General features: G+C 47.5%; 3 protein-coding genes across 4 annotated transcripts in view; all 3 read left to right on the plus strand.

Annotated features, from left to right (window-relative positions):
• LOC142929216 (fructosamine-3-kinase-like) overlaps positions 1 to 7,625 on the plus strand; it is a 22,713-nt gene extending 15,088 nt beyond the window's left edge. Inside the window, exons 5-8 of the mRNA XM_076069972.1 lie at positions 1 to 84; positions 825 to 1,013; positions 3,775 to 3,903; positions 6,222 to 7,625. The exon at positions 1 to 84 is cut by the window's left edge and continues 74 nt beyond it. Of these exons, the coding sequence (XP_075926087.1) occupies positions 1 to 84; positions 825 to 843 (103 nt within the window). The 3' untranslated portion in view covers positions 844 to 1,013; positions 3,775 to 3,903; positions 6,222 to 7,625. The remainder of the gene's footprint in view (positions 85 to 824; positions 1,014 to 3,774; positions 3,904 to 6,221) is intronic.
• Positions 7,626 to 17,619: 9,994 nt separating this feature from the next.
• Positions 17,620 to 88,019, plus strand: LOC142929217 (U3 small nucleolar ribonucleoprotein IMP4-like). The gene is given in 8 exon segments (XM_076069973.1): positions 17,620 to 17,638; positions 78,275 to 78,376; positions 78,640 to 78,720; positions 79,625 to 79,676; positions 79,678 to 79,732; positions 80,989 to 81,112; positions 82,579 to 82,649; positions 86,750 to 88,019. Coding segments are annotated over 7 exon segments (474 nt in total). The 3' UTR covers positions 82,620 to 82,649; positions 86,750 to 88,019.
• Positions 88,020 to 107,327: 19,308 nt separating this feature from the next.
• On the plus strand, positions 107,328 to 122,441 carry LOC142929250 (U3 small nucleolar ribonucleoprotein IMP4-like). Of its 2 annotated transcripts, none has more exons than XM_076070164.1 (7): positions 107,328 to 107,497; positions 116,501 to 116,766; positions 117,491 to 117,552; positions 118,859 to 118,982; positions 119,502 to 119,655; positions 120,491 to 120,536; positions 120,995 to 122,441. In XM_076070164.1, exons 3-5 carry the CDS (start codon positions 117,550 to 117,552, stop codon positions 119,621 to 119,623), a joined length of 249 nt encoding a protein of 82 aa, XP_075926279.1. In that variant the 5' UTR covers positions 107,328 to 107,497; positions 116,501 to 116,766; positions 117,491 to 117,549; the 3' UTR covers positions 119,624 to 119,655; positions 120,491 to 120,536; positions 120,995 to 122,441. The 2 variants fall into 2 exon arrangements, with proteins under 2 accessions (XP_075926279.1, XP_075926280.1); XM_076070165.1 differs by having other exon boundaries at positions 116,501 to 116,581.
• The last annotated feature ends 21,738 nt before the right edge of the window (positions 122,442 to 144,179 follow it).

Consider the following 144,179-nt stretch of genomic DNA (forward strand, 5'->3'; position numbering starts at 1 on the left):
CGCTGCAGAGATTAATGAAGGGCCCGTCATCTTTGACCCAGCCTCCTTCTATAGGCACTCGGAGTACGAGCTTGCCATCGCTGGGTAAGAAAAAACTACAAACAACCAAAACAATTGCAGCAACTGCCGTTCACTGCCCTGTCTATGGCATGCAAGGTTCATTCGTATAACCTCAGTGTGGCAAGGGCTGGCTCATTAAATAAATAACAGAGACCAGGTAGAGTTGTGGTTGAGATGTCTACATGCTTAGGTCTCCACCCTCTCTATTTGCTAACTTACAAAGACTCATCCTTCCTTGCTAAGGCTTTTTGGGCAAATCCTGTTAAAGCTGATACGGTGCACAAAACACTAGTGGAACGATAAAACTCTTACTTATCCACGGCACTTGAGGATGCTTGAATGTTCCAGAAACACAGTTTGTCGAACAAGGAAGACAAGTTGCCACTGATGTGCTTTACCAGAAATCCAAGCTGAAGATAATTCATTACACGTCAAATGGAATTCAAACCCTCAGAGCTGGGATATGCTTCAGTGAACAAAAACACATTTGACATGATGTTTACTGTGCAGCCATTGGTGACTAAGTTGAGACCACAGCATTCCTGCCCTCAATTCGCAGGAACGTTTGTTGATAGATGGCTCACTGAATTTTGAACGGAGGACCTCAATGGCATTGGCTCGGTGCTCTGACATTGAAATTAACCTCGAGCCACTCAATTTCCTGCATTACGTTGAATTTGTGAAAATGTTGTTCATTGTTATGTTGTTCATACTGGAACAGCAGCATTGTAAGATTTTGAATGTTTGGTGTTGTTTGGGTACAGGATGTTCCAGGAGCTTTAGCTCCACGCTTCACTCATCCTACCACGCTCTCATCCCAAAGTCACAAGGCTTCGGCAAGAGCCAGAAGCTCTAGCAACTCTTCCACTACCTGAACCACTGGAATCACTTTGGGACAGGATACCGAGGGTCATCCATCTCCACCATGCGCAGTCTCCTCAAGTGAATGAACGGTGCAGGAAATCGTGGGCTATGGTGTATGACTATAAAAATTATTATCGGCCATGATATACATTGTTGAATAAAGGCCTTCCCTAAGCCACCACTCAATCTCACAAAACTAGTCCATTTAAATGCTGTGCAATGCCCTAGGCATTCCACGTGAGTGTGACCGGGGGTCCCTTTGTTCCACATCCTGGCCGTGATCTCCACGCGAAAACTGGGTCAGTTAATGTCCGAATCAGAATCTTTAATTAGGCTGGACGAATCTGATGAGCTATGAAGCTCTTTTTTTCACAGATGTCCAGTCGGGGCGAGTCAGAAAGTTACAACAACAAACAACAGTACAAACAGATAGGAGGGCAAAGTAAAGGAACGCGAAGCAAATTTTGACTTAAAACTTTCGTGACTGCAGGAATTCATATTCTTGGTTCTTTCGGTAAAGTCACGTAAATAGAAAACAAAAAACAATAAAATAAAGACCGCTTGTGTTGCGATTGAAACGTCCTGGGTTTTTTGCTTTTATTATTTTCAATTTATTTTTTATTTGTTTTATGTATTTAATTATTTAATTTGAATTTGATTTCTTGTTTTCTATTTACGTGACTTTATTTACGTGACTTTACCAAGAATATGAACGCTAAGCAAGTCATGAAATAAAAATATGTAAGAGTTCAAATTGCATTAGTGCATCAATTCCTGCCAATTTTTTTTATCACCAAATGCCATTTTGGGCAATGCAGTATAACAAAAACAATCCCAGATGTTTGGCTAGTACCAGTTACAGTGTATGTTTTTGTTGTTGTTTTGCTATGGGAGTAAACCCATGCAGAGAAAGGGACCAGAATTAGGAAAGCGAAACCAGGCACTCCTTCAGAAGATGCCATGCACGGGCGTGACCACTGCACCACCCTGACGCCCAAACAAATGTAATTCAAATAATCTACAATACTGGCAAATAAACCCTATTAGTGTCAACCGAATATCCGGACAATCTGGCCTGTGTATAGCTGCATCGGTGTTTCTATAAGTCGTATTCAAATTGCCTGCTATGAATAATATTTTAAAGTACAGGTTGCCCACCTCTGGTTTTATTTAACTTACCAGTTGTACTCATTCTGTTTGTCACAGGCAATATGGCAAGGAAAATATTTCGCAGCACGATTAGGACAATTATGGTGACACATGTGACCCCCTCTACACAAGTAACAGTTGAGAGTCAATGCTGTGATGTTGTGCGATTGGTGCAAGCGACCCCATCGTTGTGTTTTAATGTTGAGCAGTTAAACTTGCACTGTTGTGGGGTGAGGTCAAGGCCGATGTCTGCTTGCAGCGGTGTCAAGATGAGCGTTTTGAAGAGGCTCGCGAAGGATGATACTTGGCAGTTGGGTGCAGTCTCCCTCCATTAACAACAGAGGGCAGAGGAGCGACACTCACAACAATTGGCTGAGCACTGGGCGTATACAACGCATGAAGTCGGCAGCAAGTTTATCTCAGGGAGTTGACCCGCACACGACAACTGGGTCTGTCCCGCGTGTTCACGCTATAACGCGGTTGCCTTCATTTAGGGAACGCGCACCGCCATAAGGCGACTTGTGAGCGGTCGACGCCGAACTACTTTCTTGAGCTGCGCGGTTGAGCGAGACGAGACGGTAACGCGGCGGCGTCCCCTCAAGTTGTTTGTAACCCAATTCTGACTGCGCAGTAAGAGGCGGTGGGGGGGTCACCAAGTGACACGCAGCTTGACCGTGGAGTAGACCGCGAGGACGCCAACGTCGCCTAGGCAACGCCGCCCCCCTCTGGCTCTGCCTGCCTCGCTCTGTGCACGTGAGGTGTCAACCACGTGACGCGGGCCACTGCGCGCGTTGCGTCACCGCTCACCGTGGGGGCCCCTCCGCTACGTCCACATCGTACAGTCGCACATTCATTAATAGTCACACTCTTAATCATGTTTATGGTCATCGTCATTAAAGGTGAGTTTAATAATACTACTACACAATGTGTGCATTAATATATACGGCATGAATAAAACGCACCTGTAAATATCCTAAGTAAGTTTGACCTGACATTATTGCACAACAATTGCCCAGCCACCGTGGGATGTTTATCCTCCAATGTGTATCTGGCTCTGACCTGACTTATATAAAAGTGCAGCTCTGCAATTGCTTGGTCACACCACCGCTGGTGAAAAGACCTTCATGAGAGCAAACTCTTTACGAGTATTTGGTCTACTTTTCCATATAACAATAGGTTTTACCCTTTCTGGCAATACAACAGGTGTCAAGATGTTAAAACACCAAACAGAATCCTCATTCAAGGAATCCTGTCTGCATTAACCACACGTACTTGTGGTGAACATTCTTTGAAACTGATTAGTCCACACCAGGAAGGTCCCATATTCTACTTTTCCACGTTGACCAGATGTGTTGGAAGAGCCGGCTGAAAGCCACACTTTGCTGCATCACACACGACTTGCCGATCAGCTGTGGTGTGCCCATTTAGCGACCTCTGGTCTGTGAGTTCAGTTTACTAACCATTAACAGCATGGCAGCTTTCTAATTGGCTTGTGTGACAATTCACCTGTGTCATTATCTCTTGCACTGCCTGAAATAAGTTTTGGCGTAAGGGAGGGAAATTATGACTCACCCACCTGCACCTGCCTTGTGCTCCCAGACACCTAAGGACCTTACTACCGCTGTGAGAAATTGACGGGCGTAGACTGCTGTATGGCGATGATGTATTCACGTCGTTCCTGCTGTTTTCCTCTTTTGCTAGGTGATGCAATTGGTGTGCCAACACCTCCAGATGCAGTTCCTGAAGGACCTGGGCATTCGGGACATGTTCGTTTTGCCTGTGATGAATGAGTTTGTCCGAACACACAGGGAAGTCAGCCTGTTCATCGAGGTGCGTTTCCCATGTTTATTTCACTCGATTGGTCGTCTGTTTGCAAGGTCATGCTCTGCCCAGAGGTCACCCACTGAGATTTTTTTTACCGTAACATTACCGTCACTTGGGTTTGGTGATCGATTCAACGGGGCAAAAATATTTGTAAGAAGCGTAAACATGGCAACGTGATCATTGTCAGACCACGGAGAACCTTCAGAATGCCGAGTATGATCTTTAAATTGATCCTGGACTCGTTCGGGGGATATTTGAACAATTTGAATATTGGGGCGATATTGTCTTGCTACGGGTCTGAGTGAGAAGTCTCCCAGCGGTTTTTTGAGTCCATAATCGAGATTTTTGGGTTAGAGCACGTAAACATGCACTCAATGATACACTAAATATGCACTATTTATTTATATATATGCTAAATTATTTTGTTGATATGTAAACTCTGACTTTAACATAGCCACTTCCATGACCAGTTACATGCTAATTCCTCACGTTAACATTATGTTAATCTCCCATTTACATGCTAATTTCTGACTTTAACATCCTGCTAATATATCACATTAGCATAGCTACTTCAATGCTAAATCGTTCTGTTGATATGTAAACTCCTTTGTCAAGGTGCTCCGCTCCTCCCACCCAGCTTAAAATACGCTGCCAAGCTTAGCAGTGTTCATTGGAGCGCTGTCTTTCCGACAGCTCTGTTTCTTCACCTGAGGACGGCTGCTTGTGTTGTGGCCGAAACGTCGTGATAATTTTATTTAATAGTTTTTATTTTATTATTTTATTATTTCCCTTCTACTTGACTTTACCGAAAAAACCAAGAAGATGAATCCCTGCAGTCACGAAAGCTTTAAATCGAAAATCAACACACGTGGTACGAAACAAGTATCATATGTTATAAGAATAATATAAACATGCAATATTCACGGCAATGGCAGTGTTGTTCAGCGTGCCCTGCTGTGGAAGCCAGCCACATGAGTTTGATAACCAGTCATGGCTAGTATCAGTGGAAAGCAAAATCTGAACTGGTTCAATGCTTTGCTGACCCAGACTGAGCAGTATGGAGTGCTAATAAGTTAACCGGATGATACATTATTATTTGGCAATGCTGCTGCTGCGTTGGCAGTGGTGCCCAAGAACAATTAACTAAAAAACTCAACACATTAGTCAGTAATGTTGTGGCCTCAATAGACACAACATTATATGCAACGTTTCGGGCCATGGTCCTTCTCCCATTTGTACAATGAAAAAGGGCCATTGCCCAAAAGTCTACATTTTTTCATTTTTATTTAATTTTAAGGTCATTGTTATTGACGAACGTGTTGAGTTACCATGATAATTAAGAACAGATTTTGGTAGAAAGGTCCTGTTACTATGATGAATGTATCCTCTAGACAAACATACAAATTCATCACAGGGTTGCCTAAAGCTTGCCAATAGAAAATAATGCCGATTAAGTTGTGGGCACCCGACATTCACTTGCCCTGCGGCCACTCCCTCAACGACACGAGTCGCATTGACTCAGGGTCCCGCGGGTAGTTCCATGACTCGGTGGTCCAGGAGAGTGGCACGAGCGATGCGGGCATCAGCTGGGCGCCACAAGGGCAGCCATGCTTCGAGTCACTCGCACAGCTCCCTGTTCAGCACGACGTGAACGCATTCCCAGCCTTCTGATCTATGTGGCTTTTCCGAATCAAGCAAATTGTCACTGATAATTTAGCACATTTGCTATGCTATTTAAAAAATATCTAGCGATTCATTTTATATAGCGTCGTTCATGATTATTGCATCTCAGAATTTCTGAGGAGCCAAAGACCAAGCTGGAATATTGCAAGGGAGGTGAGCCTGCACCAACAATTGCCCTGCATTTCTATATATGTTCAGATGTTGCCAGCCAATTAGTGAGTGTGTATATATGTGGAAGGAAACTGGAGCACACAGATAAGTCACTGCTGAGTGCATTAATCACCCTTTGTGAGATTTGACGCAGCATGTAATTAAAATATATTTCCAATTTGTCTTCGGGTGATTTTGTAGGTGTTTGTTTTAAGCAAGAGGAGAGTGGAGTTTTAATGCCATGTCCTGAATGGGCCTTCCATTACAAAGTCCTCATTCAGGATCCCAGTCCCACAACATTTCAAGCCTCCCTCTCAGTTCTACTGCTCTTTGCACTGAACATTTAAACCTACTTATTGGGCCTTCTGATATGCCCTCTTTGGTATCATGACATGCCATTTCCTATACTGGATCATTGTAATCATCGCTCCATCATGCCTCCTTGTCAGTCAGTAAACTTCTAACATTGGTGTCGTGTGTGTCTGTTGCAGGGATACTCTGGGGGGCCCTTTCTTTGCCAGGACTCAAACGGCCGCTGGTTGCTTTCTGGAATCACCAGCTGGGGTGTTGGCTGTGCACGGGCATACCAGCCAGGTGTCTAGCGCACAGTCGCCAAGTTCATGGACTGGATTCACCAGAACATGCAGTAGTCTCTTATACATTTCTGCACAAGCAGAATACTATAGATCAGGGATATAAATATTATGGGAACTAAACATCAAAATAATTAATTAAGGCAATAAATATATTTTTCTAAAACTGATTTAAAGTTAATGTTAAAAGGTTAATTTAATGAGCTGAATGCTATATTTTAACTGCACCATAATGCAAAAAAAAATTCCAAGTGAACACAGATTTTGGGTCAAATCAGAAAAGTATTTTTTTTACATGCGTTGTCAATAGCGTTTTTATCTTTTGGGTTTGCCACACATGTCAACGGGCCTGGCAAAGCAAACATGAGCATGATGTTGGCATTGGCAGGAGATGAAGACAGAGCTTGCTATTTTTCAATGTTGCTTAATTCTTTCAAAACTGACACAATGGACAATGAATGCACTGTCTAAATATTTGGCCCAACCTGATTATACATGCTAGCAAAGTGAGTGTTGTCCAAACTACGTATGATACATTTATATTCTTGTTATATTTTGACCTGGGTCATCAACTCGCATCTCCCATACATTAATTGCCATGGATGTTGAGCAGTAGGGGTACTCAGAGGGGGTCTATTGGCCTTCTAGGGGACCACTGCAATGATCGGGGCATCCAGAAGGGATGATGAGTTCCACAGGGAGAACGTTCTTCATTGCCTTTGAGTGTCCATGGCAAGGTTATTGGTGATTACCTTCACCTCCCCCGGTCAACACAGTCCATGAGTTTGTGAGTTTTGCTTTACTAACGACATGAAAACAAGACTGGTTTGCACAAGGAGCCTGCAAAAATTTTATTTAGAAAACCTCATGAAACGTGATGCATGGCACTTATCTGAGACGCCCCTTATCTGAGACGCCCCTGTGTAAATGGCGTGATATCAAGACCATTATTATCATAGTGAACTACATGACGTGTGTAAGAAAACTATATAAACATCTATTGGAAACATTTCATGAAAATATGTACAAAAATGAACACTTTAATAGTGTTTCATGGTATTCCAAAAATTTAGACATTTGATTGGTTAAGATGGTTTACTCGTTGGGATGATAAATGGCAATGATCCTTCATCATGTAAAAGACTGTAAGCTGCTTTCAAAAATATATATTTTTTGAAGATCGTATTCACACTCTGCAACAGTCTATTTTCCACATCAAACCATAACGTGTCTGTCGACTGCAATTGAAAATTGATGCATGCTTAGTAGCGATCGGGTGAATAAACATTGCAATGTGTCACATGTTCGTGTCTGGGTGGCTTTTGCTTGAGATTAGGGATCTTGTGAAAAAAGTTATAAGACTTTATATGAAAACCTCCACAGAGGCCGATTTTGACACTGTTGGTACAAGTCATCAGAAAGTCCAATTAGCTCCATCCACATCCTTCTGAACCGCATAATTCCATCTCTCTTCTAGCCTATGACACATCCATTTAGCCCCATCCAGCCAAACAAGCTGTATCATGGGACCTTTTTCCAGAATCAAAGTGTGAAAAATAATAAAAGGTTTTATCCTTTCTGGCAGTAAAGCAGGAAGTGGTGTTAAAATGTTCAAACAACCAATTAGAAACCTGTTGCAAGGAATCAAGTTACTGCATTAACCACACACGTGACTTGTGGTCAATATGCAAACAAACATGCTCTGATAATATTTGAATTGTCTTTGAAACTGATTGGCCTACACCAGAGACAGCCTTCTTTATGACCTAGTCTCACCACCAGTGTCAGATCAGAGATCGCCAAAAGGGGAACAGTGCAAAGGCAATGCCACACGTATCGGAGCATTTATAGCTAACCACTGCCCACAGCTCCCCAATCACTCGGTGTGCTCACCGCGGTGCCACCACTCCCCCCTCACAATGTGCAAACCACTACGCCACCAATCTCCACATTCTCACAGTGCGCTCACCGCTGCGCCACCGGTCCCCACTCACAGCTAGAATATGAATTAAATGTCCACAGTCATCGTTTTCTGATTTCCGAAATAATACGAGTTGCATTTCATTCAACATTGGGGAGGGGTCTGCCCTTCATTTAAGGCCCTGGCTGCTTACAGAATTGTCACAGACTGTTTTGCCTCAGCAGCTTTCCTCTTTTCTCCTGATGATGATCGAAACGTCGTAGTTTTTTGTTATTTTTAAAAATTATTTTCTCTCAACTTATCTACGTGACTACCGAAAGACCCAAAGAATATGATTTCATGGATGTTTATGAGGTCTGTTGCTGAGGGTTTCAAAGAAGTGGAGGCCTCTCTCAGTACATAAGAGTGAGGGGTTGTAGGTTTCGGCTTGGGTCATGGGTACGGGTTATTTTTTGGCATATTTTATTTTAAAAAAATCGAATTCCAACGTCGTGGATATTGTGATGTTTGGATTATTGACGGTAGAATTAATATTATTGCGAATATTTCTTATATTCTCGTTTTATGCCACTGATTATTGATGTAAAAAATAGGTTCAAATTTAAACGGCATGCAAAGAAGGTTTCAGTTAATTATGAAACAATTCGCAACTGTTGATTTATGTGTTGTAGTGTATGATTGTCTGCTCGACTCAATTTCTGAGGATCTCACGTTTATTTCTATATTATTGTACATTTTACAGTAGTGCTATAAAAATGAAATGAAAAAAATGTTAGCTTTTCACCACAAACAAGGCTACAATGGTTATGATATTGTGATAATTAGATTTTCACCACAAACTAGGCTACAATGGTTATGATGTGATAATTTGATTTTCACCACAAACAAGGCTACAATGGTTATGATATTGTGATAATTAGATTTTCACCACAAACTAGGCTACAATGGTTATGATATTGTGATAATTAAATTTTCACCACAAACTAGGCTACAATGGTTATGATAGTGATAATTAGATTTTCACCACAAACTAGGCTACAATGGTTATGATAGTGATAATTAGATTTTCACCACAAACTAGGCTACAATGGTTATGATATTGTGATAATTTGATTTTCACCACAAACAAGGCTACAATGCTTATGATATTGTGATAATTAGATTTTCATCACAAACAAGGCTACAATGGTTATGATATTGTGATAATTTGATTTTCACCACAAACTAGGCTATAATGGTTATGATATTGTGATAATTTGATTTTCACCACAAACTAGGCTACAATGGTTATGATATTGTGATAATTTGATTTTCTACCACCAATTTACAATTAGATTCGTTGCTTCGCATATTCCCTGATATTTTGTTTAGACCGCAAGCGTGTATCCATTTAAACTTTTGCTAACTAGCTTGTTTATGTCATCTAGAATATGAATACAATTTTCACCATCATCGTTTTCTTATTTCTGGGACAATTGTGCCCTAAATAATAGGAGTTGCATTACATTCAGATCTTGGCTGATGACGTAGATGAATCCAGTCTGTGATGTCACAGTCATGTGGGAGGTACCTTTGACATCATGATGTCTATGACGTCATGCACCACGTGTCATTCATATTGGAAGAACTGCGTTTATTGGTGGCTGTGTTTCTTGTCTCAGCTAAAATAAGCGTGATATTATTTAGCCTCGTGGTTATTAAAGCCTCCACTACTGTTGATGAAACTGAAATTAATCTCAGCAGTTGTCAGCCTGCACATCATTTAACCGGTGAGCCTGAAAGGGGTGGTTTAAGGATTGTTTGCGTGTTAATGGGGTTTATTATTGAGGCTTTCAAGGGTGTGGGGGTCTCACTCACTACATGAGCATGAGGGGTTTGGGGGTTTCGCTCAGCTTATGGTAACGTGTTGTAACAAATACGTTTAAATATATAATTTTAGCAAATGTTATTAGAAAATCAAACTGAAAGGGGTGGTTTAAGGATTGTTTGCGTGTTAATCGGGTTTATTATTGAAGCTTTCAAGGGTGTGGGGGTCTCACTCACTACATGAGCATGAGGGGTTTGGGGGTTTAGCTTAGCTTAAGGTAACGTGTTGTAACAAATACTTTTGAATATACAATTTTAGCATATGTTATCAGAAAATCAAACTGCAATGTCGTGGATATTGTCATTCTTGGATTCTTGACGGTAGAATTAATATTGATGTGGATATTTCTGACATTGTCGTTTTATGTGACTGATTATTGATGTAAAAATTAGTTTCAAATAGAAACGGCATGCAAAAAAGGTGAACATTAATCATTAAACAATTCCCAATTGTTAATTTGTGTTGCAGTGTATGATCATCTGCTTGACACAATTTATGATTTTCTCTTTTATTTCTATAATATTGTAAATGTTACAATAGTTTTTTTTCATAAGATGCCATTTTAAAAATATAATTTTACATTGTCACCTCAAACTAGACTCAAATATTCATAATATTGTGGTAATTGGATTGTCTGCCATCAAATTAAGACAATTAGATTCGTAACTTGGAATATCACTTCATATATTGCTGTTTCTAACATTGTTGAGACCGTAACCGTGTAACCTTTCAAAACGTTGATAACGAGCCTGTTTAAGTCATCTAGATTACGAATAAAATGTACACAATCATCATTTTCTTATTACTGGGACAATTGTGCCCGAAATAATCTGAGTTACATTACATTTAACATTGCGAAGGGGTCTGCTGTTCAGGTCAGATCCTGGCTGATGACGTAGTTGTCTCCAGTCTGTGATGTCACAGTCATGTGGGTGGTACCTTTGACATCATGATATCTATGACGTCATGCACCACGTGTCATTCATATTGGAAGAGCTGTGTTAATTGGTCGCTGTGTTTCTTGTCTCAGCTAAAATAAGCGTGAGATTATTTTGCCTCGTGGTTATTAAAGCCTCCACTATTGTTGATGAAACTGAAATTAATCTCAGCAGTTGTCAGCCTGCACATCATTTAACCGGTGAGCCTGAAAGGGGTGGTTTAAGGATTGTTTGCGTGTTAATGGGGTTTATTATTGAGGCTTTCAAGGGTGTGGGGGTCTCACTCACTACATGAGCATGAGGGGTTTGGGGGTTTAGCTCAGCTTATGGTAACGTGCTGTAACAAATACGTTTAAATATATAATTTTAGCAAATGTTATTATAAAATCAAACTACAATGTCGTGGATATTGTGATTTTTGGATTCTTGACGGTAGAATTAATATTGATGTAGATATTTCTTACATTGTTGTGAGAATTAGTTTCAAATAGAAACGGCATGCAAAAGAGGTGAACATTAATCATTAAACAATTCCCAATTGTTAATTTACGTGTTGCAGTGTATGATCGTCTGCTTGACACAATTTATTATTTTCTCTCTTATTTCTATAATATTGTAAATGTTACAATAGTTTTTTCATAATAATGCAGATACTCCTGCATTTTGTCTTGTTATTCAACAATTATTTAATTGATGGAAAACATTGTTTGTAAAGCAAAATTATGTAAATGCATTTACAATTAAATAATGTGCAACTGGACGCGATTATTTCGCATTCTAGTTTTTAAAAGATGCACAACCGGTGATAAAAGTAAAGTTAATCTCGTCAGTTGTGAGCCTGGTCTTCATCACATCTGAAAAGTGAGCCCGACACGGGCGTTTTAAAAATGATCAGGGATCGTTGTTAATAATTAGGGGTGAAAAGTTGTGGTTATGGGCTACAGGCTGAGTTTTAGTGTTTGGGGATAGAGTGAAGGGTTAGAGTTCACAGTTATAATTAGAGGTTGGAGTTTGCCATACGGGCAAGTGTGATACATATTCTTAGTTTTTTCGGTAAAGTCACGTTGAAGGGAAACAACTAAATAACAAAATATATATAAAACAATAAAAAATTCTCACGACGTTTCGACCATAACTCAAACGGTCATCATCAGTTATGGTCGAAACGTCGTGATAATTTTTTATTGTTTTATATATATTTTGTTATTTAGTTGTTTCCCTTCAACGTGACTTTACCGAAAAAACTAAGAATATGAATTACTGCAGTCACGAAAGCTTTAAATCAAAAGTGTGATACAGTTACGGTTTAGAACTTAGAGTTACGGTTGTGTATTAGGGTTTGTGTATTAAAGGTTAGTGTTCGGTATGACGGGTTCGGGTTGCCTATCAGGTGTTCGGGTTATGCTTGAGTAATAGTATTTTGATGTTTGAGCGAGGGATATTGCTCAGGTAATTCGATTGGTTGACCTCTGATTAGATTACCCGTTATGTTCCTAATTTCATCAGGTCTCAGAAGCTAAGCAGGGTCTAGCTTGGGGAGTGATTGGATGTCCTAGCATTGGGTGGCCACCACGTGCTATAAATGGTGTAATAGCCATTGTGAGCATTGGAGGGCAGTGCAGAAATATATTTTCTTTTGCAGTCTCCCCGACCTTCACCAACCCACACTGACCAGCGTTTTTAAGTATGGTTACATAACCCTCATCATCCATGAGGCATTGAGAGGCGTTTATCAACCAGTGGATTAATACAAATGGGTTCTACATGAACAGGGTTAAGTCTGACGATTATGTTCAATGGAATAGTGGATTGGAATAAACATGTGTGAGTGGGTGAGTGAATGAGTGAGTGAGCGGGTGCACAAGTGAGTGAGTTGGCGGTAAGCAAGTAAATGAAGGGGCTTGTAAATCAACATGCACAAGAGTGAGTGAACTGGTACTGTGAGTGGAAAATGGTAATTATTGAGAGGATGAGTGATTAATTGAGTTGATAAATTTGATCCTTGTTCTAACCCCTCCAGGCCACCAACATCAAACAGACACAACACCTACAACATGGACAGACAACTTAAGTGGGCTGATATCTTGGAGCACTATGAGAGTAAGTTACATATACCTACATAAAATAGTTTGTTAGAATCAGAATATTTATATATTCTGGAGAATTCTGATGAGCTATAAACTTACTTTTCACAAATTACTAGGAAATGCAGAGGAGAACTCCATAATAATGGCATTCAGCAGAACTGGCTTGGTGGGTAAGGGATTAGACACTGATCCAGCATGGCAGAGAACGTTTATTAAGCTCTGGGTTTCAGCAACCTATAATTAAACTAGGGTCTCAAGTTTATGGAATGAATGATCTCAACATGCTCACAAAAATATGACATGTAAAGTGTTAATGCCATGTGATGAATATTTCTCAATAGCAGGGCCTGTAGTGTGATAAGAGGTAACTAGAGGGATCTCAGAATGAGTTCTGTGAAATCTCCATGTGCTTCATTCTCTAACCCATCACTCATCCTTTGAATGAAATGTCTGTGCTCCGTAGTCCGGAAGTCGCAGCTCCAAACGACCACGTGGGGGGACATTATGGACAGAGTTGACCCTTTCCCGAACCAAGGTGACAAGAATTGCGACCAAAAGGTGTGTATGTGGTCGGTGAGGGTCAAGGACACCGTCTGTACACGATAGTACAGCATGCCACCACACGATTAAACTACAACATGACTACACATCACATCACCAAACCATCTCTCCACACCACCTTTCCCATCATACCACCCCATCATCCAGTCAATAACCCATCACAGAACCTCACCATGTGTCTACACCATCACACGACACGATCTCTCCATAACATTCCAACACATCACATCTAAATACCACCACATCATCTCCCGACATCACCCCATCTTGCCACCATGTCACGCCATATCCCACTCGTGCATGCACATAAATTGGCCTTTTTTTCAGGCAGTGACGCGACCTCTGTCTGTGAGCTCATTGGAAGGTGCTATTCCAGTTGCCCACGATGAGCGCTGCTGTTAGATTTTTCCAGATTATGGGCAGCTAGATCCTTACAATGGAACATTCTGTGGCACCTATTGCCCGTGATGAATGTTAATAACAATCGCCATTAAATTATCGCAGTTGATCAAGGCCTCAATGGGGTTCATGAGGTCTGTGGGGTCGATAGGTGTCTGTGGGAATATATGAGGGTGTAACATGTATCATTAGTTTGTAGGGTTTAGGCGAATTAGTGGTTAGGGATACATTAATGCTTTGTTCAAAAGTACTGATTGGTAAAGGTTTGTTTTAACATCGGGTGATTGTGTATATGTATGTGTGTGCTCAGCATATTTGGATGAGCCAATATACATGTTTGCCTCCATGCATAGGTGTGTGAGTATGCATTTGTGTATGGGTGGAAATGCATGTTTGCGTGCGTGTGGGTATTATTTTGTGCATGTGTGTGCATGTTTGAATGTTCCTGTGCTTATCGTTGCGCATATGCACGAATAGAAGCAGCTCAAGTGTAGGCGCCCCAAGAACCAGAGGAGCATTCGGGAGATGAATAACCTCGGCGAGGTGAAGCCTCTCGAGGAGGAGAAGCGCTTCACCAAATTGAAGCACCACTGCCTCCGGACCACGGCCACCAGCACCACCACCAGCACCACCACCAGCACCACCGCCAGCACCACCACCAGCACCACCGCCAGCACCACCACCAGCACCACCACCAGCACCACCACCAGCACCACTGCCACCTCCTCCGCTACCGCTACAACCACCACTACCACTCCTATACAGGGCCCAATCACACTGCACATTGGAGAAGATGTCTTTAGAGAAGGAGCCGCTGAGCCAGGGTAAGCAACTCTGCGTGTGTCCTGTGTGTATTTATTATGATTGTTTACGCAGGATAAGCATCAGTGAGTCTCAAGACCTTTTTTCAGCAGGGTCCTGCCAAGTTTTGTTAGTAATCGGGAACAAAATGACTGTTGTTTGCGATCCTAATTGAGTGATATGCATTGCTTATGTGGGTTCAGTTATGGGGAGAAAGCTGCAGAGCCCACCCAGAACAGGGGGAGAGAACAAACTCCACACAGAGAAAGTGGCCCAGTTGGGAATCGAACCTAGATCCCTCTAGTTATGAGGCAAAGATGTTCCAGCTCTGGCACCCGCACAAACACACAGACAATGCAAACCCCACATGTACATTCGGCGATAGAAATGTTCTCCATAATTGCTTTCTGGGTGAGACCACGTAACAATTCGGTAATATATTCACCATGTAACCCTACATCCACTATATTGTTGCCAGACTAATGCCCGTTTCCTGGCCAACTACCAAGTGTATTTTTACTGCACAAGGATAGCTGCCATTGGGAGGAGGGGGGTGCCCCCTTTCAAATGCATTAAGACGAGAAATGCAAGATGTGAGTGGCTCATCACGTGTAAAGCGCTCTGAGATGCCATCAAAGTCAAAGGGGGCAACTTAGTCGACCACGAATCACCATAGATATTTTTCCACAATCGTGCATGGGTGAAGCGGGCCAGCGATAGCGGGTTCATCACTCACTGCTTACAGTTCAGCTCTGGCGTCCTGCCCTGGGTATTAGTGCTGCTGCGTAAACCACAAAGACACGCACACCCTCTCCTTCATAGCACACGTTAAAAATCTCCCCTGATGTCATTGGAAATGAGTATGCCATTGTGTGCCAGGGATCAATTATAGTACACATATACAAATGTCACTGCAAGTTATTCCATTGGATTTACACAGCAATTCCAGCCACTACTGTGAAACTACAGCAGTCTGTGTTAGATTCAGCAGCACCTTTCTTCGTGCTAGCCTTGCATTGAGAGAATGACAGCTGCAATGCCAAGCGTACTCACTGATTGTGATGTTTTCTGTGGTTATTAAATTCGAATTAATCCGCCACACAGTCCACCTACAGATTGTAAGGAGACGACTGCGATGTCTGCCATAGCAAGAAGGTTGAACGGTGTCATGCGCGTCTCTTCACAGAGCGGAGTCAGCGCAGCAATCCTCGCAGGCCGTTGAAGAGAAGAGAGAGGTTGTGGAGAAGAAGATGAAAGAGGAAGTGAAGGAGGAGGTGAAAGAGGAAATGGAGAAGGTGGAGAGGGAGTTGGAGAAGACAAATGAGGAGATAGCGGTGGAGGACGAAGAGGACGACAAGGAGATGGAGGAGAAGATGGCTGTGGAGGAGGAAAAGGAGAAGATGGTGGTGGTGGTGGTGGAAGAGATGGTGATGCAGGAGGTCGAAAAGACGGAGAAAGAGAAGACGGAGGAGACAGAGGAGGCGACGGGGAAGGAGACAGAGGAGGAGACAGAGGAGGAGACAGAGTGGCAGGAGGCGGTGGTAGTGCAGGAACGAAAGGGCCTGGCTCGTGTGGCGAACGCGATCCATGCGCTCTTCCGCAGCATGATGCTGTTTGGTTGCGGCCGGTCGACCGCACAGTTGGGGTGATGGAGGTGCCACTGGGACCGCAGCCGGGGAAGGAAACTGAGCAGCAGATGCCAGGACTGTACTGGACACTGACTGCTGCCAACAGACTAACTCTGTTAAGAGTTAGCATCAATCCAATGCATTATGTAATAATTATCATTGTTGTTTTTATTATAAACTTTATGACATAAACCTATGAGGAAACAATGTAACTTTGCATTGCTTGTGAGCGCTGCCTGGGTTGGTTCAATGTGCCTTGGCTCGTGTGCAGTGTCCCGGCTGTGTGTGCGGCAGTACAATGACAACTATGTCATGAGAGAAGTTTCAGGCAATGGCCCTTCTTCAGAACGTGTACAAGCAGTGGTGGGAAAAGATCATCAGGCGATTCGTCTGACACATCCACCCCTTCACTGCCCCACTGCCCCTCTGCCAAGCTGCTTCCGCTGTCCTGCTGCCCCTCTGCCCACTGCCCCATTGCCTCACTGCCCCTCTGCTCCGCTGCCCCACTGCTTTGATGCCACTCTGCCCTAATGCCCCGCTGTTCCATTGCTCCACTTTCCCACTGCCATCACATCCATCACGAAGCAGCGAGACGTCCATACCACCTCATTAAATATTACCCTGATGTGCACGCAGAGAGAGAGACCCTCGTTTAGCATTGCATACTGGAGGGGGCTGCTGTGATGCAATGGCTCGTAAACTTCACTGGCAATAGAGAGATTGCTGGTTCCACCTTCTGGCACAGCAGTTGAAACAAATGGTCGAGTATCTGAAGTTCCCCTGCCTCTGTCCGCCAAACAGTACAACTGGGTACACCAAAATCGAGTGGCAAGTTGCGTGTGGTGGGTAAAAGTGTGGGTACTCCTTCCTCTTCAAAATGATCTGACGAGTATGGAAGAATAGACCAAAATATCGTTCAAACGCCTTTCTAGAGGTCTCTCTTGTGGAAATTCTTCCTGCCAGCAGAGGCATGAGAAAGCAATTGCAGGACTGCTCCACAATACCAATTGTGTTGGCAAAGTATTCCAATAATGCTGCGTTCTAAACAGGCTGCATATGTATTTAACATGGGGGGAGGTGTTGATTGTTTAGAGATGGTCCAGTGGCTCAGAGGTCAGAGCACTAAAATGGGGTTGAATCCAGGCATTCACCTACGATTAAAGCAGGTTCTCAAGTCTGGTGAATTAATGGTCTCAGCGCGGTTGCCATTGACTGCACATTATAAACCATCACATTACTGCTTGGGTGAGTGGGAAATTGAGTAAGTGGGTGGGTAGGTGGTGGATGAATGAGTGCATCGGTGTGTGGATATGTGGGTGAGTGGATGGGTAATTGGATCAGTTGGTGCCTGGTTGAGTGGATGGTTGGTGGTTGAATGGGTGGATGGGTAATTGAATGAGTTGGTTAGTGTGTAAATTGGTGGATGTGTGAATGTGTTAATGAGTAAGTGGATGGTTGAGTTGGTGAATTATTAGGTGGGTGGATGAGTGAGTGGGTGGGTCAGTGAGTTAGTTTGAATGAATCAGTGGTTGAGTGGCTAATTAAATGAATGGGGAGCTGAATACATGATTTGGTGCTTGGGTGGGTCAGTGGGTAATTGAGCGAGTGGGTGAATGAGTATAGGGGTGAGTGGATTTTTGAATGAGTGATTGGGTGAATGGGTGAGTTCGTGAGTCTGTGTGTGAGAGGGTAATGGAGTGGTTGGATGTGTGAGTGGGTAAATTAGTGGGTGAATGAGTGGTGGGTGAGTGGGGAGGTGATTGAGTGAGTGGGTGAGTTAGCTGGTGGGCAAGTGGGTGCGTGGGTGGGTGGGAGAGCGAGTGGGTGAGTTAGTAGGTGGGTGAGTGAGTGAGCGGGTCAGTGAGTGAGTGAGTGGGTGGCTGGGTGAGTGGGTGGTTGAATGAGTGGGTGGGTGAGTGGGTGGGTGAGTGAGTGGGTGAGTGGGTGGGTGAGTAGTTGAGTGGGTGGGTGAGTGGGTAATTGAGTGAGTGGGTGAATAAGTACGTGGGTAAGTGGTATTTGAATGATTGAGTGATTGGGTGAGTTGGTGAGTGTGTGTATGAGTGAGTGAGTGGGTGGGTGAGTGAGAGTGGGTGGGTGGGTGAGTCAGAGTGGATGGGTGAGTAGGTGGGTGGATGGGTGGGTGAGGGTGAGTGGGTGGGTGGGAGATTGAGTGAGTGGATGAGTGGGTGGGTGAGTGAGTGTGTCGATATGTGGTGAGTCTGTCCCTGGTGAGTGTCTCTGGTGAGTCTGAGAACCAGACACTGTTCTGACCATTCCGTCCCCTTCGAGCGCCTTGCTGGCCTTCATCGGGGCTCACTACCAACACGAGCTGCCCCAGATATGTATATAAGAATCAAAATCTGAATATGTAATCATACTGGAGGAATCCGATGAGCTATAAAGCTTTTTTCAGAGATGTCCAGTAGGGACGGCTTTGTACGTTACATCAACAAACAATACAAAAAAAACGATCGGAGTGCAAGGTATAGGAAATGTAAACAAATCACTAAAAAAAGAATAAACTAAGCAATTTTTAAAAATATTATCAGGTAAAGTCCAATGAGGTATTAGCTTATTTTTCAGAAGCCACTTGACCACAAATGATAACTCATGTCTGGGGGCAGCTATTGAAGGCTGAATTTCTTTCGCACCGTACATAGCCAACCGTGCTAATCGGAGGTGCCGGGGAAGGACACCAAAAGTATTAGGTTAGGGTCAGGGCTATAGGGTCAGGGCTATAGGGTCAGGGCTATAGGGTCAGGGCTATAGGGTCAGGGCTATAGGGTCAGGGCTATAGGGTCAGGGCTATAGGGTCAGGGCTATAGGGTTAGGGCTACAGGATGTAGGGGCACTGCAGGTTCTCCACAAGGCACGTGATGCCCTCTAGTGGACAAACGCATAACTACAGCTGCTGCTGCAGCTCAAGGAACAAGATATCCGAGCTGTACAGCCTCCACATCGCCACTTCTCCACGCACACAATGCGAGTGGTGCTACTCTGCCGCACAAGCTTCTAAGAGTGCATCTCATCATCAACATTAACTCAACACAAGCAGCACCCTGAAACAGGCTTCGTCTCTCAGTGTCTCATCAGCAGTCAGGCTTGCTTGAACTGGTGAACTGCCAGATGTTACTGAGATGGGGGGGGGGGGGTTCCATGTGGAGGACGTAACCTGTTCATGATTATTGAGGGCGGCTGTTCGATGTGGAGTGACGTCACTTGTTCATGATTATTAGTGAGGGGGGGAGTACTGCATCTTGAGTGACGTCACCCGCTTATGATTATGAATGAGGGGTGGGGGTGTGTCCATTTGGAGGACGTCACCTTCTCATGAATATTAATGAGGGGGGCTGGTCGATGTGGAGTGACGTCACGAACGTTAAGGACATACATTCCTGGGTGATTACAGTAGATATATAACAACAACCGCCATTCGCCACTAAGTGGCGGTGACGTCACCACGACGCTTGTGCCAGGCCATGTGCACCTTGAGGCCACGTGAAGTGTCGAACGCCCGCTGGCAGGAGGTCACGGGGCAGACCCAGGTGCCACGGGTCGATTGACTGAGATGACTGAGATGACTGGCTGATGCACCACCTGTGCCCCCTATTGTGCCAACCTGCTGTGCCCTAGCCACCCGGCGCTCCCCTCATTGTTGTGAGCGTCGCTCCTCTGCCCTCCATTGTTGTTGGAGGGCGACTACCTCCAAATGCCCAGTAGCGTCCTTCATGAGCCTCCTCCACAGAGGCCGATTTTGACACTGCTGGTACCAGTCATCGGCAACTCCACTCAGCTCCACGTCCTCCTGTACCACACCACTCCATCTCCTCTCTAGCCTGTGCCGCGCCCGTTTAGCCCCCTCGATCCGGCCGAACAAAAGCTGTTTCGGCATGCGGTGGCTGGGCATGCGGGCTACATGACCCAGCCATCGCAGCCTTGCCCGCCGGAGGAGCTCACCGATGGGACCTTGCCCAGATCTTTCAAGGATTTGTGAGCTCCTCACACAATCCAGTCTGGTTAAACCCAGGATGGATCGTAGGCAGGCCTGTCTAAATGTTTCTAACCGGCGAAGATGTTCCATTAGGGGGGTCCACGTTTCGCAAGCGTAGAAAAGTGAGGAAATGACCGTGACCGAGAGGCTTTCAAGGGTGTGGGGGTCTCACTCACTACATGAGCATGAGGGGTTTGGGGGTTTCGCTCAGCTTATGGTAACGTGTTGTAACAAATACGTTTAAATATATAATTTTAGCAAATGTTATTATAAAATCAAACTGAAAGGGGTGGTTTAAGGATGGTTTGCGTGTTAATCGGGTTTATTATTGAAGCTTTCAAGGGTGTGGGGGTCTCACTCACTACATGAGCATGAGGGGTTTGGGGGTTTAGCTTAGCTTAAGGTAACGTGTTGTAACAAATACTTTTGAATATACAATTTTAGCATATGTTATCAGAAAATCAAACTGCAATGTCGTGGATATTGTGATTCTTGGATTCTTGACGGTAGAATTAATAATGATGTGGATATTTCTGACATTGTCGTTTTATGTGACTGATTCTTGATGTAAAAATTAGTTTCAAATAGAAACGGCATGCAAAAGGTGAACATTAATCATTAAACAATTCCCAATTGTTAATTTGTATTGCAGTGTATGATCATCTGCTTGACACAATTTATGATTTTCTCTTTTATTTCTATAATATTGTAAATGTTACAATAGTTTTTTTCATAAGATGCCATTTTAAAAATATAATTTTACATTGTCACCTCAAACTAGACTCAAATATTCATAATATTGTGGTAATTGGATTGTCTGCCATCAAATTAAGACAATTAGATTCGTAACTTGGAATATCACTTCATATATTGCTGTTTCTAACATTGTTTAGACCGTAACCGTGTAACCATTCAAAACGTTGATAACGAGCCTGTTTAAGTCATCTAGATTACCAATAAAATGTACACAATCATCATTTTCTTATTACTGGGACAATTGTGCCCGAAATAATCTGAGTTACATTACATTTAACATTAGGAAGGGGTCTGCTGTTCAGGTCAGATCCTGGCTGATGACGTAGTTGTCTCCAGTCTGTGATGTCACAGTCATGTGGGTGGTACCTTTGACATCATGATATCTATGACGTCATGCACCACGTGTCATTCATATTGGAAGAGCTGTGTTTATTGGTCGCCGTGTTTCTTGTCTCAGCTAAAATAAGCGTGAGATTATTTAGCCTCGTGGTTATTAAAGCCTCCACTATTGTTGATTAAACTGAAATTAATCTCAGCAGTTGTCAGCCTGCACATCATTTAACCGGTGAGCCTGAAAGGGGTGGTTTAAGGATTGTTTGCGTGTTAATGGGGTTTTTATTGAGGCTTTCAAGGGTGTGGGGGTCTCACTCACTACATGAGCATGAGGGGTTTGGGGGTTTAGCTCAGCTTATGGTAACGTGTTGTAACAAATACGTTTAAATATATAATTTTAGCAAATGTTATTATAAAATCAAACTACAATGTCGTGGATATTGTAATTTTTGGATTCTTGACGGAAGAATTAATATTGATGTAGATATTTCTTACATTGTTGTGAGAATTAGTTTCAAGTAGAAACGGCATGCAAAAGAGGTGAACATTAATCATTAAACAATTCCCAATTGTTAATTTACGTGTTGCAGTGTATGATCGTCTGCTTGACACAATTTATTATTTTCTCTCTTATTTCTATAATATTGTAAATGTTACAATAGTTTTTTCATAATAATGCAGATACTCCTGCATTTTGTCTTGTTATTCAACAATTATTTAATTGATGGAAAACATTGTTTGTAAAGCAAAATTATGTAAATGCATTTACAATTAAATAATGTGCAACTGGACGCGATTATTTCGCATTCTAGTTTTTAAAAGATGCACAACCGGTGATAAAAGCAAAGTTAATCTCGTCAGTTGTGAGCCCGGTCTTCATCACATCTGAAAAGTGAGCCCGACACGGGCGTTTTAAAAATGATCAGGGATCGTTGTTAATAATTAGGGGTGAAAAGTTGTGGTTATGGGCTACAGGCTGAGTTTTAGTGTTTGGGGATAGAGTGAAGGGTTAGAGTTCACAGTTATAATTAGAGGTTGGAGTTTGCCATACGGGCAAGTGTGATACAGTTACGGTTTAGAACTTAGAGTTACGGTTGTGTATTAGGGTTTGTGTATTAAGGGTTAGTGTTCGGTATGACGGGTTAGGGTTGCCTATCAGGTGTTCGGGTTATGCTTGAGTAATAGTATTTTGATGTTTGGGCGAGGGATATTGCTCAGGTAATTCTATTGGTTGACCTCTGATTAGATTACCCGTTATGTTCCTGATTTCATCAGGTCTCAGAAGCTAAGCAGGGTCTAGCTTGGGGAGTGATTGGATGTCCTAGCATTGGGTGGCCACCACGTGCTATAAATGGTGTAATAGCCATTGTGAGCATTGGAGGGCAGTGCAGAAATATATTTTCTTTTGCAGTCTCCCCGACCTTCACCAACCCACACTGACCAGCGTTTTTAAGTATGGTTACATAACCCTCATCATCCATGAGGCATTGAGAGGCGTTTATCAACCAGTGGATTAATACAAATGGGTTTTACATGAACATGGTTAAGTCTGACGATTATGTTCAATGGAATAGTGGATTGGAATAAACATGTGTGAGTGGCTGAGTGAATGAGTGAGTGAGCGGGTGCACAAGTGAGTGAGTTGGCGGTAAGCAAGTAAATGAAGGGGCTTGTAAATCAACATGCACAAGAGTGAGTGAACTGGTACTGTGAGTGGAAAATGGTAATTATTGAGAGGATGAGTGATTAATTGAGTTGATAAATTTGATCCTTGTTCTAACCCCTCCAGGCCACCACCATCAAACAGACACAACACCTACAACATGGACAGACAACTTAAGTGGGCTGATATCTTGGAGCACTATGAGAGTAAGTTACATATACCTACATAAAATAGTTTGTTAGAATCAGAATATTTATATATTCTGGAGAATTCTGATGAGCTATAAACTTACTTTTCACAAATTACTAGGAAATGCAGAGGAGAACTCCATAATAATGGCATTCAGCAGAACTGGCTTGGTGGGTAAGGGATTAGACACTGATCCAGCATGGCAGAGAACGTTTATTAAGCTCTGGGTTTCAGCAACCTATAATTAAACTAGGGTCTCAAGTTTATGGAATGAATGATCTCAACATGCTCACAAAAATATGACATGTAAAGTGTTAATGCCATGTGATGAATATTTCTCAATAGCAGGGCCTGTAGTGTGATAAGAGGTAACTAGAGGGATCTCAGAATGAGTTCTGTGAAATCTCCATGTGCTTCATTCTCTAACCCATCACTCATCCTTTGAATGAAATGTCTGTGCTCCGTAGTCCGGAAGTCGCAGCTCCAAACGACCACGTGGGGGGACATTATGGACAGAGTTGACCCTTTCCCGAACCAAGGTGACAAGAATTGCGACCAAAAGGTGTGTATGTGGTCGGTGAGGGTCAAGGACACCGTCTGTACACGAAAGCACACCATGCCACCACACGATAAAACTACAACATGACTACACATCACATCACCAAACCATCTCTCCACACCACCTTTCCCATCATACCACCCCATCATCCAGTCAATAACCCATCACAGAACCTCACCATGTGTCTACACCATCACACGACACGATCTCTCCATAACATTCCAACACATCACATCTAAATACCACCACATCATCTCCCGACATCACCCCATCTTGCCACCATGTCACGCCATATCCCACTCGTGCATGCACATAAATTGGCCTTTTTTTCAGGCAGTGACGCGACCTCTGTCTGTGAGCTCATTGGAAGGTGCTATTCCAGTTGCCCACGATGAGCGCTGCTGTTAGATTTTTCCAGATTATGGGCAGCTAGATCCTTACAATGGAACATTCTGTGGCACCTATTGCCCGTGATGAATGTTAATAACAATCGCCATTAAATTATCGCAGTTGATCAAGGCCTCAATGGGGTTCATGAGGTCTGTGGGGTCGATAGGTGTCTGTGGGAATATATGAGGGTGTAACATGTATCATTAGTTTGTAGGGTTTAGGCGAATTAGTGGTTAGGGATACATTAATGTTGTGTCCAAAGTACTGATTGGTAAAGTTTTGCTTTAACATCGGGTGATTGTGTATATGTATGTGTGTGCTCAGCATAATTGGATGAGTCAATATACATGTTTGCCTCCATGCATAGGTGTGTGAGTATGCATTTGTGTATGGGTGGAAATGCATGTTTGCGTGCGTGTGGGTATTATTTTGTGCATGTGTGTGCATGTTTGAATGTTCCTGTGCTTATCGTTGTGCATATGCACGAATAGAAGCAGCTCAAGTGTAGGCGCCCCAAGAACCAGAGGAGCATTCGGGAGGTGAATAACCTCGGCGAGGTGAAGCCTCTCGAGGAGGAGAAGCGCTTCACCAAATTGAAGCACCACTGCCTCCGGACCAAGGCCACCAGCACCACCACCAGCACCACCACCAGCACCACCACCAGAACCACCGCCAGCACCACCACCAGCACCACCGCCAGCACCACCACCAACACCACCACCAGCACCACCACCAGCACCACCGCCACCTCCTCCGCTACCGCTACAACCACCACTACCACTCCTGTACAGGGCCCAATCACACTGCACATTGGAGAAGATGTCTTTAGAGAAGGAGCCGCTGAGCCAGGGTAAGCAACTCTGCGTGTGTCCTGTGTGTATTTATTATGATTGTTTACGCAGGATAAGCATCAGTGAGTCTCAAGACCTTTTTTCAGCAGGGTCCTGCCAAGTTTTGTTAGTAATCGGGAACAAAATGACTGTTGTTTGCGATCCTAATTGAGTGATATGCATTGCTTATGTGGGTTCAGTTATGGGGAGAAAGCTGCAGAGCCCACCCAGAACAGGGGGAGAGAACAAACTCCACACAGAGAAAGTGGCCCAGTTGGGAATCGAACCTAGATCCCTCTAGTTATGAGGCAAAGATGTTCCAGCTCTGGCACCCGCACAAACACACAGACAACGCAAACCCCACATGTACATTCGGCGATAGAAATGTTCTCCATAATTGCTTTCTGGGTGAGACCACGTAACAATTCGGTAATATATTCACCATGTAACCCTACATCCACTATATTGTTGCCAGACTAATGCCCGTTTCCTGGCCAACTACCAAGTGTATTTTTACTGCACAAGGATAGCTGCCATTGGGAGGAGGGGGGTGCCCCCTTTCAAATGCATTAAGACGAGAAATGCAAGATGTGAGTGGCTCATCACGTGTAAAGCGCTCTGAGATGCCATCAAAGTCAAAGGGGGCAACTTAGTCGACCACGAATCACCATAGATATTTTTCCACAATCGTGCATGGGTGAAGCGGGCCAGCGATAGCGGGTTCATCACTCACTGCTTACAGTTCAGCTCTGGCGTCCTGCCCTGGGTATTAGTGCTGCTGCGTAAACCACAAAGACACGCACACCCTCTCCTTCATAGCACACGTTAAAAATCTCCCCTGATGTCATTGGAAATGAGTATGCCATTGTGTGCCAGGGATCAATTATAGTACACATATACAAATGTCACTGCAAGTTATTCCATTGGATTTACACAGCAATTCCAGCCACTACTGTGAAACTACAGCAGTCTGTGTTAGATTCAGCAGCACCTTTCTTCGTGCTAGCCTTGCATTGAGAGAATGACAGCTGCAATGCCAAGCGTACTCACTGATTGTGATGTTTTCTGTGGTTATTAAATTCGAATTAATCCGCCACACAGTCCACCTACAGATTGTAAGGAGACGACTGCGATGTCTGCCATAGCAAGAAGGTTGAACGGTGTCATGCGCGTCTCTTCACAGAGCGGAGTCAGCGCAGCAATCCTCGCAGGCCGTTGAAGAGAAGAGAGAGGTTGTGGAGAAGAAGATGAAAGAGGAAGTGAAGGAGGAGGTGAAAGAGGAAATGGAGAAGGTGGAGAGGGAGTTGGAGAAGACAAATGAGGAGATAGCGGTGGAGGACGAAGAGGACGACAAGGAGATGGAGGAGAAGATGGCTGTGGAGGAGGAAAAGGAGAAGATGGTGGTGGTGGTGGTGGAAGAGATGGTGATGCAGGAGGTCGAAACGACGGAGAAAGAGAAGACGGAGGAGACAGAGGAGGCGACGGGGAAGGAGACAGAGGAGGAGACAGAGGAGGAGACAGAGTGGCAGGAGGCGGTTGTAGTGCAGGAACGAAAGGGCCTGGCTCGTGTGGCGAACGCGATCCGTGCGCTCTTCCGCAGCATGATGCTGTTTGGTTGCGGCCGGTCGACTGCACAGTTGGGGTGATGGAGGTGCCACTGGGACCGCAGCCGGGGAAGGAAACTGAGCAGCAGATGCCAGGACTGTACTGGACACTGACTGCTGCCAACAGACTAACTCTGTTAAGAGTTAGCATCAATCCAATGCATTATGTAATAATTATCATTGTTGTTTTTATTATAAACTTTATGACATAAACCTATGAGGAAACAATGTAACTTTGCATTGCTTGTGAGCGCTGCCTGGGTTGGTTCAATGTGCCTTGGCTCGTGTGCAGTGTCCCGGCTGTGTGTGCGGCGGTACAATGACAACTATGTCATGAGAGAAGTTTCAGGCAATGGCCCTTCTTCAGAACGTGTACAAGCAGTGGTGGGAAAAGATCATCAGGCGATTCGTCTGACACATCCACCCCTTCACTGCCCCACTGCCCGTCTGCCAAGCTGCTTCCGCTGTCCTGCTGCCCCTCTGCCCACTGCCCCATTGCCTCACTGCCCCTCTGCTCCGCTGCCCCACTGCTTTGATGCCACTCTGCCCTAATGCCCCGCTGTTCCATTGCTCCACTTTCCCAATGCCATCACATCCATCACGAAGCAGCGAGACGTCCATACCACCTCATTAAATATTACCCTGATGTGCACGCAGAGAGAGAGACCCTCGTTTAGCATTGCATACTGGAGGGGGCTGCTGTGATGCAATGGCTCGTAAACTTCACTGGCAATAGAGAGATTGCTGGTTCCACCTTCTGGCACAGCAGTTGAAACAAATGGTCGAGTATCTGAAGTTCCCCTGCCTCTGTCCGCCAAACAGTACAACTGGGTACACCAAAATCGAGTGGCAAGTTGCGTGTGGTGGGTAAAAGTGTGGGTACTCCTTCCTCTTCAAAATCATCTGACGAGTATGGAAGAATAGACCAAAATATCGTTCAAACGCCTTTCTAGAGGTCTCTATTGTGTAAATTCTTCTTGCCAGCAGAGGCATGAGAAAGCAATTGCAGGACTGCTCCACAATACCAATTGTCTTGGTAAAGTATTCCAATAATGCTTCTTACTAAACAGGCTGCTTATGTATTTAACATGGGGGGGGGTGTTGATTGTCTAGAGATGGTCCAGTGGCTCAGAGGTCAGAGCACTAAAATGGGGTTGAATCCAGGAATTCACCTACGATTAAAGCAGGTTCTCAAGTCTGGTGAATTAATGGTCTCAGCGCGGTTGCCATTAACTGCACATTATAAACCATCACATTACTGCTTGGGTGAGTGGGAAATTGAGTAAGTGGGTGGGTAGGTGGTGGATGAATGAGTGCATCGGTGTGTGGATATGTGGGTGAGTGGATGGGTAATTGGATCAGTTGGTGCCTGGGTGAGTGGATGGTTGGTGGTTGAATGGGTGGATGGGTAATTGAATGAGTGGGTTAGTGTGTAAATTGGTGGATGTGTGAATGTGTTAATGAGTAAGTGGATGGTTGAGTTGGTGAATTATTAGGTGGGTGGATGAGTGAGTGGGTGGGTCAGTGAGTTAGTTTGAATGAATCAGTGGTTGAGTGGCTAATTAAATGAATGGGGAGCTGGATACATGATTTGGTGCTTGGGTGGGTCAGTGGGTAATTGAGCGAGTGGGTGAATGAGTATAGGGGTGAGTGGATTTTTGAATGAGTGATTGGGTGAATGGGTGAGTTCGTGAGTCTGTGTGTGAGAGGGTAATGGAGTGGTTGGATGTGTGAGTGGGTAAATTAGTGGGTGAATGAGTGGTGGGTGAGTGGGGAGGTGATTGAGTGAGTGGGTGAGTTAGCTGGTGGGCAAGTGGGTGCGTGGGTGGGTGGGAGAGCGGGTGGGTGAGTTAGTAGGTGGGTGAGTGAGTGAGCGGGTGAGTGAGTGAGTGGGTGGCTGGGTGAGTGGGTGGTTGAATGGGTGGGTGGGTGAGTGGGTGGGTGAGTGAGAGTGGGTGGGTGGGTGAGTCAGAGTGGATGGGTGAGTAGGTGGGTGGATCGGTGGGTGAGGGTGAGTGGGTGGGTGGGAGATTGAGTGAGTGGATGAGTGGGTGGGTGAGTGAGTGTGTCGATATGTGGTGAGTCTGTCCCTGGTGAGTGTCTCTGGTGAGTCTGAGGACCAGACACTGTTCTGACCATTCCGTCCCCTTCGAGCGCCTTGCTGGCCTTCATCGGGGCTCACTACCAACAGGAGCTGCCCCAGATATGTATATAAGAATCAAAATCTGAATATGTAATCATACTGGAGGAATCCGATGAGCTATAAAGCTTTTTTCAGAGATGTCCAGTAGGGACGGCTTTGTATGTTACAGCAACAAACAATACAAAAAAAAACGATCGGAGTGCAAGGTATAGGAAAAGTAAACAAATCACTAAAAAAAGAATAAACTAAGCAATTTTTAAAAATATTATCAGGTAAAGTCCAATGAGGTATTAGCTTATTTTTCAGAAGCCACTTGACCACAAATGATAACTCATGTCTGGGGGCAGCTATTGAAGGCTGAATTTCTTTCGCACCGTACATAGCCAACCGTGCTAATCGGAGGTGCCGGGGAAGGACACCAAAAGTATTAGGTTAGGGTCAGGGCTATAGGGTCAGGGCTATAGGGTCAGGGCTATAGGGTCAGGGCTATAGGGTCAGGGCTATAGGGTCAGGGCTATAGGGTCAGGGCTATAGGGTTAGGGCTACAGGATGTAGGGGCACTGCAGGTTCTCCACAAGGCACGTGCTGCCCTCTAGTGGACAAACGCATAACTACAGCTGCTGCTGCAGCTCAAGGAACAAGATATCCGAGCTGTACAGCCTCCACATCGCCACTTCTCCACGCACACAATGCGAGTGGTGCTACTCAGCCGCACAAGCTTCTAAGAGTGCATCTCATCATCAACATTAACTCAACACAAGCAGCACCCTGAAACAGGCTTCGTCTCTCAGTGTCTCATCAGCAGTCAGGCTCGCTTGAACTGGTGAACTGCCAGATGTTACTGAGATGGGGGGGGGGGGGTTCCATGTGGAGGACGTAACCTGTTCATGATTATTGAGGGCGGCTGTTCGATGTGGAGTGACGTCACTTGTTCATGATTATTAGTGAGGGGGGGAGTACTGCATCTTGAGTGACGTCACCCGCTTATGATTATGAATGAGGGGTGGGGGTGTGTCCATTTGGAGGACGTCACCTTCTCATGAATATTAATGAGGGGGGCTGGTCGATGTGGAGTGACGTCACGAACGTTAAGGACATACATTCCTGGGTGATTACAGTAGATATATAACAACAACCGCCATTCGCCACTAAGTGGCGGTGACGTCACCACGACGCTTGTGCCAGGCCATGTGCACCTTGAGGCCACGTGAAGTGTCGAACGCCCGCTGGCAGGAGGTCACGGGGCAGACCCAGGTGCCACGGGTCGACTGACTGAGATGACTGAGATGACTGGCTGATGCACCACCTCAGAATCAGAATCAGAAAGGGTTTTATTCGCCATGTAAGTTCACACCGACACGGAATTTACTTTGGCAGGATGGTGCATACATTCAACATATAGGAATCTAAAATCTTAAATAAGTTTTAAACAAGTCTTACTATAATAAGGGTTAAAAGTCTAACACTAAGGGGCTGAAGTATATAAAATTAAATAAATATCGAATATAAAATAGCTTTAAGATATAATTTAAAAATACAAATAGGGAAACATAGTTAATATCAGCAACGTGTCGTTATGTAGATCAAATGTTAAAAACAGTGTTAGCCCTTGGCCTTGTTTAACAGGCCAGCAGCAGATGGGAAGAAACTGTTTTTATGGCGTGAGGTTTTGGTCCTGATGGACCGAAGCCTTCTGCCGGAGGGGAGTAGCTGAAACAGAGAGTGTCCAGGGTGGGAGAAATCGGCCATAATCTTCCTCGCTCGCCTCATAGACCTTGTCGTGTGCAGGTCCTCGAGGGTCGGTAGATTGCAGGCAATCACCTGTGCCCCCTATTGTGCCAACCTGCTGTGCCCTAGCCACCCGGCGCTCCGCTCGTTGTTGTGAGCGTCGCTCCTCTGCCCTCCATTGTTGTTGGAGGGCGACTACCTCCAAATGCCCAGTAGCGTCCTTCATGAGCCTCCTCCACAGAGGCCGATTTTGACACTGCTGGTACCAGTCATCGGCAACTCCACTCAGCTCCACGTCCTCCTGTACCACATCACTCCATCTCTTCTCTAGCCCGAGCCGCGCCCGTTTAGCCCCCTCGATCCGGCCGAACAAAAGCTGTTTCGGCATGCGGTGGCTGGGCATGCGGGCTACATGACCCAGCCATCGCAGCCTTGCCCGCCGGAGGAGCTCACCGTTGAGACCTTGCCCAGATCTTTCAAGGATTTGTGAGCTCCTCACACAATCCAGTCTGGTTAAACCCAGGATGGATCGTAGGCAGGCCTGTCTAAATGTTTCTAACCGGCGAAGATGTTCCATTACGGGGGTCCACGTTTCGCAAGCGTTGAGAAGTGAGGAAATGACTGTGACCGAGAGGCTTTCAAGGGTGTGGGGGTCTCACTCACTACATGAGCATGAGGGGTTTGGGGGTTTCGCTCAGCTTATGGTAACGTGTTGTAACAAATACGTTTAAATATATAATTTTAGCAAATGTTATTATAAAATCAAACTGAAAGGGGTGGTTTAAGGATTGTTTGCGTGTTAATCGGGTTTATTATTGAAGCTTTCAAGGGTGTGGGGTCTCACTCACTACATGAGCATGAGGGGTTTGGGGGTTTAGCTTAGCTTAAGGTAACGTGTTGTAACAAATACTTTTGAATATACAATTTTAGCATACGTTATCAGAAAATCAAACTGCAATGTCGTGGATATTGTGATTCTTGGATTCTTGACGGTAGAAATATTATTGATGTGGATATTTCTGACATTGTCGTTTTATGTGACTGATTATTGATGTAAAAATTAGTTTCAAATAGAAACGGCATGCAAAAGGTGAACATTAATCATTAAACAATTCCCAATTGTTAATTTGTATTGCAGTGTATGATCATCTGCTTGACACAATTTATGATTTTCTCTTTTATTTCTATAATATTGTAAATGTTACAATAGTTTTTTTCATAAGATGCCATTTTAAAAATATAATTTTACATTGTCACCTCAAACTAGACTCAAATATTCATAATATTGTGGTATCTTCTTTGGTTCTTTCGGTAAAGTCACGGCCTTCATCAGGTGATGAAGGCCGCTTGTGTTGTGGCCGAAACGTCGTGAGAATATTATTGTGTTATTTTATTTTATCAATTTATTATTTTATTATCATTCTACGTGACTTTACCGAAAGAACCAAAGAAGATGAATCATTGCAGTCACTAAAGCTTTAAACCGAAATATTGTGGTAATTGGATTGTCTGCCATCAAATTAAGACAATTAGATTCGTAACTTGGAATATCACTTCATATATTGCTGTTTCTAACATTGTTTAGACCGTAACCGTGTAACCATTCAAAACGTTGAAAACGAGCCTGTTTAAGTCATCTAGATTACGAATAAAATGTACACAATCATCATTTTCTTATTACTGGGACAATTGTGCCCGAAATAATCTGAGTTACATTACATTTAACATTAGGAAGGGGTCTGCTGTTCAGGTCAGATCCTGGCTGATGACGTAGTTGTCTCCAGTTAGGGATGTCACAGTCATGTGGGTGGTACCTTTGACATCATGATATCTATGACGTCATGCACCACGTGTCATTCATATTGGAAGAGCTGTGTTTATTGGTCGCTGTGTTTCTTGTCTCAGCTAAAATAAGCGTGAGATTATTTAGCCTCGTGGTTATTAAAGCCTCCACTATTGTTGATGAAACTGAAATGAATCTCAGCAGTTGTAAGCCTGCACATCATTTAACCGGTGAGCCTGAAAGGGGTGGTTTAAGGATTGTTTGCGTGTTAATGGGGTTTATTATTGAGGCTTTCAAGGGTGTGGGAGTCTCACTCACTACATGAGCATGAGGGGTTTGGGGGTTTAGCTTAGCTTAAGGTAACGTGTTGTAACAAATACTTTTGAATATACAATTTTAGCATATGTTATCAGAAAATCAAACTGCAATGTCGTGGATATTGTGATTCTTGGATTCTTGACGGTAGAAATAATATTGATGTGGATATTTCTGACATTGTCGTTTTTTGTGACTGATTATTGATGTAAAAATTAGTTTCAAATAGAAACGGCATGCAAAAGAGGTGAACATTAATCATTAAACAATTCCCAATTGTTAATTTACGTGTTGCAGTGTATGATCGTCTGCTTGACACAATTTATTATTTTCTCTCTTATTTCTATAATATTGTAAATGTTACAATAGTTTTTTCAAAATAATGCAGATACTCCTGCATTTTGTCTTGTTATTCAACAATTATTTAATTGATGGAAAACATTGTTTGTAAAGCAAAATTATGTAAATGCATTTACAATTAAATAATGTGCAACTGGACGCGATAATTTCGCATTCTAGTTTTTAAAAGATGCACAACCGGTGATAAAAGTAAAGTTAATCTCGTCAGTTGTGAGCCTGGTCTTCATCACATCTGAAAAGTGAGCCCGACACGGGCGTTTTAAAAATGATCAGGGATCGTTGTTAATAATTAGGGGTGAAAAGTTGTGGTTATGGGCTACAGGCTGAGTTTTAGTGTTTGGGGATAGAGTGAAGGGTTAGAGTTCACAGTTATAATTAGAGGTTGGAGTTTGCCAAAGGGGTAGGTGTGATACAGTTACGGTTTAGGAGTTAGAGTTACGGTTGTGTGTTAGGGTTTGTGTATTAAGGGTTAGTGTTTGGTATGAGGGGTTAGGGTTGCCTATCAGGTGTTCGGGTTATGCTTGAGTAATAGTATTTTGATGTTTGGGCGAGGGATATTGCTCAGGTAATTCGATTGGTTGACCTCTGAATAGATTACCTGTTATGTTCCTGATTTCATCAGGTCTCAGAAGCTAAGCAGGGTCTAGCTTGGGGAGTGATTGGATGTCCTAGCATTGGGTGGCCACCACGTGCTATAAATGGTGTAATAGCCATTGTGAGCATTGGAGGGCAGTGCAGAAATATATTTTCTTTTGCAGTCTCCCCGACCTTCACCAACCCACAGTGACCAGCGTTTTTAAGTATGGTTACATAACCCTCATCATCCATGAGGCATTGAGAGGCGTTTATCAACCAGTGGATTAATACAAATGGGTTCTACATGAACATGGTTAAGTCTGACGATTATGTTCAATGGAATAGTGGATTGGAATAAACATGTGTGAGTGGGTGAGTGAATGAGTGAGTGAGCGGGTGCACAAGTGAGTGAGTTGGCAGTAAGCAAGTAAATGAAGGGGCTTGTAAATCAACATGCACAAGAGTGAGTGAACTGGTACTGTGAGTGGAAAATGGTAATAATTGAGAGGATGAGTGATTAATTGAGTTGATAAATTTGATCCTTGTTCTAACCCCTCCAGGCCACCACCATCAAACAGACACGACACCTACAACATGGACAGACAACTTAAGTGGGCTGATATCTTGGAGCACTATGAGAGTAAGTTACATATACCTACATACAATAGTTTGTTAGAATCAGAATATTTATATATTCTGGAGAATTCTGATGAGCTATAAACTTATTTTTCACAAATTACTAGGAAATGCAGAGGAGAACTCCATAATAATGGCATTCAGCAGAACTGGCTTGGTGGGTAAGGGATTAGACACTGATCCAGCATGGCAGAGAACGTTTATTAAGCTCTGGGTTTCAGCAACCTATAATTAAACTAGGGTCTCAAGTTTATGGAATGAATGATCTCAACATGCTCACAAAAATATGACATGTAAAGTGTTAATGCCATGTGATGAATATTTCTGAATAGCAGGGCCTGTAGTGTGATAAGAGGTAACTAGAGGGATCTCAGAATGAGTTCTGTGAAATCTCCATGTGTTTCGTTCTCTAACCCATCACTCATCCTTTGAATGAAATGTCTGTGCTCCGTAGTCCGGACGTCGCAGCTCCAAACGACCACGTGGGGGGACATTATGGACAGAGTTGACCCTTTCCCGAACCAAGGTGACAAGAATGGCGACCAAAAGGTGTGTATGTGGTCGGTGAGGGTCAAGGACACCATCTGTACACTATAGCACACGATGCCACCACACGATAAAACTACAACATGACTACACATCACATCACCAAACCATCTCTCCACACCACCTTTCCCATCATACCACCCCACCATCCAGTCAATAACCCATCACAGAACCTCACCATGTGTCTACACCATCACATGACACGATCTCTCCATAACATTCCAACACATCACATCTAAATACCACCACATCATCTCCCGACATCACCCCATCTTGCCACCATGTCACGCCATATCCCACTCGTGCATGCACATCAATTGGCCTTTTTTTCAGGCAGTGACGCGACCTCTGTCTGTGAGCTCATTGGAAGGTGCTATTCCAGTTGCCCACGATGAGCGCTGCTGTTAGATTTTTCCAGATTATGGGCAGCTAGATCCTTACAATGGAACATTCTGTGGCACCTATTGCCCGTGATGAATGTTAATAACAATCGCCATTAAATTATCGCAGTTGATCAAGGCCTCAATGGGGTTCATGAGGTCTGTGGGGTCGATAGGTGTCTGTGGGAATATATGAGGGTGTAACATGTATCATTAGTTTGCAGGGTTTAGGTGATTTAGTGGTTAGGGCTACATTAATGCTGTGTTCAAAAGTACTGATTGGTAAAGGTTTGTTTTAACATCGGGTGATTGTGTATATGTATGTGTGTGCTCAGCATATTTTCATGAGTCAATATACATGTTTGCGTCCATGCATAGGTGTGTGAGTATGCATTTGTGTATGGGTGGAAATGCATGTTTGCGTGCGTGTGGGTATTATTTTGTGCATGTGTGTGCATGTTTGAATGTTCCTGTGCTTATCGTTGCGCATATGCACGAATAGAAGCAGCTCAAGTGTAGGCGCCCCAAGAACCAGAGGAGCATTCGGGAGGTGAATAACCTCGGCGAGGTGAAGCCTCTCGAGGAGGAGAAGCGCTTCACAAAATTGAAGCACCACTGCCTCCGGACCACGGCCACCAGCACCACCACCAGCACCACCACCAGCACCACCACCAGCACCACCACCAGCACCACCGCCAGCACCATCACCAGCACCACCGCCAGCACCACCACCAGCACCACCACCAGCACCACCACCAGCACCACCACCAGCACCGCCGCCAGCACCGCTGCCACCTCCTCCGCTACCGCTGCAACCACCACTACCACTCCTGTGCAGGGCCCAATCACACTGCACATTGGAGAAGATGTCTTTAGAGAAGGAGCCGCTGAGCCAGGGTAAGCAACTCTGCGTGTGTCCTGTGTGTATTTATTATTATTCTTTACGCAGGATAAGCATCAGTGAGTCTCAAGACCTTTTTTCAGCAGGGTCCTGCCAAGTTTTGTTAGTAATCGGGAACAAAATGACTGTTGTTTGCGATCCTAATTGAGTGATTTGCATTGCTTATGTGGGTTCAGTTATGGGGAGAAAGCTGCAGAGCCCACCCAGAACAGGGGGAGAGAACAAACTCCACACAGAGAAAGTGGCCCAGTTGGGAATCGAACCCAGATCCCTCTAATTATGAGGCAAAGATGTTCCAGCTCTGCCACCCGCACAAACACACAGACAATGCAAACCCCACATGTACATTCGGCGATAGAAATGTTCTCCATAATTGCTTTCTGGGTGAGACCACGTAACAATGCGGTAATATATTCACCATGTAACCCTACATCCACTATATTGTTGCCAGACTAATGCCCGTTTCCTGGCCAACTACCAAGTGTATTTTTACTGCACAAGGATAGCTGCCATTGGGAGGAGGGGGGTGCCCCCTTTCAAATGCATTGAGACGAGAAATGCAAGATGTGAGTGGCTCATCACGTGTAAAGTGCTCTGAGATGCCATCAAAGTCAAAGGGGGCAACTTAGTCGACCACGAATCACCATAGATATTTTTCCACAATCGTGCATGGGTGAAGCGGGCCAGTGATAGCGGGTTCATTACTCACTGCTTACAGTTCAGCTCTGGCGTCCTGCCCTGGGTATTAGTGCTGCTGCGTAAACCACAAAGACTCGCACACCCTCTCCTTCATAGCACACGTTAAAAATCTCCCCTGATGTCATTGGAAATGAGTATGCCATTGTGTGCCAGGGATCAATTATAGTACACATATACAAATGTCACTGCAAGTAATTCGATTGGATTTACACAGCAATGCCAGCCGCTACTGGGAAAGTACAGCAGTCTGTGTTAGATTCAGCAGCACCTTTCTTCGTGCTAGCCTTGCATTGAGAGAATGACAGCTGCAATGCCAAGCGTACTCACTGATTGTGATGTTTTGTGTGGTTATTAAATTCGAATTAATCCGCCACACAGTCCACCTACAGATTGTAAGGAGACGACTGCGATGTCTGCCATAGCAGGAAGGTTGAACGGTGTCATGCGCGTCTCTTCACAGAGCGGAGTCAGCGCAGCAATCCTCGCAGGCCGTTGAAGAGAAGAGAGAGGTTGTGGAGAAGAAGATGAAAGAGGAAGTGAAGGAGGAGGTGAAAGAGGAAATGGAGAAGGTGGAGAGGGAGTTGGAGAAGACAAATGAGGAGATAGCGGTGGAGGACGAAGAGGACGACAAGGAGATGGAGGAGAAGATGGCTGTGGAGGAGGAAAAGGAGAAGATGGTGGTGGTGGTGGTGATGGTGGTGGTGGTGATGGAAGAGATGGTGATGCAGGAGGTCTAAAAGACGGAGAAAGAGAAGACGGAGGAGACAGAGGAGGCGACGGGGAAGGAGACAGAGGAGGAGACAGAGGAGGAGACAGAGTGGCAGGAGGCGGTGGTAGTGCAGGAACGAAAGGGCCTGGCTCGTGTGGCGAACGCGATCCGTGCGCTCTTCCGCAGCATGATGCTGTTTGGTTGCGGCCGGTCGACCGCACAGTTGGGGTGATGGAGGTGCCACTGGGACCGCAGCCGGGGAAGGAAACTGAGCAGCAGATGCCAGGACTGTACTGGACACTGACTGCTGCCAACAGACTAACTCTGTTAAGAGTTAGCATCAATCCAATGCATTATGTAATAATTATCATTGTTGTTTTTATTATAAACTTTATGACATAAACCTATGAGGAAACAATGTAACTTTGCATTGCTTGTGAGCGCTGCCTGGGTTGGTTCAATGTGCCTTGGCTCGTGTGCAGTGTCCCGGCTGTGTGTGCGCCGGTACAATGACAACTATGTCATGAGAGAAGTTTCAGGCAATGGCCCTTCTTCAGAACGTGTACAAGCAGTGGTGGGAAAAGATCATCAGGCGATTCGTCTGACACATCCACCCCTTCACTGCCCCACTGCCCCTCTGCCAAGCTGCTTCCGCTGTCCTGCTGCCCCTCTGCCCACTGCCCCATTGCCTCACTGCCCCTCTGCTCCGCTGCCCCACTGCTTTGATGCCACTCTGCCCTAATGCCCCGCTGTTCCATTGCTCCACTTTCCCACTGCCATCACATCCATCACGAAGCAGCGAGACGTCCATACCACCTCATTCAATATTACCCTGATGTGCACGCAGAGAGAGAGACCCTCGTTTAGCATTGCATACTGGAGGGGGCTGCTGTGATGCAATGGCTCGTAAACTTCACTGGCAATGGAGAGATTGCTGGTTCCACCTTCTGGCACAGCAGTTGAAACAAATGGTCGAGTATCTGAAGTTCCCCTGCCTCTGTCCGCCAAACAGTACAACTGGGTACACCAAAATCGAGTGGCAAGTTGCGTGTGGTGGGTAAAAGTGTGGGTACTCCTTCCTCTTCAAAATCATCTGACGAGTATGGAAGAATAGACCAAAATATCGTTCAAACGCCTTTCTAGAGGTCTCTATTGTGTAAATTATTCTTGGCAGCAGAGGCATGAGAAAGCAATTGCAGGACTGCTCCACAATACCAATTGTCTTGGCAAAGTATTTCAATAATGCTTCTTACTAAACAGGCTGCTTATGTATTTAACATGGGGGGGGGGGGTGTTGAATGTTTAGAAATGGTCCAGTGGCTCAGAGGTCAGAGCACTAAAATGGGGTTGAATCCAGGCATTCACCTACGATTAAAGCAGGTTCTCAAGTCTGGTGAATTAATGGTCTCAGCGCGGTTGCCATTGACTGCACATTATAAACCATCACATTACTGCTTGGGTGAGTGGGAAATTGAGTAAGTGGGTGGGTAGGTGGTGGATGAATGAGTGCATCGGTGTGTGGATATGTGGGTGAGTGGATGGGTAATTGGATCAGTTGGTGCCTGGGTGAGTGGATGGTTGGTGGTTGAATGGGTGGATGGGTAATTGAATGAGTGGGTTAGTGTGTAAATTGGTGGATGTGTGAATGTGTTAATGAGTAAGTGGATGGTTGAGTTGGTGAATTATTAGGTGGGTGGATGAGTGAGTGGGTGGGTCAGTGAGTTAGTTTGAATGAATCAGTGGTTGAGTGGCTAATTAAATGAATGGGGAGCTGGATACATGATTTGGTGCTTGGGTGGGTCAGTGGGTAATTGAGCGAGTGGGTGAATGAGTATAGGGGTGAGTGGATTTTTGAATGAGTGATTGGGTGAATGGGTGAGTTCGTGAGTCTGTGTGTGAGAGGGTAATGGAGTGGTTGGATGTGTGAGTGGGTAAATTAGTGGGTGAATGAGTGGTGGGTGAGTGGGGAGGTGATTGAGTGAGTGGGTGAGTTAGCTGGTGGGCAAGTGGGTGCGTGGGTGGGTGGGAGAGCGGGTGGGTGAGTTAGTAGGTGGGTGAGTGAGTGAGCGGGTGAGTGAGTGAGTGAGTGGGTGGCTGGGTGAGTGGGTGGTTGAATGGGTGGGTGGGTGAGTGGGTGGGCGAGTGAGTGGGTGAGTGGGTGGGTGAGTAGTTGAGTGGGTGGGTGAGTGGGTAATTGAGTGAGTGGGTGAATAAGTACGTGGGTAAGTGGTATTTGAATGATTGAGTGATTGGGTGAGTTGGTGAGTGTGTGTATGAGTGAGTGAGTGGGTGGGTGAGTGAGAGTGGGTGGGTGGGTGAGTCAGAGTGGATGGGTGAGTAGGTGGGTGGATGGGTGGGTGAGGGTGAGTGGGTGGGTGGGAGATTGAGTGAGTGGATTAGTGGGTGGGTGAGTGAGTGTGTCGATATGTGGTGAGTCTGTCCCTGGTGAGTGTCTCTGGTGAGTCTGAGGACCAGTCACTGTTCTGACCATTCCGTCCCCTTCGAGCGCCTTGCTGGCCTTCATCGGGGCTCACTACCAACACGAGCTGCCCCAGATATGTATATAAGAATCAAAATCTGAATATGTAATCATACTGGAGGAATCCGATGAGCTATAAAGCTTTTTTCAGAGATGTCCAGTAGGGACGGCTTTGTACGTTACAGCAACAAACAATACAAAAAAAACGATCGGAGTGCAACGTATAGGAAAAGTAAACAAATCACTAAACAAAGAATAAACTAAGCAATTTTTAAAAATATTATCAGGTAAAGTCCAATGAGGTATTAGCTTATTTTTCAGAAGCCACTTGACCACAAATGATCACTCATGTCTGGGGGCAGCTATTGAAGGCTGAATTTCTTTCGCACCGTATATAGCCAACCGTGCTAATCGGAGGTGCCGGGGAAGGACACCAAAAGCATTAGGTTAGGGTCAGGGCTATAGGGTCAGGGCTATAGGGTCAGGGCTATAGGGTCAGGGCTATAGGGTCAGGGCTATAGGGTCAGGGCTATAGGGTCAGGGCTATAGGGTTAGGGCTACAGGATGTAGGGGCACTGCAGGTTCTCCACAAGGCACGTGATGCCCTCTAGTGGACAAATGCATAACTACAGCTGCTGCTGCTGCAGCTCAAGGAACAAGATATCCGAGCTGTACAGCCTCCACATCGCCACTTCTCCACGCACACAATGCGAGTGGTGCTACTCAGCCGCACACGCTTCTAAGAGTGCATCTCATCATCAACATTAACTCAACACAAGCAGCACCCTGAAACAGGCTTCGTCTCTCAGTGTCTCATCAGCAGTCAGGCTCGCTTGAACTGGTGAACTGCCAGATGTTACTGAGATGGGGGGGGGGGGGTTCCATGTGGAGGACGTAACCTGTTCATGATTATTGAGGGCGGCTGTTCGATGTGGAGTGACGTCACTTGTTCATGATTATTAGTGAGGGGGGGAGTACTGCATCTTGAGTGACGTCACCCGCTTATGATTATGAATGAGGGGTGGGGGTGTGTCCATTTGGAGGACGTCACCTTCTCATGAATATTAATGAGGGGGGCTGGTCGATGTGGAGTGACGTCACGAACGTTAAGGACATACATTCCTGGGTGATTACAGTAGATATATAACAACAACCGCCATTCGCCACTAAGTGGCGGTGACGTCACCACGACGCTTGTGCCAGGCCATGTGCACCTTGAGGCCACGTGAAGTGTCGAACGCCCGCTGGCAGGAGGTCACGGGGCAGACCCAGGCGCCACGGGTTGACTGACTGAGATGACTGAGATGACTGGCTGATGCACCACCTGTGCCCCCTATTGTGCCAACCTGCTGTGCCCTAGCCACCCGGCGCTCCCCTCGTTGTTGTGAGCGTCGCTCCTCTGCCCTCCATTGTTGTTGGAGGGCGACTACCTCCAAATGCCCAGTAGCGTCCTTCATGAGCCTCCTCCACAGAGGCCGATTTTGACACTGCTGGTACCAGTCATCGGCAACTCCACTCAGCTCCACGTCTTCCTGTACCACATCACTCCATCTCTTCTCTAGCCCGTGCCGCGCCCGTTTAGCCCCCTCGATCCGGCCGAACAAAAGCTGTTTCGGCATGCGGTGGCTGGGCATGCGGGTTACATGACCCAGCCATCGCAGCCTTGCCCGCCGGAGGAGCTCACCGATGGGACCTTGCCCAGATCTTTCAAGGATTTGTGAGCTCCTCACACAATCCAGTCTGGTTAAACCCAGGATGGATCGTAGGCAGGCCTGTCTAAATGTTTCTAACCGGCGAAGATGTTCCATTAGGGGGGTCCACGTTTCGCAAGCATAGAGAGGTGAGGAAATGACCGTGACCGAGAAGACCCGAAGCTTCGTGTGGCGCGACAGACCAGGCAGCTTCCACACAACGTTACGCAACCGATGAAAAGATATTGCCACTCGACTTATTCAGAGTGAGACCTCTGCTGTTAAACTGGAGCCGGTCATAAGCACACTACCCAGGTATGGGAAACTCTCTACTCTCTCCACAACTGCCCCATCACCGATTGGGAGTTGTGGGGGTGGAGTGTCCGATGGTACAAAATACCCAGGCAGGTGCTTCGTTTTGGTGTTGCTGATGGTAAGGCCCCATCTATTAGTAGCACGCTCCAGTCTCAGCAGCAGCATCTCCAACTCCTCCTCTGAATGAGCAGCTATTACCAAATCATCGGCATACATAACATGACGATTTAAAGCTTTCGTGACTGCAATGATTCATCTTCTTTGGTTCTTTCGGTAAAGTCACGTAGAATGATAATAAAATAATAAATTGATAAAATAAAATAACACAATAATATTCTCACGACGTTTCGGCCACAACACAAGCGGCCTTCATCAGGTGAAGGGGGCGAGACTGTCTGGTAGGACAGCGCTGGAGTGAAAGAGCCACGTTCAGATACGGCCTTTAAGCTGTGTGAGAGGAACAAAGCGCCCTCAAATTTCAGCACCACGGAGAGCTACGGGCCCCGTTCAGACGGACGAGTTCGTCCATGGTCGGAACAGAGGAGGGGGAGAGAAACAGCTGCGAGGCCCTAGTAAGCTCCATGTTGTAAAACTATACCGTTAACCATGGTGTGAGAGGTATTAAGAGGCAATGCTGGCGAAAGAGCTGCGGTCTGAAGGTCATCGTAAAAATACAATTAATTAAGAACAGAAATGATTTAAAACATCTTTCCAGTGGTTACTAAGCCTGAATCCATCTTCGCGGTTGAAATTGTCTCTGTGCTTGTATATGTGAATGGCCTCATGAACGAATCTCTCATGGTAGCCGGTTGGTTTGCAAAGAACCTCTGTCTTGGAGAAGTCAATGTCATGTGAGCCCACTGAATTATAACAGTGATCTGCCACGGCAGAGGAGTTCGTCCTACCGTGTTTCAAGTCTGCTTTGTGTTCACGCATGCGGTCTGAGATATGTCTTTTGGTTTCTCCAATGTAGCTACTACCACAGAGGCACTTTAGTTTGTAAACGCCCGGGTACTGTATGTCTGGAACAGCATCTTTTACAGATGGAACAAAATCACGGATTTTATGTACTGTGTTGAATCGGACCTGGATCTTGTGTTTGTTCAGGATTTTGGAGATCTTTTTAGTGACCCCTGCAATGTAGGGTAAGGTGATGGTTTTGAGTGGCTCCACAAGAGGATCCTTCTTCATGACTGGAGTGATGGCTTTGCGGATTGTGTAGTCGGAGTAGCCATTAGCCCTGAGAGCCTGGTGTACGTGCTTGAGTTCACTGGTAATGTGTTCCTGGTCGGAAATGCATTGGGCTCTATGGTATAGAGTCTTGATGAGGGAGTTCTTCTGGGATGGATGGTGGTGGGAATCCGGTTTCAAGTAAGCATCTGTATGGGTAGCTTTCCTGTAGACAGAGTGGCTCATTGAACCATCATGTCTTCTTTTAATTAAGACATCCAAAAAGGGTAGGACGCACTCTTCTGCCGTGGCAGATCACTGTTATAATTCAGTGGGCTCACATGACATTGACTTCTCCAAGACGGAGGTTCTTTGCAAACCAACCGACTACCATGAGAGATTCGTTCATGAGGCCATTCACATATACAAGCACAGAGACAATTTCAACCGAGAAGATGGATTCAGGCTTAGTAACCACTGGAAAGATGTTTTAAATCATTTCTGTTCTTAATTAATTGTATTTTTACGATGACCTTCAGACCGCAGCTCTTTCGCCAGCATTGCCTCTTAATACCTCTCACACCACGGTTAATGGTATAGTTTTACAACATGGAGCATACTAGGGCCTCGCAGCTGTCTCTCTCCCCCTCCTCTGTTCCGAGCATGGACGAACTCGTCCGTCTGAACGGGGCCCGTAGCTATCCGTGGTGCTGAAATTTGAGGGTGCTTAGTTCCTCTCACACAGCTTAAAGGCCGTATCTGAACGTGGCTCTTTCACTCCAGCGCTGTCCTACCAGACAGTCTCGCCCCCTTCACCTGATGAAGGCCGCTTGTGTTGTGGCCGAAACGTCGTGAGAATATTATTGTGTTATTTTATTTTATCAAATTATTATTTTATTATCATTCTACGTGACTTTACCGAAAGAACCAAAGAAGATACATAACATGGTTGAGCAATAGGGAGCCATCCCTTGACCGCACCCGGGCATCGATCAGCCTCCCATTATATCTGTACCATATGGAGATTCCCCCGGTACAGCTATTGAAAGCTTCACGAACTACGTGGTCAAAATAGATGTTAAATAATGTGGGAGCTAGAGGACATCCCTGTCGTACCCCAAGGTATACAGGGAATGGCTCGGACTCCCGGCCACGTAGTTTTACCCGGGCCCGCTCACCCTCATGAAGGTCCTTAATGATCGTGAGCAAAGGGTCAGGTACTCCAAAAGCACGAAGAACAAACCAGAGCCCAGGCCTACTGATGGTATCATAGGCCTTGACCAGGTCAATAAAGCAGAGATGTAGGTCTTGCTGGAATTCCCTACACCTCTGCTGTAGCAGACGGACAGAAAATATGGCATCTGTGCAGGACCGCCCTTTCCTGAAACCGCATTGGGGCTCCGCAAGCCTCTCCTCAGCGTGCCTGGAAAGGCGATGTTGAATAATCCTTGCCAGGACCTTTCCCGGCACACTGAGGAGTGAGATGCCCCTGTAGTTGTTACAGTCTGTGCGGTCTCCCTTCTTAAAGAGGGGGACCACCAGGGCATCCTTCCAATCCTGCGTAACCTGTCAAGTGGTCCTGACTGTTGTTATGATGTCATATAGGGCAGTCTGTGCACCAACGCCACCCTCCCTCAGCATTTCGCTTGGGAGATCATCTTTGCCCGCTGCCTTTCCTGGTCTCAGACTCCGGATTGCCTTCAGTACTTCCTCAACAGATGGCACTTCAGCCAGCCACTCACAGGCGGTGACTTCTTCCAATATTTGAGGCACCGCAGCCTCAGCAGAGTCATCCTCACTTTGTGCCACGATTTTTTCCTGGCTGAGGGATTTTCCCTCCCCCAGGACCTCACAGAAATGCTCAGCAGATCTGCAAACCTGTTTCACCGGGGGGTCAGAGATTGGATCACCGTTTTTTCCCCTAATGATGGTAATAGGTGTGGCGCTGCAGGTTACTTTTTTGATGGAGTTAAATAGAGATTTGTGATCGTGGGCCACTGAGGCAGACTCCATCTCCTCAGCAACCCGCGACCACCACCCATCCTTGCAGCGCCTCACGGCTCTCCGAACCTCCGAGCGAAGGCTGCGGTAAGCCTCCTCATTCTCTGACGTGGGATTCTGTAGCCAATGACAGTGGGCCTGTCGCTTTTTCTCAACCATCTTGAACGCCTCCTCTGTCAACCAGGGTCTCTGGGGAGGTCTGGACCGCGTACCCAAAAGCAGCCATTGCAGCTGCATGAGTCACAGTCCTAAACCTCGCCCATTTACCCTCGACATCAGGAGGAGTGGGGGACGATGCCAACCCCAGCCGCAGGCGATGATGAAATTCTCAGTAGATATATGGGCCCTGCTTCACCCACCCACCCATTCACTCCCTCATCCATCCACTCACCTACTCACCCATGCACTCACTTACTCAATGAGCTGCTCACCTTCTCACCCAGTACTTACACATTAACTGACCCTGCCACCCACTCAATTTATAACCCACCCACTCAATTTCTAACCCACTCACTCACTCAACCAGCTGCCCACTCCCTCAGCCACTCACCTACTTACCCACCCACTTACACATCCACTTACCATGCAACCCACTCAATTTCTAACCCACCCACTCACCCAACCACCCGCCCACTCATCTGCTTACCCATTACCACGGAATTATTCACCCACTCACCCATCAGTGAACCACCCAATAATTCAACCACTCACAAGCTAAATCACCTATTAATTAAACCACCCACTAACTCAACCACCCACTAACTCGACCACCCACTAACTCAACCACCGATCCACTCACCCACTCAGCAAGCCACCCACTACTATATCTCTAACCCACTATTTCACTCACACACCGACTCACTCACCTATCCACTTATGCACTCACTCACCCACCTCCCACTCACCTACACACTAAACTAAATCTAAATTATGTTTATTTTACCAGGTAAGGCACACTGAGCTATATAGCTCGTTTTCAAAAAAACCTTCACCACAAATGATAGCTCAACAATTTGTCGTATCACGGATACATTTATAGCAGACAACTCCTCTAAATGCATGTTTCTAAATGTTTAGGGAAATAGAGACGCAACAAGGTAGGGATTGAACCTAGAAGCTCCTGGATACCAGGCAAGATAGTATCTCGTCACCATGGCGCTTCGCTCTTGGACTCTCTCACCCACTCAAACACCTACCCACTAACTTAACCACTCACTAACTCAACCAGCCACTTACTCAACCACCCACAAACTCAACCACCGAGCCATTCACACACGCACCCACTCACCATGCCACCCACTGTTGTTATTCTGTCTCTCACTGTTCAAATAAACCTACCATTAAAATTATAGACTGATCATTTTTTTTGTCAGTGGGCAAACGTACAAAATCAGCAGGGGATCAAATACTTTTTTCCCTCACTTTATATGTGATAAACCACTTTTTTCCTGTCATTTGTAACAAGGTCGCTTTTGAAAAAGATCTATATATCTCTGTGGGCCTTAGCTAGTACGATGAAAAATAGTTCAGTTTTAGTTTATTGAGTGGGTAGGTGTGTGATTGAATCATGGGTGGTTGGGTAGGTGGGTGAGTAGGTAAGTGGCTGGGTGAGCGGGCGTGTGAGTGTGTGAGTTAGAGAGTGGGTGGGTGGATGGGTGGGTTTGTGAGTGGGGGAGTGAATAGGTGAGTGGGTGGGTGAGTGGAGTCTTGAGTGAGTGGGTCAGTGATTGAGTGAGTCGGTTGGTGGGTGGGTCGTAGAGTTAATGAGTGGGTGTGTAGGTGGGTGCACAGGTAAGTTTTTGAGTGGCTGGCTGTGTCCATGAGCGAGTGGGTTGGCGGCTGAGTGGGTGGCAGGGTGACTGGATTTGTGAGTGAGTTTGTGAGTAAGTGTGTGGGTGGCTTTAGTAGTTGACTGGGTGGTGAGTTAGATAATGAGGCGCCACAGTGGCGAGATGTTAACTCCCTCGCTTGGTATATTGGACATTGTAAGAAATAAAATAAAACCCCTCTTATGGATGATATTGGTCGCGAAAGCTGACGTGTTAAACTGGTATATTGGAATTCATAGGTTTGACCCCAACCCTGATGGCTGTATATTTGGAGTTTGCATGTTCTCCCTGTGGTCGTGGGTATTTTTCTCTGGGTTCTCTGGGTTTTCCCTCCACATTTACAAACATGCCTCTATAGGAAATTAGCTGCTATACATTTATATGTGCTAACCCACTTGGTTGAGCCATCATTTGTGGCCACGTCGCTGCTGAAAAAGATCTATATAACTAACTTGTAGTTTTTGTTTATTGAGTGAGTGAGTGGGTTCCTGGGTGGTTGGGTGGGTGGGTTTGTGGGTGTTTGAGTGAGTGAGTCATTGTGTGAGTGGATAGGTTAATATGTGAGTGGTGAGTAGGTGAATGTGTGGGTGGTTGAGTGAGTGGGTGTTTGGATAAATGGTTGGGTGACTGGTGGGTGGGTAATTTAGTGTGGGAGGTTGAGTGGGTGAGTTAGTGTGTGAGTGGGTGGTTGAGTCAGAAAATGGGTCACTACGGTGTTGAGATGTTAACTACCTCGCCCAGTATACAGGAAGTCATCAATCCCAACCCTGAGCCTGTATATTTGGAGTTTGCATCTTCTCCCGTGGTTGCGTCGATTTTTCTCTGATTCCTTCGGGTTTGTTTAACACGTAGACTTTCATGACCAATGTCATCCATAAGAGGTTTCTTTGGGGGTTAGATCGCGTAAATCTATAAATGTGTCGTTAAAACCCACCACCACCCGACACAGCCAACTAGTAAGGGTTGTCACGTAAACAGAACATTCCAATTTGTAACTAGTACAGCACACCGGTGTGTTGGAGAGTCAAGCCACAACATTTACAATCTGAGTACGACGTTTCGCCAGTAATTACAACTAGCTTCAGCAGGCGACTGCCAGATTTGTGGAGGCGTTCACCCTGTTTTGTTCCTTATATAGAGACGTAGATGTCGTGCCCGTCTTTATCATTTGCCTGTTATCAATTTAAAAGTAGAAATAGTTGTTATTATTGTTGTAATCACGTTATAAGGAGAAAAAATTGTGATTATTTCGTTAAAAGAAGAAATAAATATTGTTATCAAGTTGTAAGTGGAAATAATATTATTGGTATCATTCGCCTGTTCTTACCATTCGTCTGTTCTCATTCGCCTGTTGTTCTCATTCGCCTGTTGTTATCAAGTCATAAGTAGAAAGTTATTATTGTTATCATTCGCCTGGTGTTGGTAGCGCACGTCTCTAATCCAGCACTGTGGAAGGTAGCGAGGGTTGGCGAATCACCGCACAATGATGTTGTCAAATCCCCTTCCCGTGGGCGTCAAGGTGCTATAACCTGACTCGCCAGGAGAACGCAGTAGAGCAAGTGGACTAATCACCATCTTCACCTTGTTGTATATCTGTACAGGGATAGAGTGTTTCACCCTCGCACGCATGGGTTTTCTATGGGTACTCCGGTTTCCCCCACGTGTATAAACACTTGTAATTAATTGGCGCATAATGCCTCCATAGAGGACTGCAGAGCTTGGACAATCGTTGGTACTGGCTCACCACGTGGCTTCCTTCCTGCACGTGTGTGGTTCCTCATGCCTCTGAGTCGTTCTTGTGCGCGCTAATAAACTTTAAATAATTACTATTATTCACCAGGCGGTCGTGTTGCAAGCCTGTAATCCAGCAGTGGAAGGCAGCAAAGGTTAGTGGACCACACAGTGAATGTTGTGAAACCCCCTTCCCGTGGGCGTCGAGGTGCCTTCTCCTGGCTGGCTGGCCAGGAGAAGACGGTACAGAAATTGGGATAATCGCCATCTTTGCCTGTACGGTTTAAAGTGCTGCCCCCTCGTATGCGTGGGTTTTCTCCAGGTGCTCTGGTTTCACCCACTTGTGTAAGCACTCATCATTCATTATAGCTTCAACCGAGAGGATGGTTTAAAATTAAGCAACCACTGGAAGGACGTTTTAAATCATACCAAAAGTCAACTAATTTCTAACAGCAATTTCAAGTAGTGGTATACCAAGCATATTCCTTCCGAACTTTCTATTTCCCTTTTTTATACTTCCCCCTTACATCACTTTCTTGCCGATCTTTAATTTTTATATATTTTTTCCGTTTCTATTGCACACACACAGTGACCCATCCCACGCACCCTCTACACAACAAAAGACGGATTAACTCAGCCCCGCACCCCACCAAGGTCCCCCTACATGGCTCCTCCCCCGCCCCTTAACCTGCATTTAAGCTGTTCTATTTCCACGGTTTTCTACTCCGCACCTTACAGCACATTCTTGCCGATCTTTAATTTTTTCTATTGTTCCTTTTCTATTGCACACACACAGTGACCCACCCCCTCACCCTCTAGACAGCAAAAGACGGATTAACTCAGCCCCTCACCCCACCAAGGTCCCCCTACATGGCTCCCCCCCCCCCTCCCTTAACCTGTATTTAAGCCAGAGGTTCCCAGAGCCTCGCCACTTGGTGCAGCAATTTTTTGCTGTGACTGTTTCCACCTGAAGACGGAAGCTTGTGTTGCCTCCGAAACGTCGTTTTAATTTTTTCTTTTATTTAATTTTAATTTGTTTTTTACCTACGTGACTTAACCGAATAAAACCAAAGAGTATGAATTCTTGCAGTCACGAAAGCTTCAAATCTAGAATTAACAACTTCTACGGGGAAGATTTTCACCTATCTGTCAGAGCTTTTAACAGACAACGAGACAAGAAGTCACAGCTCATCGAGACGCTGACCTTTCTCAAAAAATGCCGCGACCAGAAGGTAATACCCATCACTTTCACTCTCACATCTGCAGCTGTATCTTCACCGAACTCTAAACAGATTCTATTTAAGGCAAGTCTATCATTCATCTCAGAGAGGATTAGGTTAATTCTAGATTTAAAGCTTTCGTGACTGCAAGGATCCATACTCTTTGGTTCTATTCGGTAAAGTCACGTAGGTAAAAAATAAAACAGCAAAAATCACGACGTTTCGGACACAACACAAGCGGCCTTCATCAGGTGAAGGAACCAGGCTGTCTCGAGGACAGCGCTGGAGTGAAACACAGCCACGCTCAGACCGCGACATTTAAGCTGTGTGCGAGGAAACAAGATGCCTTGACAAAGGAATTAGCATAAAAATAGCATTTGATTGGCCGACTTAGCATGATGAACGGTGTACATGCGGGTGCACATGCCGGTTGGCGCGGGGGGGGAGGGGGAGTTTACCTATTGATGGTGTGAAAAGGGAATTTTTAAGAGCTGCGAAAGTTTGGGGTACCACTACTTGAAAAATATACTGTACCATTGAAAATTAGTTTAATGTTTGGTTCGATTTAGAACATCTTTCCAATGGTTGCTTAATTTGAAACCATCTTCTCGGTTGAAATTGTGTCTGTGTTTGTAGATCTGAATTGCCTCGTGAACAAATCTCTGATAAAAACCCGTGGGTTTGCAAAGAACCTTGGTATCGGAGAAAATTATATCATGATCAATCACAGCGTTGTAACAGTGATCAGCTACGGCAGAAGAATTCGTTCTGCCGTGTTTCAAATCTGATTTGTGCTCGCGAATTCGGCCAGAGACATGTCGCTTTGTCTCCCCGATATAGCAATCACCGCAGGTACAACTCAATTTGTAAACCCCGGGGTACTGTAAGTCAGGAATGACATCCTTCATGGATGTGATCAGATCACGAATTTTGTCTACTGCATTGAACCGGACCTGGATCTTGTGTTTGTTTAGAATTTTGGAAATCTTTTTGTAACGCCTGCTATATATGGTAATGTGATGGTTTTGACCGGAGTATCAAGTGGTTGTTTCTGTATGGAGGGAGAAACAGCTTGGCGGATGGTACGGTCAGGGTATCCATTCCTTTTGAGGGCTAGTTGTACATGTTTTTCATTCACTGGTCAGGTGGTGTTGGTCCGAAATGCAATGAACCCTATGGTATAAAGTTTTGTTGAGATAATTCTTTTGGGCTGGGTGGTGGTGGGAATCAGGTTTCAAGTAGGAATCTGTGTGGGTGGGTTTCCTGTAGACAAAATGCCCCAATGAGCCATCAGGTCTCCTCTCAAACAGAACATCTAAGAATGGTAGCTTGCCATCTTTCTCCACTTCCATGGTGAATTTGATGACGGGATGTCTGGAATTGATGTGGTGTAGGAAAAGGTTCAGAGCTGGGAGGCCATGTGGCCAAATGACGAAAGTGTCATCCACATATCTCTTCCAAAGGGAAGGTCTGAGGGTGGAAGTCTGGATGGCATCTGATTCAAATTTCTCCATGAAAATATTGGCTATCACTGGTGACAAGGGGGATCCCATGGGGGTACCCTTATTTTGTTTGTAGAAGGAGCCATTCCAAGTAAAGTAGGTATTGGTGAGGCAGTGCCTAACCAGTGCAGGTGTATCGGGGTCTAGTCCATGTTGGACCAAATTTTCAATTATTTCAATGGTATCAGGTACTGGGACCTTGGTGAACAAAGAGACCACATCGAAGCTGACAAGAATGTCATCAGGGGACAGTACAACGTCTTTGACCATAGAGACCAATTGGGCTGAGTTAAGTACTGCTGAGGCGGTCTTGCCAGTGAAAGGCAGCAAGGTATCTGACAGAAAATGGGCTAGTCTATAGGTAGGGCAGTTGATCGTGGATACGATGGGTCGTAGTGTGGTGCCTTCTTTATGAATCTTGGGAAGACCATAGAATCTAGGAGTTCTTGCAGTAGAAGGTTTTAGGGAGGGACGTTTAGTTGGGTCGATTAGGGAAGTCGAACTTGTGATGATCTTGTTGGTTTTCATCGCTAGGCTATTGGTAGGGTCATTTTTTATTTTTGAGTAACTTCCATCGTTGAGCAGATTCTGAATTTTGTTGTTGTATGAATCTTTATCCATAATTACAGTAGCGTTGCCTTTATAGGCTGAGAGGATGACTATATCACTTCTGTTTTTTAAATTCGCAAGTTCATGACATTCAGTTTTGCTGATGTTACTAATGGGTTTCTTAGCATTCTTAAGAAAAGTGGCTATTTCAGCTCTCGCAACGTCTGCTTGGATGTGTCCTACGCCTTTGAGGGCTACATCGACCTGAGAGATGATATCATCTACTGGTATGTGTTTTGAGGTGACAGCAAAATTCAGTCTTCTAGCCAGTACTGTTTCCAGATTATCCGAAATTGGGGTGCTACTCTGATTAATGACGATTTTGTTGACGTCTAGTTTTGTTATATGTGGAACTGGGTTCTTCTTTGATAGGTGGTTGAATTTAGAAATCAGGTTAGCTTTACATTTGACTGACAGTGAATCAGCAGAAGAAGCAGTCATGTTGTCTACGTGATTCCAATCCGCACCAACCGGCATGTGCACAGGCATGTACACCACCTCTACACCGTTCATCATGCTAAGTCGGCCAATCAAATGCTATTTTTTATGCTAATTCCTTTGTCAAGGCACCTTGTTTCCTCGCACACAGCTTAAAGGTCGCGGTCTGAGCGTGGCTGTGTTTCACTCCAGCGCTGTCTTCGAGACAGCCTGGTTCCTTCACCTGATGAAGGCCGCTTGTGTTGTGGCCGAAACGTCGTGATTTTTGTTGTTTTATTATTTACCTACGTGACTTTACCGAATAGAACCAAAGAGTATGGATCCTTGCAGTCACGAAAGCTTTAAATCTAGAATTGATAACCTCTACGGGGAGGGCTTTCACCTATCTGTTAGAGCTTTTAACAGACTACGGGACAAGAAGTCACAGCTCATCGAGACGCTGACCTTCCTCAAAAGATGCCGCAATCACAAGGTAATACCTATCGCTTTCACACTCATTTCTTCTGCTGTATCTTCTCCGAATTCTAAACAGATTCTGTTTAAGGCCAGCCTATCTTTAATCTCAGAGAGGATAAGGCTACTCCGATTTGAACTCGATACTTTAGACAGGACTCTCCTACAAGCTCATTTAATGTTAACACAAAAAATGTCACCTTCTGATTGGAATCACATAGACAACATGACTGCTTCTTCTGCTGATTCACTGTCAGTCAAATGTAAAGCTAACCTGATTTCCAAATTCAACCACCTATCAAAGAAGAACCCAGTTCCACATATAACAAAACTCGACATCAACAAAATCGTCATTAATCAGAGTAGCACCCCGATTTCGGACAATCTGAAAAAGTACTGGCTAGGGGACTGAATTTTGCTGTCACCCCAAAAAACATACCAGTAGATGATATCATCTCTCAGGTCGATGTAGCCTTCAAAGGCGTGGGACACATCCAAGCAGACGTTGCGAGAGCTGAAATAGCCACTATTCTTAAGAATGCTAAGAAACCCATTAGTAACATCAGCAAAAATGAACGCTCTGAACTCGCGAATTAAAAAAAAACAGAAGTGATATAGTCATCCTCTCAGCCGATAAAGGCAACGCTACTGTTATTATGGATAAAGATTCATACAACAACAAAATCCAGAATCTGCTCAACGATGGAAGTTACTCAAAAATAAAAAATGACCCTACCAATAGCCTAGCGATGAAAACCAACAAGATCATCACAAGTTCGACCTCCCTAATCGACCCAACTAAACGTCCCTCCCTAAATCCTTCTGCTGCAAAAACTCCTAGATTCTATGGTCTTTCCAAGATTCATAAAGAAGGCACCCCACTACGACCCATCGTATCCACGATCAACTCCCCTACCTATAGACTAGCCCGTTTTCTGTCAGATACCTTGCTGCCTTTCACTGGCAAGACCGCCTCAGCAGTACTTAACTCAGCCCAATTGGTCTCTATGGTCAAAGACGTTGTACTGTCCCCTGACGATATCCTTGTCAGCTTCGATGTGGTCTCTTTGTTCACCAAGGTCCCAGTACCTGATACCATTGAAACAATTGAAAATTTGGTCCAACATGGACTAGACGCCGATACACCTGTACCGGTTAGGCACTGCCTCAACAATACCTACTTTACTTGGAATGGCTCCTTCTACAAAAGATATGAGGGTACCCCCATGCGATCCCCCTTGTCACCAGTGATAGCCAATATTTTCATGGAGAAATTTGAATCAGACGCCATCCAGACTTCCACCCTCAGACCTTCCCTGTGGAAGAGATATGTGGATGACACTTTCGTCATTTGGCCACATGGCCTCCCACCTCTGAACCTTTTTCTACACTACATAAATTCCAGACATCCCGCCATCAAATTCACCATGGAAGTGGAGAAAGATGGCAAGCTACCATTCTTAGATGTTCTGTTTGAGAGGAGACCTGATGGCTCATTGGGGCATTCTGTCTACAGGAAACGCACCCACACAGATTCCTACTTGAAACCTGATTCCCACCACCACCCAGCCCAAAATAATTCTCTCATCATAACTTTATACCATAGGGTTCATTGCACTTCGGACCAACATCACCTGACCAGTGAATTAAAACATGTACACCTGGCCCTCAAAAGGAATGGATTCTCTGACCGTACCATCCGCCAAGCTGTTTCTCCCTCCATACAGAAACAACCACTTGATACTCCGGTCAAAACCATCACACTACCATATATAGCAGGCGTTACTAAAAAGACTTCCAATATTCTAAACAAACACAAGATCTAGGTCCGGTTCAATACAGTACACAAAATTCGTGATCTGATGTCATTCCTGACTTACAGTACCCCGGGGTTTACAAATTGAGTTGTACCTGCGGTGATTGCTATATCGGGGAGACAAAGCGACATGTCTCTGGCCGAATTCGCGAGCACAAATCAGATTTGAAACACGGCAGAACGAATTATTCTGCCGTAGCTGATCACTGTTACAACGCTCTGGGTGATCACGATATAATTTTCTCCGATACCAAAGTTCTTTGCAAACCCACGGGTTTTTATCAGAGATTTGTTCACGAGGCAATTCAGATCTACAAACACAGACACAATTTCAACCGAGAAGATGGTTTCAAATTAAGCAACCATTGGAAAGATGTTCTAAATCGAACCAAACATCAAACAAATTTTCAATGGTATAGAATATTTTTTAAGTAGTGGTACCCCAACTTTCGCAGCTCTTAAAAATTCCCTTTTCACACCATCAATAGGTAAACTCCCCCTCCCCCCCCCCCGCGCCAACCGGCATGTGCACCCGCATGTACACCACCTCTACACCGTTCATCATGCTAAGTCGGCCAATCAAATGCTAATTTTTATGCTACTTCCTTTGTCAAGGCACCTTGTTTCCTCGCACACAGCTTAAAGGTCGGGGTCTGAGCGTGGCTGTGTTTCACTCCAGCGCTGTCCTCGAGACAGCCTGGTTCCTTCACCTGATGAAGGCCGCTTGTGTTGTGGCCGAAACGTCGTGATTTTTGTTTTTTTATTTTTTACCTACGTGATGTTACCGAATAGAACCAATGGATTAGGTTACTCTGATTTGAACTCGGTAGTTTAGACAGGACTTTCCTACAATCTCATTTAATGCTAACACAAAAAATAACACTTTATGATTGGAACCACTTTGATAATATGACTGTTTCTTCTGCTGATTCACTATCAGTCAAATGCAAGGCTAACCTAATTGCTAAATTCAACCACCTATCAAAGAAAAACCCAGTTCCACAGATCACAAAACTAGACGTGAACAAAATTGTTATCAATTAGAGTTGCACCCCGATTTCGGACAATCTGAAAACTGTATTGGCTAAAGGGCTAAATTTTGCTGTCACCCCAAAATATATACCAATAGATGATATCATTTGTCAGGTCGATGTAGCTCTCAAAGGTATAGGACACATCCAAGCAGACGTCACGAGAGCTGAAATAGCCACTATTCTTAAGAGTGCTAAGAAACCCGTTAGCAACATCAGCAAACATGAACGCTCTGAACTCGCTAAATTAAAAGAGAGAGATGATATAGTCATCCTCTCAGCCGATAAGGGCAATGCCACTGTAATTATGGATGAAGACTCATACAACAATCAAATTCAGGACCTACTCAATGATGGGAGTTATTCAAAAATTAAAAATGTCCCTACTAACAGCCTAACGATTAAAACCAACAAGATCATCACAAATTCGACCTCCCTAATTGAATCAGCCAAAATTCCCTCCCTAAAACCCTCCGCTGCGAGACCTCCTAGATTCTATGGTCTTCCCAAGATCCATAAAGAAGGTACCCCACTACGACCCATCGTGTCCACGATCAACTCCCCTACCCACAAACTGGCCCGTTTTCTGTCAGATACTCTGCTTCCTTTTACTGGCAAGACCTCCTCAGCAGTACTTAACTCATCCCAATTGGTCTCTATGGTCAAAGACATTGCACTGGCCCCTGACGATATCCTCGTCAGCTTTGATGTGGTTTCTCTGTTCATCAAGGTCCCAATACCTGACACCATTAAAATAATTGTGGATCTGGTCCAACACGGACTAAACCCCGAGGTACCCACGTTGGTTAGGCACTGCCTCACCAACACCTACTTTACTTGGAATGGTACCTTATACAAGCAAAATCAGGGTACTCCCATGGGTTCCCCCTTGTCACAAGTGATAGCCAATGTTTTCATGGAGAAATTTGAATCGGACGCCATCCAGACATCCACCCTCAGTCCTTCCCTGTGGAAGAGATATGTGGATGACACTTTCGTCATTTGGCAACATGGCCTCCCAGCTTTGAACCTTTTCCTGGACCACATCAATTCCAGACACCCTTCCATCAAATTCACCATGGAAGTAGAGAAAAATGGCAAACTGCCATTCTTGGATGTTCTGTTTGAGAGGAGGTTTGATGGCTCGTTGGGACATTCTGTTTACAGAAAGCCCACCCACACAGATTCCTACTTGAAACCGGATTCCCACCACCACCACCCGGCTCAAAAGAATGCTCTCATCAAAACGTTACACCATAGGGCTCATTGCATCTCGGACCAACACCACTTGACCAGTGAATTAAAATTGGTACGGCTGGCCCTCAAGAGGAACGGATACTCTGACCGTACCATCCGCCAAGCTGTTTCTCCTACCACACAGAAACAACCACTTGATACTCTGATCAAAACCATCACACTACCATACATAGCAGGCGTTACAAAAAGATTTCCAAAATTCTAAACAAACACAAGATCCAAGTCGGGTTCAATACAGTACACAAAATTCGTGATCTGATCCCATGTGTAAAGGATGTCATCCCTGACTTACAGTACCCCGGAGTTTACAAATCGAGTTGTACCTGCGGTGATTGCTATATCGGGGAGGCGAAACGACATATCTCTGACCGAATTCGCGAGCACAAATCGGATCTGAAACACGGCAGAACGAATTCATCTGCTGTGGCAGATCATTGTTACAACGCTATGGGTGATCATGAGATTGTCTTCTCCGATACCAAGGTTCTCTGTAAACCTCTAGGTTATCACCAGAGATGTGTTCACCAAGCCATTCAGATATACAAATACAGGCATACCTTCAACCGAGAGGATAGTTTCAAATTAAGCAACCACTGGAAGGACGTTTAAAATCATACCAAACGTCAACTAATTTCTAACAGCAATTTCAAGTAGTGGTGTACCAAGCATATTCCTTCTGAACTTTCAATTTCCCTTTTTTCTACTTCCCCCTGACAGCACATTCTTGCCGATCTTAAATTTTTCTATTTTTTTCCGTTTCTATTGCACACACACAGTGACCCATCCCCCGCACCCTCTACACAACAAAAGACGGATTAACTCAGCCCCGCACCCCACCAAGGTCCCCCTACATGGCTCCTCCCCCACCCCTCCCTTAACCTTTATTTAAGCCAGAGGTTTCCAGAGCCTCGCCACTTGGTGCAGCGATTTTTTGCTGTGACTGTTTCCACCTGAAGACGGAAGCTTGTGTTGCCTTCGAAACGTCGTGTTTAATTTTTTTATTTAATTTTAATTTATTTTTTACCTACGTGTCTTAACAGAATAAAACCAAAGATTATAAAATAAAACCCCAATTCAGGACCCTACTGTGACTCAGTGTGGATTTCTTGGAGTAAGTCTTTTATTATTATAAAGAATTACAGGGGCTGTTTGATGACACGACTAGGGAGCTGGCTTGCACTGCGGGGAACTTAATATTCAACTTGGATTCTGCAACCCTCAATGGCCTTTTTAAGTTCCATTTGTGCATGTAAAACTCGCACAAACAACCATACCCAGAAACCCATAGACTCCAACAGAGACCCACACATTCCTACAGACACTCAGACTCACACGGCAACCCCATAGACTCACACAGAGTCATTTTGACATGCACAGAGACCAATAGCCTCACACAGAGATCCATACACTCAAGAGACCCAAAAACTCACACAGAAATCCATAGATTCGCACAGAGGTCAATAGAATTTTAATCTGAATATTTATTTATACTGGATGAATCTGATGAGCTATAACGATCTGTTTTCACAGACGTCCAATCGGGCGGGTCAGAACATAACAAAAATACAATACAAAAACACGACAGGAAAGGTAAACAAATTGTTTAAATATATACAAATTAAACTGAACTGTTTTTATCTTACCATAGACTAAAATAAACCTGTTGGACTCGCACAGAGACCTTAACCACTAAACCTCGAACAAATAAAACCCTCTAAACCTCTAAACCCCGTAACTATCTAAATCCCTAACCATTTAAACCCATAACCATCTAAACCGCTAATCCTCTCAAACCCTTTACCCTTAACCCTAACCCTCCAAAAACCCCTCACTCTCCAAACCCCTTAGTCTTTTAACCCTAACCTTCAAAGCCATTAAAAACCAAACCCTCAACCCTCTGAATCCCTAACCCTCTAAACCTTGAAACTCTATCCTTCTAAAACCCTAAATCCCTAATATTCAAAATACCAACCAATCTAAACCACAACCCTCTAATGAACTAACCCTCTAGACCCCTAACCCTCTGAACTCACAACCTTCTAAATCCTCAACTTCTAAAACCCTAACCCTCAAAACCCTAACGTTCTAAAACCCTAAATCCCTAATCTAATCCCAACACATTTAAACCCCAACCCTCTAAAGAACTAACCCTCTAGATGCCTAACCCTTAAAACACCTATACCCCTAAAATGCTAACCCTCTAAACACATAACCCACTAAACCCCTAACCCTCTAAACCCATAAATGTTTTTTGGGGGTTAGCTTGTGTAACTATAAATGTGTCGTTAAACCAGCCACCACCCGACACAGCCAATTAGGAAAATGTGTCACATCAACAAAAAGTGCCATTTAGTATTGGAGACTAACCCAATATTAGTTGTGAAAGTCTAGGTGTTAAACCCTCAACTCTCAAACCACTAAACCCCTAACACTCTAAATCCCTAACCCTTGAAACCCCTATACCTCTAAATCCCTAAACACATACCCTTATAACCTCCTCAACTCCTAACCATCTAAACCATTCAACCTCTAACAATCGAAACCCATAAACCTCTAAACACGTAACTCTCTAAACCCTCTAAACTCAAAACGTTCTAAACTCTAACCCTCTAAACACCAAATTCTCTAAAGGACTTTACCCTGAAGACTCCAACCATCTAAACACCTCACCCTTTAGAACCCTAACCCATAAACCCCAAAAACTCTTAACTGTCTAAACCCTTAACCTTCTAAACCAGACATGGGCAAAGTACGGCCCGTTGGGCTTTTTAATCCGGCCCGCCGAACGTGTACAAATATTATTATTAAATTAAATTTTACCTTTCTCCTGTAATGCCCCCATTTCCCCATTAGATGGTGCACTTTGACCGGGAGTTACGACATGTTTTTGTATTTTTCATGTTGGTGCAATTTGTTAAATTGCCTTGCAAATAAATGCTTTGCTACCTGTTAAAGGCCAAATCCTTTCATGTTATTATTTTTACATGACATTTATATTAGTTCACACAAACACTCCATCCATCTGTTCCTGGCCCGGCCCCTCTGTCAAATTTTAGAACCCATTGTGGCCCGCGAGTCAAAAAATTTGCCCACCCCTGTTCTAAACCCTTAAACCCCAAATTGTCTAAACCCATAAACCTGTAAAACCATAACCCTTTAAACCCCTCACCTTATAAGCCTCTAATCCCCGAAACACCGAAACCTCTAAACCCATAACCTTCTCAAACTCGTAACCTTGTAAACCAAAACACCGAGCAATCAAAACCCATAAACCCCATAAACCTCTAAACACCGACAGTAACTCTAAACCCTTAACCCTCTAAACCCATAACCTTCTAAACTCTACCAAATAAAGACCTCAACCCCTTCACCCTTAAAACCCTATCTGTCTAAACTCCTCACCCTTTGAAATCCTAACCCAAATACCCCGAAAACCCCAACCCTCTAAACCCCTCACCCTCTAATCCCCTAACCCTCTACACCCTTAACCCACTAAAACCCTAACCCTCAAAACCCCTAATACGCTCAAACCCTAAACATCATAACCCTTAAAACCCCCCAAACCTCTAAACTGCTTACCCCCTAACAACCCCAAAACCTCTAAACCCCTAAGCCCATAACCTTATAAACTCCTAACCCTCTAAACCACTAACCCTTTAACAATCAAACCCCATAAACCCTCTAAACACCTAATTCTCTAAACCGAGAACCCTTTAAAACCATAACCTTCTAAACTGTAACCCTCTAAAACTCAACCCTCAAAACCTCTTTACCCTTAAAACCATAACGGTCTAAACCCATCACGCTCTAAAATCCTAACCCATAAACCCCCAAACCTCTAACCTACTGAACCCCTAACCTAAACCCTTAAACACAAAATCTTTAAACCCAAAACCCTCTAAATCCTAACCCTCTTAACCCCTCTACCCTTAAAACCATAACCCTCTGAACCCCTAAACCCCTAACTCTTTAAACCCCTATACCCCTAATAGCCTAATCCTCTAAACACCTAACCCTTTAAACCCCTTTACCCTTAAAACCCTAACCCTTTAAACCCCTAACTCTAGAATCCCCTAAACCCCTAACACTCTCAACCCCTAAACCCTATAACCCTCGAAATACCTAAACATATAAACCCCTTATCCCCAAAATACCCCAAAACCTCTAAACCCATAACTTTATAAACCCCTAACCCTCTAAACCCCTAGCCCTTTGTGTAGTGTGTGGTGGGTGTCACGGGGTTGGTGGGTGCAGGGTGTGTGTGGTGGGTGGTGGGTATCACAGGGGGGTGTATGTGTGGAGTGTGCATGTGGTGGGTGTGGTGATAGTGGTCGTGGTTCACAACGATCCATGACCACCACCTCTACTGTGTGGTGGACCGGCCACCACACAGCAGCGCGCGTCGGAGGAGTGAACGGATGGTTCTCCCTATGCGGGCCAGGCCCCCTCGCTTCCTCTTCTCCTCCTGCATCACCATCGCCTGATCCTCTTTCCTTGTCATCTCCTTCTCCTCCACCACTATCTCCTGCACCACCATCTCCTCCTCCTGCTCCTTCTTCATCTCCACCTCCTCTGTCTCCCCCTCCATCTCCTCTTCGTCCTGCACCACCAGCTCCTCCATCAAGGTCTCCTCCTCCTGCACCACCAGCTCCTCCACCAGACTCTCCTCCTGCACCACCAGCTCCTCCACCAGGGTCTCCTCCCCCTCCTGCACCACCAGCTCCTCCACCAGTGTCTCCTCCTGCACCACCAGCTCCTCCACCAGGGTGTCCTCCTCCTCCTGCACCACCAGCTCCTCCACAAGGGTCTCCTCCTCCTGCACCACCAGCTCCTCCACAAGGGTCTCCTCCTCCTGCACCACCAGCTCCTCCACTAGGGTCTCCTCCTCCTCCTGCACCACCAGCTCCTCCACCAGGGTCTCCTCTTCCACCACAAACGTCAGCATCCATTTAGAGGCCAGGGCAAGCGCGGAGGATGGGGGCAGCGCCGGCTCCGCTCTGTAAAGAGATGCGCACGACACCGTTCCAACTTCCTGCTACAGCAGAGATCACAGCCCCCCCACCATCGTCCGCGTACGGACTAACTGTGTGCAGAGATAGATTAACCAGGCTAATAACGATGCTGCAATAATGCAGCATACCTTTGCCCATCGTGGGTCTGGTTACAGAATGGGCATTAGTCTTACGATATCACAAAGGATGAAGGGCTACATGGCAAAGATATGGCTGTCTCATTATTTGTCCTCACCCAGGAACCAATTATAAAAATACATCCGTATATAACCGAATGTATACGTGGGGTTTGAACTGTACATGTGTTCGTTTGCAGGCGGCAGGGCTGGAACTCATTCAAAGAGGGACCTGGGTTTGATTCCCATACTTGGGCCACTTTCTCCGTGTGGAATGTGGAGTGTGTTCTACCCCTTCCCCCCCCCCCCCCCCGTTTTGTCCTGCATTGGTTTCCAAAATCAGAATACATTATTTAGACTGGATGAAGAGGAATCCGATAAGCTATGAAGCTCTTCTTTCACAGATATGCAGTCGAGGCACACGGTCAGCAAGTTACAACAACAAACAAAAGGAGTGCAACGTGTAAAAATGTAAGCAAGTCACAAAAAATTGAGCACATAAGCACAAAGTACATAAAATTCTGCCAGATTTTCAACACTAAATGTAAACTTGGGCAAGGCAGCAAAACATCAACAAAAACAGCCCCAGACCCCTCCAAGACAACACACAGTCCCTCAATAAAATTGTACATTAAAATGTAACTTTCATTCCTTTGGGTTTGGCATTTTCCTCCACGTAACTGAACCCTGACACACGCCACGCAACCAGTGTTGGATGGACATCCTCGCCAGTGTTAGAAATTGAACCTCCAAATCATTCAATCGGGATCGCATAGCAGCAGTAGCAAAAGCAAATTTGTTCTGTACTGCAAACAACTTGGCAGGACTCTACTGAAAAAGAGTCTTGAGACTGAGTGAGGCTCATGCTGGCTAAATAAGGGTAGTAGTAATAAATATAAATACATTAACAGGAGCAGAGCCGTCCCCCGGGTACGGTGTACTGGGGAAACCGCCCCAGGCACCGTGCTTTTGGCGGCCCTGTGCTTCGATGTCACGGTGTCAGACGTCAAATGTCTTTTTAACACGTAGGCTTTCGCACCAGATTGGCTCACAAATGATGACATCACATTCACATTTATCACTATTTACGACCGAAACAGGAGTATTTCTCCACAATTCTGGCCGTCACCTTATGAGGCTGGTTGCAATCCCCGGCAAAATGTCGAAATCGAATAGTAAATGTGGTGGGTTTACTTTCCAACACTGGTGTGCTGATCTAGTAACTAATTGGCACATTTTGTTTACATGATACACCTTACTAATTGGCTGTGTTGGGTGGTGGTGAGTTTAACAACACATGTATATCTATGCGATCTAACCGAAAAAACCCCTGTATTGTTGCTAATACTTCCGATTTAATTGTGACTTGCCCCGGGCCCCACACCTCCCTATGGACTGCCTTGAACATTGGACAAGCAGCTCGTGGCTTACCGTCGCTCAGCAGCTCCAAAACACTGTACCCTGCCAGGAGCAGCAATGGTGGTGGCGGTGGCGTTGCTGGTGGTGCTGGTGGCCACGGTCCGGAGCCAGCTGTGACCCAGCGCCTGCGCTGGCGTCATACGACAATCCGGATCCCATCTGTTGAGAGACGCACGGGGGTCACACGCAGCGCACATGGTGAGAGAGGCGTGGTGAGAGGATTGACGTTCCTTCCCTTCTCCCACGAGGTCCAGGAATGCACGGCAGCAGCGGTAGTCTTGGTAGCAGCGTCAATCCTTCAATACGCAGTACTCTAAAAATGCCCTGAGCCTCGCACTGCCGAGGAGCATCTTTAACGGACCTCCAAAGAGGGCGATCTTAACACCGGTGGTACTGGTCATCGGCAGGTTAACTCAGCTCCACATCTTCCTGGTTATCGGTGGAGAGCGATCGTTGATCACCTTGGTGGGGGAAATCCTCATGGGGAGGGGGGAGGGAGTGGGGGATGATTCTTACCGCAGGCAGGAGCTGACAAAGTCAACAAACTCCGGGTCGTGGCTTCTGAGTGCCCTCTGAAGTGACAAGCTCCCTGGCACCCTTCTCTTGACTGGGCAGAACATCATGCCCAAACGATCTGCAGGAGACATGCACAGCAGGAGAAACACACAGTCACCAACCACCACTTTGCCCACCTACCCACTCGCCCACGCCCCTATTTACCCACCCACTCACCCAAGGAATTGAAAATACAAAGAGACCCCCCCCCCCATGGCCACCCCCCCAAAAAAACTACAACAGCTCCAGGCCACACCCTAACACTGAATCCGGTCGGATGCTCGCCCCACCCTTCAACTCACCAAAGTAGTGCATTCCGTCTGGAGCTGCATCCATCATGCATTTTGGAGGCAACCCGAGGATCTGCACATGGTTGAGATAAAGGCAAAAGTCACCCGTGTGGCCGCAGCAGACTGTAGGGGCAAGTGTTTTTAGTAGTGAGTAGAAACAGCAGCAGCAACAGTAGCGGCACCTGTTGAGGGCTAGGACTGTGGCACACACAGAGAGGGGATGGTTGGCCATATTGAAGCAGGTACACACGGCACCAGGTACTCATTTGAGGCTGATTTGTACTAGGGGATGCCCAGTACCGGTTCAGATAATCCTCACTGATGTTGGCCGTGAATTGGAATCAAACTCGCATTAGCAGGTTTGTAGCTGAGCACGCTAACCGCTACACCACTGCTCCCCCCACACGTACAAGACACACACGTGTACACACATAAAACATACGATGGCTGCCATTCGCCAGATCACCAAGTAGCCAATCGCCCCCCCTCTCCTGGCTCCCCCCCATAGCCTACAACTTCAAGAAAGGAGGGGGGAATCACGAGCGGGTGAACGCCCAGTTGGAAATACCTCCATGCAGCACGGGAGGTGGTCGTCGCAGCTGTCCGACTGGAATAAATTCCTGCCGGTCGCCAACTTCGCCACTGTGCAGCCCAGTGCCCACATGTCCACTGCACACGTTAATCTGTAGCCCAGCAATACCTCCGGAGAGAGGTATTGCAGGGTCCCACCCACATGCAGAGCTGCACAACAACAACAAATATATATGTAGGTGTGTGTGTATACTCACTGTGTCATGAACAGCATCGTTATCACACACTGTCACATGTACAGACACTAAGAGACTTGCACACACACACACACTGGAACACAGACACACCCACAGGCAGAAACTCACACCCAGGTGAGGTTACTCACGTTGCCTTTTCACAAAAAAGCTGGTGCCAAAGTCCGTGACCCTGACGGTGCCGGTTACGGGATCCTTGAGTAGAACATTTTCCTAAAGGAAGAAAGGCAGAAGGAATTCACACTCGGAGGTTACGCCGATATCATTCAGCCAGCAGTGGATCAATCACGTACCACGGTACAAGCTAAACAGGGGAACTAGGTGAGGCGTAGCGCCGTCATCAACCTTGAGTCCAGTGCAACATTCGCTGTTTTCTGACAGCTGCCACTGGGGGTGCCCCTTTCAATTGCGTCAAGATGAGCGATGTTAGTCGAGGCTCTATAGACAACTTATCCTAGTTGCTCAGCTGCCCGATAACGAGTTACGGACCAAAAACCACGCTCGAGGGCGCATGGATTTCGTGACGCCTTCCACCGCGCGTTTGTCTTGGGAAGTTTTCCATTCACAGCATGGAAGCTGACAACGGGCAGCTGTCAGTTCAAACGCGTGTTTGGCACGTTTTGAAAATCATTCTTTTCAGCTCCGGTTTGTGTTTCCCAAAGTTTGGGGCAACGCTGTGATCTACATTGCTAGTTTTATCTGTGGTGAGTCCCCCAATAGCGACACGACTCTACACGACAGTTTAATTCATACCAGATCATCACCAGAGGTAACGTGACCCTGCTTCCTTCCAGATAGACGGACAGAGCTAACACATCGACCCTGTGACCAACGTGGTTAGTTTTCTCTATGGACCGAGTCCCCAATAATGACACAACTCCGGAACAAAGTCACGCTGAATGCTGTGTCCACTCACTGGCTTGATGTCCGCATGGATGATGCTCCTGGCCTTGGTGTGGCAAAGGAACTTGAGGATGCCCCTGGTGTAAGTTTTCACCATCCCCATGTGCAATTTCCGGAACCCCGCTTCCGTAATCACATCATAGAGGCTCTCCCTGTGAAAGAGGCAGCAGCAGCAACAACAATGACAACAACGAAGCAGCGTCAGTGTCATACCCTGCAATACTGCGTGGATTCTGATAACGACAATATTAATATTATATTTGCACATTCACGACTAATATGATTCATAGCTCAGTGTGGGTTTAGGTCATCGGTTTGCTGATGAACCAAATCAGTTAGCACATCTGTCCACTTGCTTTCATTGGCTCTGTTTCCGGGTGGTGGAATTATCCATTAGGAGATACAAACTCCACGCAGAAAGGCGTCCGAGTTGAGAATCGAACTCAGGGATTTTCACCGAGGGGCACAAGCGTCACCACTGCGCTGCAGCCAACCTGCTGATCGAGTGGAGGCGTGGCTATATAAAAGTGGGCAGGGCTGATTGAGAAAAAAGGAGTGGCCTCGTGCACCCGGGACACATGACAGCTCCACAGTACCGCAATGCGTGGGTGGCACAGGAATCCCAAAAGTAACATCTAGCCCCGGTGGTGTGACGTTACCACCCTCCCCTGGTGTGGAAGAGATTGGGGCTTTGATCCCGACCGTGACGCATGTATATTTTGAGTTTGCATGTTCTACCCCTGGTCACGTGGATTTTTCTCCGGGTTCTCTGGTTTGTCCCTCCACATTTAGAAACTTGTGTTTAGAGTATTTGGCTGCTATACATTTCCACATAAGCCACTTTTTTTAGCTATAATTTGTAACCAGGCCGCTTGTGAAAAATAACTGATAGGGCAGTGGGCTTTACCTGTTAAATAAAAGTTTTAGTTTAGCTAATGTAGTTAACCACGCTATGGGGGGTGGGGGGGCGGTGGGAACACATGGTACGTACTTCAACAGCTCCAGGACAATGCAGTGGTGTCCTCTGAAGTCAAAATGGTTCAGGACTTTGATAACGTTGTACTCCTCATCACTGCCCTCGCCCTGAAGTTCCAGAGCCATCTGGAGCTCCTTTCTCTGAAATTTATCATCCTTGGAGCTGTGCAGAGAAAATCCACAAATGAATCATGACTTAGACTTGCTAAAGGAATGACCAGAAACAAATTCTATTCCGAATTAAATAAATAAATATGCGTTCCCCAAGTGTAATGGCATTGTGAGTTCCGATAGCGCGCTCATGGAAGGTTCCAGAAAGGATCGGGAAGAGGATCAAATAAGCAAGGGATAGAAGGGGGTTTGGGGTGTTGCCTGAACGTAGTGATTCCCTAATGTGTGAATTGAGCCGACTCCGAGCATGGCCCCAGCCACACTCAGGATTCCCAGAAGCTGAGCCAAGCCACGGCTGAGCCACTCATGTATCTTTAACAGCAGCTGAGCGGCTCAAGCCTGAGCCAAACCACGGCTGAGCGAGAGCTGAGCCTGAGTTTTAGAGACTGAGCCACAGCTGAGTCGTGACTGAATGTGGCTCTCACAGAGCAAGGCATTATAACGTGGAATATCATGGGACCTCCTTTGCCAGTACCAAAATATCAGAATAGATTTTCCATTTTTTTCTGGCAACAAAACAGGTGTTAAGATGTTAAAACACCAAACTGAAACCTTTTACAAGGAATCATGTCTGCATTAACCATAATACTTGTGGTCAGAATGCAAACAAAAACATACTCTGATAATATATGCATTGTCTTTGAAACTGATTGGTCCACACCAGAGACAGCTTTCTTTTGAGCCTCGTCTCAAAAACGATGTTAGACCAGAGGACGCCAAAAGGCGTACAGCACAAAGACAAGCGTTATCAGAGTAATGAGAGCTCAGGGTGAACGGCTACATCATGGACCTTCTTTGGGAGTATATTTTGGTATTGGCAAAGGAGGTCCCATGATGTAGCTGCTATAACGCAGAACGCACACGTTATAACACGGAACACGCCCGTTATGACATGGGACAACCCCATTACAGCGTGGAACACGCCTTTTATAGCGTGGAACGTGCCCATGATAACATGGAAGGCTCCCGTTATAACACGGACCGCACCCATTATAATCCGGAATGCTTCTGTTCTAATGCAGGAAAGCGCCCATTATAACGTGGAATGTGCCCGCTATAAAATTGCAAAGCTGAGCGGTATGACACAGTAGGCGGAATGCGGAATGATCACGTGACGTGACAGCATGCCATCCGTTATTGATCTCTTTACATCACTGTGTGCGTGTATTTTATCTTGCAAAACTTTATCGTTACATTATATATGGGGATATTATGTTTGCTTAATGTGCTTTCCCTTAATGCGGCACTTTTCAGGAATGCATCTACCGGGTTAAATGAAGACTTAATGTAATGTAAGAGTGAACTGATCCAGAACAGGGGGAGAACATACAAACTCCACACAGGAGGACACCCGAGTCAGGAGTCGAACCGGGGACCCTCTACGTGAGGCACGACTTGTCACCACCTCATCACACGGCCGCCCACAGCACTTGACGTAACAACAACGTCGTCCTTGTGACGACACCACTCTGAATTCTTACCTCAATGGTGATCTCAAGATCTTCACTGCCACCAGGGTGTTCATCTTGTGGTCAAGGCACCGGATCACCTGGCCTTGAGCTCCATCCCCAATCTTCTTCAGCACCTCATAGCGGTAGTGAAGGTGCTCATGGTGGACCTGCACAAAATTACACAAATTTAGACTGACTATATTTTGAAAATCACAACATGTGAGCATTATTTTACGAAATAATTGCTTTTATTAAGTATTTGGTTTTCTTAAATCTGTAATTGTGGAATGCTCTGATGTCTGCTGGCCGAGTCACCCTAAAAAAAGCTCTTTAGCTCAATGGGCTTAACTTGGGAAATAAACTTCTGATTGTGAAGTGTGTGGGAGAGTGCACGTGTGCTTTCTCTGGTTGGTTGCTGCTTAAATTGCAATGACAAGAAGCCACGAACCCCGCGACCGCTGTGCCCTGTGACCGCCCCCACGGCGGGGGCTTTGTGGCGAGTCTCACCGGAATGTAATGATGTTCGTGGTCGTCGTATCCATCGTTGTTGTGTCCCCGGGATCTGTTACGGAGCGCAAAGTACCATACTTCCTGTATGGCGACAAGCTCCAGCTTCTCCCGGTGGGTCATTTGTGGGCCAAAGAGAGCCAGGATTGCTGCAGGCAAGAGAATAACAACAGCTGTCGGTGATCTTTCATTTAAGCAGCACTGCCTCAAAAAGTCTCAAGATTCCTTTTCAGGAGGTTCCTGCAGATGCTTTACAGAGAATGGGGGCGACGCTGCTGCCATTACGTCTGCTGTGTGATCCCAATTTGAGGAATTTGCAGGGGATTTGGATGTTTTGGCCAATACCAGTTATGTCCGTATGTTAAACCGTGCTTCGGCAGCCCTGCTAATCAGAAGTGAGGGGGAAAGGCAACAAACTAACAAGTTCGCAAAAATTATTGATTTAAAAGTGCATCGCTCCAGTGGCTGCCTAATGTCGGAAGAGCATTCCAGATGACTGCAGAAGCACATCTGAAAGCGTGCCATGCAGTGATCATCTTTGTTCGATGTCCAGCTATATGCAGCTCTGAGGACATCTTAGGTTGCTTGGGTTTGAAAACGGGGTTAACGAATTAGATAAATATAACACAGGTATGCCAAGAAGGATTTTATGAAATAAGAATAGCTTTTACCATTTCTGGCACAAAAACAGGTGTTAATATGTTCAAACACCAAATAGATACCTTTTGCAAGGCATCAAGTCTGCATTTACCACACGTACTTGTTGAAAAATATGCAAACAAACATGCTCCGATAATATATGGGCATTGTCTTTGAAACTGACTGGCCCGCACCAGAGACAGCCTTCTTTATGACCTTGTCTCGTCGGTGTTAGACCAGAGAACGGCAAAATTCGAACGGTACATCACCCATGCAACATGGCCACCATGAAGTCCCCCATGCATCATGGTCACTGTGACGTCCCCCTTGAAACATGACCGTCGTGATGTCCCACCATTCAGCGTGGCCATCTTGACGTCACTCATTTCTATTCTTACCTTGTGGCGATTTGCTGTGGATGGAGCCGGTGCGCGCTGAGGACAGCGCACTCCACGTGGTGCAAGACTCGCCGTTACTCCGAGCCTCTCCAGCTCGGCTGATCTACACACACAAAAACAAAGGTCCACCACATGGGCTTGATTAAGATGTTGGAGCAAGTGCAGTGGGCGAGCACTGAGCCAGCATCTCTGACATCCTGGGCTCCACATTCAGGAGGGTCCTGCCGAGATGTTGCCAGTTCTCAGCGTTGGGATATTTGGCCAATATCAGTTGCCATGCTTGGATTTACAATGAAAGACGTGTGGATTTCGAGGTCACACGCAGGTCAATGGGATCGTTCAAACTGTTAAGAGGAGTGAGTGGGACTCGGGCCGGACGAGCCATGGCTAGGAGGGACAACAATGGCTCACGGTCAAGAATAATAATGGAGCGACAACCAAGGAACAGAACACATCAGAGAGGAGAGCCGCCAGAGAGATGGTGCGACGAAATCGGCGCTTGGCGGATTATTCCATCACAGGATGTGAGGGGTAGCAGGGTCTCAGGGAGGGAGGCGTTCATCCATCAGTGGATAGATAACAGCGCTGTAGATGCTCACGCGTAGACGGGCACGTACACCAACAGGATCTCGGAGAGACACTCTGATAGACCCGCACACACTTAGGCGGGCAAGGAGAAGCACACCCAGGTATACAGGTGACAGGTAGGCACACGCAGAGGGGAGAACACACGTCCACCCATACTTCACCACACGAGTCGAGGAGCCACATGTACCTCCATGGTAGCAACTTGCAGACGAGGGTGCTCAGAGCTCACGGTGTCTCTCGCGCGGTCCGGGTCTCTGCGTGGAGAGCGGCAGACAGAGGCAAGGGACACGCAGAGTTGAAGGGGCATGACACACCCACGTCTAAACCCACGTCACGTCACAATGCGGACTCTCATCAACACGGACTCACATCCTCACCAGTCACACAATACGAAAAATACAAAAAACAACAACTGCCATTCGCCACTAAGTAGCGGTGATGTGACCACGGCGCCTGTGCCAGGCCAGGTGCACTTTGAGACCACGTGAAGTGCCGAAGGCTCACTGACAGGCGGTCACAGGTCAGACCCAGGTGCCATGAGTTGTCTGACTGAGATGACTGTGCCAACTTGCTGCATTTTAGATGCCCGGCTCAAAGGTTGTTGTCGTGAGCGTTGCTCCTCTGTTCGGACACCACTACTAACACTACTCCTAACACCACCAACACCACCACTACGAACACCACCACTACGAACACCACCACTACGAACACCACTACTACGAACACCACTACTAACACCACAATTAACACCACGAACAAAGATCCCCCGTATAGCCTTAACAGACTGTTGGGGTAAGTGCTGTCCGCGAGCACCTATGAAGGCCGCCACGGCACACGAGGGGGTGGGTAGCCAACACCACGCCCGGCCGCCTTTGTCTCCCCAGTGGCAATGTTTGCACCTCGCACCAGATACTCATTTAAGGCTGAGTCAATCTAGGGTGAGGCCCAGGACCAGTTCAGATAATCGTCACCAATGTTGACTGTGAGCGGGAATCAAACCCAGGTCGCCAGGTTCTTAGCGCAGCGCGCTAACTGCTACACTACCCCACTAACACCATCACTAACACCACTACTAACACCACCACCAATAATACCACCAACACTAACACCACCACTAAGACCACCACGAACACCACTACCAGCACCAATAATACCACCATCACTAACACCACCACGACTAACACCAGCAACAAAAATTCCACCATCACTAACACCAACAACAACAATCGCCATTCGCCACTAAGTGGCGGTGATGTCACCACGACGCTTGTGCCAGGCCATGTGCACCTTGAGGCCACGTGAAGTGTCGAACGCCCGCCCGCTGGCAGGAGGTCACGGGGCAGACCCAGGTGCCACAGGTCGACTGAGTGAGATGACTGGCTGATGCACCACCTGTGCCCCTTACTGTGCCAACTTGCTGTGCTTTAGCCATCCGGCGCTCTGCTCGTTGTTGTGAGCGTCGTTCCTGCGCTCTCCGTTGTTGTTGGAGGGCGACTGCCTCCAACTGCCCAGTAGCGTCCTTCACGAGCCTCTTCCACAGAGGCCGATCTTGACACAGCTGGTACCAGTTATCGGCAAGTCCACTCAGCTCCACATCCTGCTGTACCACATCATTCTATCTCTTCTCTAGCCCGTGCTGCGTCCCTTCAGCCCCCTCGATCCGGCCAAATAAAAGCTGCTTGGGCATGCGGTGATTGGGCATGCGGGCTACATGGCCCAGCCAACGCAGCCTTGCCTGCCGGAGGAGCTCACTGATGAGGCTTTGTCCAGATCTTTCGAGGATTTGTGAGTTCCTCACACAATCCAGCCTGGTTAAACCCAGGATTGATCAGAGGCAGGCCAGCCTCAACGTTTCTAACCGGCAAAGATGTTCCATTAGGGGGGTCCACGTTTCACAAGCGTAGGGAAGGGAGGGAATGACTGTGGCTGAGAAGACCCGAAGCTTCGTGTGGAGCGACAGACCAGGTAGCTTCCACACAGCGTTACGCAACTGCTGAAAAGATAATGCCGCTCGACTGATTCGAGTGAGACCTCTGCTGTTAAACCGGAGACGGTCATGAGCACACTGCCCAGGTATGGGAAACTTTCCACTCTCTCCACAACTGCCCCATCACCGATTGGGAGTTGTGGAGGTGGAGTGCCCGATGGTACAATATACCCAGGCAGGTGCTTCGTTTTGGTGGGGCTGATGGTAAGGCCCCACCTCTTAGTGGCACACTCCAGTTTTAGCAGCAGCGCCTCCAACTCCTCCTCTGAGTGAGCCGCAATTATCACATCATCGGCATACATAACGTGGTTGACCAATAGGGAGCCATCCCTTGACGGCATCCGGGCAATGATCAGCCTGCCACTGTATCTGTACCAGATGGAAATTCCTCCGGTACAGCTACTGAAGGCCTCACAAACTACGTGGTCGAAATAGATGTTAAATAATGTTGGAGCCAGAGGACATCGCTGTCGCACCCCAAGGTGAACAGGGAATGGCTCCGACTCCCGGCAATGTAGTTTTACCCGGGTCCGCTCACCATAATGAAGGTCCATAAAGATCGTGAGCAGCGGGTCAGGGACTCCGAAAGCACGAAGAACCCAGAGCCCAGGCCTACTGATGGTGTCATAGGCCTTTACCAGGCCAATAAAGCAGAGATGTAGGTCTTGTTGGAATTCCCTACACCTCTGCTTTAGCAAACGGACAGAAAATATGGCATCTGTGCAGGACCACCCTTTCCTGAAACCACAGTGGGGCTCCGCAAGCCTCTCCTCAGCATGCCTGGTAAGGCAGTGTTGAATAATCCTTGCCAGGACCTTTCCTGGCACACTGAGGAGTGAGATGCCCCTGTAGTTGTTACAGTCTGTGCGGTCTCCCTTCTTAAAGATGGGGACCACCATGGCATCCAATCACCTCACTTACACCACCATCACTAATACCACCAACACCACCATCACTAACACCAGTAACACCACCACTATCACCACTACTAACAACCACAATCACTAACACCACCATCACTAACACAACTAACACCACCACCATCACGAGCACCCCCACCACTAATACCACCAACATTAACACCACCACTCCTCCCCCTGCCAGTATGGGACACCAAAGACAAAGATCCCCGTAGAGACTTAACAGGCTGTAGGGGCAAGTGCTGTTAGCCAGCAGTACGTATGAAGGCCGGCACGACACACGAGGGGGTTGGATTGCCAGCACCACGCCCGGCCGCCTTTGTCTCCCCAGTGGCGATCTTTACACACCACACCAGGTACTCTTTCGAGGTTGAGTCGATCTAGGGGAGGCCCAGCACCGGTTCAGATAATCGTTACTGCTGTTGGCCTTTAGAGGGAATCCAACTCGGGGTCGCCGGGTTCATAGCACGGCGCGCTGTCAGCTCTACGACCGTTCCACACACACACAGACTCACACAGAGCCTCGCACACATACAGACTCACACACACAGAGACTCACACAGACTCACACACACACACACAGACTCACACAGAGACTCACACACACAGAGACTCACACAGAGACTCACACACACACACAGAGACTCACACACACACAGACACAGAGACTCACACACACAAAGAGTCACACACACACACAGACTCACACATACAGAGAGTCACACAGAGAGTCACACACACAGAGACTCACACAGAGAGTCACACACACAGAGAGTCTCACACACACACACAGACTCACACAGAGACTCACACACATACAGAGAGTCACACACACAGAGCCTCACACACAGACTCACACAGAGAGACTCACACACACACAGACTCACACAGAGAGTCTCACACACACACACAGAGTCACACACACACAGACTCATATAGAAAGCCTCACACACACACAGACTTGCACAGAGAGACTCACACCACCACCGCCACCACTCACCCACAGCTCGGTTCCACTCCTGCTCTGGGGTCGGTCCGCGTCTCTCTAACGGCCAAACTGCCAGTCGGAAGCACGTGGCGCGAGAGGCGGGGGTGGTCCAAGGTAACCACGCCCCCCGTGACGTCAGAGCAATGAGCTCCTCCCCCTCACACCTGAGCTCCTCCCCCCCTGCCCCCCCTCGCGACCACCCCCCATGGTCCGCCATTTCTCTCCCCCTCGCTACCCCCCTGCCCCCCCTGGTGACCCCCCTTCCCCCCCCCGCCCCTCCACATTCGCAACCCCCCATGCCCCCTCACAACCCCCCATGCCCCCTCACAACCCCCCATGCCCCCTCACAACCCCCCATGCCCCCCCTTTTTCTCCACCTAACGAACCCCCTCTATGCTCCCCCTCACCCCCCCCTTGCCCTCCCTGCCCTCCCCCTCGTGACCCGCCCCTCACCCCCCATGCCCCGCCCCCCTCCCCCGCTGCTACTTCCGGTCAGGCAGGGGGCGAGTGGAGGCGGCGCGCGCTGTGGATTGTGGGTGGCGAGCGGCTGATTTGGATTCCCGCTCACGGCCACCGTCAGTGGCTCGCGAAAGCTTCTGAAGCTGCGGCTCGCTGGGCCTCCTCTACGTCGACTCAGCCTGAAGGTGAGAACCTCGCGCGGTGTGCACACATCAGCAGTGGCGGCGGTGGTGGGGGGAGACAGAGGAGGAGGCGCCTGGCCCACAACCGTCACGTCCTAGACGCCTGCTGAGTTCACGGCGCTGCTTCAAGCAGAGCCCGGCCCTGCTGCTGCTGATGATGAGGCGCTGACGGTGGAAACCGGCCCCAGAGTGGCCCTCGTGTTGAGCCATAGCTGATGAGAGGCACTCCCAGACTGCCGTGTGTTTTTATCCCTGGAGGGACGGGTTTGTTGTGGAGGCGAATCGCCTGCTGCTGGAAAAGGCATCCACTAGAGGCCGCTATATAGAGATATTTGGTCTACTCTTCCACGCTGGTCCGGACGTGTTGGAGCAAAGTGGCCATGCCCACACTTTACCCCACCACACGCAGGGCGTTAGCTCGCTGGACTTGCAATGCAGAGGTGCAGGTTAGATTTCATTCCCACTCACACCCACCGACACTCACTCAGCCACCCACTCAGCCACTCTCTGGGCATCTATGAAAAAGAGCTTCATAGCTCATCGGATTCCTCCAGCAAAAACATACTGATTCTCACCCACCCACTCAGCCATTCACCCACCCACTCTGGCACTCATTCACTCACCAATTCACTCAGCCACCCACTCTGCCACCCACTCAGCCACCCACTCTCTCACCCACTTCGTCACCGGTCGCCCACTGCCACCCACCCACTTGGTCACCGGTCACCCACTGCCACCCACCCACTTAGTCACCGGTCACCCACTGCCACCGGTCACTCACTCTGCCACCCACCCACTCTCTCACCAACCCACCGACTCTCTTGCCAACCCACCGACTCTCTCGCCAACCCATCCACTCACCCACAGGGAGACACAAGGAGACAAGGGGACCCACATGGTGTGAGAGTGTATCAGCATCATTGTGGTTGTTGTGGTGGTTATGTTGGTTGTTATGGTTGTGGTGGTTATGGTTATATTTGTGGCAGTAGTGTTTATACTTGTGGTTATGTAGCTCGTGGTTATGGTTATATTTGTGGTTATGGCGATTATGGTCGCAGTGATTGTGGTTATATTTGTTGTGGTTATAACCCGCGATGTATTTCGTCGAGGATGGATGCCGCCGCGTGCAGGAGTTGGGCGAGGCGGGAGTGAGCCACCTGAAGCGCCCTCTCCGACGGTGGTGAGCCGCCGGGCGGCCGGGCAGTGAGCAGCTCGGCCGGCGTCGCTTCTCCTCCCCCTTCCGGGGCTGCCAACCCCGGTGGTGTTGAGTCGTCCTCCTCTTCCACTGGAGCCCTGGTACGAGTTTTTCTTCGCGTCTCCATTATAGCGATTCATCTTACTATTTGGCTACTTCTGACGCCATTTGTAGTGGGTGGAACGGAGAGCGAGACTTCTTACCGAAAGAACCAAAGAGTATGAACTTATATGGTTTATTTCACCTATTTTTAGTGGTTTGCTACCATTCCCTTTGCACTCCTATCGTTTTTGTATTGTTTGTTGTTGTGACGTTATGACCCCGTGCCCCCTACTGACACATCTGTGATCAAAGAGCTTTATAGCTCATTGGATTCCTCCAGCACAGAATCAATACCGATTCTGATGAGACCGGAACGAACACGTTTGAATCGAATCGCGTACTTCGCTTTACTAAAATAGTTGTGGAATCGATTCTTGTGGAATCTGTTCTCGTGGAATCGAATCATCGATATTAATTACAGAGATTCACCATCGATATTAATTACAGACATTAATCAACGACGTCGCTAGGAGTATCGTGGTGCTGCTCTGCAAACCTTCGGGCTACTATCAAAGGTTTGTTCATGAAGCCATCCAGATATATAAACACAGACATTACTTCAACCGAGAAGATGGATACAAATTGAGTAATCATTGGAAGAATGTTATTAACCAGGTAAAACCTTAACTGCTTTATGGTGTTGCCTTAACTTTCCGCATCTCTAATTTCTTAAGCTTCCCACTCCCAGCCCCGCTCTCTTCAGCACTCCCCTCCTCATACCCCCCCCCCTCTCTATCTCTCCTCCCTGATCCTCCCCCCTTCTCTTACCTATATAGTCTCTTGTTTACAGCAGCTCTTTTGCCCACGTCGGCAATTGTTTCTTGCTGTGGTTTGTCCCACCTGATGATGGACGCTTGTGTTGCGCCCGAAACGTCGTGATTTAATTTATTGTATATTTTATGCCTATGTGACTTTACCGAAAGAACCAAAGATTATAGCCCAAGAGAGTTTGTGTAGGTGGGAGCGGTGTTGTAGCACAGTAGGGGGCACAGGTGGTGCATCGGCCAGTCATCTCAGTCAAGCAACCAATGGCAACCTGGGTCTGTCTGTCTGTGACCTCCTGCTGCCAGCGGGCGTTCGACGCTTCATGTGGCCTTAACCTGCACGTAGCCTGGCACGAGCGCCGTGGTGACATCTCCACCACTTCGTGGCGAATGGCGGTTGTTGTTTATGGTCGTCTCGCGATTAGCACTACGCTGCACTACTAACCCAGCGACCCGAGTTCAATTCCCGCTCAAGGCCAACACTGTTGACGATTCCGTTCCTGGGCCTCCCCTTGGTCAACTCAGCCTCAAATGAGTACCTGGTGCGTTGTGTAAACATCGCCACTGGGGAGATTAAGGCGGCCGGATGTGGTGCTGGCCACCTACCCCCCTTGGTGTATCAAATGTGCTGCTCGTTAACAGCACTTGCACCCGACAGTCCTGTCGAAGGCTACATGGGGGATCTTTGTCTTTGTTTGGTGTTGCAGCTGAGGAGGCGCAACTGCACGGCGAGTACCTCTACCGCAAGGCGCAGGAGGCCAAGAAGGTCCTCGTAGAGGAGAAGGCGCGGCTCAAGAGGGCGCTCGATGGTAACGGGCGGCAAGACGGATCTAGAGATGGGCTCGCGACGACAAGACGGACGAGAGACAGCGAGACAGATTAGAGACGTTGAGACACGCAAGACTGACTAGAGACGGATCTCTCTAGTCTGACAATACAGGCGACAAGACAACCGCGCGTTGAAAGCGTTTCCGAATGAATCCATGCTTGCGCATGATTTTTCTTCCTTGTTAATTCTCCCCTGCCCGCCCCCTACCCACTGCCCCCTGTCCCCCTGACGTCGTCACCGAAGAAAACCTGGTGCTGCCTACGGACCTGCGGTGGGAGGCGCTTGAACTCCAGAAGGCCGTGGAGTTCGACCAGGGAGGGGAGGGTGATCTCACATCCCTCACCATCACGTCTCCTCGCATCTCTCTCTCTCTTCCTTCCCGCGAGACTCCCGAGGCAGAGGGATAAGCGTCGCGCGTCTCCGCCCGCTAGACACGCCGAGTCGGCGCGCATCCCCGGCTCGCCGTCGGTCCTTCCTGCCAAGCGGTGGCACCGTGTTTTGCCGCGGAGGTTCGTGGATCGAGAACGGCGGGCCCTCAACCCCCCCCCCCCACCGGTTTAATGGATTTAATGCCGCAGTTGCGTTGACCATAAATACTGCACGGCGATTGCTTCCCAAGTGGACTTTGAAAAATCCCATGGCGTGAACGCGGAAAAGAGTCGGCCGTGTGTGTGTGTGTGGTGGCTGGCGTAAATTTTGGTAGAATGTCGAATGAAGGCGGTGGTCACCACATAACGTGTGCTTCTGGAGCAGTCTTCCTTCTGCAGCGGTCTTCCTTACAATATTAGGAAGCCACTGGAGCTTTGCACTTTTAAATCATCGTCTAGATTGACAAACTCATTTCTTGAGAACTACTTTTTGTGGTTAGTTTGTCACACTTCCGATTACCACGGTTGGCTACGTGCTGTAACAAAGAGGTTTAACATGCACTGACGCACTCATTCACTCACTCATCATTTTACTCAATTTACCCACTCACCTGCCATATCACCCACCCACTCTTGCAATTGGGACTCATCCAGGTCTCATTAGTGCTCAGCTCGCTACACAAAATCAACGCGATCACTGCAGAGTGATATTCTAAACCATTCCTGGTCGCTCCTTCCATCCACCCACACACACCTTCACTCACCTGCATGGGGAAGTATGGCAAATGATAACCTACCCTCTCCATCCCCCCTGCCCCATCTACCACCTCTTTCTATCCACCCCCCCCCCGTGTCAGTAGGAGTGAGCAGCCACATGGATGACGAGTACCGCTGAGCCGGTGTGAAGGACCCACATCATGGCGACGAGCTCACGCGACCCCAGCTCCCTCCTCAAGCAGTTCATCAAGGTGCGGGCACGGGGTCACAGGGGCTACAGGGTTTGGGGTCACACGAGGAATGTGGGTCCTCGTGTATTGCATGTGTACAAGCGCGCAAAGACAGAGGTCCCCCATATAGCCTTAACAGACTTTTGGGACAGGTGCTGTTTGCGAGGGTGTAGGTGGCTAGCACCACAACTGGCCACCTTTATCTCTCTGGTAATGATGTTTACACACCGCACTAGGTACTCATTTGAGGCTGAGTTGATCTAGGGGAGTCCCAGGACCAGTTCAGATAATCGCCACTGGTGTTGGCCATGAACGGAAATCAACCTCGGGTCACTAGGTTTGTGGGGCAGCATGCTAACTGCTAAATTACCGCACACACACACATGTTCTCTATCGGCTTTAGAATCAGTTCCTTGCACCTCACACGAGCCGTGTCGACCAATCATCGGGCTTGTGCAGTGTGAGACAACTCGCATCCGTTGAGTTAACCAGAAGAAATCTGGTTGTTGATGAAAGGTGGAAGCTGTGTGGGGGGGGGGGGGTCGTAAGTGGTGGAGCATTGGACACTTTGCTTTGGTGCATGCAGCTTTTGTCAACTTCATTCCTCGCGATTCAGTCCGCCTTTTCCCGATGACCGATCCCTTCCATTCATCGAAAATGTATCTACTGTAGCACTACGCACGGTCGGTGGTCACGGAAAGATGTACCATTGGGGGCGCCACTGTGGCGAGATGTTAACTCCCTCACCTGGTATCCATGAGGTCGCAGGTTCAATCCTGACCCTGATGCCTGCTGTATATTTGGAGTTGCGTGCCTCTTTCCGAGGAGTCGCGTGGATTTCTCTCCAGGTCCTCCGGTTTTTCCCTCCGCATTTAGAATCGACGTCCGTTTAAGAGTATTTGGCTGCTATAAATTTCCACATGACGATAAGCCACTTAGTTGAGCTATGATTTGTGGCCAGGTCGCTTCTGGAAAAGAGCTGCATAGCTCAGTGGGCCTTACCTGGTAAAATATAAATAGTAAAGTTTTTCCAATGGTGCATCCCAGTTGTGCCAACACGGGGTTTGGCGACCCCATATACCGGTAAGGCTCGGCTCGGCTTCCGCAATGGAAAAAACAAACAACACAACCCGAGTCGGATACAGTGGGAGGGCGGGGAAGTGGGGGGGGCGAACGCAGCGTGGCCGGGACGGACGCCGGTGGAAAGAGCGGACTCGGCGTGTGACCGCTTGCTGTCATGTTACCACACCACCACCACCATCCCACCACCACCGCAGGAGATGAAGCTGATCCTGCCGAACGCTCAGCCGATGAACCACGGAGGCCACAAGCTGCAGGCGCTGGTGTGGGCGTGCTGCGCCAACGCCGTCAACGACTTCATCGTCCTGCATGAGCACCGCGGTATGCCAGGCACGCGCACGCACCACAGTCGACAAAGCTCCCCCGTGTAGCCTTTAACAGGCTGTCAGGGCAAGTGCTGTTTGTCGAGCGACCTACGAAGGCCGGCAGGGCACACGGCGGGGTGGGTGGTGTGGTCATTACCGCATCTGGCCCCTTTTGTCTCCCCACTGTCGATGCTTGGATACACTGGAAATCGAAGTCAGGTCACCGGATTTGTAGTGTAATGAGATAGCCACTCCGCTCCCGCTCCCCGGTGTGATGCATGGTGTGACGTGTGTGATGCGGTGCAACAGACGGGGGATGGAGGTGTATTTAGCTGTGCGTACGATGTGCGGTGTGTAGTATGGCGCTGCAGACGGGGAATTGTGGTGTCTTAACTGTGTATGTGGTGTGATATGGTATGATGCCGCTGATGGAAGGGCAGTGTGTTTAACTCTCCAGTACAGTCTGTGTGACACCTGTGGTGTGTCTAACTTTCCGGCGTGCTGTTCATGTGACACGTGGTACGATGCCACGGTGTACTTGACACTCTCGAGCGTGGTGATGCGGCACGACATCCGGACGTGGACATGATGTCCGAGGCATTCCAACACCTCGTGATGCACAACTTCACGTCGCGACTCGGAAAGAGGGTGCGTGCGGGCACCGTGCCAGTCTCACCCACATCTTCCTCCCCCATCCCCAAAGCACAAAGATCCCTCGTATAGGCTATAACCCTTTCTCATTTCCATGATGTACATATACGTTGTCGAAACGGAACCGTAAGAAAAACTCAAGTACGGCTTCTGACCTGAAGACATACCGAGGCTCCCATAAGGCCATGCGGGAGGGCATGTGGCACAGTTTTGTTCCATAGAGTGCCGGTCGTGTCACTACCGTTCTCTGCGGTGAGGGCAACGCCTTTTAAAAACAGCAGCGCTACGCCTCTATAAATAAAATTAACGCCGAGCCGCTCGCGCGTACCGAGATTCATCTGTGAACGTGACACCTACCACCCGGCAACTTGCAGATGTCTCGGAATGGGAAAGAGTGAGCAGACTTTTGGGCCAGGTGCTGTGTGTCCGCCTGTATATTCGGAGTTTGCATGTTCTCCTCCTGGTCACTTTGATTTTTCTCCGGGTCTTCTGGGTTTTTCCCTACACATTTAGAAACTTGAATTTCGAGTATTTTGCTGCTATACATTTTTATGTGAAAAAGAGCTACATAGCTCAGTGGTAAAATAAAAATAGTTTCGTTTTACTTTAGTTTTCGAGCAACAGCAAAGAGTTTTTTTATTTAACGCCATCTCTGAAGCTGAAGGCGCGTAATGTTGTTCATTTGTTAATGCATCCGCAGTTTTAAACAGGGTGGCCGCTGGCCTCTAACTGGCAAACGTCTGCGAGGACACGTAATGAGAGTCCAGCGCCGTCCGTGTAACTTGCCGCATCCCCTCCCGTGACTTCTGTGCCCCCCCCCCCTCCCAACAGGTACAACGTCTACAAGCGCGACGGCAAGGACATCGAGTTGAAGGAGGTGGGACCGTGATTCGAGATGGAGCGTAAGTCTGCCTGACACATTGTTACTCGTCTCCACTTTACACCCCTGCAGAGGCGGTGGAAATTCCACATTCCTTGTGGACTTCCCTACGAAGTGGTTGTAAATTTTATCGACCCCTGAGAGGATGATGGGCTGAATGTAAGAGTGTGAAAACCTGCCATAAATAATATTTTTGGGAAGTCACAAGCGCCTTAAGTTGCATCTCATCTCGACCATTTTAATGGGCACCCCCCCCCCCCCTGTAGCTGTCCCCCTGTGGCACAAAATAAACTAACAAAACTAATCTATGTTTATTTTACCAGGTAAGGCCCACTCAGCTGTATAGCTCTCTTTCAGGAACGACCGGGCCACAAATGAAAGCGCTATGAAGTGGCTTGTCACGCAGAAATATATAGCAGCCAAATACTTTTAAACGCATGTTTCTAAATGTGGAGGGAAAAACCGAAGGACCCAGAGAAAAATCCACGCGGTCACGGGGAGAACATGCAAACTCCAGATATACAGGCGTCGGGATTTAACCCACGACCTCTATACCAGGCGAGGCCCCAAAGTGAATCAGCACTTGGCCTGCGAGCGGGTATTATTAGTCTGTCAGTAGGGGGTAATGATTCCGGATTTCAGTCTCAATTGAAACTGAAATCTGGAACACTTTTGTCATATTTTGCTCGTATAAGTGTGTTCATAAAATACAAGTTTGGTCATTGAGAGTTATAAATGTCCTATACGCATTTCATGTTTATTGTGTTTATTGTATTTAATGTATGAAGAAAATACAATTTTGTATATGCTACAGTATGTTTCACACGTTATTCAGTGACACTGCATATGACGGGCAATGTTTGGGGCAATCGGCCTTCAACATGGAAAATACATCGAGGCCACATGACCCGTGGCCACCGCCACTTCAACCGTGGCCCCACCACTTCAACCGTGGCCCCATTGGCACGTTGATGTGTGGCTCTGCCTTCACCTGTGGTGAGAATGAGACCAGAAAAATTACAGGAGGCCGACTCCATATGAGTCCGTCACGCTCTGGATCTCGCTAATGGGACGTCGGATTAAAATAAAACATGGAAGCGACAAGTTTCTTCTCTGGCGAGGACATTCCCACAAGATTGGCGCCTTTCCCAATTAATGGAATTTGCCCCAACATCACCCTGATCCAAACCAGCGGGAGCTGAAATCTTCCAGAAGGTTCAGGATTTATTGGTACAATCGTTCGGATGTTGGTGTCCGCATGGACTTGCATTTAAAACCCCCGGTCCGCTTGACGTCTTTTAAACAATACCTGTGGTCGGGTCCGCTCCCCCACCTTTCTATCCCCTGCTTTTTTTTTATAACCGGTGTAGTATATGTTGACGGTGTGTGCGTGTATCACAACGTGATGTAACCGGGCCCTCGAATTGCCTCAAGAAATGAATAAACAACACCTGTCGCTTTGCTGTTGTGATGTCACCACGAGGCGCCGAATGACGGTGGGACGGCGGCGTCGCACTCGTCGAGCGGACAAGGGCTCCGTGAAATGACGGTGCGGATTGCGCCAAGCGTATAGAGGTCGCCGATTGCGCGCCCCTGTGGCTCGACCACTCGTGGGTCCACCTCAAAGTTCCTGTGCCCATTTGAACCTCATTGCCTGCGATGATGCTGCTGCTGCCATGGAAGAACACACGTGGCGCCCTCTTGTCTCTCCATGTTGTCTTTCATGTCCCATCGCAGTTTTCAGGTCACTTGATGTTTACAGCCTCCGGTAAGGAGGCAGTGAGGTTCAGCCGCTCGATTTTTCTTCCTTTAGTGCACAGTACTGTACACGGATACGGGCACAGTACGACACCGTAGCTTTATTGATTGTTCAACGAAAAAGACCATCCCTCGCCCAATCTAGTTACCTATACGGTGTAATATATCGCGAGACATTTGTTAACGTAAAAAAAAATGGAACTGTAATGCTGAAAATTATACTCCATGAAACTCGGGGTTTTATGGAGTATCTGAGGGCTTCTCAACGCTTCATGCCTCGCCCCCACTGATGCCCTCTTCTCCCCACTCCTACTACTGACGATTGTATGTAGGGTGTGTAGGCATTTACTTCCGACTGTTGTATGTAGGGTGGTGGGTTGCTGGTGGTGGTGGGAGTAAATGAGATTTAAAACTGGGTGCTCAACTTGAACTCACCACCACTCACATCATGTATGCACTCATCCGCCATCTTGCTCACTGACCCTGTTTCCGTGTTGATGGTGTGAGTCTGTATTGATGCTGTGAGTCTGTTTATCGTGTGAGTCTGTTGATGCTGTGAGTCTGTGTTGATCGTGGGAGTCTGTGTTGATCATGTGAGTCTGTGTTGATGCTGTGAGTCCGTGTTGATGGCTCGGTGGCACGGTACAGAAGGGCAGTACAACTGTAGAGTAATGGTTGTTGTCCAGCAGCGGCAACTGCGGTGGACGGGGAGTACACATGCCAGTGAGGCTCACGCGGGTTTGTCAGCAGGGCGGAGGCACTGGGGCAAGGATCACAGAGACCCTGTCTGGAAGACCCTGGAACCCGCTCGTGGGTTGGAGAAGGGAGGCGCGGCCAGGGCGGAGCCAGGCCGCGCCGAGTCGGATAAAAGCAGCAGAGAGCGAGAGCTCGTGGTTGCAGGTTCTGGGAAGTGGAGTCGTCTCGTTGGCACTGTCTTTGCCGACTTGGTCGCTGCCGTCTTCACTAGATAATTGGGCGGCCGGATAGTTGTTGGCTGTCTCGGTCGATGCCGTCAGTGTAACATGGTGAGGGTTGTGTCTAAGCTAGGCTATTTGACTTGGGAGAAGCGAGGGCGAGTCTGTGAACCTGATGGTGTTAAATAAGGAAGGTGCGGAAGGTACGGGAGAGGATGAGGAAGATCGTGGGATGGATGGGGGAGGATGAGAAGATAGTGGGAGGGACGGGGGAGGAAGAAAGTGGGAGGGATAGGAGAGAAAGAAGGAGATAGCGGGGGGGACGGGAGAGGAAGAGGGAGATAGTGGGAGGGAAGGGGGCGGAAGAGGGAGATAGTGGCAGGAAAGGGGAATGAAGAGGGAGATAGTTGGAGCGACTGGGGAAGTAGAGGGAGATAGTGGGAGTTATTTGGGAGGATTAGGCAGATCGGTTAGAGTAAGAAGGTGATAGTGGGAAGGAAGAGGAAGGAAGAGGGAGAGAGTGCGAGGGATTGGAGATGCAGAGGGAGATAGTGGGAAGGATGGGGGAAGAAAAGGGAGATAGTGCGAGGGACGGGAGAAGAGGGAGATAGTAGAGCCAAGTGGGAGGAAGAGGGAGATAGTGGAAGGTACTGGGGAGGAAGTGGGAGATGGTGGGAGGGACGAGGGAGGAAGAGGGAGATGGTGGGACGGATTGGAGAGATAGATAGTGGGAGGGACGCGGGAAGAAGAGGGAGATAATAGCAGGGACGAGAGAGGAAGAGGGAGATAGCCACTGATGTTCGCCGTGGCCAGAAATTTAAACTCGGTTCACAAAGTTCATGGTGTAGTGGGTGTTGAGGTGGCATATCCTGGCTGGCCAGGAGAAGGCAGTACAGCAAGTGGGATAAGCACCATCTCTGTCTGCATAGGATAGAGGGTTGCCCCCTTGCACGAGTGGGTTTTCTCTGGGTACTCCTGTATCCCCTCACGTTTATGAACGCTCAGTAATTGCCCAATTGAATTATTGTTATGCACCGCGACGTTCGTTTTGCTATGTCATGTGATCAGAATTGGGCGCCACGGTGGCGAGATGTTAACTATTTTGTAGGGTATACAGGAGGTCGTGTATTAAATCCTTACCCTGACACCTTTGTATTTGGAGTTTGTATGCTATCTCCCCGTGGTCGCGTGTATTTTTCTCCGGATCCTCCGGGTTTTCCCTCCACATTTATTAGCACATGTTTAGAGTATTTGGCTACTAATGTCCACGTAATAAGCCAATTTGTTGAGCTGTAATTGTGTGGCCGCTTCTGAAAGAGAGCTGTATAGCTCAGTGGGCCTTGCCTGGTTAAAGTAAAAAAAAATAGTCAAATAGTTTGCAATTGTTTATATCTGGGATAAATGCACCCGTGGCTTTAATGATGTGGGGATCTGCGCCTGGCATTTTCAGGTGGGATCCGGAGCAATGAATGAGCCCTGACAAGGCAATGGCCCACCCGTTGATTTGCTCCATGAGGAACTTTTAGGGGGCTCGGGACCGTGGCGCCAAGAAGACCAGCTATTGGACCATGGAGGCACCGAAGGGGGCGGTTTCCCCCCCACACGTAACGCTCCCTATCTGGTCGATAAAAACGTATCAATAGGGTCACAGAGCTTGGGCAATCGTTGGTGCCAGCTTACCAAGTGGCTTCCTTCCTGATTGTCTGTGGTTCCTCGCACCTCTGAGGCCTGCTTGATCACGTTATAAGTATAAATATTGTTGTTATCAAGTTCTAAGTGTAAATAATAATTGTTGTTATTACTCGCCTGTTCTAAACATACGCCTGTTGTTATCATTCGCCTGTTATCATTCGCCTGTTTTCATTTGCCTGTTATCATTCGCCTGTTTTAATTGGCCTGTTATAATTTGCCTGTTGTTTTCTTTCGCCTGTTGCTACCAAGTAATAAGTATAGTTATTGTTGTTATCATTCGCCTGATGTTAGTGGTGCACGTCTCAAATTCAGCACTGGGGAAGGCAGCGAGGGTTCGTAAATCACCGCACAATGATGTTGTGAAATCCTCTTCCCGTGGAAGTCGAGGTGCATAACCTGCCTCGCCAGGAGAAGGCAGTACAGCAAGTGGACTCATCGCCATCGTCACCTGTACGGTTTAAAATGCTGCCCCTTCACACACGTGGCTTTTCTCTGGGTGCTCCGATTTCCCCCACTTGTACAAACACTCGTTATTAATTAGCCAATAATGCCTCCATACATAGAGTACCGTAGAGCCTGGACAATCGTTGGTGCTGGCTCACCACGTGGCTTCCTTCCTGCATGTCTGTGGCTCCTCGCGCCTCTTGAGTCGTTCTTGTGAGTGCTATATAGCTTTAAATAATAACTACAAATACTCGCCAGAAGGTGGTGACGCAAGCCTGCGATCCAGCACTGTAGAAGGCAGCAAGGGTTGGTGGATCACACAGTAAATATTGTGAAACCCCCTTCCCGTGGACATTGAGGTGCCTTCTCCTGGCTGGCCAGGAGAAAGCATCTGACTGGCCAGGAGAAGGCATTATAGCAAGTGGGATCATCGCCATCGTCACCTGTACGGTTTAAAATGCTGCCTGCTGCCCCTTCACATACGTTTGTTTTCTCCGGGTGCTCCGGTTTCCCCCCACTTGTGTAAGCATTCGTTATTCATTGATTGAAAAGATCTTACAATAAAAACCAAATTCAGGACCTTACTATGACTCAGCGTGGCTTTCCTGGAGTAAGTCTAATTATTATTATAAAGAATTACAGGGGCTGTATGATGACACGACTAGAGAGCTGGCTTGCACTGCGGGGAGCTTAATAGTCAACTTGGATTCCGCACCCCTCAATGCCCTTTTTAAGTTCAGTTTGTGCACTTAAGACTCGCACAAACAACCATACTCAGAGAACCATAGATTCCCACTCAGACCCAGAACCAGAAACCCATAGACTCCAACAGGGACCCATACATTCCTTCAGACACTCAGACTCATACGGCGACCCTATATACTGACACAGGGATCCATAGACTCAGACAGAGACCCATACACTCACAGAGGCCCACAAACTCAGAAATCCATAGACTCGCACAGAGGTCAATAGAATTTAAATCTGAATATTTATTTACACTGGATGAAATCGATGAGCTACAAAGATCTGTTTTCACAGCTGTCCAATCGGGCAGGTCAGAACATAACTAAAAAAATACAAAAAATGACAGGAAAGACAAACTGTTCAAAAATAAACAAATTAAACTAAACTATTTTAATCTTTATTTGAAGCTTTCGTGACTGCAGGAATCCATACTCTTTGGTTCTTTCGGTAAAGTCACGTAGGTATAAATTAAATAAAATTAAACAAATCACGACGTTTCGATCGCAACATAAGTGATATTTTTAGGTGGGACAACCACAGCAAGAAAATGCTGAAGTCGGCGGGAGAGCTGCCGTGGCAAGAGGTTATACAGGTATGAGATGGGGGAGGAGGCAAGGGGGGAGAGAGAGAGGGGAGGGTGTGGGGTAGGGAGAGGAAGGGGGGCCGCGTGAGCGCTAGGAGAAGATGACGTGAGGCTGGGGTGGGGGGACGTGGGCGGGGCTAGCAGTAATCGGCAGGTAATGATGGAAACAACAACACAAGTTAAGGCATTACCTGGTTGATAACATCCTTCCAGTGATTGTTTAATTTGTATCCATCTTCTCGATTGAAGTTTTGTCCTTGGCCTCCGAAAATAACAATATCATGCGAGCCCACAGCGTTATAACAATGGCCACTACGGCAGAGGTATTGGTTCTGCCATGTTTCAGATCCGCCTTGTGTTCGCGAACACGGTCCGAGACGTGTCGTTTTATTTCTCCAACGTAACTGCGGCCGAAGTTACAACTCAGTTTGTAGACTCCAGGGTATAGACAAAACTTCAACCGAGAAGATGGATACAAATTAAACAATCACTGGAAGGATGTTATCAACCAGGTAATGCCTTAACTTGTGTTGTTGTTTCCATCATTACCTGCCGGTTTTACTGCTGCCCCGCCCATGTCCCCCCACCAGCCTAACGTCCTCTTCCCCTAGCGCTTACGTGCCCCCCCCTCTTCCTACCCCACACCCCCCCCCTTTTCTCTCTGTCCCCTTGCCTCTTCCCCCCTCTCTAAACTATATAACCTCTTGCCATGGCAGCTCTCCCGCCGACTTCAGCATTTCTTGCTGTGGTTGTCCCACCTGATGAAGATCGCTTGTGTTTTGTCCCACCTGATGAAGATCGCTTGTGTTGCGATCAAAACGTCGTGATTTGTTTTATTTTATTTCTACCTATGTGACTTTACCGAAAGAACCAAAGAGTATGGATCCCTGCAGTCACGAAAACTTCAAATCTACATTTAACACCCATACCCTCTAAAGAACTAACCCTCAAGACACCTAACCCTTAAAACACCTATACCCCTAAAACGCTAACCCTCTAAACACATAACACTCTAAGCCCCTAACCCTCTAAACCCATAATAAATATATTTTCGGGTTAGATCGTGTAAATATAAATGTGTCGTTAAACCAGACACCACCCGACACAGCCAATTAGTAAAGTTTGTCATGACAATAAAAAAGTGCCATTAAGTGTCGGAGAGAAATCCAAAACACCTTTAGTATGGATAATATTAGTTGTCAAAGTCTTGGTGTTAAACCCTCTAAACTCCCAAATCCCAAAACCCATAACCCTCTAAACCGCTAAACCCCATTACCCTATAAACCCCTAACCCTCGAAACCCCCATACCTCTAAACCCCTAAACACATACAATTATAACCTCCTAAACTCCTAACCATCTAAACCATTCAACCTCTAACAATCGAAACCCATACATCTCTAAACACCTAACTCTCTAAACCCCCAACCCTCTTTACCCCAAAATCTTCTAAACTCTAACATTCTAAACACCTAATCCTCTAAACGACCTTACCCTTAAAACCCTAACTGTCTAAAAACCTCTCCCTCGAAAACCCCACCCATAAACCCCCAAAACTCTAACTGTCTAAACACCAAACCCTCTAAACTCCACAACCCCTAAAACCGTAACCCTCTCGGCACCTAACCTGCTAAACCCCTCACCCTCTAAACTCCTACACCACTAATAGCCCAATCCTCTAAACACCTAACACTATAAAGCCCTTTAACCTTAAAACCCTAACCCTCTAAACCCCTAACCCTTGAATCCCCTCAAGCGCTAACACTCTCAACCCCTAAACCCTCGAAGTCTATAAACCACGAAACCCCTTATCCCCGAAACACCCCGAAACTTCTAAGCTCCTAACCCTCTAAACCACTTAACCTATAACAATCGAAACCCATAAACCCATTAAACAGCTACTTCTCGAAACCCATAACACTGTAAACCCCTTTATCCTTAAAACCTTCACCCTCTAACCCCCTAAACTTCTAAACCCCTAAACCCATAACCCTGTAAACCTCTAAACGGCTCAACTTATAATCCTCTAAATCCCAAACCCTCTAAACGCCTTTACCCATTACATCAAATCCTTTCTAAACTCCTCACCCTTTGAAACCAGAACCCAAATACCCTGAAACCCCAAACCCCCTAACACTCTAAACCCCTTTACCGTTAAAATCCGAATTCTCAAAAGCCCTAGATCTCTGCACCCCTAACCCTCTAAACACCAACCCTCTAAACCCCTAACCCTTAAAATCCTCAACCCCTAAAACGCTCAACCCCTAAACACCATAACCCTAGAAACCCCCAAAACATCGAAGACGCTTATCCCCTAAAAACCCCAAAACCTCTAAACCCTTAACACGTAACCTTATAAACTCCAAGCCCTCTAAACCACTAACCCTTTAACAATCGAAACCCATAAACCGTCTAAACCTCAGGACACCAAACTCCTTACAATTATAACCCTATAAACCCATAACCTTCTAAACTGTACCCCTCTAAAACCCTAACCCTCTAAGCTAATCACCTTCTAAACCGCTAAACCTCTAAAACATTTTACCCTTAAAACCCTCAGCCTCTAAACCCCTAAACCTCTAAACCACACACCCTCTAAATACCTAACCCTCTAAACCCCTAAACCCATCACCCTGTAAACCTCTAAACCCTTAACTTATAATCCTCTAAATCCCTAACCCTTTAAACCGATTTACCCATAAAACTCTATCCATCTAAACTCCTCACCTTTTGAAACCATAACCCAAATACAACAAAAAATCCCAAACCCCCTAACACTCTATACCCCTTTACTGTTAAAACCATAATTCTATAAACCCCTAGATCTCTCCACCCCTAATCCTTTAAACACGTAACCCTCAAAACCCTTAACCCTTTGTGTGGAGTGTGGTGTGTGGTGGTTGTCACGGGGTAGGTGGGTGCAGGGTGTGTGTGGAGTGTGGTGGGTGGTGGGTGTCACGGAGTGGGTGGGTGCAGGGGGTGTGTGGAGTGTGGTGGCTGGTGGGTGTCACGGGGTGGGTGCAGGGTGTGTGTGGAGTGTGGTTGGTGTCACAGGGTGAGTGGGTGCAGGGTGTGTGGAGTGTGGTGGGTGGTGCGTGTCACGGGGTGGGTGGGTGCAGGGTATGTGGTGGGTGATGGTTGTCACGGGGTGGGTGGGTGCAGGGTGTGTGTGGAGTGTGGTGGGTGGTGGGTGTCATGGGGTGGGTGGGTACAGGGTGTGTGGTGGGTGATGGGTGCCACGGGGTGGGTGGTTGCAGGGTGTGTGGTGAGTGGTGGGTGTCATGGGGTGGGTGAGTGCAGGGTGTGTGGAGTGTGTTGGGTGTCACAGGGTGGGTGGGTGCAGGGTGTGAGTGGATTGTGGTGGGTGGTGGGTGTCAAGGGGGTGGGTGGGTGCAGGGTGTGTGGTGTGTGGTGGGTGTCACGGGGTGGGTGGTTGCAGGGTGTGTGGTGTGTGGAGTGTGGTGGGTGTCACGGGGTGGGTGGGTGCAGGGTGTTTGGAGTGTGGTGTGTGGTGGGTGTCACGGGGTGGATGGGTGCAGGGTGTGAGTGGTGTGTGATGGGTGGTTGGTGCCACGGGGTGGGTGGGTGCAGGGTGTGTGTGTGGAGTGTGGTGGGTGGCGGGTGTCACGGGGTGGGTGGGTGCAGGGTGTGTGGTGTGTGGAGTGTGGTGGGTGTCACGGGGTGGGTGGGTGCAGGGTGTGTGGTGGGTGATGGGTGTCACGGGGTGGGTGGGTGCAGGGTGTGTGTGGAATGTGGTGGATGGTGGGTGTCACGGGGTGGATGGGTGCAGGGTGTGTGTGGTGTGTGATGGGTGGTTGGTGCCACGGGGTGGGTGGGTGCAGGGTGTGTGTGTGGAGTGTGGTGGGTGGCGGGTGTCACGGGGTGGGTGGGTGCAGGGTGTGTGTGTGGAGTGTGGTGGATGGTGGGTGTCACGGGGTGGGTGGGTGCAGGGTGTGTGTGGAGTGTGGTGGGTGGTGGGTGTCACAGTGTGGGTAGGTGCAGGGTGTGTGTGGAGTGTGGCGGGTGTCATGGGGTGGGTGGGTGCAGGGTGTGTGTGTGGAGTGTGGTGGATGGTGGGTGTCACGGGGTGGGTGGGTGCAGGGTGTGTGTGGAGTGTGGTGGGTGTCACGGGGTGGGTGGGTACAGGGTGTGTGTGGTAGGTGTGGTGATAGTGGTCATGGATCAGACCGATCAACGACCACCACCATCTCTACTGTGCGGTGGACCGGCCACCACACAGCAGCACGCGTCGGAGGAGTGAGCGGATGACTCTCCCCATGCGGGCCAGGCCCCCTGGCTTCCTCTTCTCCTGCATCACCATCACTTGATCCTCTTTCCTTGTTTTCTCCTTCTCCTCCACCACCATCTCTTCCACAACGATCTCCTCCACCAGGGTGTCCTCCTCCTGCACCACCAGCTCCTCCACCAGAGTCTCCTCCTCTGGCAAAACCAGCTCCTCCACTAAGGTCCCCTCCTCCTGCAAAACCAGCTCCTCCACCAAGGTCTCCTCCTCCTGCAAAACCAGCTCCTCCACCAAGGTCTCCTCCTCCTGCACCACCAGCTCCTCCACCAGAGTCTCCTCCTCCTGCACCACCAGCTCCTCCACCAAGGCCTCCTCCTCCTGCAAAACCAGCTCCTCAACCAAGGTCTCCTCCTCCTGCACCACCAGCTCTTCCACCAGAGTCTCCTCCTCTTGCACCACCAGCTCCTCCACCAGGGTCTCTTCCTCCTGCAACACCAGCTCCTCCACCTGGGTTTCCTCTTCCTCCACAACCTTCAGCCTCCAATCAGAGGCCCAGGCGAGCAAAGAGAATGGGGGCAGCGCCGGCTCCGCTCTGTGAAGATATGCGCACGACATTGTTCCAACTTACTGCTACAGCAGAGATCGCAGCCATCCCCTCCCCCACCATCGGGGGGGAGCTGGCGATGTCACAGTGGATGAAGGGTTACCTACATGGCAAAGATATGGCCACTTCATTATTTGTCCTCACCCAGAAATCAATTATAAAAATACATCCGTATATAACCGAATATACAGGTGAGATTTGAACTCTCCGTGTGTTAGTTTGTGGGCGGCAGGGCTGGAACTCACAGCCAAAGAGGGACCTGGGTTTGATGCCCATACTTGGGCCACTTTCTCCATGTGGGAGTTGTGACTTGCCCTGGGCCCCACACCTCTCTATGGACTGCCTTGAAAATTGGTCAGCAGAATGTGGGTTACCGTCGTTCAGCAGCTCCAAAGCACTGGACACGGCCAGGAGTAGCAGTGGTGGTGGCATTGCTGGTGGTGCTGGTGGCCGCGGTCCGGAGCCAGCTGTGATCCAGCGCCTGCGCTGGCGTCATACGAGAATCCGGAACCCATCTGTTGAGAGACGCGTGGGAGACACACGCGCCACACGTAGTGAGAGAAGCGTGGTGAGAGCATTGAAGTTGCTTCCCTTCTCCTACAAGGTCAGGAATGCACGGCAGCAGCGGAAGCAGCAGGAACAGTGGCAATCCTCTGATGCCCAGTAGACTAAAAATGCCCCGAGCATCGCATTGGCCAGCAGCATCTTGCACGGACCTCCCCATCCTCCACAGAGGGCGATCTTGACACCGGTGGTACTGCACATCGGCAGTCCCACTCAGCTCCACATTTTCCTGGCGATCGGTGGAGAGTGATCGCCGATCAATTGGAGGGGGGGGGGGGGGATCCTCATTGGGAGGGGGTGGTGGGTGTGTCTTACCGCAGACAGAAGCTGACGAATTCCACAAACGCCGGGTCGTGGCTTTTGAGCACACTTTCAAGTGGGAAGCTCCCCGGTACCCTTTTCTTGCCTGGGCACAACATCTTCCCTTGACGGTCTGCGGGAGCCATGCACAGCGGGACAGATGCAGTCACCAACCACCACGTCACCTACTTACCCACTTACCGACCCATCCATCAACCTACTCACCCACCCACCCACTCTTCCACCTACACAATCACTCACTCACCTACCCACCTACCCAATCACCGAACCACCCCCCCCACTCACCCGCCCACCCGCTTACCCACTGACCAATTCGCCCACTTACCCTACAACCTACTTGCCCACACACCGACTTACCCACCCACTCACCAAAGGAATTTAAAATAAAAAGAGACCATTCCCCCCCCCTCCCACCAAAAAAATAACAACAGCCGCAGGCCTCTTCTTAAAACTGAATCCGGTCCGTCACTCGCACCACCCTTTAACTCACCAAAAAACTGCCTTCTGTCGGGAGCTGAATTCACCATGTATCGTGGAGGCATTCCCAGAATCTGCACATGGTTGAGACAAAGACAAAGGTCACCCGTGTATCCTCGGCTGACTGTAGGGGCAAGTGATGTTAGTATAGCGTAACAACAGCAGCAGCGCTTGTTGAGGGCAAGCATTATGGCACACAGAGACAGGGGGTGGTGGGCCACATTGACCCAGGTATTTTACACACTGCACTAGGTACTCATTTAAGGCTGAGTCTAACTAAGGGAGGCCCAGGACCGGTTCAGATAATCATCACTAGTGTGGGCCATGAGCGCCGCATGCTAACCGCTACACTACTGCTCCCCTCACACGTACAAGATGGACACGTGTACACTCATACACAACATACGACGGCCGCTATTCGCCAGATCACTAAGTGGCCACCTCCCCTCCTGCCACCCCCAAAACCCACGACTCCAAGGAAAGAGAGGGGCATCACGAGCGGATGGACGCCCAGTGGGAAATACCTCAATGCAGCGCGGGAGGTAATCTTTGTCACTGTCGGACTGAAATAATTGCCTGCCCGTCGCCAACTCCGCCACCGTGCAACCCAGCGCCCACATGTCTACGCCACAGGTCAAGCTGTAGCCCAAGTGCAGCTCCGGAGCCGAGTATTCCAGAGTCCCACCAACATTCATAGCTGCACACCAATCACAAGAACAACACATATATGTGTTTGTGTACTCACTGTTTCTTAAACAGTATCCTCATCACACACATGAACAGTCACATGTACAGACACGCAGATACTCACACATATACACAATCAGACAAACACCCACACGCAGACGCTCACACACCCAGGAGAGGTCACTCACGTTGACTTTCCACAAAAAAGCTCGTGCCAAAGTCCGTGACCCTCACAGTGCCGGTCACGGTGTCCTTGATGAGAACATTTTCCTGCAGGAGAAGGGGCAGAATGAATTCAAATGCAGAGGTTATGCCGATAACATTCAGCCAGCAGTGGAACGATCACGTACCACCACCTACGCTAAACAGGGGAACTAGACGAGGCGTAGTGCCGTCAACGAGCGTCAGTCAAGTGCAACATTTGATGTTTGTTGACAGCTATTACTGGGGGTTGCCCCTTTCAATTGCATCTAGAAAAGAGATTTGATTTGAGGCTCATGTTCAAAGCACTCTAAGGGACCATCGAAGTAAAGGAGGGCAGCTCTATTGACAACTGATCATGGTTCCTCTGACAGGAGAGTGCATTGAGCTCACAGCTGCAATAGTGCCCTTTAACGGGTTACGGACCAAAAGCTACACATGAGAGCTCGCGTATTCCATGACGCTATCCACCGCGCGTTTGTCTTCGGAAGTTTTCCATTCGCAGTGTGGAAGCCGACAGCGGGCAGCTGTCAGGTCAAAATACACGTTTGGCACACTTAGGAAATAGTCTTTATTTGCTCCAGTTTCTGTCTCCGAAGGACTGGGGCAACGCTGTGATCAACGTTGCCGGTTTTGTCTATGGTGAGTCCCCAATACCGACACGACTCTACACTACAGTTTAATTCATACCGCATTATCTTCACCAGGGGTACAATGACCCTGCCTCCTTCCAGTTAGATGGAAACAGCGAACGCATAGACCTTGTGACTAATGTGGCCGGTTTTCTCCGTGGAACGATTCCCTACTAACAATACGCCTCTGCAACAAAATCATACTGAATGCTGTGTCCACTCACTGGCTTGATGTCAGCGTGAACTATGTTCCTGGAAGAGATGTGGGACAGGAACATGAGGATTCCCCTGGTATAACTTTTCACCATTTCCATGTCCAACCGGAACCCCGATTCTCTCATCACATCATAAAGGCTCTCCCTGTGAGAGAGACAAAAGCAGAAACAACACCAACACAGTGTCAGTGTCATCTCCTTAAATGCTGTGCTGATTCTGCTAACAACAATCTTAATATTGTTCGTGCATGTTCACGACCAATATTCAGAGTCATAGTTCAGTGTAGGTTCAGGTCGTTGGTTTGTCGATGAACCAAATTAGTTGGCTCATTTGCCCACTTGACAACTTGATTTCATTGGCATTTTTGGCAGGTGGTAGAGGGTTATCCATGGGGAGAAGATAACAACTCCGCCTGGTAAGGTCGTGGGGTTTGATCCCGAACCTGACGCATGTACATTTGGAGTTTGCATGTTCTCCCTGTGATCATGTGGATTATTCTGTAGGTCCTCTGGTTTTCCCCTCCACATTTCGAATCGACATGCATTCATAGTATTTGGCTGCCGTACATTTCCACGTGATAAGTTACTTTGTTAATCTATCATTTGTGGGCAGGTCGCTTACAAAAAAATAACTAATAGGTCAGTGGACTTTCCCACGAAAACAAAAAAGTTTGTTTAGTTAATCAGTTAACCACGCTATTAGCGGAGGGAGGGGGAGATGGAACACGCGGTACATACTTCAACAGCTCCAGGACAAGGCAGTGGTGTCCCCTGAAATCAAAGCTGTTTAGGACTTTGATGACGTTGTAATCTTCATTGCTGTCCTCACTCTGAAGTTCCAGAGCTATCTGGAGCTCCATCCTCTGCAATGTTTCTTCCTTGGAGCTGCGCAGAGGAAGTCCACAAATTAATAACTTACACTTGCTTAAGGGACACCCAGAGGCAAATGGTATTCAGAATTAATAATTAAATATACTTTCACCAGGTCTAACGGCATTGTGAGCTAGAGTAGCGTTCTCGACTCTCATTGGTACCATACGGGGCGCAGGAGCTGGCGTAGGGTACCCAATAGGATTTGAAGGTGAAGAGCCATTCAAATCGGATTGGTCATTCGGGAAAACTAAATGCAAACGCCCGTTAAAACAACGCGTTTTCGTTATAACGTGGTTCTTCAACACTTTTTACACAATGCAGAATGTGTCCGTTGTAACAAGAAACGCGACCATTACAACATGGAACACGCACATTCTAACAAGATACGCACCCATTATAACACGGAATAAGCCCATCATGACGTGGTTTGTGAGTAGTCGACAACAAAATACTTTTTTGAGCTGCACTGTTGAGCGGTATGATACAGTACTCGGAATGATAAAAGTAACGTGACAGCATAGCCTCATTATGAGACCTCCTTTGCCAGTAACAAGATATAGTAATAGGTTTTACCCTTTTAACTGGCACAAAAACTGACACCTTTATTCAAGGCATCATGTTTGCAATAACCACAACACAAGCAGTCAAAATGCAAACAAAAGAGACAACTCTGATAATAATATGCACTGTCCTTGAATTTGATTGGTCCACACCCGAGACGGCTTTTCTTAGAGCCTAGTCTCCACTCTTCTGGTCCAACACCAGTGGAGACTAAGCTCTAAGAAAAGCCGTCTCGGGTGTGTTGAGCTCTGTCGTCCCGACAGGTCTGTAACTTTCACCTGAAGACGGCCGCTTGCATTGTGGCCGAAACGTCGTGAGAATTTTATTGTATTATTTTATTATTTTATTCTCATTCTACGTGACATTACCGAAAGAACCAAAGAAGGTGTCAGTTTTTGTGCCAGTTAAAAGGGTAAAACCTATTACTATAGCATAGCCTCAGTTATTGGTCTCATCATCTCACAGTGTATGCATACATTGCATCTCGCCAAACTTTATTGTTACATTATTTATGGAGAGATTCTTTTCGCTCAATGCTTTTTCGCTTAACGCGGAACTTTTCATGAATGTATCTACAGCATTAAATGATGACTTACTGTAATGTGGAGGTAATCTTGTAGCAATGGGATGTTTTGGCCGATACCAGTTCACACTGTGTGTGTATGTATTTTAAGCTTTAGAGACGAAAAACCAGAGTACCTAGAAGGAACCGATGCAGAACAGGGGTAGAAGGTACACACTCCACACACGATGGTGCCCGAGTCAGGAGCCGAACCAAGGCCCCCCTTCTCGCTGTGAAGCATGAGTGTCACCACCGCATTGCACGGCAATGGACTTAACAACGTCGGCCTCGTGATGGCACGTCTCTGAAGTCTTACCTCGACGGTGACACCAGGATCTTTACAGCTACCAGGGTGTTCCTCTTGTGGTCAAGGCACTGGATCACCTGGCCTTGACCTCCTTCCCCAATCATCTTGAGCACCTCATAGCGGTAGTGGAGGTGATCATGTCGGAACTGAACAAAAGGTACAATCATTTAAACTGACTATTGTTAAAATCACAACGTTTAAGAAGTGAGAATGTAATTTTAACAAAAACATTTGCTTGGAATTATGAAGTTATTTTAACCATAATTTGGAATGCTCAGATGTCTGCTGGCTGAGTCACCCTTAAAAAGAGCTTCTGAGCTCAATGGGCTTTACTCGGGAAATAAACTTCTGATTCAGATGTGTGCGGGTGAGTGCATTGGTGAGTGGGCGAGTGGGTCGGTGAGTGATTGAGTGGGTGAATGAGTGAGTGAGTCAGCAAGTGAGTGCGCCTGGGGGTGGGTGAGTAAGTGTGTGAGTGGGTGTAATTGTCGAATGCTTTGATACTGTCTGCTGGCGAAGATTCCCTTGAAAAATTGCTTCTTATCTAAAAGGGCTTTACTCGGGATTAAACATTCTGATTTTGAAGCGCGTTGGTGTGTGCCCTGGTTGGTAATTCAGGTGCAATAATAAGAAGCCACAAACCCCGCTATCTCTGGGCCCTGTGACCGCCCCCAAGGCTGTAGTTTTGTGGTGAGCCTCACCAGAATGTAATTACGTTCGTCGTCATCATATCCATGCCTGTTGCATCCCTTGGGTTTGTTGTCGAGTGCAAAGTACCACACTTCTTGCATGGCTGCGAGCTCCAGCTTTTCGCGGTCGGTCAAGTGAGGGCCAAAGTGAGCCAGGATTTCTGTAGGCACGAGGAGAATAACAACAACAGGTGTGTGAACCAAACTTTTGAGCAATTTATAGAGTAAATATTTCAGGATTGGGATGTTTTTGCCAATCCCAGCTATGTATGTTGAAATTCTTTTGCACCGCATGTAGCCAATGGTGCTAATCAACAGTGTGGGGGAAGGTTAATAAACTAACCACGCAAATAGGTTCCACACATCTGTTAGAACCATTAACAGACTGCGAGACAAGAAGGCTCACATGATCGAGTCACTCACCTTTCTGAAGAGATGCCGCGACAACAAGATAATACCGACCACATTTAAACTCACATCTGCTTCTGTCACTTAACCCAACTCTAAACGGATCTTATTCAGAGCTAGCCTTTCTCTAATCTCAGAGAGAATAAGACTACTCCGGCTTGAACTTGATAATTTAGACAAATGTCTCCTACAATCACACTTAACATTAACAGATAAAATGTCCGCATCTGATTGGAACCTTGTAGATAACATGACTGCTTCTTCTGCCACAACAATGTCTTCCAAATGCAAGGTTAACCTTATTGCTAAATTCAATAACTTGTCAAAAAAGAAACCAGATCCACACATAAAAAAGACTGCTATTAATCAGAGTAACAGCACAATCTCCGATAGCCTAAAATCGGTACTAGCTAGAGGGCTGAATTTTGCTGTCACCCTCAAACACATCCCAGTGGATGATATAAAAACCCAGGTAGATGTAGCCCTCAAAGGCTTGGGACACATCCCGACAGACGTGGCAAGATTTAAAATTGCCACCATCTTTAAAAATGCTAAGAATCCTATTAATAACATCAGCAAGGACGAGCGCTCTGAACTCACCAAATTAAAAAATAGAGAGGACAAAGTCATCCTCTCAGCCAACAAGGGCAATGCTACTGTCGTCATGGATAAAACCACATTCAGCAACATAATCCAGTACCTTCTTAATGATAGCAATTACACCAAAATCAACAAAGATCCGACCAACTGCCTGGCTTTAAAAACAAACAATATCATTACCAATTCGACTTCTCTAATCGAACCATTCAAGCAGTTCTGCCTAAAACCTTCTGCTAATAGACCACCCAGATTATATGGTCTTCCAAAAATCCATAAAGAAGATACTCCACTTCGACCCATCGTTTCCACTATCAACTCACCTCCCTACAAACTGGCCCAATTTCTGTCTGAGACCTTGCTTCCATTCACGGGCAAGACTACCTCAGCAGTATGAAACTCAGCTCACTTTATCTCTCTAATCAAAGGCATTTCACTGTCCCCAGATGATTTGCTCGTCAGCTTTGATGTAGTCTTTCTGTTCACCAAGGTTCCTGTACCTGACACCTTAGCAATAATTGAAGACTTGGTCCAACATGGACTGAATGCTGATGTACCAACTTTGGTTAGGAACTGCCTTACTAACACTTTCTCTTTGTTATTTTTCGGTAAAGTCACATATGGATAAAATAAAATAAATGACGACGTTTCGATCGCAACACAAGCGGTCGTCCTCAGGCGGAAAAAAAATGCATGCAGCAGTAGAAACGCTGAACCAGCACTTACTTCACCAGGAATGGTACTTTCTACAAACAAAATGAAGGTACCCACATGGGTCCCCCCTTATCACCAGTGATAGCGAATGTTTTCATGGAGAAATTTGAAACTGATGTCATCCAGACATGCACCCAACGTCCTTCCTTGTGGAAGAGATACGTAGATCACACTTTCGTCATTTGGCCACATGGCCTGCCAACATTGAATCAATTTCTCAACAACATAAATTCCATACACCCATCCATCAAATTCACCATGGAAGTGGAGAATGATGGTAAGCTACTAATTCCTGGATGTTTTGTTTGAGAAGAGACCTATCTAAAACCTAATTCCCACCACCATCCGGCGCAGAAGAATTCCCTCATCAAACCACTACACCATAGGGCCACTGCATTTGCAACCAACACCACCAAGCCAGTGAACTGGAACACGTACACCAGACTCTTAAGATGAATGGGTACTGGGACAGCATTATTCGCAAAGCTGTTTCTCCAACCATGTAGAAACAATCCACTGAGACGCCTATCAAGACCATCACTTTACCATACATAGCAGGTGTTACCAAAAATATTTCCAAAATCTTAAACAAACACAAGATCCAAGTCCGATTCAATACAGTACACAAAATCCGTGATCTAATCCCATCCTGACATGCAATATCCTGGAGTCGACAAACTGAGTTGTACCTGCGGTAGCAGTTACATTGGGAAAACGAATTGACATGTCGCGGACCGTGTTAGCGAACACAAGGCAGATCTGAAACATCGCAGAACCAATACCTCTGCCGTGTCTGACCATTGTTATAACGCTGTGGGCTCGCGTGATATTGTTTTTTTCCGAGACCAAGGTACTCTGCAAACCTTCAGGTAACTATCAAAGGTTTTTTCATGAAGCCATCCAGATATACAAACATAGACATAACTTCAACTGAGAAGATGGATACAAATTGAGCAATCATTCGATGGATGTTTTTAACTAGGTAAAGCCTTAACTGGTTGTGGTTGTTTCCATCACACGCACCAGGTACTAGTAGATTTTTCAGATTTACTTTCCCACCATGTCCCATACTCAGCTTACCACTTCTACCTCCGCCTACGTCCCCCCCCAGCCTCACTTCTTCTCCCCCTAGCGCTCACGCAGCTCCCCTCTCTCTCCCCCGCTTGCTCCTCCCCCCTTTCTTACCGATAACCTCTTGCCACAGCAGCTCTCTCACCTACTTCAGCATTTTATTATTGCTGTGGTTGTTCCACCTGATGAAGATTGATTGTGTTGCGATAGAAACGTCGTGATTTGTTTTATTTTATTTCTACCTAGGTGACATTACCGAAAGAGCAAATGAGTATAGATATTAGTTGTCAAACTTGATGATTTAAACGCGGATAGCTTCAGTGGTTTCCTAATATTGGAAGAGCATTCAAGATGGCCGCAGAAGCAATTCTGAAAGCGTTTGATGTTGTTTCAGTACTGAGGCCAGAGCACAGATAATTATCCCCATGCAACATGGCCACCATGAAGTCCCCCATGTAACATGGCAACCATGATGCAGTCTCTAATGCAACATGATTACCATATTCTTGGTTCTTTCGGTAAAGTCACGTAGAAGGGAAACAATAAAATAATAAAATAATACAATTCTCACGACGTTTCGACTGCAACACAAGCAATCATCATCAGGTGTGAAAACCACAGCAAGAAAATTTCAATTTTTCTTGCTGTGGTTCTTGCTGTGGTTTTCACACCTGATGATGATTACTTGTGTTGCAGTCGAAACGTCGTGAGATTTTTATTGTTTTATATTTTTATAATTTTATTGTTGCCCTTCTACGTGATTTTACCGAAAGAACCAAGAATATGAATCCCTGCAGCCACGAAAGCTTTAAATCAAAACATGATTACCATTAAGTCCCCCATGTAGCATTGCTATCTTGATATCACCCATACAATCACCATAAAATCTCTCATACACCAAAGGCACTGTGACGTCCCCCATGCAACATGGCCATCATGATGTCCCACTATTTACCGTGGCCACTGTGACGTCCCTCATTACTGTTCTTACCTTTCGGCGATTTGCTACAGATGGAGCCGGTGCCGTCTGAGGACAGCGCACTCCACGTGGTGCAAGACGTGTCGTTACTCCGAGCCTCTCCAGCTCGGCTCATCTACACACACACAAAGACAAAGGTCCACCACATAGGCTTGATTAAGATGTTGGAGCAAGTGCAGAAGGCGAGCACTGAGCCAGCATCTCTGAGATCCTGGGCTCCACAATCAGGAGGGTCCTGCCGAGATGTTGTCGTTTCTCAGCATTGGAATATTTGGCCAATATCAGATGCCATGCTTGGATTAACAATGAAAGATGCATGGATTTTGAGGTCACACGCAGGGATTGTTCAAATTGTTAAAGAGTGATTGGGGATCGGGCATGACGAGCCATGGCAAGGAGGGACAACAATGGCTGATAGTGAAGAATAATAACGGAGCGGCAGCCAAGGAAGGAAACACATCGGAGAGGAGAGCCACCAGAGAGATGGTGCGACAAAATCGGTGCTTGGCGGATTATTCCATCACAGCATTTGAGGGGTAGCAAGGTCTCAGGGAGGAAGGCATTCTCATTCATCAGTGGATAGATAATAGTGCTGTAAATGCTCACGCGTAGACAGGCAGGCACACCAACAGGATCTCGGAGACACACTCTGATAGACATACACATACTCAGGCGGACAAGGAGAAGCACATCCAGGTATACAGGTAGGTGACATGTAGGCACAAGTCGAGGGGAAAACACACGTCCACCCATATTTTACCACACGAGTTGAAGAGCCACACGTACCTCCATGGCAGCAACTTGCAGAGTAGGGTGCTCAGAGCTCACTGCGTTTCTCGCACGGTCCGGGTCTCTGCGTGGAGAGCGGGAGACGCAGGTGAGGGTCACACAAAACCGATGGTGTGCGACAATACTCATGTCTAAACACGCGTCATGTCACAATGCGGACTCTCATCATCAACACGGACTCACATCATCATCACAGACTCACAACCTCACCACTCACCCACAACACGAAACACAACAAAAACAACAAAGACCGCCATTTGCCACTAAGCAGCAGCAAATGCCAGGCCAGGTGCACTTTGAGACCACGTGAAATGCTGAAGGCTCACTGACAGGTCACAGGTCAGACCCAGGTGCCAAGAGTTGACTGACTGAGATGACTGTGCCAACGTGCTACATTTCAGCCGCCCAGGTCAAAGGTCGTTGTTGTGAGCGTCGCTCCTTTGTTCGGACACCAGCAACACCGCGACAAACACCACCACTAGCACCACCACTAACACCACTACTAACACCACCACCACTAACAAAGACAGATCCCCCGTATAGCCTGAATATACTGTAGGGGCAATTTCTGCTAGCGAGCACCTATAAAGGTCGGCATGGCACACGAGGGGGTGGGTGGCTAACACCACGCCTGGCCGCCTTTGTCTCCCTAGCGGCGATGTTTACACATCGTACCAGGTATTCATTTGAGGCTGAGTCTACCTAGGGGAGGCCCAGGACCGGTTCAGATAATCGTTGCTGGTGTTGGCCGTGAGCGGAAATCGAACCCGGGTCGCCAGGTTTGTAGCGCAGCACGTTAACCGCTACACTACCGCTCCCCTCAACTAACACCACAACTAACACCAGCACTAACACCACTCCTAACACCACCACCACTAACACTACGAACCCTAAAAACACCACCACCAACATCAACTCCACCACCACCAACACCACTACCACTAACACCACCACCACTAACACTACCACCAATAATACCACCAATAATACCACCATCACTAACACGACCACCACTAATACCACCAACACCACCATCACTAACACCAGCAACAATACCTCGAACAACCACCACCACTAACACCACCATCACTAACACCAACACCACCATTATTAAGACCACAAACACCACCACTAACACCACCATCACTAACACCACCACCACTAATACCACCAACATTAACACCACCACTCCTCCTCCTGCTAATACAGGACACCAAAGACAACGATCCTCATAGAGCCTTAACAGGCTGTAGGGGCAAGTGCTGTTAGCAAGCAGTACGTATGAAGGCCGGCACGGTAAACGAAGGGGTGGGTGGTTAGCACCACGCCCGACCGCCTTTGTCTCCCCAGTGGCGATGTTTACGCATCGCACCAGGTACTCATTTGAGACCGGGTCACTGCTACACACAGACTCACACAGACCCACACACACGTACACAGACTCACACAGAGACTCACTTAGAGAGACTCACACACAGACTCACATAGAAAGACTCACACCACCACCGCCACCACTCACCCACAGCTCGGTTCCACGCCTAACGGCCAAACTGCCAGGGGAAGCACGTGGCGCGAGACGCGGCGTGGTGTAATAGCCATTAGCTCCTCCCCCTCACCTAAGCTCCTCCCCCATGCTCCCTCTTTCCCCCCCTGCCCCTCCCCCTTCACAACCCCCCCCCCAAGCATCCCCCCCCTCGCGACCCCCCTTGCCCCCCCTGGCAACCCCCGCCCATGCTCCCCCTCAAACCCCCCCCCCTCACGCCCCCATTGCCCACCCCCCTCCCCCCGCTGCTACTTACAGTCAGGCAGGGGGCGAGTGGAGGCGGCGCGCGCTGTGGATTGTGGGTGGCGAGCGGCTGATTTGGTTTCCCGCTCACGGCCACCGTCAGTGGCTCGCTGGGCCTCCTCTACGTCGACTCAGCCTGAAGGTGAGAACCTCGCGCGGTGTGCACACATCAGCAGTGGCGGCGGTGGTGGGGGGAGACAGAGGAGGAGGCGCCTGGCCCACAGCCGTCACGTCCTAGACGCCTGCTGAGTTCACGGCGCTGCTTCAAGCAGAGCCCGGCCCTGCTGCTGCTGCTGATGAGGCGCTGACGGTGGAAACCGGCCCCAGAGTGGCCCTCGTGTTGAGCCATAGCTGATGAGAGGCACTCCCAGACTGCCGTGTGTTTTTATCCCTGGAGGGACGGGTTTGTTGTGGATGCGAATCGCCTGCTGCTGGAAAAGGCATCCACTAGAGGCCGCTATATAGAGGTATTTGGTCTACTCTTCCACGCTGGTCCGGACGTGTTGGAGCAAAGTGGCCATGCCCACACTTTACCCCACCACACGCAGGGCGTTAGCTCGCTGGATTTGCAATGCAGAGGTGCAGGTTAGATTTCATTCCCACTCACACCCACCGACACTCACTCAGCCACCCACTCAGCCACTCTCTGGGCATCTATGAAAAAGAGCTTCATAGCTCATCGGATTCCTCCAGCAAAAAACATACTGATTCTCACCCACCCACTCAGCCATTCACCCACCCACTCTGGCACTCATCCACTCACCAATTCACTCAGCCACCCACTCGGCCATCCACTCAGCCACCCACTCTCACCCACTTCGTCACCGGTCACCCACTGCCACCCACCCACTTGGTCACCGGTCACCCACTGCCACCCACCCACTTAGTCACCGGTCACCCACTGCCACCGGTCACTCACTCTGCCACCGGTCACTCACTCTGCCACCCACCCACTCTCTCACCAACCCACCGACTCTCTTGCCAACCCACCGACTCTCTCGCCAACCCATCCACTCACCCACAGGGAGACACAAGGAGACAAGGGGACCCACATGGTGTGAGAGTGTATCAGCATCATTGTGGTTGTTGTGGTGGTTATGTTGGTTGTTATGGTTGTGGTGGTTATGGTTATATTTGTGGCAGTAGTGTTTATACTTGTGGTTATGTAGCTGGTGGTTATGATTATATTTGTGGTTACGGCGATTATGGTCGCAGTGATTGTGATTATATTTGTTGTGGTTATAACCCGCGATGTATTTCGTCGAGGATGGATGCCGCCGCGTGCAGGAGTTGGGCGAGGCGGGAGTGAGCCACCTGAAGCGCCCTCTCCGACGGTGGTGAGCCGCCGGGCGGCCGGGCAGTGAGCAGCTCGGCCGTCGTCGCTTCTCCTCCCCCTTCCGGGGCTGCCAACCCCGGTGGTGTTGAGTCGTCCTCCTCTTCCACTGGAGCCCTGGTACGAGTTTTTCTTCGCGTCTCCATTATAGCGATTCATCTTACTATTTGGCTACTTCTGACGCCAGTTGTAGTGGGTGGAACGGAGAGCGAGACTTCTTACCGAAAGAACCAAAGAGTATGAACTTATATGGTTTATTTAACCTCTTTTTAGTGGTTTGCTATCATTCCCTTTGCACTCATCGTTTTTGTATTGTTTGTTGTTGTGACGTTATGACCCCATGCCCCCTACTGGCACATCTGTGATCAAAGAGCTTTATAGCGCATCGGATTCCTCCAGCACAGAATCAATACCGATTCTTATGATACCGGAATGAACACGTTGGAATCGAATCGCGAACTTTGCTTTAATAGAATAGTTGTGGAATCGATTCTTGTGGAATCTGTTCTCGTGGAATCGAATCATCGATATTAATTACAGAGATTCACCATCGATATTAATTACAGACATTAATCAACGACGTCGCTAGGAGCATCGTGGTGCCGCACTCAGAGTGCAAGCTCGTGGTTTGTTGCTGCTTGCTGCTGCATCTTCGTCTGGGCTCGTGTCTCTTATTCAGCGCGGTTGGCTGCGTACGGTGCGAAAGAAGTTCACGTCTTCTCGCGCGGAGACACGTGCCACATGCCGGCTGATTGTAATTGAAAAACTATAAACTAAACTATTAAGATATATTTTTGTAGTGGTTGAACTTTACACGAACAACTTATGTCTTTCTTCAACCACTTCTTTATTTTCATCGTTAACACGTTCTCCACACTCCACCGTATTCTGGACACCACGGCTCGCTCGCCGTGCTTCGCCCGTCTCGCTCACCACCTTGGTTCCCAGTATCACGTCGCTTTTCTCCGCACACACACACGTCTTCAACTCTATTCCTACGCTCTCTCCACTGCTGGCTATCCTCCTCAGCTCCTCCGCTATACAGCGTCGTCGTACACAGCGAAACCCAATCTCACTTCTCTGTCTCCGCACACCTCGTCTCCAGCTCCTCTATTACTATGCTCTCTCCACTGCTAACTGCTCCGTCTTCTTCAGCTTCACTACGCTCTCTCCACTGCTAACTGCTCCGTCTTCTTCAGCTTCACTACGCTCTCTCCACTGCTAACTGCTCCGTCTTCTTCAGCTTCGCTATCACTATGCTCAGTGCACTGCTAACTGCTTCGTCTTGCTTCAGCTTCGCTATCACCATGCTCCAACTCTCTTCTAAACTCTGTTTCCGAACTCCACGTCTTCACCGCACAGCTCCCAACTCCAATCTCTTCCTCTCTCTCTTTCTCCCCCCAATTTATCCCCATTCTCATTTTCGTTAAGTAATTGGTCCACGTGCCTCCGCACGCCTCGCATCTTCAACCACCTGCCTTTTTCCAGACACCTCGACACCTCCTCGGCCGCAGCAACAGCACCAACCAATCACAGCCCTTCTGGCTTAATTGGCTCGACCGTTACCTCATCACCACAGCCTCTTCACCTGGCTGTCCTAACACGACCCCACTGTTTCCGCCGTCTCCTCAGGCTGACCCCAGATAAACCCCACACTTCTAGATTTAAAGCTTTCGTGACTGCAAGGATCCATACTGTTTGGTTCTATTCGGTAAAGTCACGTAAAAAACAACAACAAATAAAAAAAATTCACGACGTTTCGGCCACAACACAAGTGGCCTTCATCAGGTGAAGGGACCAGACTGTCTAGAGGACAGCGCTGGAGTGAACACAGCCAAGCTCAGACTGCGACCTTTAAGCTGAGTGAGAGGAAGCAGAGCGCCTTGACAAAGGAATTACCATAAAAATTAGCATTTAATTGGCGGACTTAGCATGATGAGCATTGTACGGGGGGGGGGGGGCATGTGCAGACCTGCGAGGGGGGGAGGGGGGTTGTTTACATATTGATGGTGTGAAAAGGGAATTTAAGCAGCTGCAAAAGTTTGGGATACCACTACTTGAAAAAATATACTGTACCATTGAAAATTAGTTTAATGTTTGGTTTGATTCAGAACATCTTTCCAATGGTTGCTTAATTTGAAACCATCCTCTCGGTTGAAATTGTGTGTGTTTGTAAATCTGAATTGCCTCGTGAACAAATCTCTGATAAAAACCCGTGGGTTTGCAAAGAACCTTGGTATCGGATAAAATTACATCGTAATCACCCACAGTGTTGTAACAGTGATCAGCTACGACAGAAGATTTCGTTCTGCCGTGTTTCAAATCTGATTTGTGCTCGCGAATTCGGTTAGAGACAAGTCGTTTCGTCTCCCCGATATAGCAGTCACCACAGGTGCAGGTGAATTTGTAAACTCCGGGGTACTGTAAGTCAGGAATGACATCCTTCACGAATCAAACCAAACATTAAACTAATTTTCAACGGTACAGTATATTTTTTCAAGTAGTGGTATCCCAAACTTTCGCAGCTGCTTAAATTCCCTTTTCACACCATCAATATGCAAACTCCCCCCCTCCCCCCTCGCAGGTCTGCACATGCTCCCCCCCTGTACATTGTTCATCATGCTAAGTCCGCCAATTAAATGCAAATTTTTATGCTAATTCCTTCGTCAAGGCGCTCTGCTTCCTCTCACACAGCTTAAAGGTCGCAGTCTGAGCTTGGCTGTGTTCACTCCATCGCTGTCCTCTAGACAGTCTGGTCCCTTCACCTGATGACTTTACCGAATAGAACCAAACAGTATGGATCCTTGCAGTCACGAAAGCTTTAAATCTAGAATTGATAACCTCTACGGGGAGGGCTTTCACCTATCTGTTAGAGCTTTTAACAGACAACGGGACAAGAAGTCACAGCTCATCGAGACGCTGACCTTCCTCAAAAGATGCCGCGATCACAAGGTAATACCCATCGCTTTCACACTCACTTCTGCTGCTGTATCTTCTCCAAATTCTAAACAGATTCTGTTTAAGACCAGCCTATCTTTAATCTCAGAGAGGATAAGGCTACTTCAATTTGAACTCGATGCTTTAGACAGGACTCTCCTACAAGCTCATTTAATGTTAACAGAAAAAATGGCACCTTCTGATTGGAATCACGTAGACAACATGACTGCTTCTTCTGCTGATTCACTGTCAGTCAAATGTAAATCTAACCTGATTTCTAAATTCAACCACCTATCAAAGAAGAACCCAGTTCCACATATAACAAAACTAGACGTCAACAAAATCGTCATTAATCAGAGTAGCACCCCGATTTCGGACAATCTGAAAACAGTACTGGCTAGAGGGCTGAATTTTGCTGCCACCCCAAAACACATACCAGTAGATGATATCATCTCTCAGGTCGATGTAGCCCTCAAAGGCGTAGGACACATCCAAGCAGACGTTGCGAGAGCTGCAATAGCCACTATTCTTAAGAATGCTAAGAAACCCATTAGTAACATCAGCAAAAATGAACGCTCTGAACTCGTGAATTTAAAAAACAGAAGTGATTTAGTCATCCTCTCAGCCGATAAAGGCAACGCTACTGTAAATATGGCTAAAGATTCATACAACAACAAAATCCAGAATCTGCTCAACGATGGAAGTTACTCAAAAATCAAAAATGACCCTACTAATAGCCTAGCGATAAAAAACCAACAAGATCATCACAAGTTCGACCTCCCTAATCGACCCAACTAAACGTCCCTCCCTAAAACCTTCTGCTGCAAGACCCCCTAGATTCTATGGTCTTCCCAAGATTCATAAAGAAGGCACCCCACTACGACCCATCGTATCCACGATCAACTCCCCTACCTATAGACTGTCAGATACCTTGCTGCCTTATACTGGCAAGACCGCCTCAGCAGTACTTAACTCAGCACAATTGGTCTCTATGGTCAAAGACGTTGTACTGTCCCCTGACCATATCCTTGTCAGCTTCGATGTGGTCTCTTTGTTCACCAAGGTCCCAGACCTGATACCATTGAAATAATTGAAAATTTGGTCCAATATGGACTAGACCCCGATACACCTGCACTGGTTAGGCACTGCCTCAACGATAACCTACTTTACTTGAATGGCTCCTTCTATAAACAAAATGAGGGTACCCCCATGGGATCCCCCTTGTCACCAGTGATAGCCAATATTTTCATGGAAAAATTTGAATCAGACGCCATCCAGACTTCCACCCTCAGACCTTCCCTGTGGATGAGATATGTAGACGACACTTTCCTCATTTGGCCACATGGCCTCCCGGCTTTGAACCTTTTCCTAGACCACATTAATTCCAGACACCCCGCCATCAAATTCACCATGGAAGTGGAGAAAGATGGCAAGCTGCTATTCTTGGATGTTCTGTTTGAGAGGAGACCTGATGGCTCATTGGGACATTCTGTCTACAGGAAACCCACCCACACAGATTCCTACTTGAAACCTGATTCCCATCACCACCCGATGCAAAATAATTCTCTCATCAAGACGTTATACCACAGGGCTCATTGCATTTCGGACCAACACCACCTGACCAGTGAATTAAAACATGTACATCTGACCCTAAAAAGGAATGGATAATCTGACCTGTACCATCCGCCAAGCTGTTTCTCCCTCCATACAGAAACAACCACTTGATACTCCAATCAAAACCATCACACTACCATATCTAGCAGGTGTTACTAAAAAGATCTCCAAAATTCTAAGCAAACACAAGATCCTGGTCCGGTTCAATACAGTACACAAAATCCGTGACCTGATCCCTTCCAATTCTTCGACCACATCAATTCCATACACCCAGCCATCAGATTTACCATGGAAGTCGAAATAGATGGCAAGATACCTTTTTTGGATGTCCTAATTAAATAGAGACCTGATGGTTCAATGAGCCACTCTGTCTACAGGAAAGCTACCCATACGGATGCTTATCTGAAACCGGATTCCCACCACCATCCATCACAGAAGAATTCTCTCATCAAGACTCTGTATCATAGAGCCCAATGCATATCCGACCAGGAACACATAAGCAGTGAACTCAAGCACGTACACCAAGCTCTTAGGGCTAATGGTTACTCCGACTATACAATCCGCAAAGCTATCACTCAAACCATGAAGAAGAACCCTCTTGAGGAGCCTTTCAAAACCATCACTTTACCCTACATTGCTGGGATCACAAAAAAGATCTCCAAAATCTTGAATAAACACAAGATCCAGGTCCGTTTCAACACATTACATAAAATCCGTGATCTGGTTCCGTCTGTAAAAGATGTGATTCCGGACATACAATACCCTGGTGTCTACAAACTAAGTTGCCTCTGTGGTAGTAGTTACATTGGAGAAACCAAACGCCATGTCTCGGACCGCATTCGTGAACATAAAGCAGACCTTAAACACGGTAGGACCAACACCTCGGCCGTAGCAGATCATTGTTCTAATTCAGTAGGCTCACATGCCATTGACTTTTCCAAGACGGAGGTTCTTTGTAAGCCATCTGGCTTCCATGAGAGATTCGTTCATGAGGCTATCCACATATACAAGCACAGAGACAATTTCAACCGAGAAGATGGATTCTATCTTAGCAATCATTGGAAAGATTTGATAAATCATTTCAGTTCTTGATTGATTGTTCACGCTTACAGTGGCTTTCAGACAGCATACATTATAAAAAATTTCGTCTCCCCCCTCCTCTTTAAAAAAAAAAAATAGATGGACTAGTCCTGGGCAAACTGCCAATCGCTGCGCGTGACGCCAACGTTTTTTTATAAATAAATAAATGTACCGTTTTAAAAATAAATTTATGCAAACCGACACACCTGATGATGACCGTTTGAGTTATGGTCGAAACGTTGTGAGAATTTTTTATTGTTTTATATATTTTGTTATTTTGTTGTTTCTCTTCAACGTGACTTTACCGAAAAAACTAAGAATATGAATTACTGCAGTCACGAAAGCTTTAAATCAAAATTTAATCGCCTCTACGGGGAGGGTTTTCACATAACTTTAAGATCCTTCAACAAACTCCGGGATAAGAAAGCTCAGCTGATCGAGTCTCTCACCTTCCTGAAGAGATGCCGCGACTCTGGGGTAATACCAATCGCATTTACACTGACCTCTGCTGCTGTAACTTCTTCTAATGCGAAACGAATTCTTTTCAAAACTAGCTTAGCTCTTATCTCAGAAAAAATCAGACTTATACGCACAGAACTAGATCAGTTAGACAAGACACTCTACAAATCACACTTATCATTGACGGTAATAATGTCCGCATCGGATTGGGAACATGTAGACAATATGACTGCCTCTTCATCTGCTACTATGTCGACCAAATGTAAGGAAAACCTGATTTCCAAATTTAACCTCCTCTTCAACAAAAGACCGGACCCACACACCAAAAAGTTAGACGTTAATAAAGTCGTAATTAATCGCAGTAACAGTTCTATTTCCGATGGTCTGAAATCCGTTTTAGCTAAAGGTCTAAACTTTGCAGTCACACCTAAACACATACCAGTTAATGATATAATTGCCCAAGTAGACGTTGCTCTCAGGGGCCTGGGTCACATCGCTGCAGACGTAGCAAGATCTGAAATCGCTGCAACCCTCAAAAACGCTAAGATGCCAGCTAGCAACCTCAGCAAAGATGAGCGTTTTGAATTATATAAATTAAAAAAGAGGAATGATATTGTAGTTCTCTCAGCTGACAAAGGCAATGCTACTGTCATCATGGATAAAATAGAATACAACAACAAAATTAAAGAATTACTCGACGATGGTAGTTATACAAAAATAAAAAGAGATCCCACCAACAGCCTCGTCACACAAACCAACAAAATAATTTCTGATTCAACCACATTAATTGATCAATCTAAACAGTTTTCGTTGAAACCTTCTGCTGCCAGGCCACCAAGATTATACGGCTTACCAAAAATACATAAAGTTGATACACCTCTTCGTCCCATAGTCTCTACTATCAGCTCTCCCTCCTACAAACTAGCTCGTTTTTTGTCTGAAATCCTGCGTCCTTTCACTGGAAAGACCACCTCTGCGGTACAAAATTCTACTCACCTGGTATCAACAATCAAGGGTATTTCCCTGTCCCCAGACGACCTGCTTGTCAGTTTTGATGTAGTTTCCTTATTCACCAAGGTTCCTGTACCTGACACCATTGCAATAATTGAAGACTTGGTTCATCAAGGACTAAACACTGAGGTACCCCCCCTGGTGAGACACTGTTTAACCAATACATACTTCACTTGGAAAGGTGTTCTGCTTCCTCTCACACAGCTTAAAGGTCGCAGTCTGAGCTTGGCTGTGTTCACTCCAGCGCTGTCCTCTAGACAGTCTGGTCCCTTCACCTGATGAAGGCCACTTGTGTTGTAGCCGAAACGTCGTGATTTTTTTCATTTTTTGTTGTTTTTTACGTGACTTTACCAAATAGAACCAAACAGTATAAACCCCACACTGGCCGTGTGATCAATACAATCACGCAGTTTCCCCAGCACACCTTCCTACTCCACTACATCTTTACCAGGTAAGTCCCCACTGAGCTATGTAGCTTTCTTTTTTTCAGAAGCCACCTGGCCATCACAAATGATAGCCCAAGGGTGATTGTTACATTGGGGAAACGAAACGATATATCTTGAACCGTGTCCGTGAGCACAAGGCAGATCTGAAACATGGCAGAACCAATACCTCTGCCATAGCTGACCATTGTTATAACGCTGTGGGCTCGCATGATATTGTTTTTTTCCGAGACCAAGGTGCTCTGCAAACCTTCGGGCTACTAGCAAAGGTTTGTTCATGAAGCCATCCAGATGTATAAACACAAACATATCTTCAACCGAGAAAATTGATTCAAATTGAGCAATCATTGGAAAGATGTTATTAACCAGGTAAAACATTAACTGCTTCATGGTGTTGCCTTCACTTTCCGCATCTCCAATTTCTTCAGCTTCCCACTCCCCTCCCCATACCCCCCCCCCCCCCTCTATCTCTCCTCCCTGGCTCCTCCCCCCTTCTCTTACCTATATAGTCTCTTGCTTACAGCAGCTCTTTTGCCCACTTCAGCAATTGTTTCTTGCTGTGGTTTGTCCCACCTGATGATGGACGCTTGTGTTGTGCCCGAAGCATCGTGATTTAATTTATTTTATATTTTATGCCTATGTGACTTTACCGAAAGAACCAAAGAGTATAGCCCAAGGGAGTTTGTGTAGGTGGGAGCGGTGGTGTAGCACAGTAGGGGGCACAGGTGGTGCATCGGCCAGTCATCTCAGTCAAGCAACCAATGGCAACCTGGGTCTGTCTGTCTGTGACCTCCTGCTGCCAGCGGGCGTTCGACGCTTCATGTGGCCTTAACCTGCACGTAGCCTGGCACGAGCGCCGTGGTGACATCACCACTTCGTGGCGAATGGCGGTTGTTGTTTATGGTCGTCTCACGGTTAGCGCTACGCTGCACTACGAACCCAGCGACCCGAGTTCAATTCCCGCTCACGGCCAACACTGGTGACGATTCCGTTCCTGGGCCTCCCCTTGGTCGACTCAGCCTCAAATGAGTACCTGGTGCATTGTGTAAACATCGCCACTGGGGAGATAAAGGCGGACGGATGTGGTGCTGGCCACACACCCCCCTTCGTGTATCAAAGGTGCTGCTCGTTAACAGCACTTGCACCCGACAGTCCTGTCGAAGGCTACATGGGGGATCTTTGTCTTTGTTTGGTGGTGCAGCTGAGCAGGCGCAACTGCACAGCGAGTACCTCTACCGCAAGGCGCACGAGGCCAAGAAGGTCCTCGTAGAGGAGAAGGCGCGGCTCAAGAGGGCGCTCGATGATAACGGGCAGCGAGAAGGATCTAGAGATGGGCTCACGACGACAAGACGGATGAGAGACAGCGAGACAGACTAGAGACGGATCTAGAGACAATGAGACACGCAAGATGGACTAAGATGGGACAAGACGGTCTGACAATACAGGCGAGAAGAAAACCGCGCTTGGAAAGTGTTTCCGAATGAATCCATGCGTGCGCATGATTTTCCTTGTTAATTCTCCTCCGCCCGACCCACACCCACTGCCCCCCCTCCCCCGTCCCCTGACGTCGTCACCGTAGAAAACCTGGTGCTGCCTATGGACCTGCGGTGGGAGGCGCTTGAACTCCAGAAGGCCGTGGAGTTCGACCAGGGAGGGGAGGGTGATCTCACATCCCTCACCATCACGTCTCCTCGCATCTCTCTCTCTCTTCCTTCCTGCGAGACTCTCGAGGCAGGGGGATAAGCGTCGCGCGTCTCCGCCCGCTAGACACGCCGAGTCGGCGCGCATCCACGGCTCGCCGTCGGTCCTTCCTGCCAAGCGGTGGCACCGTGTTTTGCCGCGGAGGTTCGCGGTTCGAGAACGGCGGGCCCTCAACCCCCCCCCCCCACCGGTTTAATGGGTTTAATGCCGCAGTTGCGTTGACCGTAAATACTGCACGGCGATTGCTTCCCAAGTGGACTTTGAAAAATCCCATGGCGTGAACGCGGAAAAGAGTCCGCCGTGTGTGTGTGGTGGCTGGCGTAAATTTTGGTGGAATGTCAAATGAAGGCCGTGGTCACCACATAACGTGTACTTCTGGAGCGGTCTTCCTTCTGGAGCAGCCTTCCTTACAATATTAGGAAGCCATTGGAGCTTTGCACTTTTAAATCATCGACTAGATTGACAAACTCATTTCTTGAGAACTGCTTTTTGTGGTTAGTTTGTCACACTTCCGATTACCACGGTTGGCTATGTGCTGTAACAAAGAGGTTTAACATGCACTGACCCACTCATTCACTCACTCATCATCTTACTCAATTTACCCACTCAACCGCCATATCAATCACCCACTCTTGCAATTGGGACTCTTCCAGGTCTCATTAGTGCTCAGCTGGCTACACAAAATCAACGCGATCACTGCAGAGTGATATTCTAAAACATTCCTGGTCGCTCCTTCCATCCACCCACACACACACCTTCACTCACCCGCACGGGGAAGTATGACAAATGATCACCTACCCTCTCTGTCCCCCCTGCCCCATCTACCCCCTCTCTCTATCCACACCCCCCCCCCCCCCCGTGTCAGTAGGAGTGAGCAGCCACATGGATGACGAGTACCGCTGAGCCGGCGTGAAGGACCCACACATCATGGTGACGACCTCTCGCGACCCCGGCTCCCTCCTCAAGCAGTTCATCAAGATGCGGGCACGGGGTCACAGGGGCTACAGGGTTTGGGGTCACATGAGGGATGTGGGTCCCCGTGTATTGCGTGTGTACAAACGCGCAAAGACAGAGGTCCCCCATATAGCCTTAACAGGCTCTTGGGGCAGGTGCTGTTTGCGAGGGTTTGGGTGGCCAGCATCACGACTGGCCGCCTTTATCTCTCTAGTGATGATGTTTACACACAGCACTAGGTACTCATTTGAGGCTGAGTCGATCTAGGGGAGGCCCAGGACCAGTTCAGATAATCGCCACTGGTGTTGGCTATAAACAGAAATCAACCTCGGGTTACCAGGTTTGTGGGGCAGCATGCTAACTGCTAAATTATCGCACACACACACATGTTCTCTATCGGCTTTAGAATCAGTTCCTTGCACCTCACACGAGCCGTGTCGACCAATCATCGGGCTTGTGCAGTGTGAGACAACTCGCATCCGTTGAGTTAACCTGAAGAAATCTAGTTATTGGTGAAAGGTGGAGGCTGTGTGGGGAGGTGGGGGGTCGTCAGTGGTGGAGCGTTGGAGACTTTGGTTTGGTGCATGCAGCTTTTGTCAACTTCATTCCTCGCGATTCAGTCCGCCTTTATCCTATGATCGATCCTTTCCATTGATCGAAAAATGTATCTACTGTAGCACTGTACGCACGGTCGGTGGTCACGGGAAAGATGTACCATTGGGGGCGCCACTGTGGCGAGATGTTAACTACCTCACGTGGTATACAGGAGAGCGTAGGTTCAATCCTGACCCTGATGCCTGCTGTATATTTGGAGCTGCGTGTCTCTCTTTTTGACGAGTCGCGTGGATTTCTGTCCAGGTCTTCCTGTTTTTCCCTCCGCATTTAGAATCAACGTCCGTTTAAGAGTATTTGGCTGCTATAAATTTCCACATGACGATAAGCCACTTAGTTGAGCTATGATTTGTGGCCAGGTCGCTTCTGGAAAAGAGCTGCATAGCTCAGTGGGCCTTACCTGGTAAAATAAAAATAGTAAAGTTTTTCCAATGGCGCATCCCAGTTGTGCCAACACGGGGTTTGGCGACCGCGTATACCGGTACGGCTCGGCTTCCGCAATGGAAAAAACAAACAACACAACCCGAGTCGGATGCAGTGGGGGGGCGGGGAGATGGGGGGGGCGAAAGCAGCGTGGCCGGGACGGACGCCGGTGGGAAGAGCGGACTCGGCGTGTGACCGCTTGCTGTCATGTTACCACACCACCACCACCCTCCCACCACCACCGCAGGAGATGAAGCTGATCCTGCCGAACGCTCAGCCGATGAACCGCGGAGGCCACAAGCTGGAGGCGCTGGTGCGGGCGTGCTGCGCCAACACCGTCACCGACTTCATCATCCTGCATGAGCACCGCGGTATGCCAGGCACGCGCACGCACCGCAGTCGACAAAGCTCCTCCGTGTAGCCTTTAACAGGCTGTCAGGGCAAGTGCTGTTTGTCGAGTGACCTACGAAGGCAGGCAGAGCACACAGCGGGGTGGGTGGTGTGGTCATTACCGCATCTGGCCCCTTTTGTCTCCCCACTGTCGATGCTTGGACACACCGGAAATCGAAGTCAGGTCACCGGATTTGTAGTGTAATGAGATATCCACTCCGCTCCCGCTCCCCGGTGTGATGCATGGTGTGACGTGTGTGATGCGGTGCAACAGACGGGGGATGGAGGTGTATTTAACTGTGTGTACGATGTGCGGTGTGTAGTATGATGCTGCAGACGGGGGATTGCGGTGTCTTAACTGTCTGTGCAGTGTTATGTGGTGTGATGCCGCAGATGGTATGGCAGTGTGTCTAACTCTCCAGTACACTGTCTGTGTGACACCTGTGGTGTGTCTAACTCTCCGGCGTGCTGTCCATGTGACACGTGGTACGATGCCACAGACGGGATAGTGATGTGCCACCTGCCGCTGGGCCCCACGGCGTACTTGACGCTGTCTAGCGTGGTGATGCGACACGACATCCGGACGTGGACACGATGTCCAAGGCATTGCCATACCTCGTGATGCACAACTTCACGTCACGACTCGGAAAGAGGGTGCGTGCGGGCACCGTGCCAGTCTCATCCACATCTTCCTCGCCAATCCCCCAAGCACAAGATCCCTCGTATAGCCTATAACCCTTTCTCATTTCCATGATGTACATATACGTCATCGAAACGGAACCGTAAGAAAAACTCAAGTATGTCTTCTGAACCCTGAAGACATACCGAGGCTCCCATAAGGCCATGCGGGAGGGCGTGTGACATAGTTTTGTTCCATACAGTGCCGGTCGTGTCACTATGGTTCTCTGCGGTGAGGGCAATGTATTTTTAAAACAGCAGAGCTACACCTCTATAAATAAAATAAACGCCGAGCCGCTCGCGCGTACCGAGATTCAGCGGTGAACGTGACACCTACCACCCGGCAATTTGCAGATGTCTCGGAATGGGAAAGAGTGAGCAGACTTTTGGGCCAGGTACTGTGTGTCCGCCTGTATATTCGGAGTTTGCATGTTCTCCTCCTGGTCACTTTGATTTTTCTCCGGGTCCTCCGGGTTTTTCCCTACACATTTAGAAACTTGAATTTCGAGTATTTGGCTGCTAAACATTTTTTTGTGAAAAAGAGCTACATAGCTCAGTGGTAAAATAAAAATAGTTTCGTTTTACTTTAGTTTTTGAGTAACGGGACAGAGTTTTTATTTAACGCCATCTCTGAAGCTGAAGGCGCGTAATGTTGTTCATTTGTTAATGCATCCGCTGTATTAAACAGGGCGGCCGCTGGCCTCTAACTGGCAAACGTCTGCAAGGACGCTTAATGAGAGTCCAGCGCCGTCCGTGTGACTTGCCGCGACCCCTCCCGTGACTTCTGTGCCCCCCCCCCCCCTCCCAACAGGCACAACGTCTACAAGCGCGATGGCAAGGACATCGAGTTGAAGGAGGTGGGACCGTGATTCGAGATGGAGCGCAAGTCTGCCTGACACATTGTTACTCGTCTCCACTTTACACCCCTGCAGAGGCGGTGGAAATTCCACATTCCTTGTGGACTTCCCTACGAAGTGGTTGTAAATTTTATCGACCCCTGAGAGGATGATGGGCTGAATGTAAGAGTCTAGCCTCGGACTAGGTGGCCCGCGGGTGACTTGTAGAGCGGATCGGAACTTGAGTCGGTGGGGTCGCTGCTCTGGTCGCATTCGCTGTACCGTGACCCGACTCGCATTCCCCCACCCCGGATGCGATGTGTAAATTCAAAGATGATCGGACGTAATGCTGGCCACCCACACCCACCCCTTGGTGTGCCGTGCTGGCTTTCCTACATGCTAACACACGAACAGCGCTTTTCCCACGCCTTCTGTTAAAGGCTGCATGGGGGGGATCTTTGCTTTTGTGTGTCGCGCAGTCTACGAGATTAAACTGGGCACGCTGGACAACGCGGCCACCGCCGAGGTGGAGTGGCCTTGGCGACCGTACATGAACACGGTGAAGAAGAGGAAGTTCCTGAGCGTGGAGTGAGGGAGTGGGGCGACTTCCCCCCCCCCCCACGGGCCTGGGGGGAGGGGCATTGGGGGGGGGTTTGTCCCTGCAAAGCCGGAGTTGGAGTCGAACCTCGCGGCGCTCTCCGCCGAGGCTCGAGACGTTGAGGAGAGGTCGCCGCGTGGATAGGGCACTGCGTGAATCGCTGTTCCAACCCTCGTCACACACGCGCATCATACGCGCCACACACACATTGCGGATGTACATTTATCAAACACAAACATGCACATCGTCGCATGCGTCGCACACAGAAGCACACAATTGCACAAAAAGACAAAGGTACTCCGTATCGCCGTTGACAGATTGCTGGGGCTAGTGCTGTTAACGGGTAGCACCTATGATGGCCGGCATGGCACAGAAGTGGTTGTGTGGCCAGCCCCACGTCTGGCTGCCTTTGTCCTCCCCAGTTTTGCGATGTTATACACACCCCACACCACGTACTCAGATGGCTGAGTTCGTAGTGCGCTAACTGCTGCACCACCGCTCCCCAAACGGTGTACATACACGCGTACACAAAACGAAACATTAACATTTATTTAAGTAACAAAAAAGAAAATACCAAGTCAGGCAGATGGAGAAAGTGGCGTGTCGCCGTGCACAGCACCGCTCTCGTAGCTACTCACCTAGGGTGGGAGCTCTTGGCTTCAATGCCACCCGGGATGTTTAGATGTGAAAACCTGCCATAAATAATATTTTTGGGAAGTCACAAGCGCCTTAAGTTGCATCTCATCTCGACCATTTTAATGGGCACCCCCCCCCCCCCTGTAGCTGTCCCCCTGTGGCACAAAATAAACTAACAAAACTAATCTCTTTTTATTTTACCAGGTAAGGCCCACTCAGCTGTATAGCTCTCTTTCAGGAACGACCGGGCCACAAATGAAAGCGCTATAAAGTGGCTTGTCACGCAGAAATATATAGCAGCCAAATACTTTTAAACGCATGTTTCTAAATGTGGAGGGAAAAACCGAAGGACCCAGAGAAAAATCCACGCGGTCACGGGGAGAACATGCAAACTCCAGATATACAGGCGTCGGGATTTAACCCACGACCTCTATACCAGGCGAGGCCCCAAGGTGAATCAGCACTTGGCCTGCGAGCGGGTATTATTAGTCTGTCAGTAGGGGGTAATGATTCCGGATTTCAGTCTCAATTGAAACTGAAATCTGGAACACTTGTCATATTTTGCTCGTATAAGTGTGTTCATAAAATACAAGTTTGGTCATTGAGAGAGTTATAAATGTCCTATACGCATTTCATGTTTATTGTGTTTATTGTATTTAATGTATGAAGAAAATACAATTTTGTATATGCTACAGTATGTTTCACACGTTATTCAGTGACACTGCATATGACGGGCAATGTTTGGGGCAATCGGCCTTCAACATGGAAAATACATAGAGGCCACATGACCCGTGGCCACCGCCACTTCAACCGTGGCCCCACCACTTCAACCGTGGCCCCATTGGCACGTTGATGTGTGGCTCTGCCTTCACCTGTGGTGAGAATGAGACCAGAAAAATTACAGGAGGCCGACTCCATATGAGTCCGTCACGCTCTGGATCTCGCTAATGGGACGTCGGATGAAAATAAAACATGGAAGCGACAAGTTTCTTCTCTGGCGAGGACATTCCCACAAGATTGCCACCTTTCCCAATTAATGGAATTTGCCCCAACATCACCCTGATCCAAACCAGCGGGAGCTGAAATCTTCCAGAAGGTTCAGGATTTATTGGTACAATCGTTCGGATGTTGGTGTCCGCATGGACTTGCATTTAAAACCCCCGGTCCGCTTGACGTCTTTTAAACAATACCTGTGGTCGGGTCCGCTCCCCCACCTTTCTATCCCCTGCTTTTTTTTTATAACCGGTGTAGTATATGTTGACGGTGTGTGCGTGTATCACAACGCGATGTAACCGGGCCCTCGAATTGCCTCAAGAAATGAATAAACAACACCTGTCGCTTTGCTGTTGTGATGTCACCACGAGGCGCCGAATGACGGTGGGACGGCGTCGTCGCACTCGTCGAGTGGACAAGGGCTCCGTGAAATGACGGTGCGGATTGCGCCAAGCGTATAGAGGTCGCCGATTGCACGCCGCTGTGGCTCAAACACTCGTGGGTCCACCTCAAAGTTCCTGTGCCCATTTGAACCTCATTGCCTGCGATGATGCTGCTGCTGCCATGGAAGAACACACGTGGCGCCCTCTTGTCTCTCCATGTTGTCTTTCACGTCCCATCGCAGTTTTAAGGTCACTTGATGTTTACAGCCTCCGGTAAGGAGGCAGTGAGGTTCAGCCGCTCCATTTTTCTTCCTTTAGTGCACAGTACCGTACACGGATACGGGCACAGTACAACACCGTAGCTTTATTGATTGTTCAACAAAAAAGACCATCCCTCGCCCAATCTAGTTACCTATACGGTGTAATATATGGCGAGACATTTGTTAACGTAAAAAAAATGGAACTGTAATGCTGAAAATTATACTCCATGAAACTCGGGGTTTTATGGAGTATCTGAGGGCTTCTCAACGCTTCATGCCTCGCCCCCACTGATGCCCTCTTCTCCCCACTACTACTGACGATTGTATGTAGGGTGTGTAGGCATTTACTTCCGACTGTTGTATGTAGGGTGGTGATGGTGGGAGTAAATGAGATTTAAAACTGGGTGCTTAACTTGAACTCACCACCACTCACATCATGTATGCACTCATCCGCCATCTTGCTCACTGACCCTGTTTCCGTGTTGATGGTGTGAGTCCGTATTGATGCTGTGAGTCTGTTGATCGTGTGAGTCTGTTGATGCTGTGAGTCTGTGTTGATCATGTGCGTCTGTGTTGATGCTGTGAGTCCGTGTTGATGGCTCGGGGGCACGGTACAGAGGGGCAGTACAACTGTAGAGTAATAGTTGTTGTCCAGCAGCGGCAACTGCGGTGGACGGGGAGTACACACGCCAGTGAGCCTCATGCGGGTTTGTCAGCAGGGTGGAGGCACTGGGGCAAGGATCACAGAGACCCTCCCTGGAAGACACTGGAACCCGCTCGTGGGTTGGAGAAGGGAGGCGCGGCCGAGTCGGATAAAAGCAGCGGAGAGCGAGAGCTCGTGGTTGCACGTTCTGGGAAGTGGAGTCGTCTCGTCGGCACTGTCGTCTTTGCCGACTTGGTCGCTGCCGTCTTCACTAGATAATTGGGCGGCCGGATAGTTGTTGGCTGTCTCGGTCGATGCCGTCAGTGTAACATGGTGGGGGTTGTGTCTAAGCTAGGCTATTTGACTGGGAGAAGCGAGGGCGAGTCTGAACCTGATGGTGTTAAATAAGGAAGGTGCGGAAGGTACGGGAGAGGATGAGGAAGATCGTGGGATGGATGGGGGAGGATGAGAAGATAGTGGGAGGGACGGGGGAGGAAGGAGGTGGGAGGGATGTGAGAGAAAGAAGGAGATAGCGGGGGGGACGGGAGAGGAAGAGGGAGATGGTGGGAGGGAAGGGGGCGGAAGAGGGAGATAGTGGCAGGAAAGGGGAATGAAGAGGGAGATAGTTGGAGCGACTGGGGAAGTAGAGGGAGATAGTGGGAGTTATTTGGGAGGATTAGGCAGATCGGTTAGAGTAAGAAGGTGATAGTGGGAAGGAAGAGGAAGGAAGAGGGAGAGAGTGCGAGGGATTGGAGATGCAGAGGGAGATAGTGGGAAGGATGGGGGAAGAAAAGGGAGATAGTGCGAGGGACGGGAGAAGAGGGAGATTACTAGTAGAGCCAAGTGGGAGGAAGAGGGAGATAGTGGAAGGTACTGGGGAGGAAGTGGGAGATGGTGGGAGGGACGAGGGAGGAAGAGGGAGATGGTGGGACGGATTGGAGAGGTAGATAGTGGGAGGGACGCGGGAAGAAGAGGGAGATAATAGCAGGGACGAGAGAGGAAGAGGGAGATAGCCACTGATGTTCGCCGTGGCCAGAAATTTAAACTCGGTTCACAAAGTTCATGGTGTAGTGGGTGTTGAGGTGGCATATCCTGGCTGGCCAGGAGAAGGCAGTACAGCAAGTGGGATAAGCACCATCTCTGTCTGCATGGGATAGAGGGTTGCCCCCTTGCACGAGTGGGTTTTCTCTGGGTACTCCTGTATCCCCTCACGTTTATGAACGCTCAGTAATTGCCCAATTGAATTATTGCTATGCACCGTGACGTTCGTTTTGCTATGTCATGTGATCAGAATTGGGCGCCACGGTGGCGAGATGTTAACTATTTTGTAGGGTATACAGGAGGTCGTGTATTAAATCCTTACCCTGACACCTTTGTATTTGGAGTTTGTATGCTATCTCCCCGTGGTCGCGTGTATTTTTCTCCGGATCCTCCGGGTTTTCCCTCCACATTTATTAGCACATGTTTAGAGTATTTGGCTACTAATGTCCACGTAATAAGCCAATTTGTTGAGCTGTAATTGTGTGGCCGCTTCTGAAAGAGAGCTGTATAGCTCAGTGGGCCTTGCCTGGTTAAAGTAAAAAAAATAGTCAAATAGTTTGCAATTGTTTATATCTGGGATAAATGCACCCGTGGCTTTAATGATGTGGGGATCTGCGCCTGGCATTTTCAGGTGGGATCCGGAGCAATGAATGAGCCCTGACAAGGCAATGGCCCACCCGTTGATTTGCTCCATGAGGAACTTTTAGGGGGCTCGGGACCGTGGCGCCAAGAAGACCAGCTATTGGACCATGGAGGCACCGAAGGGGGCGGTTTCCCCCCCACACGTAACGCTCCCTATCTGGTCGATAAAAACGTATCAATAGGGTCACAGAGCTTGGGCAATCGTTGGTGCCAGCTTACCAAGTGGCTTCCTTCCTGATTGTCTGTGGTTCCTCGCACCTCTGAGGCCTGCTTGATCACGTTATAAGTATAAATATTGTTGTTATCAAGTTCTAAGTGTAAATAATAATTGTTGTTATTACTCGCCTGTTCTAAACATACGCCTGTTGTTATCATTCGCCTGTTATCATTCGCCTGTTTTCATTTGCCTGTTATCATTCGCCTGTTTTAATTGGCCTGTTATAATTTGCCTGTTGTTTTCTTTCGCCTGTTGCTACCAAGTAATAAGTATAGTTATTGTTGTTGTTGTTATCATTCGCCTGATGTTAGTGGTGCACGTCTCAAATCCAGCACTGGGGAAGGCAGCGAGGGTTCGTAAATCACCGCACAATGATGTTGTGAAATCCTCTTCCCGTGGAAGTCGAGGTGCATAACCTGCCTCGCCAGGAGAAAGCAGTACAGCAAGTGGACTCATCTCCATCGTCACCTGTACGGTTTAAAATGCTGCCCCTTCACACACGTGGCTTTTCTCTGGGTGCTCCGATTTCCCCCACTTGTACAAACACTCGTTATTAATTAGCCAATAATGCCTCCATACATAGAGTACCGTAGAGCCTGAACAATCGTTGGTGCTGGCTCACCACGTGGCTTCCTTCCTGCATGTCTGTGGCTCCTCGCGCCTCTTGAGTCGTTCTTGTGAGTGCTATATAGCTTTAAATAATAACTACAAATACTCGCCAGAAGGTGGTGACGCAAGCCTGCGATCCAGCACTGTAGAAGGCAGCAAGGGTTGGTGGATCACACAGTAAATATTGTGAAACCCCCTTCCCGTGGACATTGAGGTGCCTTCTCCTGGCTGGCCAGGAGAAAGCATCTGACTGGCCAGGAGAAGGCATTATAGCAAGTGGGATCATCGCCATCGTCACCTGTACGGTTTAAAATGCTGCCTGCTGCCCCTTCACATACGTTTGTTTTCTCCGGGTGCTCCGGTTTCCCCCCACTTGTGTAAGCATTCGTTATTCATTGATTGAAAAGATCTTACAATAAAAACCAAATTCAGGACCTTACTATGACTCAGCGTGGCTTTCCTGGAGTAAGTCTAATTATTATTATAAAGAATTACAGGGGCTGTATGATGACACGACTAGAGAGCTGGCTTGCACTGCGGGGAGCTTAATAGTCAACTTGGATTCCGCACCCCTCAATGCCCTTTTTAAGTTCAGTTTGTGCACTTAAGACTCGCACAAACAACCATACTCAGAGAACCATAGATTCCCACTCAGACCCAGAACCAGAAACCCATAGACTCCAACAGAGACCCATACATTCCTTCAGACACTCAGACTCATACGGCGACCCTATATACTGACACAGGGATCCATAGACTCAGACAGAGACCCATACACTCACAGAGGCCCACAAACTCAGAAATCCATAGACTCGCACAGAGGTCAATAAAATTTAAACCTGAATATTTATTTACACTGGATGAAATCGATGAGCTACAAAGATCTGTTTTCACAGCTGTCCAATCGGGCAGGTCAGAACATAACTAAAAAAATACAAAAAATGACAGGAAAGACAAACTGTTCAAAAATAAACAAATTAAACTAAACTATTTTAATCTTTATTTGAAGCTTTCGTGACTGCAGGAATCCATACTCTTTGGTTCTTTCAGTAAAGTCACGTAGGTATAAATTAAATAAAATTAAACAAATCACGACGTTTCGATCGCAACATAAGTGATATTTTCAGGTGGGACAACCACAGCAAGAAAATGCTGAAGTCGGCGGGAGAGCTGCCGTGGCAAGAGGTTATACAGGTATGAGATGGGGGAGGAGGCAAGGGGGGAGAGAGAGAGGGGAGGGTGTGGGGTAGGGAGAGGAAGGGGGGCCGCGTGAGCGCTAGGAGAAGATGACGTGAGGCTGGGGTGGGGGGACGTGGGCGGGGCTAGCAGTAATCAGCAGGTAATGATGGAAACAACAACACAAGTTAAGGCATTACCTGGTTGATAACATCCTTCCAGTGATTGTTTAATTTGTATCCATCTTCTCGATTGAAGTTTTGTCCTTGGCCTCCGAAAATAACAATATCATGCGAGCCCACAGCGTTATAACAATGGCCACTACGGCAGAGGTATTGGTTCTGCCATGTTTCAGATCCGCCTTGTGTTCGCGAACACGGTCCGAGACGTGTCGTTTTATTTCTCCAACGTAACTGCGGCCGAAGTTACAACTCAGTTTGTAGACTCCAGGGTATAGACAAAACTTCAACCGAGAAGATGGATACAAATTAAACAATCACTGGAAGGATGTTATCAACCAGGTAATGCCTTAACTTGTGTTGTTGTTTCCATCATTACCTGCCGGTTTTACTGCTGCCCCGCCCATGTCCCCCCACCAGCCTAACGTCCTCTTCCCCTAGCGCTTACGTGCCCCCCCCTCTTCCTACCCCACACCCCCCCCCCCCTTTTCTCTCTGTCCCCTTGCCTCTTCCCCCCTCTCTAAACTATATAACCTCTTGCCATGGCAGCTCTCCCGCCGACTTCAGCATTTCTTGCTGTGGTTGTCCCACCTGATGAAGATCGCTTGTGTTGCGATCAAAACGTCGCGATTTGTTTTATTTTATTTCTACCTATGTGACTTTACCGAAAGAACCAAAGAGTATGGATCCCTGCAGTCACGAAAACTTCAAATCTACATTTAACACCCATACCCTCTAAAGAACTAACCCTCAAGACACCTAACCCTTAAAACACCTATACCCCTAAAACGCTAACCCTCTAAACACATAACACTCTAAGCCCCTAACCCTCTAAACGCATAATAAATATATTTTCGGGTTAGATCGTGTAAATATAAATGTGTCGTTAAACCAGACACCACCCGACACAGCCAATTAGTAAAGTTTGTCATGACAATAAAAAAGTGCCATTAAGTGTTGGAGAGAAATCCAAAACACCTTTAGTATGGATAATATTAGTTGTCAAAGTCTTGGTGTTAAACCCTCTAAACTCCCAAATCCCAAAACCCATAACCCTCTAAACCGCTAAACCCCATTACCCTATAAACCCCTAACCCTCAAAACCCCCATACCTCTAAACCCCTAAACACATACAATTATAACCTCCTAAACTCCTAACCATCTAAACCATTCAACCTCTAACAATCGAAACCCATACATCTCTAAACACCTAACTCTCTAAACCCCCAACCCTCTTTACCCCAAAATCTTCTAAACTCTAACATTCTAAACACCTAATCCTCTAAACGACCTTACCCTTAAAACCCTAACTGTCTAAAAACCTCTCCCTCGAAAACCCCACCCATAAACCCCCAAAACTCTAACTGTCTAAACACCAAACCCTCTAAACTCCGCAACCCCTAAAACCGTAAACCTCTCGGCACCTAACCTGCTAAACCCCTCACCCTCTAAACTCCTACACCACTAATAGCCCAATCCTCTAAACACCTAACACTATAAAGCCCTTTAACCTTAAAACCCTAACCCTCTAAACCCCTAACCCTTGAATCCCCTCAAGCGCTAACACTCTCAACCCCTAAACCCTCGAAGTCTATAAACCACGAAACCCCTTATCCCCGAAACACCCCGAAACTTCTAAGCTCCTAACCCTCTAAACCACTTAACCTATAACAATCGAAACCCATAAACCCATTGAACAGCTACTTCTCGAAACCCATAACACTCTAAACCCCTTTATCCTTAAAACCTTCACCCTCTAACCCCCTAAACCTCTAAACCCCTAAACCCATAACCCTGTAAACCTCTAAACGGCTCAACTTATAATCCTCTAAATCCCAAACCCTCTAAACGCCTTTACCCATTAAATCAAATCCTTTCTAAACTCCTCACCCTTTGAAACCAGAACCCAAATACCCTGAAACCCCAAACCCCCTAACACTCTAAACCCCTTTACCGTTAAAATCCGAATTCTCAAAAGCCATAGATCTCTGCACCCCTAACCCTCTAAACACCAACCCTCTAAACCCCTAACCCTTAAAATCCTCAACCCCTAAAACGCTCAACCCCTAAACACCATAACCCTAGAAACCCCCAAAACATCGAAGACGCTTATCCCCTAAAAAACCTCTAAACCCTTAACACGTAACCTTATAAACTCCAAGCCCTCTAAACCACTAACCCTTTAACAATCGAAACCCATAAACCGTCTAAACCTCAGGACACCAAACTCCTTACAATTATAACCCTATAAACCCATAACCTTCTAAACTGTACCCCTCTAAAACCCTAACCCTCTAAGCTAATCACCTTCTAAACCGCTAAACCTCTAAAACATTTTACCCTTAAAACCCTCAGCCTCTAAACCCCTAAACCTCTAAACCACACACCCTCTAAATACCTAACCCTCTAAACCCCTAAACCCATCACCCTGTAAACCTCTAAACCCTTAACTTATAATCCTCTAAATCCCTAACCCTTTAAACCGATTTACCCATAAAACCCTATCCATCTAAACTCCTCACCTTTTGAAACCATAACCCAAATACAACAAAAAATCCCAAACCCCCTAACACTCTATACCCCTTTACTGTTAAAACCATAATTCTATAAACCCCTAGATCTCTCCACCCCTAATCCTTTAAACACGTAACCCTCAAAACCCTTAACCCTTTGTGTGGAGTGTGGTGTGTGGTGGTTGTCACGGGGTAGGTGGGTGCAGGGTGTGTGTGGAGTGTGGTGGGTGGTGGGTGTCACGGGGTGGGTGCAGGGTGTGTGTGGAGTGTGGTTGGTGTCACAGGGTGAGTTGGTGCAGGGTGTGTGGAGTGTGGTGGGTGGTGCGTGTCACGGGGTGGGTGGGTGCAGGGTATGTGGTGGGTGATGGGTGTCACGGGGTGGGTGGGTGCAGGGTGTGTGTGGAGTGTGGTGGGTGGTGGGTGTCATGGGGTGGGTGGGTACAGGGTGTGTGGTGGGTGATGGGTGCCACGGGGTGGGTGGTTGCAGGGTGTGTGGTGAGTGGTGGGTGTCATGGGGTTGGTGAGTGCAGGGTGTGTGGAGTGTGTTGGGTGTCACAGGGTGGGTGGGTGCAGGGTGTGAGTGGATTGTGGTGGGTGGTGGGTGTCAAGGGGGTGGGTGGGTGCAGGGTGTGTGGTGTGTGGTGGGTGTCACGGGGTGGGTGGTTGCAGGGTGTGTGGTGTGTGGAGTGTGGTGGGTGTCACGGGGTGGGTGGGTGCAGGGTGTTTGGAGTGTGGTGTGTGGTGGGTGTCACGGCGTGGGTGGGTACAGAGTGTGTGGAGTGTGGTGGGTGTCACGGGGTGGGTGGGTGCAGGGTGTGTGGTGGGTGATGGGTGTCACGGGGTGGGTGGGTGCAGGGTGTGTGTGGAATGTGGTGGATGGTGGGTGTCACGGGGTGGATGGGTGCAGGGTGTGAGTGGTGTGTGATGGGTGGTTGGTGCCACGGGGTGGGTGGGTGCAGGGTGTGTGTGTGGAGTGTGGTGGGTGGCGGGTGTCACGGGGTGGGTGGGTGCAGGGTGTGTGGTGTGTGGAGTGTGGTGGGTGTCACGGGGTGGGTGGGTGCAGGGTGTGTGGAGTGTGGTGTGTGGTGGGTGTAACGGTGTGGGTGGGTGCAGGGTGTGTGGAGTGTGGTGGGTGTCACGGGGTGGGTGGGTGCAGGGTGTGTGGTGGGTGATGGGTGTCACGGGGTGGGTGGGTGCATGGTGTGTGTGGAATGTGGTGGATGGTGGGTGTCACGGGGTGGATGGGTGCAGGGTGTGTGTGGTTGTGATGGGTGGTTGGTGCCACGGGGTGGGTGGGTGCAGGGTGCGTGTGTGGAGTGTGGTGGGTGGCGGGTGTCACGGGGTGGGTGGGTGCAGGGTGTGTGTGTGGAGTGTGGTGGATGGTGGGTGTCACGGGGTGGGTGGGTGCAGGGTGTGTGTGGAGTGTGGTGGGTGTCACAGTGTGGGTAGGTGCAGGGTGTGTGTGGAGTGTGGCGGGTGTCATGGGGTGGGTGCAGGGTGTGTGTGGAGTGTGGTGGATGGTGGGTGTCACGGGGTGGGTGGGTGCAGGGTGTGTGTGGAGTGTGGTGGGTGTCACGGGGTGGGTGGGTACAGGGTGTGTGTGGTAGGTGTGGTGATAGTGGTCATGGATCAGACCGATCAACGACCACCTCCATCTCTACTGTGCGGTGGACCGGCCACCACACAGCAGCACGCGTCGGAGGAGTGAGCGGATGACTCTCCCCATGCGGGCCAGGCCCCCTGGCTTCCTCTTCTCCTGCATCACCATCACTTGATCCTCTTTCCTTGTTTTCTCCTTCTCCTCCACCACCATCTCTTCCACAACGATCTCCTCCACCAGGGTGTCCTCCTCCTGCACCACCAGCTCCTCCACCAGAGTCTCCTCCTCTGGCAAAACCAGCTCCTCCACTAAGGTCTCCTCCTGCAAAACCAGCTCCTCCACCAAGGTCTCCTCCTCCTGCAAAACCAGCTCCTCCACCAAGGTCTCCTGCACCACCAGCTCCTCCACCAGAGTCTCCTCCTCCTGCACCACCAGCTCCTCCACCAAGGCCTCCTCCTCCTGCAAAACCAGCTCCTCAACCAAGGTCTCCTCCTCCTGCACCACCAGCTCTTCCACCAGAGTCTCCTCCTCTTGCACCACCAGCTCCTCCACCAGGGTCTCTTCCTCCTGCAACACCAGCTCCTCCACCTGGGTTTCCTCTTCCTCCACAACCTTCAGCCTCCAATCAGAGGCCCAGGCGAGCAAAGAGAATGGGGGCAGCGCCTGCTCCGCTCTGTGAAGATATGCGCACGACATTGTTCCAACTTACTGCTACAGCAGAGATCGCAGCCATCCCCTCCCCCACCATCGGGGGGGAGGGGGGGAGCTGGCGATGTCACAGTGGATGAAGGGTTACCTACATGGCAAAGATATGGCCACTTCATTATTTGTCCTCACCCAGAAAGCAATTATAAAAATACATCCGTATATAACCGAATGTACAGGTGAGATTTGAACTCTCCGTGTGTTAGTTTGTGGGCGGCAGGGCTGGAACTCACAGCCAAAGAGGGACCTGGGTTTGATGCCCATACTTGGGCCACTTTCTCCATGTGGGAGTTGTGACTTGCCCTGGGCCCCACACCTCTCTATGGACTGCCTTGAAAATTGGTCAGCAGAATGTGGGTTACCGTCGTTCAGCAGCTCCAAAGCACTGGACACGGCCAGGAGTAGCAGTGGTGGTGGCATTGCTGGTGGTGCTGGTGGCCGCGGTCCGGAGCCAGCTGTGATCCAGCGCCTGCGCTGGCGTCATACGAGAATCCGGAACCCATCTGTTGAGAGACGCGTGGGAGACACACGCGCCACACGTAGTGAGAGAAGCGTGGTGAGAGCATTGAAGTTGCTTCCCTTCTCCTACAAGGTCAGGAATGCACGGCAGCAGCGGAAGCAGCAGGAACAGTGGCAATCCTCTGATGCCCAGTAGACTAAAAATGCCCCGAGCATCGCATTGGCCAGCAGCGTCTTGCACGGACCTCCCCATCCTCCACAGAGGTCGATCTTGACACCGGTGGTACTGCACATCGGCAGTCCCACTCAGCTCCACATTTTCCTGGCGATCGGTGGAGAGTGATCGCCGATCAATTGGAGGGGGGGGGGGATCCTCATTGGGAGGGGGTGGTGGGTGTGTCTTACCGCAGACAGAAGCTGACGAATTCCACAAACGCCGGGTCGTGGCTTTTGAGCACACTTTCAAGTGGGAAGCTCCCCGGTACCCTTTTCTTGCCTGGGCACAACATCTTCCCTTGACGGTCTGCGGGAGCCATGCACAGCGGGACAGATGCAGTCACCAACCACCACGTCACCTACTTACCCACTTACCGACCCATCCATCAACCTACTCACCCACCCACCCACTCTTCCACCTACACAATCACTCACTCACCTACCCACCTACCCAATCACCGAACCACCCCCCCCCCCACTCACCCGCCCACCCGCTTACCCACTGACCAATTCGCCCACTTACCCTACAACCTACTTGCCCACACACCGACTTACCCACCCACTCACCAAAGGAATTTAAAATAAAAAGAGGCCATTCCCCCCCCCCCCTCCCACCAAAAAAATAACAACAGCCGCAGGCCTCTTCTTAAAACTGAATCCGGTCCGTCACTCGCACCACCCTTTAACTCACCAAAAAACTGCCTTCTGTCGGGAGCTGAATTCACCATGTATCGTGGAGGCATTCCCAGAATCTGCACATGGTTGAGACAAAGACAAAGGTCACCCGTGTATCCTCGGCTGACTGTAGGGGCAAGTGCTGTTAGTATAGCGTAACAACAGCAGCAGCGCTTGTTGAGGGCAAGCATTATGGCACACAGAGACAGGGGGTGGTGGGCCACATTGACCCAGGTATTTTACACACTGCATTAGGTACTCATTTAAGGCTGAGTCTAACTAAGGGAGGCCCAGGACCGTTTCAGATAATCATCACTAGTGTGGGCCATGAGCGCCGCATGCTAACCGCTACACTACTGCTCCCCTCACACGTACAAGATGGACACGTGTACACTCATACACAACATACGACGGCCGCTATTCGCCAGATCACTAAGTGGCCACCTCCCCTCCTGCCACCCCCAAAACCCACGACTCCAAGGAAAGAGAGGGGCATCACGAGCGGATGGACGCCCAGTGGGAAATACCTCAATGCAGCGCGGGAGGTAATCTTTGTCACTGTCGGACTGAAATAATTGCCTGCCCGTCGCCAACTCCGCCACCGTGCAACCCAGCGCCCACATGTCTACGCCACAGGTCAAGCTGTAGCCCAAGTGCAGCTCCGGAGCCGAGTATTCCAGAGTCCCACCAACATTCATAGCTGCACACCAATCACAAGAACAACACATATATGTGTTTGTGTACTCACTGTTTCTTAAACAGCATCCTCATCACACACATGAACAGTCACATGTACAGACACGCAGATACTCACACATATACACAATCAGACAAACACCCACACGCAGACGCTCACACACCCAGGAGAGGTCACTCACGTTGACTTTCCACAAAAAAGCTCGTGCCAAAGTCCGTGACCCTCACAGTGCCGGTCACGGTGTCCTTGATGAGAACATTTTCCTGCAGGAGAAGGGGCAGAATGAATTCAAATGCAGAGGTTATGCCGATAACATTCAGCCAGCAGTGGAACGATCACGTACCACCACCTACGCTAAACAGGGGAACTAGACGAGGCGTAGTGCCGTCAACGAGCGTCAGTCAAGTGCAACATTTGATGTTTGTTGACAGCTATTACTGGGGGTTGCCCCTTTCAATTGCATCTAGAAAAGAGATTTGATTTGAGGCTCATGTTCAAAGCACTCTAAGGGACCATCGAAGTAAAGGAGGGCAGCTCTATTGACAACTGATCATGGTTCCTCTGACAGGAGAGTGCATTAAGCTCACAGCTGCAATAGTGCCCTTTAACGGGTTACGGACCAAAAGCTACACATGAGAGCTCGCGTATTCCATGACGCTATCCACCGCGCGTTTGTCTTCGGAAGTTTTCCATTCGCAGTGTGGAAGCCGACAGCGGGCAGCTGTCAGGTCAAAATACACGTTTGGCACACTTAGGAAATAGTCTTTATTTGCTCCAGTTTCTGTCTCCGAAGGACTGGGGCAACGCTGTGATCAACGTTGCCGGTTTTGTCTATGGTGAGTCCCCAATACCGACACGACTCTACACTACAGTTTAATTCATACCGCATTATCTTCACCAGGGGTACAATGACCCTGCCTCCTTCCAGTTAGATGGAAACAGCGAACGCATAGACTTTGTGACTAATGTGGCCGGTTTTCTCCGTGGAACGATTCCCTACTAACAATACGCCTCTGCAACAAAATCATACTGAATGCTGTGTCCACTCACTGGCTTGATGTCAGCGTGAACTATGTTCCTGGAAGAGATGTGGGACAGGAACATGAGGATTCCCCTGGTATAACTTTTCACCATTTCCATGTCCAACCGGAACCCCGATTCTCTCATCACATCATAAAGGCTCTCCCTGTGAGAGAGACAAAAGCAGAAACAACACCAACACAGTGTCAGTGTCATCTCCTTAAATGCTGTGCTGATTCTGCTAACAACAATCTTAATATTGTTCGTGCATGTTCACGACCAATATTCAGAGTCATAGTTCAGTGTAGGTTCAGGTCGTTGGTTTGTCGATGAACCAAATTAGTTGGCTCATTTGCCCACTTGACAACTTGATTTCATTGGCATTTTTGGCAGGTGGTAGAGGGTTATCCATGGGGAGAAGATAACAACTCCGCCTGGTAAGGTCGTGGGGTTTGATCCCGAACCTGACGCATGTACATTTGGAGTTTGCATGTTCTCCCTGTGATCATGTGGATTATTCTGTAGGTCCTCTGGTTTTCCCCTCCACATTTCGAATCGACATGCATTCATAGTATTTGGCTGCCGTACATTTCCACGTGATAAGTTACTTTGTTAAGCTATCATTTGTGGGCAGGTCGCTTACAAAAAAATAACTAATAGGTCAGTGGACTTTCCCACGAAAACAAAAAAGTTTGTTTAGTTAATCAGTTAACCACGCTATTAGCGGAGGGAGGGGGAGATGGAACACGCGGTACATACTTCAACAGCTCCAGGACAAGGCAGTGGTGTCCCCTGAAATCAAAGCTGTTTAGGACTTTGATGACGTTGTAATCTTCATTGCTGTCCTCACTCTGAAGTTCCAGAGCTATCTGGAGCTCCATCCTCTGCAATGTTTCTTCCTTGGAGCTGCGCAGAGGAAGTCCACAAATTAATAACTTACACTTGCTTAAGGGTCACCCAGAGGCAAATGCTATTCAGAATTAATAATTAAATATACTTTCACCAGGTCTAACGGCATTGTGAGCTAGAGTAGCGTTCTCGACTCTCATTGGTACCATACGGGGCGCAGGAGCTGGCGTAGGGTACCCAATAGGATTTGAAGGTGAAGAGCCATTCAAATCGGATTGGTCATTCGGGAAAACTAAATGCAAACGCCCGTTAAAACAACGCGTTTTCGTTATAACGTGGTTCTTCAACACTTTTTACACAATGCAGAATGTGTCCGTTGTAACAAGAAACGCGACCATTACAACATGGAACACGCACATTCTAACAAGATACGCACCCATTATAACACGGAATACGCCCATCATAACGTGGTTTGTGAGTAGTCGACAACAAAATACTTTTTTGAGCTGCACTGTTGAGCGGTATGATACAGTACTCGGAATGATAAAAGTAACGTGACAGCATAGCCTCATTATGAGACCTCCTTTGCCAGTAACAAGATATAGTAATAGGTTTTACCCTTTTAACTGGCACAAAAACTGACACTTTTATTCAAGGCATCATGTTTGCAATAACCACAACACAAGCAGTCAAAATGCAAACAAAAGAGACAACTCTGATAATAATAATATGCACTGTCCTTGAATTTGATTGGTCCACACCCGAGACGGCTTTTCTTAGAGCCTAGTCTCCACTCTTCTGGTCCAACACCAGTGGAGACTAAGCTCTAAGAAAAGCCGTCTCGGGTGTGTTGAGCTCTGTCGTCCCGACAGGTCTGTAACTTTCACCTGAAGACGGCCGCTTGCATTGTGGCCGAAACGTCGTGAGAAAATTTATTGTATTATTTTATTATTTTATTCTCATTCTACGTGACATTACCGAAAGAACCAAAGAAGGTGTCAGTTTTTGTGCCAGTTAAAAGGGAAAAACCTATTACTATAGCATAGCCTCAGTTATTGGTCTCATCATCTCACAGTGTATGCATACATTGCATCTCGCCAAACTTTATTGTTACATTATTTATGGAGAGATTCTTTTCGCTCAATGCTTTTTCGCTTAACGCGGAACTTTTCATGAATGTATCTACAGCATTAAATGATGACTTACTGTAATGTGGAGGTAATCTTGTAGCAATGGGATGTTTTGGCCGATACCAGTTCACACTGTGTGTGTATGTATTTTAAGCTTTAGAGACGAAAAACCAGAGTACCTAGAAGGAACTGATGCAGAACAGGGGTAGAAGGTACACACTCCACACACGATGGTGCCCGAGTCAGGAGCCGAACCAAGGCCCCCCTTCTCGCTGTGAAGCATGAGTGTCACCACCGCATTGCACGGCAATGGACTTAACAACGTCGGCCTCGTGATGGCACGTCTCTGAAGTCTTACCTCGACGGTGACACCAGGATCTTTACAGCTACCAGGGTGTTCCTCTTGTGGTCAAGGCACTGGACCACCTGGCCTTGACCTCCTTCCCCAATCATCTTGAGCACCTCATAGCGGTAGTGGAGGTGATCATGTCGGAACTGAACAAAAGGTACAATCATTTAAACTGACTATTGTTAAAATCACAACATTTAAGAAGTGCGAATGTAATTTTAACAAAAAAAATTGCTTGGAATTATGAAGTTATTTTTAACCATAATTTGGAATGCTCAGATGTCTGCTGGCTGAGTCACCCTTAAAAAGAGCTTCTGAGCTCAATGGGCTTTACTCGGGAAATAAACTTCTGATTCAGATGTGTGCGGGTGAGTGCATTGGTGAGTGGGCGAGTGGGTCGGTGAGTGATTGAGTGGGTGAATGAGTGAGTCAGCAAGTGAGTGCGTCTGGGGGTGGGTGAGTAAGTGTGTGAGTGGGTGTAATTGTCGAATGCTTTGATACTGTCTGCTGGCGAAGATTCCCTTGAAAAATTGCTTCTTATCTAAAAGGGCTTTACTCGGGATTAAACATTCTGATTTTGAAGCGCGTTGGTGTGTGCCCTAGTTGGTAATTCAGGTGCAATAATAAGAAGCCACAAACCCCGCTACCTCTGGGCCCTGTGACCGCCCCCAAGGCTGTAGTTTTGTGGTGAGCCTCACCAGAATGTAATTACGTTCGTCGTCATCATATCCATGCCTGTTGCATCCCTTGGGTTTGTTGTCGAGCGCAAAGTACCACACTTCTTGCATGGCTGCGAGCTCCAGCTTTTCGCGGTCGGTCAAGTGAGGGCCAAAGTGAGCCAGGATTTCTGTAGGCACGAGGAGAATAACAACAACAGGTGTGTGAACCAAAATTTTGAGCAATTTATAGGGTAAATATTTCAGGATTGGGATGTTTTTGCCAATCCCAGCTATGTATGTTGAAATTCTTTTGCACCGCATGTAGCCAATGGTGCTAATCAACAGTGTGGGGGAAGGTTAATAAACTAACCACGCAAATAGGTTCCACACATCTGTTAGAACCTTTAACAGACTGCGAGACAAGAAGGCTCACATGATCGAGTCACTCACCTTTCTGAAGAGATGCCGCGACAACAAGATAATACCGACCACATTTAAACTCACATCTGCTTCTGTCACTTAACCCAACTCTAAACGGATCTTATTCAGAGCTAGCCTTTCTCTAATCTCAGAGAGGATAAGAATACTCCGGCTTGAACTTGATAATTTAGACAAATGTCTCCTACAATCACACTTAACATTAACAGATAAAAAGTCATAATCTTAGTTTTTTCGGTAAAGTCACGTTGAAGGGAAACAACAAAATAATAATATATATATAAAAAACAAAAAAAAATTCTCACGACGTTTCGACCATAACTCAAACGGTCGTCTTCAGGTGTGTTGGTTTGCATAAATTTATTTGTAAACGGCGCATTTATTTATTTATTAAAAAAACGTTAGCGCCATGCGCAACGATTTGGCAGTTTATTTAGGACTAGTCCATCTATATTCTGAAAAGAGGAGGGGGGAGACGAATTTTTTTTATTTTTTTTATTTTTTATAATGTATGCTGTCTGAAAGCCACTGTAAGCGTGAACAATCAAGACCTGAAATGGTTTATCAAATCTTTCCAATGATTGCTAAGATAGAATCCATCTTCTCGGTTGAAATTGTCTCTGTGCTTGTATATGTGGATAGCCTCATGAACGAATCTCTCATGGAAGCCAGATGGCTTACAAAGAACCTCTGTCTTGGAAAAGTCAATGTCATGTGAGCCTACTGAATTATAACAATGATCTGTCACGGCCGAGGTGTTGGTCCAACACACCTGAAGACGACCGTTTGAGTTATGGTCGAAACGTCGTGAGAATTTTTTATTGTTATATATATTTTCTTATTTTGTTGTTTCCCTTCAACGTGACTTTACCGAAAAAACTAAGAATATGAATTACTGCAGTCACGAAAGCTTTAAATCAAAAGATAAAATGTCCGCATCTGATTGGAACCTTGTAGATAACATGACTGCTTCTTCTGCCACAACAATGTCTTCCAAATGCAAGGTTAACCTTATTGCTAAATTCAATAACTTGTCAAAAAAGAAACCAGATCCACACATAAAAAAGACTGCTATTAATCAGAGTAACAGCACAATCTCCGATAGCCTAAAATCGGTACTAGCTAGAGGGCTGAATTTTGCTGTCACCCTCAAACACATCCCAGTGGATGATATAAAAACCCAGGTAGATGTAGCCCTCAAAGGCTTGGGACACATCCCGACAGACGTGGCAAGATTTAAAATTGCCACCATCTTTAAAAATGCTAAGAATCCTATTAATAACATCAGCAAGGACGAGCGCTCTGAATTCACCAAATTAAAAAATAGAGAGGACAAAGTCATCCTCTCAGCCGACAAGGGCAATGCTACTGTCATCATGGATAAAACCACATTCAGCAACATAATCCAGGACCTTCTTAATGATAGCAATTACACCAAAATCAACAAAGATCCGACCAACTGCCTGGCTATAAAAACAAACAATATCATTACCAATTCGACTTCTCTAATCGAACCATTCAAGCAGTTCTCCCTAAAACCTTCTGCTAATAGACCACCCAGATTATATGGTCTTCCAAAAATCCATAAAGAAGATACTCCACTTCGACCCATCGTTTCCACTATCAACTCACCTCCCTACAAACTGGCCCAATTTCTGTCTGAGACCTTGCTTCCATTCACGGGCAAGACTACCTCAGCAGTATGAAACTCAGCTCACTTTATCTCTCTAATCAAAGGCATTTCACTGTCCCCAGATGATTTGCTCGTCAGCTTTGATGTAGTCTCTCTGTTCACCAAGGTTCCTATACCTGACACCTTAGCAATAATTGAAGACTTGGTGCAACATGGACCAACTTTGGTTAGGAACTGCCTTACTAACATTTACTCTTTGTTTTTTTCGATAAAGTCACATATGGATAAAATAAAATAAATGACGACGTTTCGATCGCAACACAAGCGGTCGTCCTCAGGCGGAAAAAAATCATGCAGCAGTAGAAACGCTGAACCGGCACTTACTTCACCAGGAATGGTACTTTCTACAAACAAAATCAAGGTACCCACATGGGTCCCCCCTTATCACCAGTGATAGCGAATGTTTTCATGGAGAAATTTGAAACTGATGTCATCCAGACATGCACCCAACGTCCTTCCTTGGGAAGAGATACATAGATCACACTTTCGTCATTTGGCCATATGGCCTGCCAACATTGAATCAATTTCTCAACAACATAAATTCCATACACCCATCCATCAAATTCACCATGGAAGTGGAGAAGGATGGTAAGCTACTAATTCCTGGATATTTTGTTTGAGAAGAGACCTATCTAAAACCTAATTCCCACCACCATCTGGCGCAGAAGAATTCCCTCATCAAACCACTACACCATAGGGCCACTGCATTTGCAACCAACACCACCAAGCCAGTGAACTGGAACACGTACACCAGACTCTTAAGATGAATGGGTACTGGGACAGCATTATTCGCAAAGCTGTTTCTCCAACCATGTAGAAACAATCCACTGAGACGCCTATCAAAACCATCACTTTACCATACATAGCAGGTGTTACCAAAAATATTTCCAAAATCTTAAACAAACACAAGATCCAAGTCCGATTCAATACAGTACACAAAATCCGTGATCTAATCCCATCCTGACATGCAATATCCTGGAGTCGACAAACTGAGTTGTACCTGCGGTAGCAGTTACATTGGGAAAACGAATTGACATGTCGCGGACCGTGTTAGCGAACACAAGGCAGATCTGAAACATCGCAGAACCAATACCTCTGCCGTGTCTGACCATTGTTATAACGCTGTGGGCTCGCGTGATATTGTTTTTTTCCGAGACCAAGGTACTCTGCAAACCTTCAGGTAACTATCAAAGGTTTTTTTCATGAAGCCATAAAGATATACTAACATAGACATAACTTCAACCGAGAAGATGGATACAAATTGAGCAATCATTCGATGGATGTTATTAACTAGGTAAAGCCTTAACTGGTTGTGGTTGTTTCCATCACACGCGCCAGGTACTGGTAGATTTTTCAGATTTACTTTCCCACCATGTCCCATACTCAGCTTACCACTTCTACCTCCGCCTACGTCCCCCCCAGCCTCACTTCTTCTCCCCCTAGCGCTCACGCAGCTCCCCTCTCTCTCCCCCCCTTGCTCCTCCCCCCTTTCTTACCGATAACCTCTTGCCACAGCAGCTCTCTCACCTACTTCAGCATTTTATTATTGCTGTGGTTGTTCCACCTGATGAAGATTGATTGTGTTGCGATAGAAACGTCGTGATTTGTTTTATTTTATTTCTACCTACGTGACATTACCGAAAGAGCGAATGAGTATAGATATTAGTTATCAAACTAGATGATTTAAACGCGCATAGCTTCAGTGGTTTCCTAATATTGGAAGAGCATTCAAGATGGCCGCAGAAGCAATTCTGAAAGCGTTTGATGTTGTTTCAGTACTGAGGCCAGAGCACAGATAATTATCCCCATGCAACATGGCCACCATGAAGTCCCCCATGTAACATGGCAACCATTATGCAGTCTCTAATGCAACATGATTACCATATTCTTGGTTCTTTCGGTAAAGTCACGTAGAAGGGAAACAATAAAATAATAAAATAATGCAATTCTCACGACGTTTCGACTGCAACACAAGCAATCATCATCAGGTGTGAAAACCACAGCAAGAAAATTTCAATTTTTCTTGCTGTGGTTCTTGCTGTGGTTTTCACACCTGATGATGATTACTTGTGTTGCAGTCGAAGCGTCGTGAGAATTTTATTGTTTTATATTTTTATAATTGTATTGTTGCCCTTCTACGTGAGTTTACCGAAAGAACCAAGAATATGAATCCCTGCAGCCACGAAAGCTTTAAATCAAAACATGATTACCATTAAGTCCCCCATGTAGCATTGCTATCTTGACATCACCCATACAATCACCATAAAATCTCTCATACACCAAAGGCACTGTGACGTCCCCCATGCAACATGGCCATCGTGATGTCCCACTATTTACCGTGGCCACTGTGACGTCCCTCATTACTGTTCTTACCTTTCGGCGATTTGCTACAGATGGAGCCGGTGCCCTCTGAGGACAGCGCACTCCACGTGGTGCAAGACGTGTCGTTACTCCGAGCCTCTCCAGCTCGGCTCATCTACACACACACAAAGACAAAGGTCCACCACATAGGCTTGAGTAAAATGGTGGAGCAAGTGCAGAAGGCGAGCACTGAGCCAGCATCTTTGAGATCCTGGGCTCCACATTCAGGAGGGTCCTGCCGAGATGTTGTCGTTTCTCAGCATTGGGATATTTGGCCAATATCAGATGCCATGCTTGGATTCACAATGAAAGATGCGTGGATTTTGAGGTCACACGCAGGGATTGTTCAAATTGTTAAAGAGTGATTGGGGATCGGGCATGACGAGCCATGGCAAGGAGGGACAACAATGGCTGATAGTGTAGAATAATAACGGAGCGGCAGCCAAGGAAGGAAACACATCGGAGAGGAGAGCCACCAGAGAGATGGTGCGACAAAATCGGCGCTTGGCGGATTATTCCATCACAGCATTTGAGGGGTAGCAAGGTCTCAGGGAGGAAGGCATTCTCATTCATCAGTGGATAGATAATAGTGCTGTAAATGCTCACACGTAGACAGGCAGGCACACCAACAGGATCTCGGAGACACACTCTGATAGACATACACATACTCAGGCGGACAAGGAGAAGCACATCTAGGTATACAGGTAGGTGACAGGTAGGCACAAGTCGAGGGGAAAACACACGTCCACCCATATTTTACCACACGAGTTGAAGAGCCACACGTACCTCCATGGCAGCAACTTGCAGAGTAGGGTGCTCAGAGCTCACTGCGTTTCTCGCACGGTCCGGGTCTCTGCGTGGAGAGCGGGAGACGCAGGCGAGGGTCACACAAAACCGATGGTGTGCGACAATACTCATGTCTA

Source organism: Petromyzon marinus, chromosome 27 (assembly GCF_048934315.1).
Source record: "Petromyzon marinus isolate PM22_M1 ecotype Great Lakes invasive population chromosome 27, UKy_Petmar_22M1.pri1.0, whole genome shotgun sequence".
NCBI classification, from domain to species: domain Eukaryota; kingdom Metazoa; phylum Chordata; class Hyperoartia; order Petromyzontiformes; family Petromyzontidae; genus Petromyzon; species Petromyzon marinus.

What these genes read in the sequence shown, in the direction of transcription:
- LOC142929250 (XM_076070164.1), top strand. An exon ending in CATCCTGCATGAGCACCGCG is followed by an intron (nt 118,983 to 119,501) that starts GTATGCCAGGCA and finishes ACGATGCCACAG; the next exon opens with ACGGGATAGTGATGTGCCAC.